Source organism: Hylaeus anthracinus, unplaced genomic scaffold, assembly GCF_026225885.1.
Source record: "Hylaeus anthracinus isolate JK02 unplaced genomic scaffold, UHH_iyHylAnth1.0_haploid 4, whole genome shotgun sequence".
NCBI lineage: Eukaryota > Metazoa > Arthropoda > Insecta > Hymenoptera > Colletidae > Hylaeus > Hylaeus anthracinus.
Window position 1 is genome coordinate 11,083,066 of NW_026535289.1, and position 144,179 is coordinate 11,227,244.

The 144,179-nt window shown below is 43.4% G+C and overlaps 5 protein-coding genes and 1 long non-coding RNA gene across 7 annotated transcripts in view; 1 reads left to right on the forward strand and 5 right to left on the reverse strand.

Moving 5' to 3' along the window:
• Positions 1 to 26,644: 26,644 nt before the first annotated feature.
• Positions 26,645 to 88,179, reverse strand: LOC128894760 (uncharacterized). The gene is made up of 10 exons (XM_054156734.1): positions 87,713 to 88,179; positions 62,858 to 62,968; positions 59,121 to 59,292; positions 52,655 to 52,784; positions 37,348 to 37,586; positions 31,854 to 31,985; positions 31,669 to 31,776; positions 30,502 to 30,762; positions 29,682 to 29,940; positions 26,645 to 27,915 (listed from the first exon to the last, which is right to left on the reverse strand). Exons 1-10 carry the CDS (start codon positions 87,781 to 87,783, stop codon positions 26,822 to 26,824), a joined length of 2,577 nt encoding a protein of 858 aa, XP_054012709.1. The 5' UTR covers positions 87,784 to 88,179; the 3' UTR covers positions 26,645 to 26,821.
• On the forward strand, positions 43,141 to 64,626 carry LOC128894803 (uncharacterized). Its single transcript, XR_008461633.1, has 3 exons — positions 43,141 to 43,229; positions 54,056 to 54,136; positions 64,280 to 64,626. It is a non-coding gene; the product is annotated as an uncharacterized LOC128894803 (long non-coding RNA).
• A 2,520-nt stretch (positions 88,180 to 90,699) lies between the features above and the next one.
• On the reverse strand, positions 90,700 to 94,333 carry LOC128894838 (L-lactate dehydrogenase-like). Its single transcript, XM_054156850.1, has 9 exons — positions 94,112 to 94,333; positions 93,978 to 93,990; positions 93,475 to 93,683; positions 93,033 to 93,150; positions 92,571 to 92,744; positions 92,278 to 92,451; positions 92,025 to 92,142; positions 91,436 to 91,559; positions 90,700 to 91,107 (listed from the first exon to the last, which is right to left on the reverse strand). Exons 1-9 carry the CDS (start codon positions 94,331 to 94,333, stop codon positions 90,943 to 90,945), a joined length of 1,317 nt encoding a protein of 438 aa, XP_054012825.1. The 3' UTR covers positions 90,700 to 90,942.
• Positions 94,334 to 94,974: 641 nt separating this feature from the next.
• LOC128894778 (L-lactate dehydrogenase-like) lies at positions 94,975 to 100,803 on the reverse strand. 2 transcript variants are annotated; one of them, XM_054156768.1, is made up of 5 exons: positions 100,660 to 100,803; positions 97,687 to 97,816; positions 96,798 to 97,263; positions 96,090 to 96,331; positions 94,975 to 95,838 (listed from the first exon to the last, which is right to left on the reverse strand). In XM_054156768.1, exons 1-5 carry the CDS (start codon positions 100,749 to 100,751, stop codon positions 95,674 to 95,676), a joined length of 1,095 nt encoding a protein of 364 aa, XP_054012743.1. In that variant the 5' UTR covers positions 100,752 to 100,803; the 3' UTR covers positions 94,975 to 95,673. The 2 variants fall into 2 exon arrangements, with proteins under 2 accessions (XP_054012743.1, XP_054012744.1); XM_054156769.1 differs by lacking the exon at positions 100,660 to 100,803 and adding an exon at positions 98,775 to 98,923.
• Positions 100,804 to 114,310: 13,507 nt separating this feature from the next.
• On the reverse strand, positions 114,311 to 123,690 carry LOC128894500 (L-lactate dehydrogenase A-like 6A). Its single transcript, XM_054156258.1, has 6 exons — positions 123,529 to 123,690; positions 116,456 to 116,573; positions 116,187 to 116,360; positions 115,945 to 116,118; positions 115,626 to 115,867; positions 114,311 to 114,487 (listed from the first exon to the last, which is right to left on the reverse strand). Exons 1-6 carry the CDS (start codon positions 123,688 to 123,690, stop codon positions 114,311 to 114,313), a joined length of 1,047 nt encoding a protein of 348 aa, XP_054012233.1.
• A 933-nt stretch (positions 123,691 to 124,623) lies between these two features.
• Positions 124,624 to 144,179, reverse strand: part of LOC128894980 (L-lactate dehydrogenase-like) — a 206,235-nt gene continuing 186,679 nt past the window's right edge. Inside the window, exons 3-10 of the mRNA XM_054157135.1 lie at positions 129,707 to 129,834; positions 129,557 to 129,632; positions 128,966 to 129,115; positions 128,774 to 128,891; positions 125,987 to 126,325; positions 125,499 to 125,616; positions 125,277 to 125,400; positions 124,624 to 125,099 (exon numbers count right to left, since the gene is read on the reverse strand). Of these exons, the coding sequence (XP_054013110.1) occupies positions 124,902 to 125,099; positions 125,277 to 125,400; positions 125,499 to 125,616; positions 125,987 to 126,325; positions 128,774 to 128,891; positions 128,966 to 129,115; positions 129,557 to 129,622 (1,113 nt within the window). The 5' untranslated portion in view covers positions 129,623 to 129,632; positions 129,707 to 129,834 and the 3' untranslated portion in view covers positions 124,624 to 124,901. The remainder of the gene's footprint in view (positions 125,100 to 125,276; positions 125,401 to 125,498; positions 125,617 to 125,986; positions 126,326 to 128,773; positions 128,892 to 128,965; positions 129,116 to 129,556; positions 129,633 to 129,706; positions 129,835 to 144,179) is intronic.

The window sequence follows — 144,179 nt, forward strand, 5'->3', positions numbered from 1 at the left end:
TCCTTCCTTCAAGCATCTATTTATAAATCACTATCCGTTATACTTTCGTATCTGAGCTTAAACCCCTTTTTGAATATAATTATGCACACGCAGAAGAAGAAATATCGACTGTATAAACTACTCTACACATTCTTGCAGTTTTTACTTGCTCTAATATACCAACAAGGAGAAATTGATGTCTTCCATATATACACCGACTAAAAAAGATGAATTCCGCTATGGAAACGAGAATTAGAATGTTGCGTTACTATAGTCAGCACCGTCTGCTCAGCTGAATACGACTAAAAGCATACAAATGAAGTAGAGTAACAGTTTCTCTCATTTCTTATTCTCATGTATTCATTTCCTTATTCCTTATGAAGCGTTAAAACAGTAACGACATACAAAATTATCTAGATAAACTCTTTAACATGAAATGCGAATTTTTGGTAACAAAGTGACTCAGTTTACCGAGTCTCACAATAAATAAAACACAAGGTTGTTAGGTTCCACGCCTCCTGCTCAATTATCCTCGAGTAGAAACCCAGAAACAAAGCAGCTTAAAGCAGTCTTTTTCGCGGCAGAGCAACTTCTCATAGCAGAAAAATACCAGAGTAATGACATTCGATAAACGCCCGTACAAGCCTAGTTCCTGGAACATGGTATGGAACTTCTAATAACAGAGAACTCCGTTTTGCCACTTCCTGAGACCGACGTTCTAAGCGCCGAGGAAACTAAAATTAGAACGTTACGTCATTAGAATCTGCACCCCTTCCTGTCGGTATTACACGATCAGCGAGATGCAAATGAAGCAGAGTAACAGCCTTTGTCATTACAGAGCCACTTATCACGATAGCCCGCCGCAGGAGTAATAAAGTTTATCGATCGAGAGTCATATCCCCTCCTCGTACACCCATTCGATTTCTCGATGAACTCATTTTGCAGTTTTTCGAACCACTGGTCAATTAACGTCGCAAGAAATTCCGTTTTCGAACCGTTTCGTCTCCATTAGACCCGAGAGGATCTTAACGATTATTGCTGGGAATAAAACTACACGCGTCAATCGGGCCGATCGAGCAACATTCTAGCAATAAAACCACACCGCGACTGTCCAGTATCCCCTTTTTTCTCCTAACGCTGAGTTCGAGTTCGAGTTCGAGTTCCTTCGCGTTGGCTTTCTTGCGCTCGATCCCTGCACCCGTCGTTCGGCTCGCGGGGCACCCGCTCGAGGTTGTGTACGTGTACACAGTGTGGCTCCGACACAACAGGAACGACGATAACGAGCTAGGAGCGCCGGCGATGCTCGCCAATGAGCCTCCAACTTAATTGCTATCCGGTCGGCTTGCGAGTTTTCTCGAGACTCGCTAACGTTCTCGCAATTTTGGGTTAGACTCTGAACGGTGTACAGGGTGTCTCAGAATTAGCGTAAGAATCGAAAATGGGGGGTAGCTGAGACGATTCTGAAGCACAATTTCCTTTGCAAAAATGACGGATGGTGCTTCGTTTTTCAATTATTGTGTGTAACTGTGATTGGTCGGTGGTTTTTCGTTAATAATTTAAAAACGAAGAACCATCCGACATTTTTGCAAAGGAAATTGTGGTTCAAAATCGTCTCAGCTTCCCCCCATTTCCGGTTCTTAGACTAATTGTGGGACATTCTGTATGTCTTCGTGGGTTTATATACAATATATTTTTTAGCTGTGATGAATGAAACCGGTGTTCTCTCTCCGACCACTGGTAACGTCATTAAAACTCGTACAACTTCTTAATCTCATTCTACCAACGAATAAAAATTTTTTTCACACCGTTCCCCGTTTATCCATCGGAAAATTGAGACGCCATGGCGATGGAACAGTCCCCGAGCGACAAGATTTATCGTGAGAACGGTTGGTAAACGGTCGGTGGCATTTTTGGCGCGGCCACGTGAATTTATGAGTAACTGGTGGCGGCTAGTGTAGCAACGTGGAAGCAACGTGCCATTATTATGCCGCCGCTATAAGCAGACATTACTTGATACTACGGTTAAGGAACGAAGAAACGGAGGAGGCACGGCTGCATTATAACCGAGTTGCGTCACGATAATATCAACCGAGAAAGCGGAAACAATAATTCGTCGGGGCGGATAAGCTGCTACGGTTCATTCCACTCCCGCGCGAGCTCTCCCGCGTGCGTTTTTTTCTCCGTTGTGATCATCAGACGATGCACCTGCGGAATGGATGGGGACGTAATTGCGAATAAGATTGCGATGATTTCGATGTTGCATAGTCAGGTGCGAAACTGACAGAGCTGGATTGTTTTATTTTATGAAAGAATAATGTAGCTTACGACTCGCATGTATAATTAACTCCATGATTTAACTAAAATGTAGACTAATGTTTCTTACATAAGGATTAATGAGTTCTTGTTTTATATAGGTTTTATAGTCCATGCTGTGAATTATGCACGAGTGCGAACTGTAGCAGGTTCATTTTTTCTGAACTGTGGCACGAGTTGGAAAAAACCTTCTTTTTTAGCATAATATTCTGCTATGTTCTAGATCATTTATAATTAAGAGTAGGGTCGTAAAATTCATATATGAAGAGCCTTAAATTGTTCAGCATTAAACGTTCAAATCACCTACAAAAAAGCTTCCCTACGAAATACTAGTTTCTAAACGTAAACATAATTGTCCATAAAGATATCATTACTTCTATTCAAGTTAACGTGTAAAATGTAACACGATTAATCTTTTCGTGCACTGTACTTTTCATAGCGGAGTGATTAGCAAAATCAACGCATCTGCAACTGTAAATTCCACTTGCATCGCTGCATTTCAGACCGTAATTCGTGTTATAGGAAACGTTCTTCGTTAATCTACGACCAGTTCTTGCTTTTAGAGTCCACCTGCGCGGGACATGTTTCATCCGCAAGTTTTCCAATAAAATCACGCGACAAACGATCCGACTGAGGCTGTCTCGTTACGCTCCTTCCATTTGCGTTAATTTCATTTGAGAAATTATCGCCGACTTCGACAATTTCTACGAAAAGTATACTCGCCCCTTCGCGAGTACGTATTCTTTGCAACGTCGACCCAACGGCTGGCATTAAAATGCCCGGTGTCTGCTAGCCTGCCCCGCGCAACAACAATAATAATAACACGTCTTTATTGCTTCGAAGAAAGTATACGACGGCGCAAAGATAAACCAAGCAAACAGAGTAAAGGATAAACGCAGCGAGCGCGATGCAAAGGCGGGGTGCAGCCGCTCGCGGACCTAACAATAAGCGCAGCGAAACATCGATTTAACAGAGTCTTTGAGGGGAGGAGGCGTCTGTGAAATCCAAATGTTCGTGAAATAGCGTTTATGCAGAACCGAAAGTCGGGTCGGTAACAAATTATACGCTTTCGAGCAGGGTGCAATCAAATTTTTACATTGTAAACTGGGAATCTAGTCTTATGGGAAGTCGGTATATATTGGGCATTCAGGAATGCATAACGATACATCCCTCGCGAATTTGTTTGTTGATTGTAAGGAATGTTGAAAACTTGTAAGGGGCACATATTCATTTCACGCATGAAATACGGACATTCTCAAAGACCTGTTATTTTGTATCAACTACAAAAAAAAAACCCAATCTATAAAAACTCTCAAAGATGGCCAACTTTTCAACGATTCAGATTAAAATTCCTATTTCTTTAAGGCAAAATTAAGCAACTCGAACAACTGTCATTTCAAGATATTATCACATGCACGACCGTATAAGTTACGAAATTATAAAAATGGCTGCAGAAAGAAAATGTTCTACGATTAAAACCACGACAAATTAAAATGCTGAAACCCTAAAGAAATTCGAAAAAAGGAGCAGCGTGTTCGTCGCTTCGAAATAAAATAAATTCGTCGAGATTATCACAAGGGCCCAGCGCCGCGTTATTGATGCAAGGCAAATACATCAACATCGCGGTAATTGTAGAGCGGGGCTCGCTTTCGAAAGCGGATGCGGGTATTTTTTCAACGCGGGGACGTTACGAGCGTTCCGCGGATCCCGCGCGCCCGCTCTCTGTTCAATAGCTTAGCGGCGCGGGAAAAGCGAGGAGCAAGAAGCAACCGAGGGCAAAGCAGGCGCAGGCGTTCGACGGTGAAAACAGGTGAATAACGGCCGACAGCCCCCGAGACCGCGAGCACGTTGGAAGTCGATCTCATGGCCGTCGAGTGTGGCGAACCACGGTGCGCGCGGATGGTTCTCTCGTACGAGGAGAGGGTCACGGTCACGAGCAAGGTCGCAGCCGCGATTGTGCCCGGCGCGCGGTGCTTAATGCATAGCGCCCGTGAAAGAGGATAATGGGCCCACGAATTTCGCTATGCGGCCGCGGCGTGCATCGAACAGGCCTGGCAATTACGGTGCGCCTTGCGAGCTCGTGCCTATCGACGCGGATAAATTGAAAGAAAACATCGTTATCCGGCGTTATTTTCAGCCTCCCCGTTGGACGGCGCTGGGTACCGCGCGGGAAAAAATACCCATTCTCTTCTGCAAGCGTGCAGGGGCTGCCGAAGGCATCGATGATGAGGGAATCGTTATTGAAATAATCCCGATACTCTTTGCTCTTGACTACTAGCATTATTTCAGTGATGCCGGGCCATTCCGTGGCCGATCCAAGTGCTCGTTGCGCGCAGGCTTGCATTATATTTTCTCAATTATATACCTTCGATTAAACATTGATAACAGTTAAAAAGGGGGAGAGGGGAATCGAAAATTGTTTCTGAGGATGGGAAGCGTTGATGTTCGATATGTCTGCAAGGCCGTTGATTGCATTCGTTAAATGAAGACAGAATATTAATATTTTTTGTATTAACATTCCATTTTTATATTTTAGTTTAAGCCTTTGCACTCAGATGTCCCCTGTGAAGGGACATCGTAAGTATAGCAAATTTTGTCAGTGGTTATATAGAATAAATTTATGCTAGAAAACATTATGAAATTGCACGAGAAAGCAAACCATAATATATTCTAGGATATATTGAATATAGTAAAATAGAAAATTCTGAAGCGTTGTTTAGAAGATCCTTTATGTTGGCAGGGGCGTCAACACTTCAAGAAAGCTATAAGAATGTATAATCAAGTCTAATAATATCAAAAAAAGACACGTTTCCAAAGTTAGACTATTTAACATCATGCGATTCCTGTCCGCACATTTCGCAACGCGATGGCGCGGAACGCAAAGGGTTAAACAAGTGAATAGAAAGGAAGGAAAATAATAGAAGGTTATCAACCTTTGATTGCTTCGCGCTTCGAACTCGAAGCGAACTTGAGATTTTGTCGAGAATGGCGGAACGGCGCGAGCATCTAGGCACAATGTGATGAAGAAGTCCCAGGTGATTCGCACCATGAAATTCCATGTCAAAGCGTCCTTCATGACAATGTCGTCTCGCGCATGGCTAACCCTTTGCGTTGGAATTTACGTAGCAGCCGCGCGGGACATATGTTGTTCAATTTCTTTTTTGTTCACTGTCTTCGTCAGGCAGTTCCTCATCAGCATGCGAATGGTTTCCGTATCAAAGAATTCTCTGCAATCTTCTTACAAAAGCGACGGATTAAATTATAGTTAACACTGGAACTACCAAACTGCTCACTTTCAGTCATGTGTGTACTTCAAACTTAAGTCTAAAGACACTCGATTAAGGATGATTTTACCACAATTTTTAGTGACAATTTTAATTTTTTTTAATTGACAAAACTTAAGATAATTACAGACAATAATCTTTACGACACAGATTCATAGTTCCAGGTTTCTACGATCTTTCGCACATCGTGTCTCCTCGGCTGGTTATTTCGTCCTAGTCGTAAAAGAATTTTCCACAGTCGCTGCTAGGTACGCGATCGTTGAAACTTGAAAAAGTTTTTGTGGATGGACTCGAAGGATGCCCACGTCCCTAACTAACAACGCACGCGTATCCACCGATCTCGCTACCTAACCGCAGCAGCTATATCACAATAGAGAACCGGCTGACATCTGTTCGCGAAAAGTACACCGCCTCTGCACGAGCAGGGGTTAATAGCGCGGCGCGAACCCTCGACGACATTAGCGCGCGATCCCCGGGGCGATCAAAGGCATCGTGACGCGACCAAGACGCGAATTTACTCCGTAGTCCACGCAAGCGAAGATCATAATTACCGCGTGATTCGCTGTCGACGTCCGTCCGGGCCTACAATACCCGTGGCAGCCTCTATTTTCTTTACTTTCGTTGGCAGTGGACGACAAGTGCGCCGGTGGAGGCCGCTTTCTCAGGAACGCGCGGGTTAAAAAGGGTCGAACGACTCTTTTGTCCGCGCGGAGTGAATCGTCCAGCCGTGCGTGTAGAAGCGAGGAGGCTCCGAGTTCTAGCCGTGGCTCCATTGAATCCCAGGGTGTAATTATACGGAGTCGAGGGGAGCGAGGATCGATCCTATTCGAGAGGCATCGCTGACAATGGACCCGGCCGGCGGTTCGTTAACCGTTCGATTAAAATAGAATGGACGCTGTCCACGTATCCGTCGGGATGGACGAGAGAGCAATCGTCATCGAGAGGCGCGCGCGCTTCTTGCCAGAGGCACTCGCGTTCCATTAACAAAGACCCATTATCTGGCTGTTGTTGGTTTTACGCTTGTGATACCAGACGCGTGAAAAATGCTGTACAAATGAAGCCTGAGGGCGACCGCGGCACGTCCTCGCCGGGGAATAATTGCCAGAGATTTGTACGCTGTGTTCACTGGTCGAGGCGTCCGTTCGGGCACGATTCACCTGTAAGAAATGCTAGGAGAGAGGTAACAGGTGTCAAAAGTATCGTTGACGATATTAACGTCGTATGTTTTCTTGTAAAAGTACAGGTTGGTTCTCTTTTCTGCATTACCGTCCGGAGAAGTAGGAGATTCGATCGACCGCACAAGCGGTATCGTTAGCTCGGTTGAATATCGAATCTGGCAATCTACTAAGCGATCTTTTTAAGCGATCATGCTTCGAACATGCTCGCCAACGACTAGTCTTTAAAACATCCTGCGATCTCGACACTCAACCGAAAGTGTGGGAAGCGTCGATCACTGGGTCATGGTCGATTACTGGTGCGTTTATCCAACACGGTAAATTGAAAGCGCAAAGGGTCTATCCCTATTTAATTCTCCACGCAACAGTCGGCTTCCATCGAGCCGATCGGCGTTCGTGGGAGCACAACGCGAAAGTGTTCGCGAGGGGGGAAGAATCGCGAAAGGTGAAGGAGTAGGATACCAAAAGAGCTACCGTGTCTACGCCACGGTTCGACGCACACCGGCTGGTAGCTTCCTCGTGGAGTTTTCTTAACGTCCGGTTTCGTCCGTCTAAGATACTAGCAAAGTGCCCGCATCTGGGTTACGAGGTCTCTTCTGGACGACACTCTACGAACGGGGCAATTTGTATCCAATAAAACGAGCGACGTGGGTGTAACGTAATTCTCTACGATCCCAGTAATTTGTAGCCCTGTTGTAGTCTCGTTCGGGAAAAAAAATCGTATCGGTGTACCGGTCCAACGCGCGCGCGGCGATAAATTAACGATAATAGAGCCGGTGACGTTGAATTAAGCGCTCCTGTGACACACTGAGCGGCCTCAACCTCCTCTGCAGGCCACGAGATCATATTTGCAAACCCGTTCAGTTACTCTATTTGCATCCGCGGCGAACAGCGTGCACGAGCCGCGACGGTGCTCGCGAAAGAACTCGACCGGGAACCTGATATCAGGAACGATAGAGACCGTGTACCCCATTGTGACCGGGGTTTCAGGAGCTTTCACGAGCGCTTTCCGAACATTACAAGCGTCGCGGGACGCCGTGTCGCTATAACTGCTACGATTACACGCGATTTTAATAGTAATCCTCGCGCTGCGACGATACGCGACTCGAGGACTGGGCTCTATCTTCTCGCATAAATCGCGGGCCTGTGGGACGCGGCCGAGCATGGCGGCAGAAATGCACGCGGGCCGCAGGAGGCGTCCATGTTCGTTCTTACTTATCCTTTGTCGTTCGTAAGCGTTGCAGCGACTGGGCAGGCTTCATTAAAAAGCTTTCCCTCTTATGGTGTAAAGATATGATATGTCCGAAGAAAATGGTGGGTATGACGGAAAAGTGTTGCCCTGCTTCAAGAAGATGGACTTTGACGACGCTCATGAATTTTGACACTGTTTAAAGTTATATATCGAAATGTATGTAACGTATTGTATTCATTAGAATGCATTATACAGTCAGTCTCATAAGTATTCGTACCCTCTATGTCTATTAAAGACATTTGTCTAAATTGAATTTGATGTATTGAAATAAATGTTTCGTGATAAATATTTACACGAACAGACTTTTCACGTATATGTGTTTATAATGAATATTTATTTGGGAATATCAAACCTGTAATTCAATTTAGACAAAGCAACTGAAGCAACCAAACGAAGATGGAAATGGAACACTAAATACCAATATCGTCGTTCGAGGACTCGAATTTTTAATTCCTCCATCCACTATCCCTTCGCGTCCAATGAAGAGCGACGTCTGGAAGAATAATCCAGCGACGGTGGCGATGAATCGTCTCTCCGTATACTAATCAACGTGAAAGTCATTACGACGAGGTCTTAATTAGCTCCCATCGCAATGACGGCGGGGACACCGAGGCACTTTCACCGTACGGATCGTTCGGACGTAAGTGGGCGGCCCCCGGTTTCCTATCCGAGTCCTCGTCGGATCCTTATCGAGGATCGATCGACGATCGATTTTCCGTCGGACGGTTTCGCAGACCACGCGATGTACCGTCCAGCTGGACGTGGGACGAGAATGTTGTCCACCTCCGCGTACGAGCTTCTTCTCCCCGTGGACGTCGTTCGTAAAGAGAGGAGACAGCTTACAGCAGACGACTCAATGTACTCCGTGCTGCTTTATTTTTAATTACGTGCGCCGCCCTCGTTCCTCCTCCCTGTCGTCCCGGGCAGATTTATCGCCGCGGCTGAATTATGGCTAGCCCGTATTTTTAGAATGTTCCCGGGGCTTCTTTTTTCGTGCGGCGATAGATCATTGCACGGGGCGCGGCGGCGAAGGACCGACCACTTGCGCAAACGTCTGACGAAACGGAGTATATTGTCCGGGAGTACGAGTATATATCTTGCTTGTCGCATTCAAGCCAAATATGATTGCATATGTAGCTCATAGAGACACGGCTCGTATAATGAAAGATTCGACGTCTAACCAAAGCCCATCTCGGTAGGAAAGTATAAATTAACGTTCCGAGACACCTAGTGGTCTTGTTGGTTAGTTCATCCTTGTTGTTTCAAATGTAATTTAGCCAACACTGCTATCAAGAATCATCTGCTGTGCAGATAAATGCATATTTTGGTACGTGTATGCACTTACAGTCAGTCTAGTAAATATTCGTACCCGTTCCAAATAAATAATTCATTATAAATATGTACATAAATGGATTTCACACATGCATATATTTCTAATACAAAATTTATTTGGAAACCGATGAAACCTATCAATCAATTTTGACAGATGTCTTCAATAGACATAAAAGGTACGAATACTTATGGGGCTGAATGTGCACGTGACATCTGCTTCGGACACGAGCTTCTCCCCATCTACAAAGATCAAATAACAACTGACGCGAATATTGGCCACGAATGGTATTCTTTCGGTAGCATTTCTCGATTTTGAGAAACCGTAATGCTAAAAGCCGGAGTCCAAGCATAATTGTACCCATTAAGTAACAATAATGTATCCTTAGAACCATTCGCGCGTATCAATTTTATAAAATGCTACGAAATATAAGATTACAAAGTGCCCCAGTGTGGGATACGTGCCCTCCAAGCGCAGACCAGCGCCTCTATAGAACGAGATCTCGTTCCAATAACGCTCTCGAAGTTCGTTTCGCGTACACCGAGAGTCGCATCGATTGCATCCACGATAAACCGGGATCCCGAGCGTCGTATCGAGACATTCCGAGCCATCGTCATATTACTAAGCACATAATTTGATGTGCTACAGTTACCCGTGACGGTCAGGTAACCGTAAAATTCTTTTCGACCCTTCGCTCGACGGAGTCCAAACACGAGACTTCCTCCTACGGTAGACGTCGGTCGGTGATTTATCTTGCATCCGAATAATCTTGAGAATCGGAGCAAACGTGACTGAACGATTCGAATAGCTTCTATCTACCTGGCGTGTAGGAACGAGGTCTCCGTACGTGCGGTGGATGCCACTCGGGATCGTGGAATCGCCCAGGCCAGGGATGCGGAAATCGTGCCCTTTTGAAGTATTCTGTACGGACTTTTCGCACATTTCGATCGTTATGTGGGTTCGGTTGTAAATTATGCATACTCGAAGGAGGCATTTTTCTTAATTAAATAACTGGAGTAATTTTTCATCGGTATAGATTCTTTCTTATAGATTCTTCCTAAGCAATATTTAATTGCTTTTTAACGCGACATTTTGATTACATATGGTTCTCTTCAGACGTATCGTCACCGAGATATGAAACAATCAATGGAGTAATATTTATACACGATTACGCATGAATTCTGTCTACGAAGGATCCATAAAGTGATATGCGACCTTACGCCAGAAGGTTGTCTAACCCTGCCCTAGTGAATTTCGAAGGAAGAGAAGCTTTGGATCGTCAAACGAAGAGCGCCAACGCGAAACACGAAGTACCGATCGTCGAGCGAGGTAAAAGAGATATTACAGCCGTTTCAGCGTTTCAGTTTCCGAGGCGAGGTGTCGGAAGACCGCGTGCACGCGAGCACGAGCTACGGGCCTAGCCAGTCATTAAGTCTTGAGACTAAGGGCCAGTCCGCACGACGTCCTCGAGAGATCCTTGTCTACGAAGTCGTCTCCCTCAATGGACCCTCGCCATTCTTCGAATAATGTTTATTTATTTATTTAACGGAGGATTCCCCTTTAGTTTATACCAGTAGTGTGGAAACGTTGCTGAGCCAGACTAAATACAATAATATTTCTTGCAGGCCAAATTTTGAGTCAAATGAAAACCTGTTATATTAAAAAATGTTGCTAGATTAGTATAAAAATTATTCGGAAGTTTGTGTCTAATGGTAGGATTCAATGGCAGCCTTCGTACGTTTCTTCCACTTCATGATGTTACTCGTTTGATTTGATGTTGCTCATTTTGATGGAATATTTTGTATTATTCTCTATTTCGCCGTATTATACTGCGTGGAAATATGAATAGCCAAATGGTAACCAAAAATTCGATACGATTACCTAAACCTAAATATAAAATTATACAGAAATTCTGAAACCAGCTCCTAGCTCAACCTCTTCAGGTGTACGTAGCCCCTTAAACTAACACTCGGTTCATTTTACACCTGTCTCGTATCAATTGGCCAACGATCGCTTCCTCGTGTCGACCCTAGCGTATTTAAAGGAATCGCTCGATCAGACAAGGAGCATCGAACGCCTACAGCGACAAATTGCAAGTGGTTCCCGTTAAATTAATCTAACCCGTCGTAATTGGTGGATCGAGCCACTGCCAGAAGTTAAGAGCCTCTTCCGTCTACGAACCGATGATATAATTACGTTCGAAGGGGATCTCGCTGCCAGTCCTCGCGAGGTTGGCTGGCTGTGATGCACGATCTCGAGGATGACAGGCAAGTGAGATTTGACGGGGCTTCGTTTCGAAAGCGACGTTAACAAAGACCCGTCATTGACGGAATAGCAGCTGGACGATGTCTTCGGGCAGTTCCGTGGTTGTACTTACCAACCATATTTCTTCCCCTCTCTATCTGTTGGAATTTGTATGCCAATGGTGGCCAAACTGCGGCTCGCGACTCACACAATACTCTTATGAACACTTACTGATATTGCGCTATACTTACGCGATTGCTTTTTTTCAAATACTGTCTTGGACACGATTGAAAAGTGTACATAGTAGATGTCTCGCAATTCGAAACCATGAAAATTGTTAGGTTCTTTGCTAGCTTGTAACAGAGTTCTTACTCTGAAGGGTCTCTAGCTTACACACCACGCGAAATATGGGTGATTCAACACACATCACTAGTGTTTCCGTAACATCAGACGAATTTCGTACCTCGTGTCAATGCCTCGTGGAAAGTAGCCTAGGGATAACCATCGATAGTATAACATTTGAAGCAAGTCTTCCACTTCGATATACCCTCTCCGTTATCAGCCATAACCTTCCATAAGTAGCTCAAAGAAAATGACCGAATAAATATAGCGGATCCTATACTTGTCAAAGATTTCTGATAACCGATGCACGGTTCCCATAATGACAACGTATGGCAACCACTGTTATATGCACTTTGTCTCTCGTCTTGCTCTCTCAACTCGCGTCGTTTCTTCTTCGCAGCGCACGATCCTCTCGCAAGCGACGTGATGGATGATATGATGGCACGCACAACCACCGACATTATGCTAATTAAACGTCTAATCAATCCCTCGTTTATTCGCGCTCCTAAGCAGCGAGCCACGCGGGACACGAAGGTAATTGTTTCGTACGCCGGTAGCGAGGTCGAAATGGAATCGTAACCCATGGTTCGTGGAAAACGTGAAACACCGAGACAACGGGGTACGAGGAGGAGGATGTCGGGGGAGGGTGGAGGGGTTAAATAATTTCTTAACACGATCGTACGGATAGCCGATGCAGTTTGCCAACGACTGCAGTTCGCGAGTCCTCGCTTCACTGGTCACCGCCGGGATAATAATATTCGTGATCCGTTTTACGCTCGTTTAGTCGTTTGTACGCTTCGAAATTATTCCCGGGCAAATTTAATCACGGACGCTGTCACGGATCGTTCCCTCCGGGACGGCGTGAATCATCGCGAATCGAATTGGAGCACGTAACAAACCACGGAGATATTGTGTCGTTAGGGACACTCGGACGTGTGCTGCGGCGATAATTTTCTCTCGACTACCCGGCCAATCGAAGAGACGCGGTCGGTATTTCTTTGGGTATCTATGTTTTCAGCGATCGACGTGTGACTGCCGCAGCCCTCGCTCCGAACACGTTCGTGGTGAACATTTCTTGAAGATTGAACCTCGTGTTTGAAGGGGTCTCGTACTCTGGAACGGTAGAAACAGGTACTTTGCGTTTTTCTCTTTTACAGTACGGTTGGATAGGCTAACCTCTCAGCTTGCAAGAAACAAACTATATTTTGATATTTTCAAACAGGCTCGAAGAGAATCAGGATCCATCCAGTCGAAGCATTATCGTTTCACAATAAAAATATTTGATTTTAATCACAGAGATCGCAGCTTTACTGCGCGAAACGAACCTCGATAAATCTAACTAAAATGGCGCCCAATTGAACTCAAATCTAAACTAAACCATCAAATTTAGCCTGAAACAATAATCGAGCTACTGCGTTCTTAAAATTAAATTGAAGACCGTGTGTTTGAGAAGGGTGGCGATATTTTGCAAAAGTCTCTTGGCAGGATTCGTCGACGGCAAAATGGAGTCCTTTGAAAAGGTGAACGAAGGTTCCCGGCGCAACAGGTCTTCGCTTTGTCCGCGTACGCAAAAGCTGTCGTTTACGACGCAGGGTATAGGTACATACGTGTAATCGCAAAAGGTTCCATGCAGGTTCGCCCTCGCGTGTGCACGGGACGTTCGTGTATGTGCCGCGTCGGTAAGGTTAGGTTAATAAACGTAATGCGACGCCAGCAGAGTGCAACGTTGCCGATGCAACCACCCCCAACGTTGCTCCGAGCTGCAACGGCGGGGGCGGAAGGGCAGGAGAGAAATATACACGGTGTGTCGAGAATGTTCTCATCGAAAGGCTTCAAGGTCGTGGCACGACGCCATACTCCAATTTCTGATTCATCGTGTTGGGGCCATCGAGGACTCTTAAAGTAATTTCTACTGTTTTACTCTGGTTTGAAGGATTCGACTGTTTCAGATGATTTTTTGGTACTTTCCCAGCTTTTGGAGTGCCTTAACTTTATATAAAATCACGTATCTATTATGTACACTTTTGATTCCTGGTTTAATTTTATTATCAATATTGTGGTTGTAGTTTATTAGAATAGTCTACAAACAATCTGATTGCAACTGTCTTGCAACTCCTCACACCAGGACGTGTATAGAGGGAAATTTTTCTTTGAATTTATATATCGTTATGAGTGTTTATCAATGGTCCTATTTCAGGGTCTTGTCGGAAGCTTAACGCAATCTGTGTTATAGAGGGTTAATCCAAGTTTAAAGGAACGTTTTCAAATTCATATTGAATTCTTGAATTTCCTTCTTTGGTTTGAAAGTACATATTCAATTTGAAAAGCTGTGTGTCAATTTTATTGATTAGGGATATCGAGGCTATTAATCACTTTATTTCAATTGGTTAGGATTGTATTCTTTCATAAAAAGAAGCAGTTTCGTGGCAACACACCCTATGCATGTTTAAGGCCTCTCATTCCTGAACGCTTATGTGCTCTTCGTGCTCGTATAGTTTTGTGAAAGCGAATTCGTAAGGCTGCTTGATAAGAACAGAAACGAAGAGAGCCGTGAAAATAGGACACGAGCTACTGGCACGCTCCGCGGGGATTCTCTTCATAGGAAAGAAGTATCACGAATAAATGCATTAGAATGAAAATAAATATTCTTTACCAGCTTCCACTTTCAACGAATCGATAAGTTGTTAAAGTAGAAGGTAATGGATCGAAATTACTTCGTGCATCAGATCAGTAGAGGTACAAGGAACGTATTTCAACCTAAAAATACAACAAGTCAGAATTCCAAAATAAAGTGAGCTAACATACAATTATAACACGAATCTGATATAAACTCCAACATTTTCTTGTTACCAGAATCGATCTGAATCCCATTACCATTTAGCTACAACGTCTATTGGACACTTATATTAAAGAGTTAGAACAAAAATTGGACCACGTTGCGCAACGTCGATAAATTCCCTTCAGCGACGCTAATAGTGTCTTTTCTTAAATCCGTAAGCCATCCGTGCGGAATGCGCGCAGTCCATAAATTTGAAATTACTACCCGAACTTTTATTTCAACGTAAATTTCTAAGGATTCAAAGCAAGATACTTCCATAATCCCCCTTCAGGGTATAATTTGTAGGCGATTTCACAGAGGTTACGTAGACGCCCAAGAACAAGCGAACGTATTAAGGGCTATACCATGGGCACCGCAATCGCGGCATCTTAATCCTATTAGTTCCCGTGGGATGAACTTGAGAGAAAAGTTAGAAGCTCGAGTACGAAGATCGAGGAAGCGTCGAGGCAGATTCTGCAAACATGGTAACAACTGCCAGTCGCGAAACGGCGTAATCTTCTCGGAGGAATACTAGACGTTCGCGAAGTAATGAAACTTGGATGATAGCAATCATTCCTCGCGCATTATTTCGCGGGAGTCGCCACTTAAGTCCGTGAACCTCGTTATATTAGATTCATTGCGTTAATATTCGCGTATTTAATTAAGCCAAATGTCGAGTTACTTTTTAGTTAAAAAAAAAAAAATATAACAGTAAAAGGCTAAATTTAGCAGGAATGCAACTAAGTCACCAAGCGCTAAGACTAAACAACGAATACGAGGTATATAAACTATAACCGAGATTAAATCGAAGATAGCCTATAATACGTCCTATCTCACACGTAAAGGTTATGAAAAGAGTGACTCGGAAGCGAAGAGTTTACCGGAACCGAATGCACAAAAGCGCAACGCGAACCTTGTGAGGGCCGCTTCAAAGGCTCGTCGAGGGCCCTCTTCTTGCTCGCGGCACGGCACTCAAACATGTAGGAGGGCTTTAATCGGTGCATCGCGCTAGGACAATTAATTCCAGCTGCGGTGGAAGAAGGTGAGAGGACGACGCGAAGATCGGCGATCTCCCTCGGTCGCGGTGGCTGCACCCGGATAATAATATTCGCGGTCTGGCCCTTTCGTGGCCGCAGGTGGCAGAAGGTACGAAAGGGCTGGCCCTGGCGGCTTTCGATGCTCGCCTTCCTGCCCGTCTCACCTGAACACCTTGAAAAGAAAACCTCGGCGCGCCACGGTTGCATAATGCAAGGCGGGTCTGCGGCTCCGTCAGCCAGTTTATCGGCCTGTCAGGTATATGCACACGGTTGACAGATGTTGCCACGGGGACCAGGGAGGTTATGGTACGCGCGACGTGCGTTCTTCAGGCCCTTCCTCTTCTTGAGAGGTCTAGACAAAATTTTCAAATTGCTTGGGAAAAGGTTCTTCTCAAATGTAAGAAGTGTAATAGATTGAGATGGTCTGTGCATATTTATTGAAATAAAGAAGTGGAGGGACTAAAGGTTCTCTCCTAGGAAAAGGAAATATGCGAAGCAACTGCATGAAACAAAAAGTTGAGAAATGCGATCAAAATGGCCACTGAAAGAAATTATTTATTATTCAATAGCCAACAAAATTTGATCGTTTAATGGTGTTAATCTTTATTATTCAGGAAAGTTACTCTAAATATGAAATGTTTATACCAAGCGCTTTGAGATTTAAATTAAAAATTTGTCAAAAAGTGGAGTCAATGAACATAAAATGGGGAGCTGCAATCCAAAGGCATGTGAAATGAAAAATTGTAATACGACTCGTTTAAGAAAAAGGGGCACGAAAGGGTAAGCATAACTGCAGAAGTAGGTATTTCTTAAAAAGGTACCGTCACAGACGTATCCGAGATGATGTGAAAGTATGAAAGCGCTCCGGCCTCCGTGAAACTTTGCGAGCGTGGCACACGATCACAAAGGGTTAACCCCGGTGTCTCTCGAGCGTCAACGTTCACCTTTCGGTCGGCGGTTCGGCCATTCTTGGCACCGCGGCGGGAACGATCAGCCATATTTGGCTGCCGCGGGAACCTTTTCCAGATTATCACGCTTCTGATCGCTGGCGGGTCGTGCGTGCAAACTGTGTCAAATGGCCAGCCACGGAAAAACGACGGTCCCGCGGCGCAGCCTGTAATTTTCACGCAATTCTCGCCCGCGCGATAGAAAAGTGTATAATGTAATAATTTGAAATTGTTACGGGCGGACCTAGGGAAGATTGGCGCATTTACACCTCCCAGCGGTTTACGCTTGCGTACGCGCCTCCCAGCTTCTTACTCGACGACGACCAACGGGGCGGTATCATCCTCTCGCATCTACACCTCGTATAATACTACTCCTCTTATGCAAAAGCTTATGCGATCGTAAACGTTCGCGGTGGTAACTGCCTTTTCCCAGGAACAATAGCGAAATGACGTATGCGCGACGTCACTCTGTATTTAAAACACGCTTCCACCACCAGTAATCGCGCGATCTGTATTACCGCGGAGATAATAGTTCCAATTTATGGCTACCTTCGAGGACCAGATACTCATCGACGGAATTGTCCGATTACGGGCCGCAAACTGCACTCCGGAAATCGTTTCGTCGGCGTTGAACAACGGACCCGATATCGCCGCGACCCCTGGCTATCTCGCCAACGAACTACGGCGCTTTATCTCGCCACCATTCACGGAACTACAATAATCGTACAATTCGCAAGCACGGGAATCTTCCCGTTTCCTTTCATCGTTGCGAGAATATCGTAGCAACTGAGGCCAGCACGAAGAAGGGGCAGAGTTTGGCCAGGACTTTGTTCGAGTAAAATATCCACGTAAATTATGCACCGTGTTATTTAATACTAGTTCAATTGGTACTAGTTTAGTGGAAATAATTTTAATTTATTTGAAATTGGTACTAGTTTATTTTTGTGCGAGATGTTTCGTTACTTATCTATCGAAAGTTGACGATAAATGAGCCGTTCACTGCACGAATCGATTAACTCCACCAGTCACGTAAAAATTGTAGCATTACTGACGATTATTTTTTTACTATTCTTTCTTATTCATCTTATATACCGATGAAAGCTACATCTGTATTTACGCATTCTACAATATTTAATGAATTCATATTATAAAGGGAATTTTAAAAAAACAATGTACATTGTTTACGTCCCCTGCATAGCTCGGGTACCTCGGGATCGCTAAACCCGTACTGTAGCTACAATCAAACCAAGCTATAGCTTCTGAGGTTATCTAAAAAATGTGGCTTATAACTTTATCTTGAAGAGAATTTAATTCTACCTGAAACAGTTGAATGCTGTGCTTTCAGGTATCCAGGCACGAATCAGAAGGTTCATCTGCGAGACACGAGTTCAGGGCTCGCGGCTACTGAAACGTGGCACGCGGTGCGCAAAGGGTTAAAATGGCGGACAATTCCGTAACGCTGGCGGAAGAGCCAGGCGAGGGGGAGCCTATAATGCTCGAACAGTCGCTTTGTTGTCAGTGATTTATGGGGTCTTATAAGAGGCACGGAGATGCCGACTGTCTGGTGTCATGGCATTTCGTATCGCAGTCACTTCGCTTCCGGGGTGTCGTGAATCAAGCAAACACGTCGCGACTAGCGCGATTATACGACCTCGCACGCAGGACACGTAAGGCCCTAGGTACTCTCCCGAGCTATATAGTAGGTATACATCTGTAAAAGATCGGTACGTTCGTCCAGTCCATTTATTGCCATCCCCGCACAGTTTCCTCGCTCCGCGCTGAGAACGGGCGAAGATTTACGGAGGCCAGCAACAGATCAAATATCTACCAGAAGGTTATTCTCTTTTCGCGGTGCTCTCTTCTTCGCGCGGCACGGCAGATACACCGCGGTAAGGGATTCTTCTTTGGCCGTGTTGGCGAAAAGTTATTATTCGAAGGGCTTTTAGGCGCCGCGCGCCGCGAGGAGGCTCGCTCGGCTGGGGTCATCGCTTCAATTCTTCCGCGTTCCTGAGCGATAGAGGTTTACCATTTTGGTGGCTGATGAAGCGTCCACGGGAAGGGGCGGGAAATAGCGAAAGTGGATCAGCATGGAAAAGTAGAAATACAGAGTTTAGAGGACGCAGCGTCGAACCACGTGTGAAATGATACAAGTACTTTGGAGTTATCTCCGGAAGCTCTATAATTCAAAGTTTCATCCCTAATTTATAAATACTTGTGACCAGTAGTGTCACTGAACATTTTCTGATTCCAAAATAAATCGAAATATTGACGATGTTTTCTGTAAATTGACGCACATATTTCGAGCATATAAAATGACAAGTCGACAAGTAACATTCTCAGCTGCGAAATGAACAAAAAGCTCGGCCTCCCCGCGATACCACTCCGGCCATAATTACGGCAATAATTTTTCGACGAAATGTCTTTCGTTGGAAGACTGCGTTCGTGACTTCGTCGAGATATATGTCTCTCGGTTGGAAGGATCTGAGAGACGAAGCATACGAGACGTCTCAGTCCGAGCATCCGAATATTTTATGGGCCGGCATAATGCGAGTTAAACGCCCAAACGCTTTTATTGTTCGCGGCTGCGGAACGAATTTACCCTGGTTGCCCACCTGCCAGACGCGCGATGATTTCCAGCGGGTTCGCGACGCCCAAAGTGGCACAAAATATTCATGGAACCGTTGAACGATTGGACCTTTTACTCGTGGTGAAACGAAAGGTTACATTAAAAAATGTGAGTGTAATGGACGCAGGGTCACTCGTATCGCGAATGGTTCAGGACATCAAATGGTAATGTTTAAAGAAGAGGAGTTTACTTGGCAGGGAGTAAAATACTTCAGCAACCAATTAGAGCCGTAAGTTTGAGGAACACGTGAATTCAGAATGGTTTCAATAATGGAAATCAATAATGGTTTCCAACGATGAGCTATTCGTTTGAAATATGAACCAGCGGTGATCCATATATTTAACAAAAATTCATACGATCGAACGATGGCATCGATCATCGATGAATGCGCTAGTTAATTCGAATCGTTCGTGTATCTCGTCGAAGATGAACGTTGCAGAGGCGAGATCTGCGAATAAGCTCCGACTCGTTTCGCGTGCGGACGGTGTAGGCGTCAATCGTAGGCCAACCGATCCCCAGGATTAAACTATAGGTGGACGAAGCGGGAAAAATGAAGTTGAGCATGAGAAACGATCAACGCGGACCCCTAAGAGAATCCCTGTTCTCCTCGGTTCCTGCATTTCGCAGATACGCTTTTATGGCTGGCGGTGTTTGTACACGCGTCTCTAGTTTCACGTGCACGCGCAATAACGAGACGCCGCGAGTACCGTAAGGTTAGGCGCTTATTGAGCGTGCAGCAGTATTTTCCGAACTGTGTTAAATTTGATCCATTAGATTCTGCATCGCAGACGTCGTGTCGCTTGCATACTTTTAATTATCTACGCGTAGTTCCGTACCATCTTTGGAAGTGTGTACTGTTCGCGCAGGAGAAGAACGAATGTGGGGACATACAGACAGTCCCACAAGCACTCGTACCTTTTATGTTCAACGAAGAAACATTCATTGGACAAATTTCTTAATAGTCATAGAGGGTACGAATACTTATGGGACCGACTGTAGGTCAATTTTGACGCTTTCTTAATAAATTGTTTATAATACAAAAAAATAGTCGTACACGACACCTTTTGTTTTCTTTAGAAAGAGCACTGTACAATGTTTGCAATTAGAGTGAGGATGTTTACGCAAATTTATATTTTTACAGATGAGGATAAAGGAGCTCAAAAGTACGTCTTACCTTATAAACAGTACATTTATTCTGGCATTCCAGATAAACAGCCTACCATTACTGAAAGGATCGCCTCCCCCAACTTAAATGCTCACTCCGAGGAAAAACAGACGACCGGACTCGCGAACGCAAGCACCGATCGAATGGCGCGACGTGGGCGACGATCGTGCCGCAGGCTATCGACCCGCCATCCCCTGGATCACGCTTAGATCGGGTTCACGACGAATCGTCCGTCGTCAAACGGAATCGAACGTGGAATACGTCGGAGCGCGCGCGCCCGCAGTTTCTACGATTCCCACGCCCACCGTAGGCGGCCGCGAGACCGCAGAAGAGCAACTCCGGGCTCTAACCACTGACATTACGTCTGAAAAAGCCGGCCATGAGCCGATTCCATCGTCATCGTGGTCGAGGGATCGTTCTGCTAGGAATGGACCCCTTGATTTTGCGGCCCATCCTCTTAAACGATCCACGGAGCTGTGTATTTCGATCGTACACATTTCCTGATTGTGAGCCGAACGGACAACGATCTATGCGTGCAGTGTCCGTCGTGGCTGCGCAACAACGTAGCGGGATCGACAAAGAAATCGCAATCGGACGCTGGAGTGGGTGGCACGTTGAAAAACATTTCGTACACGCATAATTGGTAGAAGATCGGATCACCCGATCAGGAAATGACGTTGTGGGCGGTCGACTGTGTGGAGAACGAGCTACGCGATCAACCGAACAGACGTTGTATGAGGTATAGTAGACGGAATTCGATGGTAATGTACTGGCCCTTATCGGTAGTTAAGCGGCTTGATCGTATTGGTGGGAGGAATGCTAAGAATTGTCGAAAAGAAAGAATATGCTGTCGATATCTCGGAGTGTATGAACTAATTCTTCAAGTTTATAGATCCTTGCGTTTGGGTTTCTCAGAAACAGCGAAAGATTCTTATAATAACTCGATAAACAAATGAGAAGATTAGGATGTGAAGAAGGAAATTCTCTTTGAGAATTTACTTAATTTCCGATAAAATTAAATAATTATTTCGATAAGAAGACCAAACTAATAATATTCTCGAAATATTCATTGAAATTTTTAACACACTCCAAACCTAAAATTGCAATTTATCCACCGTTCAGTTTCGGAGTCTTACACGAGCGGCAAATGAAGTTATGCGAAGCGTAATGCACGCGCACATGAAGCGTCATCGGGATCTAGCCGACAGTACGTAAACGTCGCCCGTTACAAGCAACGATTTTATCTTTATCGTCAAGTAGCATCGTTGTCCAGGTCGTTTTGTCTTTCGCGAAATTCGCCGCGTTTACGAGACGGTCCCAAGGGTGGTTAAACTCGCGTTTGTCCGCTTTCTACGTTCCACCCACTCGCGGCTGGGACGCGACATCCGTGAAATCCTCGCGGCAGCTGGCTCGCTCTCTTCGAGGTCGAACCTCGTCGCTGGAAATTGTTAAGTCGCGAGTCCAACGGCTGCGATCGCACACCCACGCGCGAGCAACGTGGCGACACGACGCTGCTGAAGCCAAGACCACCGTTTCCGAGTTGGATAACACCCCGATTGCAATTTTGTACCGACGCATTTGGGCTTATAAGTATCAAAAATACCGGGATTATCGAGGCTATGCGCTGTGCAATATATTCGTGTATTTGTTTCGGATGTAGCTTCTGGAATGTTAAATAATCTTCGAAAGGTTCTATTTATTTCGAAGCTATGACTGCGAGGAGTTGAGTGGTACCAATTTTATTTGCGTATACGAAGTTTAAGAAGGTGTACAAATAAAGATGAGGAGTAAAACTGAGATCGAAGATTCGTCTCGATTTCATAACAACTAAAAATCCCCGCGTAGCTAAAGTTACAATGCATTTCCATCCGATAACGACGCACCCAGCGGAACGCCGAGCAGCGTTTCATAAAACCCTCGCTTATCTCGAAACGTTCGGCGATAAATGTACTTTTATATCTCCCCAATTTGTTTCCGTTATCTTCGATTCGCGTTGCTTTTAATCAGACTTTATTACGTAGATTTTTACGGCACGGTTTACGTCCACTTAAGACGGGAACAACGTCGACCGGATCGTCTCGAAGGGGCGTGGAACCATTTCGCTCGGATTCACGACGTTTGTCGTTCGCGTATCGAACGAATCCACGGCCCGACGACATTATCGGCGTCCTTGTTATCGTTATCGGGACCGTCGATCTTCATTAACGTTCACAATATCGCGGAATGTGGCGAACGACGCTGCTAAACCGGATTCCCAGTGGCGTGTTATCCTATAACCGAAGGAGACGCCTTCCTAAGGCCTCGATCGAACGGGATGCCAGTGGCGCCACTAGTTCAGGTGCTCGCCGTCCTCTGAAACAGACGCGGAGTCCCACAACATTAGAAGAGCAAGTTTGCTTATATGTAAAACTCTGAATTGAGATCTTTAAAGCGTCGGATGCAACACTTACATAGGTACTGATCAGATTCGTGAATGCTCAGCAATTGCAGATTGTGTGATGCAACTTAATCGGGTGCATCTTTGAGTCTTTGATGCGTGTATTGATCTCGGTTTCTCCAATATATATTTATTAGTTCCAATTTCAATGTTTGGAGATGTCCCTTTTAAAAAGGGGAAATTTTCAATTATTGCTTGGCAGAGTCAAACTAGGAAACCGCAGGACCTTTGTGTTTCTCTATTTCCTTCTATCTCCCTCCGAGCAACTTCGACGTGGTGATCCCCGGTAATCGGTATTACTCGCGACGAAAGATTGTTCGAACGATCCTTATTATAATATTCGTACGATTTCCCAAATTAATTTAACCTTGATTTCCACGAAGACGTAGTGCTTCAGTGTGGTACTTGACGTCACCTCGCGAAGTCCGCGCGGATGTTTCCCATCAAACAAACGCGGCCTGACGTTCGCATATTGGCCATCACGGTAGCCAGATTGCGTAGAGAAGCGAGGATCGTGAATCGATGGCATAGGTGCAAAAGCGCGAGAGAATGGAGAAGAGGAGGATACATGGAAGCGCCAAGGGTGGCGGTTCCGTAAAAGTAAGGGATCCCCGCCATAGCTGAGTGCAAACACATGCTGCCGCTGATAACGAGCCGTCTGCCACCCATCGCGTAAGCGGCTTCGGCCAATCTGATAATCCGTGAGACGCATAATGATTTATTATTACTCTCGAGCTGCGACGAGAACCGCGGAGATATCATCTACGCGAACTACCGATCCTCCGAGTTTTGAAAGTAATTTGGCGGAGATAAACAGGCTTTGCTTGACGGAGAGTTAAGAAATTGCTTGGATAGATCAGCCATAAGTTCTGTCGGTAACTTAATCGTATACAGCGCGAACAGAACAACTGATGGAGTATTCAATTTGATACGTTCGAAAAGTGAACGTTAAACGCTGCTAAACCACGCTTCATTTAATTGTAGAAAATAGAAAATAGGTCTTTAAGGACTCTTTTATACCATCAGCCTTTCTTCCTTTCGGGTGACCTCTAATTACGAAACTAAGAGTGAGCTACTCAACTTAAAAGCCTTCTTTTTACCATTTCTCTTTTAGAATATAAAATACTATAGAATGACTCCTGCTAATAGATGATTCTAACTTTATTCTCAATTCATCACCATTTCATCTTGGTAAAACAATCAACGTCCCATGTATCCTCACACCTCAAATTACAACACTTTCGCTAGCAGATACCATCGGGCCCATATACAGAGTACAATCTGCATAGGTCACGCTTCTATCAAGGGTGGTCTTCGTCACCCCTGACCCGAAGGCGGTGCACCAGTCGCTAATAGATTAATTAACTCGAAACGATCTCGTTGCTCGAATTGATATCGCGATATCGAACGATCCGAGTCGACCGGGCGAATGATAGATGGTCGCCATAACGGGTGCACCTAATAAATATTTAGCATCTCATACATATTCGAGAGTTTGGTGTGGATAACGGCGAACGAGCGGCAGCTATTTGTTCGAGGGGACAAACTATGCGCATCACGCTCGCTCGTTGAACAGCAGTTTCTTGTTGAACATTATTTTCTCGCTTGGAGCGATTCGAGAGATCGACGACGAATAGCTTTAGCGAAGACGAACAACCTGGGCGTGGTCTGCGAAGTGGCGAATATAAGGCCACTGCGATCTACGCTAGGCTCGCTTAGGGGAATTGGAGGGAGACTGGCTTTTGCCCCTGTACGCGATCCACGATTAAATGCCTCATCTTGGGGACTACCTGCAAACGAAATTAAGTTTCTGATAATGAGACTAAGGGGGAGAAACCACTTCTCGGTAATATTAATGTTAAGTGGATCGATTTTATAGATAGATAAGAAGTTGAACTCGCTTCTCGTTGGACTGCTGGATGGCTTAAACCTAACTCAATTTTTTTTTTATTTCATTATTTGAGCACAGAGAAGTAAAAGTGTAAATTAAAAGGGTATATCCATCGATTCGATATGTATAGAAGGACGGTTGACGAAAATGATTTAAGATACCTCTGATTCAAAAATATAACAACGAGCATAAGCTGCGTGAATACGAAATACGAAATATATGAATACGAAATCCTGCAGATTAAAAGTTAGTTAGGTTTGTTCCGAGCCATCAACGTTTATTGAAAGCTATTCAGAAAGGAAATAAGTCGTTAGCGATTTCATCACCTTCGAGAACTTCAGAACGCCGCGCAGGGGAAATCATAATCTTCGATACTTTTTATAACGTTTATTTTTAATATAGATTATGGATAATAAGAATAACGTATTACTATTCTTAGAGATGATATTTTTTTGTCGCTAATCGTGCACCGAAACAATTGTTTACCGATATAGTTATAAACAGAGTCTCAGGTCGAGTGTAGTATTACCGAGATTTAATCTATATACAAATACTGTGAGTTAAATATCTACAAAATCGCATGCTCCCACATTTGTTCGAAGTCGACAGTCGTACGCAGCACTCGACTAATAAACAAATGTTCCTCGACGGAGCGAACAGCTCTCTAAATAATTTATTCGCGACGTAAAAAACGTTCCGTGGTTCGCGTGGAAAAGAATAAAATTCGTCGCAATGGCTAATCGCCCGTCGCCATTGAGCATTTTCGTAATCTCAGACACCAAACAATCTCAACTTAATTGTCCTACTATGTACATACACGTACGTTAATTCGCTCCCTCCACATCGGTTCACCATACACACTCCTCGTTATTTATAATTACGTAGTCTAGCAAAATTGTGTCGGTAGAAAAGTTCTTGAGCTGTTGTTTCAACGAGTTGCGGGATTTAATGCGGAAGAATGGACGGAAAATCGTTATCGGCGTTAAGAAGAAGGAAGTAGAAGGTGTCATTCATCCGAATGGTTCACTTGGTTAACCGGACTTTGTTCGAGTAAAGGTGACAGTGTGGCTATTTACCGAAGAAAAGAATTTTTTGGGCTTGTTTAGCTTTTCATTCGCGGCACGTAAATATCGTCTCGAGACCACTTACACGCAATTTCACGTGAAGTGTCTCAAAGTATGGCAAATATGACAAACGTTGCGCGTGCACGCATGCGCTCGTTATTTTTTTATGTAGACGGAGTTTGTCATTCGTGGAGTTTGAGAACGAAATGCTCCGTATTGTATGGAATAAATATGGTTAACGCTGACAGGTAAGAAGATCGTCTACTGGATCGCAAGACCTGCGAAATCGACGAGTCGCGTATCATCTATTTACACAAAAATAATTAAGTTCGCCAAACAACGCCAAGTCTAAGAACATTAGCCTAAGTGTCATAAATTCGCTACTGAACCGACGCGTCCTCTCGCTACCGCGTTATTGCACATACGACGATGAAGTGTTGCCCCGAGATTCCAACGAAGGAACCTGGAAACTGCGTCCGTTCACTGATATTGCACACAAAAATCGAGTCACAGAATCGCTAACAAACACGATTCATCCTGGTGACTTCGTTCTTTCGAACTTCCGGTGCTGCTTTGTCGAAGTCTCCACGCAGCGAAATCTCCACGCTTTGATGTCTCCACGCATCGAAGTCTCCACGAAACGAAATCTTCGCGCTTTGATATCTCCACTCGTTGAAGTCTCCACGCATCGAAGTCTCCACGCATTAAAATCTCGCCGTATTCACGCCCTATTCAAAACCTCATGCACGATCGATCGACGATCGAAATCCCACGTTATCCTTTCTGCTGTCACCTCGTGAAGTCACCGCGATGACGGACGGAGTCGAATGGTCAGGCAAGTAATCCGAGTCGTCGAGTTACGAATAACTCGAACGTGATAGAAAATAGTCCACGACGTTACTCGCCAGTGACTCGGGTCAGACGTACACCTCTCCCCTTTTACTGCCTGCTCCAGGTCCGTTGGCAGGTTTGATGGTGGTCGCCGTGGCGGGCGACGCTCCGAGTCCACCTGCAAGAGAGGCGTTGGTGCAGGACACGCTGCTGATCTTCCTCGAGGTGTCCTGGGTACAGTGAGTGGCTCTACAGAGATCGTGGCCGATGCTGCTTGTCCTGGGGCGCGTGTCATGCATGCAGTGCACCAGGAGCCTGTCGATGGTCGGAGGATCGGGGCCATGGGAGACGGAAGCTGCGCGAGTCTCTCTAGGCTGAAGACCTGGCGAGTGAGGCAAAGACATGCTCCTGTCCTCTCTAGGCAGCAGCAGAGGAGGACCAGGCAAGGAAGCTGATCGCCTGCCTCGTGGATCTGTCGAAACTTTGCCATTTTGATTGGTAGCCGGTACCGCGGCGACTACGTAGCCTAACTTATCTGGGCTCATCAAAATAGGCGAGCGGTCGTTGTAGCTGTCGAAGGTTGACGAGCTGCCGTTGCTACCCAAACGACTGTTCGTCTCTCCGATCAACGGCGTGCTCCTGTCGGGGCTGATCAATGGCGTGGATCGTTCTTCTTGTCCAGCGATACTGCCGCTCCTGCTACTGCCGCTGCCGGAACCTTCCTCCTCGCTGCTGTTCACCTCTGTTAAAGTCGCTTGGATGCTGGTGGGTTGGTTGTTAGGCTTCAGCATCGACGCGGAGGTCGTCGTTACTAAGCCTAATTGCGTTAATTGACTCATCGTGACCGGTGTCAAGGTGACCGGAGCCACCAAGCCAGCGCTGGTTAGAGTCGGAGAGAGTACAGCCTGCGCTAAGGCGGCTGCCCCGGACTTCCCTGACACGGGAGTACCCTCAGCTTCTTGAATAGGCGACAGCACCACCTGCACCACCGACAGGTCCGTTGGATAATGGCCGTTCGCCGGTATCACTCCCACGACGCCGGCGCCGATGTTCGCAGCATTCGTCGCCGACAGAGCTAATCTCTGCTCACGGTCGCCACTTTCTTTCGTCACGTCCGGTGTTGGTATGCGGGGTCTGTTCTTCAGGGAGACGGGCACCGAGTTAGGCTTCGTCATCGTGCCTGCGAAGGTAGAAGAATTAAATTAGTGACCGTCACGGTTAATACTTTTTCTAATGGGTGACTATTCGTAGACGTTTTTTTTTTTATTGAAGATTTGATTTTTCATCGAAGTATTTGAAGCCTGTTAACCTTCTGCACTCTAGAAGCGACTCTTAGTCATTGGATTTTATGCAGCGATTTAAACGAAGAGTAAGATACTATGGGCTAGCCATTCGAGGAAGCCTCGTTCTATCGAAAGTATGATAATGAAGATATGGGATGATTAGACAAATTAAATGGAGAGGATTGCATGCATGGTTCACCTGTTAATGAGGTAGTTTGACTAGGACATTTATCTTCTCCAGATTTATTACAGCATTGTCTGCGTAGGAAAGAAATCTCAAATACCGTCTACTTTTCGTGTCAGACGCGAGGAAACTCCAGTTGGATGATCAAATAATTCTCCGCGACGAGGAAAATCGCCTGGTTCATTTCTTTCGCCCGTTATTTTTACCGCTAGAAAACGATCTTCGATTGGAACGAGGAAACGATTCCACCGTTTCGTCCTGCGGGACAGTGCGAATGAAACGTGGACGCGTCGACGACGATAATTGCTCGCCACTTTTCTCGCCGCTGATTTTTTTCTATCGTGAGGCAAGAGGAACGGGCGAAGAAAGAAGCACAAGGCCTTAGGAATGCTTTTTTTTTCGAGAACTGCGATTCGCGATTGCGGAAATCGGTTAGGTTGCCCAAGGTCGCTGATTGCGTAATTCCTCTTCTTATAGAGAAGAGGAAAAGCATCGAGAAACGTTCGCAAGACTTTCATTGAAAGTTTTTCTTGCGTCGCGACGGAATGCGAGAAGATCGCTTCGAGCTGAGAAATGCAAGCAAAGAATCGCTGTCGTTGTTCAGTAAACGCGTTTTTATGGTATCGCTTTTTTTTTAGAGATCGCTTCATGATTGACTGACTGCGCAAAAAAAATGAACGCATTTCGATTTAAGTTTCTAATTAACGCCGCTAATTTATGCAAGATGGTAGGCACTCTCGAGCCATGAGAGGCGTTACGTAAGATTGCTTCATTATCGTTTGAGTGGCTTGGAAATTAACGTCATTACGGAAGGTGTACTGGCGTGTTAATACGGCTGGCCATTAAGACTTCACACGTCCGCACTGTGATCCTTTTTCGATCCTTGCGCCAATAACCGAAATCTTCACGATACGTCGATACTTTCTATTTACTTTATTTAGTCTTTATTGTGCAAAGCTTGCTGGATCCTAAGTAAGAAATATTGTCCGCGACAAGCAAGAGGAGCTGAGGCGCTTTTCTGAACACAGTGTGCACTTTCTCCAGATTTATTTTAAGAAATGAAACTAGGATGTAGCATCGACGATAGAAACAACGGTTAAAATTTTAACCAACGTAAAGAAATAAGATTTACAATTGAGCCGTTCATTGCACAAATCGATTAGCTCCATAAAGCAAAAAGTTGAGAAATACGACGAAATAATGTACTTTATAATTCCCTAAAAACTCCCTTTATAATATAAATCCACGTAAATATTGTAGAATGCATAAGTACAGATGTAGCTTTTATCTAATGGTATTTGAAAGTAAGAAGAAAAAATAGCCAAAAAATAGTCGTGAGTAATGTTACAATTTTGTGTGTAAGGATTAATCTGCCTCGAGTTTACCCGTTGTTTCAGTGTCATGTCTCAATTTTTAATGTAGTTGGAAATGTAGTTTTCGATCAGCTCCAAATCTACCGATCTCGCACGAGATACTTGCCTTGTCGACCCATTCGTTGACTTCGAATGCTCTTCCGACCCACTAGTCGGTCGTAAAGCGACATTTTCCAATTCGGATTATTCGTCTGTGGCAATCCCCCGGTTTCAGGACTGCTGTAGACGCTGTTGTGACGATTTCGAGAGAAGAAACCACCGCCGCTGCTGTACGTGGTCGAAGAACTGCGCACAGAGCCCATTCGCGTGATCTGTCGCTGAAGCCAATTTTTCCTCCGCTCCACTAACGGAGTATCGACGCTCTCCTATAAAATATACGAATATAATATAATATACGAATATGAATAATAAAATGTTCATGCTTAAAAACAATCAACGACGCGTTTTAAATAGTACTATCTATAATAGTTGATTTTAGGTATTTTATATATATTATTGTGCTCTCGTGACTCATTTATTCGAACCTATTTTCCTTCATAGGCATCAACAATTTGCTGCGAATAGTATTTTACTATTTTCTAACGATACATTTACCTACAGTCAGTGTAATAAGTATTCGTACAGGAACCAATTCAAAATAAAACTTTATATATTTAATACATTTTTGGGGAAGAAATAATTAACCAACGTTCCTACATATGTTTTAAGTAAATTTGCGTAAATTAAAGTTTATTATGTTCAATGTTAACCTCTTATTTCTGTACGAATACTTCTTACACTGGCCGTATTCTTACGAGAATTTCTTTATACAAATATTACAGTTAGAGCAATTTGTCGTGGAATGTTTATTGCGAATCGTTGAGGACAAAATGCACGTTCGTTTGAAATATCGATGGATTCGAGTTCGTTTCGTGACGAGCACTTACGTAATCGGCATACATGTCATCCTGGTGGGGCTTGCGATGCTGAACGTGGTTGTGGATCTGCGTACCCAGCATCACGTTTGCATAAAGAGCGTCACTCTCTTTGACCTTATAGTGTTCCGCGGAGCCCTTCGGCTCTTCTCGTCGATATTGCTCGCTGGCCACCGTGTACGGTAAATCTTTGGGCACGACTTCGTCCCAGTATTGGTCTTTCAGCAATTCTGGGTGCTCCTCGTGCATTTCGTCGACGATCATGTACCCTGCCTGTTGGCAATGATAAATTATACTCGTGCTTCACATGACGCTCCCAATCGTAATTTGTAATACGTCGGTAAACGTTTGCGATGAAACTTTTCACTATAAGTGATTCAATAAATGTCGATTAAAATTCACTGTTACTACTACAGAGTTGCAAAAAATTTGAAGCCTGCATAAAATATTTTGTTTACTAATAGAAAAAGGTTCGGAAGAGTAAAAAGAAATTAATACGTCAGAGTGTTATGGAATAAATTTAAAGCGTTCATTTTTCAGAAAAATCGTCGTGCTCGTATACGCGCAACGTCGTCAAGGAGAGTCCAAGGACACCAAGTATTTTTTTTTTTTCTAATGAAATCATATATTTTTCATCGCGCATGGAAACATTTCCATTGTGCGTTCGAAAGAGTACTTCCTCTGTGGCCTGGCTAGACACGTTGGAGCACTCAAGGCCGTTATTCTCTACTCGAGAAAAATCGGAAAGTGAGAGTGAACGGAATTCATTTGAAGCGTTTCATTGCTCCATTAGTTCAAAGAGCGCGATACAGCTACGGATGCAACGCAAGCGTGCCATAAAAACGTACGTTAAACGCACTCTAATATTAAGAAAATGCAAATGACCCCAGCAATTATATTTAACGAGTAACAATTTTAATAATCCGAAGGACCGAATAATGAATAAACATTTGCCTCGACCGGTAGAAATTCTTTGAAAAGGAAATCCAAGAATCGCGTGTTAGTTACAGAATAGTCATAAATAGCGTTTTGATTCTGCCATTCTTGAAATTAATTTCGAAAACGACGTCACACGCGTGATGACATAAGGTGACGTCCAAGAATCGAGGAATTTGTCATTGTATCGTAGAGATGTTAATATCGTTGAAAGTGTTGTGCATGAATTAAAAGTCGGTATACCTTGATGTGTCGATCTATAAGCCAGTTCAACTCGATGTCGTCGTCGTCCTCTCCAAATGGATTGATCAACACTTCGGCGACTTTCAACCATCCCACGTAGAAACAAAACTGAAACGAGATCATTCGATTGATCGATACTCTAGATATTATGCGACGGAGGTGGCACAATCGTGCAATTTCCTCACCTGCAGGGCCGTGAAAAATGGAAAATACATGTCGGGTTCCTCGTATTTCCCGCTTCCCTTGTCGATACGCTCGATAAATTGTCTGCCGAGCAGGGCGGAGAAGAAGTACGCGTACAGCGATAGTGTGACTACCTGGAAAACGTAAATAAAAATAAACTTGAGCTGAGTAAACCCAACATTCGTTCAAATTTCATCGTTTTTCATTAATTATTATGATAGCTAGATTTTTTTATTAGCTCTCTTCAGAATAATATTGCCTTCGAATTGAAAAAGAGTAAAATTTTAAAATAAATTTGTCATAAGTAGGAGTAATAACTATGCAAATAAACATGGAACGGGATCAAATAAACGCCTGAGCCTTGCATTCAATGAAATTATTATGTAACAAGCATCACTCGATCGTAAATGTAGAACACTTATATAACTACGGACAGACCACTTGTCATGTGTTTACTTTAAAATTATAGTTATAGTTATAGAAAACACATCAGGATTCCAATATTCTAAATAAACGATATTCGAGTTTGTTTATAAACTGCTTCGCATACATCGCAGCGGAAAAATGTGATCGTTGACTTTCCCGTGACAAAATTCAATGCGCAATCGCACTCAACCGAATAAATCGTTAATTTCACGAAGCGCGATGAAAAACCAAGCACAGCCATCACGTTCTTCGATCAAACGACTTCCAGGAAAGCACAACGGGGGAAGCGAATGAATTAGCTAACAGAGGTTTATAGACGACCGTACACATTCTTGGATTGCATCGTTTTATTCGTTTCTCGGAATGATTGTCATAGGTATGCTTTCTGCGCGTGACATAAGTGTCATCAACGGTGATCGCTATAAATACCTCTTTCTCGATGCTGCTTTCTCCATCCTTTTCTCAGGGTTATACTTTAACGTGATTCACGCTCTGGGCGAGGTATAGATCAGAATGAGCGTGAAATAAAATTATAGAACACGGAGAAATAGTAAACGGGCTGATCGAAGGATTCGAAGGTAGTGATGCACATGAGACGAGATAAATCTCGATCTCGTTTCGATTTCGAGATGTGATTCGAGATCGAGATTACTTGTAACCTTCGAGATTAATATCGGGATTCAGCATATCGAGATTTTTCGAGATCAAAATCGAGATCGTAGAAATCTCGTCTCGTCTCGTGTGCATCACTATTCGAAGGTATCTTGACGATAGTTAGCCTTGTAATAAATTAAACAAAATAGAACTCTGATTTTTTTTTTCGACGTTTCATGTCGTGGTAAAGGCATTTTTCTATAAGAACTTTACTATGGAGAAACTCAATGAATTGCGGTAGAACGAATGAAAATGAAAGAGACATGGATCGACACTTTGATGAAGGTAGCTGGTTTTCTTCTCGAAGGGTGTGAACTTTCGAACGAGGTCAGTATCTCGGTAGGAATCCTTTTAACAGTCTCGTCCCTTTTTCACGGTACGTGTTGCGAACGAACAGGTTTGTATGAAATAATATCAAGGTCGCCAGGAGCACCGCCTTTCTCGTCGAAGGCCACCAGGAAACGATAGTTTATGCAAAAGCCGATTACGAGTAATGCAAGAAATAATCGATCAGTTTACCTTTCGACTACGACGATCGTGCCTGCTGGTATTCGCGACACGAACCTCGAGCTGCGAAATTATGTTCGCGACATTGAAGAGGCGCGAAGAAAGCCACTGGTCAACTCATTCGCTGGCCATGACCATGCGATGTGCATTACCCTCGAGGTTTATGCGCTATCAAGGATCGTTTTTTTTTTTATTTACGATTCGAAAGTTGCCCGAACGTGTGCAATTAACCCTGTGATTTTTAGCGGTTATCGGAGCTCCGATTTTTAGAGAAGTGCTGCCGCTGGTCGAAACTCTGCAAAAGTATTGCTAGCATTTTTAGGGCTGAAAACCTGAAATTTCGACATTTTGAACGTTGGACTGGTAATGCAGGTGGTTTTGGTCGAATAAAACGTGATATTCATGCACGCGGCCCTCTCGTGAGTTCAATGCGTGCCCTAGCTCAAAGTGTTAAACACCCAGGATAATCGTAAATAAGATAATCCTTATAAAGAGCAAAAAGCTGAGGAATTCTCCTTTTACTTCAATTACTGACCCATGTTTCTAACCTTTTTAATTCGTTTTAGTGCAATTCATTGTGTTTCCGTATAGTAAAGTTCTTACACTAATTCTGAGACACCCTGTAGAAGAACGCCTTTACCCCGAGCTAAAACGTCAAAAGAGAAAAGTTAAAATTTTTTTTTGCTCAATTTACCATAAAGCTATTATCAATCATTCCAAAAAGCAACTCATCACCACTGATCTTCAATATTTCCAAAAGTTGAACGAAATCAAAAGAGACACGATGAATTGCTGAAGAGCGAGTTCTTTAAGCCAATGCTCACTCTTATACGGACAACTTGTAAACAAGCATGTTTCTTACAACGCTCGAAATATTCCTCAAAGAATCTCAACCAAAAGTTCAATTCCGTGCTCGTGCAACGAAAGTAAAAGGTCCCTGACGGAACAATGAGAATCCAGCACGACGGGTGCGCTGGTAATTAAAGCGCATTGTCGCATCCCAAGTGAATCGCCCCCTCTGACGAAATTCATGAAACGACGCTAAGCAGCGGCACTTGCTATGCAAGATTAACCGTGGGACACGAAAAACATACGGGGCGAAACGTTCCGTGAACGTATCATTACACGGCACGCATAACCGCGGCCGTTTACGCGTAACCTTGCAATTTCGCACTGTCTTTTTGCCGGGGATGCTCGGCGTTACGATTTACACACTGAAAGAACGTTGCCGGGACTCGTCCTGGCAACGTTTCATTACGAAAACACGACGAAGTGAATAATTGCACGTCGGTTAGGTCACTCCTCTTGAATACCGTCCACGTATTTTCTTAATTATCGGGAATTAACATAATTTCGCTCCTTTCGTTTGTTAATTCAACGAAACTATTTGGCGAAACGTCGCCAAATGCCTGGAGACGAGAATTCGTCACTTTAGGGGTGACGCCACCATCTTCAGAAAAATTTGTTTGATATGAAGTCATAGGTTGCTCGGTTGGAAATTACGTAGGGCAAGTTCCATTGGAATGGTGAATGTATGGTGATTAAAGTGGCTAGGAGTTTCTGACGTACTTTCTTGATATGATCTTCGTTCTCTTCGTAGATATATAATATCGAATTCGAATTAATATTCATTGTAGTCCGAGCAAGAATAATTGCGAACATTTTCAACCGCAAGCATTGGGACTCTTCTTTAAATCACTAGCGTTTGAACTATTAATAATAAATGTTACAACGAGTATAAAAAAATGAATGACTAAAATTCCAGCATTCTAGCATCGCAAAGAATTCAAGAGTAGAATAAACGTGTTCTCTCAAAATAGAATTCGTTCCATTTTTGAAAGGTGAATTCGAGGCATTTCTGCGTCGATCGATAAGCAAATGCGAAATACGATACACCGTTGGAATTCTTCTATTACAGCTTTAATTTATGTGCAGAGCAAGAGCACCGGGAATAAAAATGAGCGGCTGACTAACGACTCGATTCGCCCAGATGTCTGCGATCGATCTAAATATACCGGTAATGCGATTCCCGATATTTGCCTCCGAGGAAAAAGCCGTTCGATCGTCTCACCTCCAGGCGATCGATGCCTTTGAATTCGCGGACGATCATCATTCGTAACCGATGACGCGATTGTTCGATGAATGAGTGTTTTCTCGATGTTTAATCGCAATTTCAGCCGTGATTGACTTGTCACTCGACGGTCCGAGTCGGTCAGTAAATACTGGCGAGTTTTTAACCTTTTTAGGAACTTGGAAATTTTCGTTCTTTTTATTACTGACAGTAATTATAAATATACAAAACTAAACATCCATATATGTTGGTAAAGGCGTGAAAATATTAAGATGTCTCTGTATAGCATGGGAGTATGGAAAATGATATTTAATTACCTTAAATTAAGCAATTTGATCTTTCATTTTTGGTAATAAAAGTTCAGTAATTTACAATCGTTTCATTTCGTCCATTTTGAAGGTCGAAATTAATTTTCTATAAAAAATGCTTCAAACCAATACTTTGAACAGTCTTAGTTTCATAAAATCCCTAAAATATTCCAGACCTAACTCAGACGTAACCAAGCCTAGAAAACCCACTCGAGAACCAGCTGTTTTTTAACCAACGCTTTTCACGGTGAACGCATGAAATAGTAATCGAGGCCTTCGAGGTAACGTAAATTTCTTAACGACGAATTAAGACCAGGATACGGATTCGATAAGGAAAGGTCGTAAAAAGGCCGCCACGACAACGGACACGTACACCGCCGTGGATTACGAAGCACCGAGCTGTTCAACTTTGCGAAAATGATAGCGTTTGCACCCGGTAATTAGGGACGTTAGCTGATGAGCAATTAGCGTTGCACAATGCATACGTGTCGGTTAATTGCGAGTACGAAACATCTTTCCAAGAACGGATCCGTTTTACTGTTGCGCCGCGATGAATCGAGTCCTTCGAACTGGGTAATGCACGCTGGCAAGATCCTGGCTCGCACAAAGCGTCTGATACGTGATTAAATTGACGATTTCTTGGCTCAACAGCCACCACAATTACGCATAGCGCCTTTTATCTGCGGCACAGTGTTGCAACGGGGTGACGCACTTTCTAACGATCGGTAAGTACTTCGAAGCTCGTTAACTTCTTGCGGTTGAAACAGATTCAACCGAGCAAATAGAAACGCGATGTTTGAACGTCTCGAACGCGTTACTTTCTTAAATAAACCACGATCACAAATGTTGTTACGAATTTTGAGAAAAATTAACTTCTAGAGTTATAATACTTGCACGTACTTTGGAGTACTTTAGCTATACCAACATTCGACATCATAATTATCGGGATACAAAGCACGCGAACTGCGAGTTGCGAGATAAATGGCACGAGAAGAATAAAGAATTGCACAATGTTGCAGACTGTTATCGAATCGACGAGGCAACGGTAACGAGAATTAGCACGGGATGAAGACGTTCGTTTAAAGCAGTTGGCGTCTCTCGACGATAGTAAACAACACCGCAATTATCCGACCTCTTAACGACTTGACAGCGTAATTAAAACGAGAACGTTGCGTGGTGTCGTTAATTGATCGAGTCTATTGACTCTTGAAACGCTTGACGAAGTAAACAGAATGAAGCTTAAACGCGTTTATGAACTTTTCGATACGGTAATTTGCAACAGTTTAGGTATGTACGACGTAGAGATATGGGAGAAAGAAAAGAGATACGTAGCTTTGGACGCCATGTTAAAATTAAATTAAATATTATCTATCTATATCCATTATTTGTAAGATAATATTACTTAGACAAAATTAATGGTTAGATAAAACCATTTCTGATTACGTTTTCATCAGTGTTAAACGAATCAGTTCAGCTTGCATAGACGTCAACGCGCGTTTGACACGGCTTACTCGAAATCAGGCTACTCACCTGAGTGTAAACAAGAGGAACGCAAACAGTGTCGTAACCAATAAGCGCGCCAAGCCTCTTCCGGATGTCGCTGAGCTCGACAAGGAGGGTCTGCACTACTTGGTCGCTGGTTATCAGGGACTCCCTCCTGGCCCTGTTGATGATGTTCGTCGCCCACACCAGCGGCATCCAATACTTGGACATCGCCGCCTTTTTGTTCATCATCTCGAAGATTTTCTTCTCAGACTCCATCATCAGACCTGCAAGAAACGACACGGTTGGTTCGTCATTTTTTCTTGTCACCTCAGTGTAAAAGTAATTTAATTTTCAAAATCGTGATTCATAAAGATAGTCGATACAAGAATGGAAGATCAAAGTTAAGATGGTAAGTTAAAGCATATTTAAACTGCTTATTTATGCCTAATACTTTAGGGTCAACAAGCCAATTCAGCTTCCCAAAAATTCGTGAACGTCCAAACCATGGAATTACTCGTTCCCATACATAATTAAATTTTTGACCCAGAAGTCGGAACGATACGAATCTCGCGCGGGCTTTCACCGTCTGCAACGGTTACCAAATTATTGCTGAAAAGGAGCACCGGCGGCGCGGTATCATTATCGCGACAGCAATAAGTCAGAGTGTCCTCTTTTCTTAAATTCATGCTCGCGGTTCGTTAATCGGTGAACACGTAGATACACATACGTGCCGCGTTATCGGGCGATCAGCACCTCGTAGCGACTTTCGCGCGTGCATCCGCTACTACGCAGTCATCTGCTCGTTACGTGAATGTAAATGCAGACATTGAACGAAACGTATTCGATCTGTTCTCCCACGATACTCGCGGTCGTGCTTCGTTATTGCATCTTCCATGAATACTCGATAACATCCATTGGGAAGGAAAAAATGGTTCTGGTCGGTGGCAGCACAAAGTTTCATTCGTCTTGAACGTGGTTGATAAGTGTACTAGGTATGCAAACTTCTATTTGTTCATTCATTTTCATATGGTAAGGGAATTTAATTTCGAAGAAGCTTTACATCATTTTTTACCTTGACGGCGTTAGTATACTTTTATTAAGAGCATCTATAGGAATGACAAAGGGTAAAAATAGTCTTAATAAAGTGGGAAGTAAGGATTACAGTCATGTAGAATCGCAGTTCGTCATGAAAAAAAGATAGGAAATACTTGCTCGTTGAATAATTTACTCCATTTCCTGAATTCTTAATATTCTTAATATATTTCAACCTAGCAAAATAACATGTCGAATTAATTTGCCTAATGAGTTCTAGTATTGCATGTTTATAACGAGCAAGAAATTTCATAAAAATAATGAATCACACGTTGGTAGAACTCGTACAAGAGACCGCACACGCAGGTGATAAATTTTAGCGAGTCGAACATATAGAGAAACGCCTGTTAGGACTGTAGGAAGAAAGGACGATTGTTTATTAGTTGTCGAGTTGATGATTATGTAATTGCTTGCGGTTGCACACGTGACCCGATCGTAAACATGGAACACGTGGAGAGCCTTGCACATTACACGTCGCGGACAATGCAACCGAGAATACGCTATTAGTCAGTCGATGTTCGTCTTCGTATCACCGCGTGGAATGGTCTTCTGGCTATAACGTCGTCAAATATAGATACATGATTTTCGAAAGAAAACTAAACATTCGTTGGAAGAATGCTAAGTTGCCTGTTTCCGCTCACGATTTGCGTTACGTGTCTATTACGTAAGTTTCAGTCGAGGTTCTCAGACCAGCGAGATAACGTTGCACCTTTAATTACCAACGTTACAGAATCTTTCGAGCGCTGCAGCGAAATTCGGTTACCCTGGGAGCGATTTTGTAAGACACCAGGTCTTCCGAATAATTTAAGAACGATAAAAGTTTTGTTACTCGTTCACGTAACGTGGCAGGCTCAACAAAAGTATCTTCCTGAATCTATTAATACAGCAAAATAATGCCTTTGCCAGCGAGCGTATTACGTACCGAAGTATTAATAAGAACAGTACCGTGTTTTGCAAAGCAGAAATCTATGGTATAATTATGAGTACAAACTTAACTTTCTAATAGTACTCGTAAAAAGGAAGGAAAGAGTCTTAATGAATACATGTCTGATAATAAATCGTTTCTAGAATAGATTCAATCTTTTATTTTGTAACGTAAGAAACCTTGCCTACATATGCACATCGTGTTCAATGCCTTGAAATTGCGGGGTGTAAAAAATTAATAGGTAATTCTAAAAATAGATTTATCTTTCTAATTACTTTTGCTTATATTATGAACAATAGATATCAGTAGTAAAAGCATCTGTTAAAAATAAAGATTCTTTGAAAAGATTAGGTTTGCGAACAAAAGTATCGCGTCACGGTATCTCGATCATCGAAGAATTGCGCCATTTTAAGGATGCAGCAAGAACGTTTTACGCTCTAGTATAGGAGACTTCAACGCCTGGATGAACGCCATCTTAAAAGCTCGCGTTAAAACTGAAGCTGATTTCTATGAAACGGATTTTTTGTGGGCATAAAATAATTAAAACTACTTTCTTCTTCCTTTAAACAATTAAATTTAGCATGTACAATGAAAGTGGCTGTATAACAAGTGTGCTCCTACAATCATGGCTACGCTTCTGGTAACGTTACCACAGCGATCGAAAAAGTTTCGCCATTTTGTATTTTATGGATGGAACAGGAACGTTCCAGAGTTTAATCAGGGACATTGTAACGATGGTCACCGCGGCAAAAAAACGATCTTAAAAGTCACGACGACCGCGGAGAGCATCGATCGGTACCCGATCGGATAACGGGAACGCGGTAATTTCTCCCAAGGGGGATTCTTTTTATTGTTAGAGCAGAAACGGGCGCGTTCGCACGGACGTATCCGTAACGAAGCTAGAGTACGAGCCGAAAAAACGAGACGCCTTCCTCGGGAGCACGTTATCGAAATAACTCGTGGCGTCATTCCGACAAGTAGCCAGGCTCCGAAGAAACAGTCTGCGCCGTCAAAGAAACGCAAGTGCCGACGCGTAGTTATTAATGGTGACACACATGTTACTCTTGTACCATAGACGCGCGCGAGCAGGTACAGGTAATGACCTTAATAGCAAAAACCAACGCGCGTAAACTGCCGTTGAAACCAATATGGCTCGCCGGTATGCGCTCGATCCGTGGCGTCCGGTGGCCATCTCTCGTGACTCTTGGTTCGATGATTCTTTGTTTATGTTCGACAGACACGGACGACATTCTAACGAATGACGAATGGAAGTTCACTGCGACGATTTATTTCCTAGAGCAATTATTCGGATGAGCGTTCATCCATTCGCTGTGGAATCTTATGATTTGCAATTCAGATTGTAGCTTGCACGAAACAATTGACAGATTAGAAACTGTTTATTATGGATTCTTTGATTGAAATTTGTATGTGGCTGAGAGTTCTGCCTATTTCAGGAAGTTTGAAGTTGAGGTCAAATGCTTACCTGGTACCATAAATGGATCTGTAAGAGCGTGGAAGATAAATTGCTATGAATTTTGAGAGTCGTATCACTGGTGGTGTTTGATATTGTTCGAATTCTCTTCGAGAAAATTGAATCGTCCGTAGACGTCAGACGAGCGTTTTCCATCGAGAGAACAGTCCGTCGCGCTGCCGATTGAATCGATATGCAATCGACTCTTTATTCGGCGTACGCGTCCTTGATGCGATCGCACGGTCACATGGTTTCAATACAATGAGTTCGAGAATTTGCAACCGGGAGTCACGAGCGATAACTCATCGAATGACTCACGCTGGAGTCGCGAATACGGTGTTGTAACGTGTCCGATGCAGAGATGGGCAATATTCTTATCAGGATGAAAACGTCGAGTAACGGATAAAAACTAAACATCTGCTTGTTCGCTTTTCTTTCAAAAAATTGTTATACTCATTGAGGGAACCATGAGTTTATGATATGAAACATTTTAGAACAAACAGAAGTTGAAATGTACAATTGAACAAGAATCGCGAATAAATATCCATACGTTGGCTTTGTTCACAACCTATCGATCAAATTTTGCTCTTTTCTAATCTAAAGTTTAATTGCTTCTTCGAGGAAGCAATGCCACTGTTTTCATCGAAGTCCAATACTGATATAAAAGTGCTAGAAAATTGTATTCGATAAGAATTTTACTGTCGTCGGACGTGCGTCTTTCGCGAGATCAATTATACAGCTGTCGAGAACTGGTTCCAATTATCGATAAGAGTGATAAAGCAGAAATGACGTTTGTCGTCGTGAGCGCAGATCCGCGACTCGGACTACCGATGGCAAAAAAGTTCTCTTCGGTTGTAGGAAATATTTGAGGTAAATGCAATTGCATGGATCGCATTGCTATGAATGCCAACACCTTCTGCAATGTCGTTGACTTCTTTCGTGCTCCTTTTCTTGCATTTAAACTCTCTGTGATCTTCGCAATACATAATTCATAACTTTCTTTCTTTCTATACCAATTGTTTTCTTTTGTCTAATTCATACTTTCTTATTTTCATTTATTCAAAAAATTCCTTTCCTTTGGATACTCTTCCCGATGTTATTATTAAAATTAAATTAAATTAAATATATATGATAATCTTTTCTATTGAGTGAAACTCGGTCGCTTTCGCGAGCTGTATTTGGCGATTTTCGCACGAAAATTACGCCGCGACGGACGTATCCGCCAGAATCGAAATTATCGAAAGTCTATATTACCATACAAATAATTTACACCCGCTTTCACAGAGTTTTACGACTCGCGTTGATTCGCAGGGCGGTGGATCTGATTCGCGGGACGAAGAAGGATCATCTAGATCTTCAAGCGAAGGAGTCGACGACATTCGCATTCCGGATCTCAAAAGACGAGTTACTCGATGTCGTTAATGTCTGCTAACGAATCCAAATCGGCGTTAATTATGAAAGCACGCGCATGAGCGCTCGGATCGGTCCCTGACGCGAGTCATTTGCACCTTAGGTATGTCAGTCGGCATTGCGAACCTTATGTGGTCGCTACATGTCGAACCATTGCAATTTATGTAAAAGATGTCAACGACACGATTCATGCAATGAAGACAACTTGGAGTTCTATCATCACAATTCGAATTATTCAAAGATCTTTGTGAAGAGAGATCGTTGGCAAAAATGGAACTAGCGAAATAATAAGTGTAAAGTACTTTGCCTCGAGGGGATTATTGTTCACAAGGAGATCACGAGGGGATCAGAAATTTTTGGGGAATTTACAATTTTTTTCTTCAAACAAACAGTCATAGCACGGATAATCACGAGTTAATTGCTCGAGAATTTGCGAGTAATAGTGCTAATACTCTAGGTCACAGATGCAAAACACTTTGAATACAAAAGACCCTTGCGTTGACTCAAGACACACGAGGTGTCCACACGTTTGAAGTCCCAAAATTGTGATAGCGAATAAATACAATAATGTAATACACCTATAAGTACACTGATGTTAACCACCGTGCTTGATTGACCATTTTCTAGGTACCAACCTGACTCAGCCTCTCCACTGCGAGAAGTTAATTGGTCAACAAGCTCGTAGGAAATAATAGCGCTGGTATCTAAATCATGAATGCGATGTAGTTTGATTTTCAAAAACGATTATGCAGGTACAAAGGAAACCTCGCAGAAACTTGCGACAAGGTGCAACCAGAATCGCCAAGTTCGCCGGCTGAAACGACTTCGGCGAACGAGAAGGGGCCGTTCTCGTTTCTGGGAGGATGTTTACCTCTCGAGAGCATCAGCTGAAGACGAAGATAATCGAGCGGGGGTTCGGGAGGGGAGAGGGGCACGAGTACTCGGACGCGCAACGGGCTCAAAGCGGAGAACGCTGGCCGGGTCAATAAACGCAAGGATCCTTGCTTGGCTGGCAAGGTCGTCGCGAAGGTAAAAAATCAACCGTGTTCCTCGTCTCTCCTCCTTCTCATCCTTGCCCGCTCGCCTCGCCACTCTGAAAAGCATCCTTCGGAGAGAACCAGTTCGCGAGTCCTTAAACCAGGATTCTGGTTTGTTGGGCGAGGATCTGAGTCACTCTCAGAAACCCGTGTTTTCGAAACGAATTATCACTCAAAAATCAGGTCTGTCGTCGCCATCTATCGATGATTACTCTGTGGATGTGTGTAAATACATCAAAACTGGTAGAAAATTTTTCGTTCTAGCTCCTCTAGTTTTCAAGTTATTTAAAAAAGCATGGTTTTCACCCCCCCCCCCCTCCCCCCCATCCACTTTGGGAGCTGTATTCAGCCCTTCGATATGGACGATTGCCAATGAAAAACTTGTCAAATATTTTCTTGAGAATTACCTCCCACATAAATTTAATCAAAATCAGCGTGTACCCATTGAATATGTTCCCTCGTATTCTTGCTAGTATTCTTGCAAACTGATGCAAGTCATTTCAGTCACCGAAAGGATCGAAAAACTTCTCAACCAGCGAAACGATGACTCAAACCCCTCCTAATATTCCATGGACCGTGTCATATATGAATTTCGTAAAAGTCGCCCGCGTCAAACGCGAGAAGCGATCGATTTGGCGAGGAACGATTCACGCGGGAAATCGCGGCACGAGTTATTGGCGCGCGACGTCGCGCTCGCAGCCAAGCTAGCTGTCGCCTAGACGCCTGGCGCCGGTGAAACCGCTCTGATTAGGAAATATCCCCGCGTAATTAGACGGGGCAGGTTTGAATCATGGCGATCACACGCGCCCACGGATGCGCCCTGGGTGTCAATAGAGCTGTCGTCCAGGTGAAAACTGTTCTGTCCACGCCCGACTCGACGGGCACGTGTAACGATGATAGACGCGATAGCGTGCGTCGTTAACGATTTCACTATCGCCCGAGAACAAAAGTTCTGGCCCGAAGAAATCGGTGACCGTTACGAACACCTTGGCGTCTGGGAATCGCGACGTCCAACGATTATGCGAAGCGTCGCGAACCGAGGTCTCCCTCAAGGAACCTCGTCTCCTATAAGGAACCGTTTTCAAGTCGCGGCTTTCAAGGAGCCACGTTCGATTCCCGCGTATCCTGTTTTACTCTCCCCCCGCAAGATCCTTGGACGTGTTGTTCTCGGATGGTTTCACCCGGCAATTTCTCGGATGCAAAACATTCGCGAAGTACGCGATACGCTCGCGTTATATTTGGAAATGAGGTAAACTCTGTGACGTGGGAACACCTGGAATAAATTATTTCCGCGCTTTTGAGCATAAGAAATGTTGTTTTCATACGATATTATAATCCTATCTGACTCATGTCACTATTCGGCTGGTAAATAACAAAGGAATCATAGGGAAGGAACGCAGATGATGCGGTTTATGTGGACAAACCTGGATGAATTTGTCAACAACTTGCGATCATACGGGACCTATAGTTATTTATAGCGATTCAGGAGGTTATTTATTATGGTTCAGAAATAGACACGTTTTATTGTCTGGATAAATTAATTTGTGGTTATAAATATGTCCTTTCCATACCTGAAACAAGCCTATCGCCCGACCAGTACGATTTAAACCAGTGAATGACGTTGGTCGACGAAGAATTACGCGATTGTTTAGTGAAAGGAATGTTACACGAAGATGACAAAACACGACGAGCGTGTTCAACGGCCGCGACGTACGTATTCTGTACGACCAAGACGGTTTCTCCAGTTCCCTTATTTCCTTCGTTCGAGTGCGTACGGGCAAGGTGCGACCTTCCTCAAGGTCGGCCTCGATCAAGAACACGTCGATGACAGACGCATTTTCCATCGTTTCAGGAACACCGACAGATGAGCGCCGCGTATATTATAACTGTACCGCGCAAAGGTCAAGGAAATAGAACCGGTGGTGTGTTCCGCTAATTTCAAAACACCAGTGTTTCCTGGATTCTTGGCTCGAGTGACGCGAGGACTTGCCAGTCAGCGCAATCACGAGTAAAATTACCTCGAGAATGGGAAATTCGCGCCTCATAATTCCCCGGACTTCCGTTCCCATCTTGGCGCAGCCTCGACGCCACTCGATAGACAGAGATGATATGTTTCGTACAAAAATTGTAGAATGTGTAATGGAATCGTAACAGGACACCCTTGACTTTGCCTCTAGATTTAGAGGGAAAATGTATGAGCTGGGATTTTTTAGGGGGTCAAATTTATTAAAAGAATTTTTTTAGGCACCCCTTCACACCTGTACCATTAACATGCATTTATTAAACTAACTCTTCTCTTGTAAGACAAACTCTTCCTTTCGCCCAGAGCTCAAAAAATGTTAAATAAGAGTTAATTTAAAATTTTTCGTCTCATTGGATCCCACTCGTCGTCCCCTGTAGGTCAATCTAAATTTTCGACCACTGCACGAGGCACAGTTGTGTCGTATATTGCGAAAATAGGTCTCTTTCATCGAAATCGACTAGACAAATGTTTTCCCATTCTCATAGACTCGTAGCAACCTCATTGCGACTCACGACAGCATCGCGCTTGTCGATATTCCGCGCGCGTCGACGCCTCTCGAATACCGTGATCGCAATCTGGCCGCGCGCGGATCGATCGCCCGCCTGCTCTAGGACGAGCGAGTCCGAACGTAATTATTTTCTTGCTCGTTGAACAGGCTGGATCCTTCAATATAATGGCGGAGAAACTCTCGTCTGGACAATAATCCGTGCTAAATATAGGTAACGCGTTCGTGCGCCATGTCCGCGTATTACGGTCGGACGAGAGACGGATCGCGTTCCTTGGACAGTCAGTGGACGGAGGAAGAAGTATCGGTGAAATGATGATTCGTGCTTGCGTTGGAATGAAAGTCCCTTAATGTTTCAGCCGCTTCGAGCACTTTGGTGTAATTACATTTTCGAGTCTTGGTCTCGAGTATTCTTCGGGGTGGAGAAGGCTCAAGTAATGGGCACCTTCGAGGCTTCCTCGGGAGATATACTATATCTCAGTTTCGCTTCGTATTGGATTGTCGTGTGAAATTGGTGGACTGTACAGGGTTTCATCTTTCTATATGGTTGGGATCACGCAAAATGCAATAAAATATTATTGCATTATTTTATTTTGAACCTAAAAATTGGTTCAGTAATTATCGTTTTGAACAGTTTTATTTTTTAGATGCTTGTAAGTTGCAAGTTGTTCGTATTAAAATAATTCTTAGAGAAGCCCCATCACTTTTTAATGTAACCATCTGTTTTCCTCCTTCTAGGTCCAATTCAAGCAAGCATTATTCATATTATTCAGGTTCCCATAATTAAAAAGGAGAATCTAACAACCACTTTCACGCTGACAAAAAATGTTATAAAATGATTCCTTTAATGAATAAATGTTAATAAAATTTTGATTACTTTTCGGTACCTCTAGCATATACCGAAGAAGACTCAAAACTAAGTCTTGGAAGCGTCGCTATATTAAAATGCTTCAAGTGACACACGCGTCGGGGAGTATAATGGCAGTGAAAGAAAAGGAAACGAGTTTTCGAGTTTCTTGCTCTGGCCGTGGTGACCGATGAGGATGGCGACGACGATGACGACGGCGATCTTGAGGATAATGATGATGATGGCTGGCTCGCGCTACTCCACTCCGTACTCTCGCAAGGCGAAGCCGCGGCTATCGCGGTGCCTGATACCAGCTAGTCTAGCCAATTACCACCTGCAAGCCAGAGATAGATTATGGCTCCCATTACGTGTGGCTATATTTAACGACGCGGCTATATTCGTGTTCCATGGCATGGCCGCGGTGAGCAGACGTCTACTTTATGTAGATCTCGCTGGCCGCAGGATCGTTTCCTTCCTAACAGTTCGCTGCCACCGTTCAGCTGGAAACTGTCCGTCATAGACCACGCTACGGTGTAGCAATTTTACTTAATGCGTTTTATGCTTTCTTCCAAGTGCAAGTACACTGTATTAACTCTTCGATAATTGGTATACTAGAATCGAACGAGATTCTCTTACTATTTTTTATAGTATTTCGTCAGCTTCTATGATAACATTCGTGGCCATATTTTGGAATCACCTTTCTATCAAACGTCAAAGAAATATAGTAACCGATTAACTTATCGATATCGAATAACTTATCACAATGTGACACAGCCTATACTCCATTTCTAATAAAGGTATAAATTAAAAATTTCAGAAATTCTCTGAGAATCAGTGCATCGCGCAACTCATTAAAATCTCGATTTCCCTATCGGATATATAAGGAATAAATAAAGAACAGCCCCAGATTAAGGATAACTGCCACTACAAACAAATAGAATGTACATCCACTACTAATCTCGTACACGACGACTACATTCGACATTTCATCCCGACGAGCCTGTATCTATTTTCCTCCGGCCAATAACATCGTAAAAACAGTTCTCGATCGAACGGTCAACGCATCGGGAGCTCGTAATTTCGCATAATTACGCGTTACGCAGTCGCGATTCCGATAAAGCAGCGATCATAGCACAGAAGGCGGTGCGATCGTAGAAAAGGCGAGGCCGTTAAGCGATTGGTATGAATACGGGTGTATTTAGCGAGTCAATGCCTGGAACAAATAACGCGCTCGCGATAAATCGCGGAATGTTCGACGAGGAACGTTCTCTTTTGTGGGAGGCGCGCGCGACGAGGAAGAAAACCGATGGCGCCACGGTAACGGTGAAAATGAATGGCAACGACGAGAGATCGCGACGCGGGATGAAATCGGCGACGGAACAGAGCCGAGGAAGCCAAAGACAGTCGGTGATTATCTTATCAAATGGCACAGTATCGGTAGTCGCCGTGGACTGTAATTAACCGCGGGTTATTTTTATATGCGAGGAGGAAGGTGGAGAGATCGGCTCGCGATGGAGCGAAAAATCAACGACAACGCCCGGGACGAGGAGGAGCAGCCAGAAGAAGCCCGTCGTAACGTTCGCTCGCTTCTGGGCTCTGGGAATAGATGGTAAACTACATGGCACTGGTCTGGTCGGCCCGTACGCCGAGTAAAACGAGGATCGCGCGACCGAAGGAAAAGGAAAAGGATGAGGAACTGGCGCCGGCGCTCCCGCGTTTCTAAGCGGTCTCGGCTGCGCTCCTTGAAAATTACCCGGACGCACGTGAAAATTGCCTGCCGGCGCGGAGCGCCTCGTGTTCGATTTACGCTGTCGACCCAGCTAGAGAGATTCCTTCGAGACGAATCGCAATTTCCAGATCTCCGCTGGCGGAATTGGTGCGCCTCGCTAATTTATTTATTCGTACGGAGAGGTCTACCTCGATTCGAGTTGATTCGTTTCGGTATTTCGTGGCGGAGGAATGTCGTTGAACGTCTTCGTTATCCTTAATGTTTCGTCCCTATCTTTTATGAAATACAAGGAGGGTTTTTTCTTGAAATACATGTATTGGGTATATTAGCACATGCACGAAGCGTACATAGGTTGGACCTTATAGTAGTGCCCTCCTTAGGATACTCAGTCTGATTAACAGTTTTCTATCAGGGGAAATTGAGGCTCTTGTTTTTCTTCGGTAAATTTAAAAGTGTGGTCATGATCTCATAAGTGGTATGTTGTTGTTGGAAGAATTATATCCATGCCTCGGTTGGATATTTTAAGTAGGGGAGATAAGCGTGTCTTGGTAAAAATGTTATACACTTCGTATGTCATGACTTAGTTAATGAGCACGAAGACATTTACATTAATGATAATACGTAGATATGTAGTACAGTCAGTCTCATAAATATTAAAGAATCTATTAAAGAAGTTTGTCTAAATTAAATAATAGGTTCGATGTTTGCGAATATTATGTTTCGTTATAAATACGTATTATACACGGCCAATTTTGGATAAATATTTGGATTCAAATATTTTGATTTGTATCTTTCCGTAAAGTTTGAAAGATTGCTAGTGTCAGTGGGCGATTTTTGGGAAGCAATTTTTCCTGGTCGATGTAAGATTCCGTGTCAGCAGCGATTTGCATCCGCGCCTTTCGTGAGGTTCCGCGTAAGTCAACGACCATAACGGTTACATTGCGATGCAACGTAAATAGAATCGTTTGCAATTTAAGCGTTGTGAGATTTGCGCGTGTACAGTTTCCGTCCTGCTACCCGTGGAATATTCATTGCCGTCGCTGGGCTGACTGACTGCAGTCGAACGCAGTCGAGTTCGGAATGAAATACTTCGGCAAACATCTTCTTACGCTATAAATAGAATCCCATAACGTTTCGCTGTTTTACGCATAGATTACGCCGTCCCGTGAGCCATAAGTAATTTTTAGTAAAAGTAATTTTTGTTTACGCTGAGACAGCCTAGGGAAGATTTTTGCTGTCGAAAACACGGTATTTGTCTCTCAGGATTCAACCATGACGACGTCATAACAGGATCAACGTGTTACATATTAAGAAGATGGCAATAAAAAATATAAAAGCTAGTGGAAGATGTTTGTCATAGGATGCGTTCTAAATTCTTAAATCGTTGTTCCTCACTAACAAAGCGATCTGAACCTGCGATGGGTCATCACAGGCTCGGTTCAGGATAAACAGATTACCATTTGCGTTCAGCGAAAAGAATTTTGGCGAAACTTAAATGCGACGTAGGACATGTGCAATTAGGGCCAGTTTAAGTCATCGTTCAACTGGATTCGAATTTGTTTCAGAATTACAGTTGCTATTTGTTAAAATCTGAATCGCTATTCCTGAAAACTGTAGAGAAATTTAAATGTAGCCTTCAAAGCTTATTTTCTTTTACTAGATCCTAGTAGCAAATCTACCACCCTTCGTACCAAGAATGCTAATCATTGAGGGTGCTGAAACGAGTGTGATGGCCTCTGAAAGTTAAGCGATTCCTGAAAGATCCTTGGTCTGGGTGTTATCGACCAACACGTTCGATGTCGCGCACTTAACAGCGGCTTCCTGCGCCATCGAAAATTCCGTCTTCTCTTATTCTCCTTTTTTTTTTTCTATACAAGAATGCATTCTCGTTGCATGAATTATTGATGGGATCTCGCGCGGCGATCCGAGCCTCTATCGACGAGAGGAGACTCGTTTCTACAGCGACTGCGGAACGGATTTGGATCGTCCTCGCGGGTTTCTTTCGTTCAATGGCGCGGCCGGTCGCGTTTCTTTCGCGTTTCGAACGCGCGATGCCAACAGTGTTCACGTGTTCGAGGGGATAATTCCACGGAAGGATCGTTTCTTGTCGCGACGCTCGTCACTTATTTCCCGGCCAAGGGGGCCGATAGAACTTAAGCTCATGTTCATGGAAGATTCGCGGAACACGGGACTGAAAAATGCATGCTATTTCTAGTCGACAGGCGCATCCTCGCCGACGTCGATTGACAAAAACCTGGAGATTAGTATCTTTCTTTTGCATCCCGGGAAACGGCTTCTTTCGCTCGGCTAGGGATACCGTAAGACCGATCGTGAAAATTTTTACGGTCGGACACTCGTGAATCGCATTGAATCCTACCTGGAAATCTTTAACCTGATGCGAGTTGAACACATTGATGTTTCAAGTTGGCTGTATGGAATTACCGAGTAACTTATTATTACATTCGTAATTAGCAGTCTTAAAAACCGTTATGTTACGTTAGTGACGAGTACTTTCAAACGCATTATCAACAATAATACTTTCTTCTGGAAGAAAGACTTGTTTTTAATTATTATTTCACCAATTATTGTTTCATCACAATTTCAATATAGAATACAGAAAACTTATATTATGTTATCTTTAAAAAATAACCAAGCAATATTATTTTCAATTAGCGTATTTCGATTACTTAATTCGCACATACTTGTTTGAAGTACTTTCGCGTGGCTACTGTTCTAATGAGATCGCACAAGACGTGTTATTTTCTTTATACTCTTCATCCTTCGCGTCACATCTGTGACAATGGATTTAAAAAATCATGATGATCTCGTAATTGCATCGACGTTATCTCAAACTCATGGGAAGTGTTTGCAGTGTGATTGAACTTTTCATTGTGTTCGCGAAGGTCTCGACGAGCGGTTTCTCGAACTCTTCAAGGACTCGGTTCTGTTGGAAATTATCTGCGGGCAAAGGTGACGTAAATTATGCCATTTATAAAAAGATCGTGCGGTCACCAGGATTTTGAGAAGGTTATGCACGAGATTTCGAGAATCGTATGGCATTGTTTGTTTAGAGCGAACGAGATTCATCGATAACGAGGATCAGGCTTTCAGGGTGTAATTGATAATTTAAAAATATATAACCTCGAGCCCATGTGACCTTAAACCACCCTTATAAGGGCGCAACGATAACTACTTTTCACGAGTTTTCACGGCCAAAAACGTAGTATTTTTCATTCCATGACCGCGTTTCAAGGTTACATACGGTATATGTCTCAGCGTCGATTAAATAACGGTTTTCCGTCGTGCAAATAACACTCTGCTTATCATACAATGGATTCATACGAATCGCTTATTAAGAGGCAATTGTAATTCCTCGGGGAACGCCGAAAATTTTCGCTCGCATCTCGATTTGGAAAGAATTCGCGTACATCTGTCGCTATATCGTCCTTGTCGCCAAACGAGGAGGTTAATTGTGCAGGAACTGGCGTGTGTACTAATTGATTATACGTCCTTGAAGTGGCAATAATCGGCACGAAAGCACAGGCAAACATTAAGAATCGTACGCTCGGCTCCAAATCGTATTTCCTATTAAAACGATCCTCTTGACGAGGTTATTGTGAACGCTCGATAAACTCGAGACTGCTATTCATCGGCATCGATCAATTTTATCCCGCTTGGCGAACATAGTCAAACCATTTAATGACGAATATCGGATTTGATCACCGGCGTAGAAAGTGAAGTAGCGAGATAGTATAGCGTTTGATAACGCTGTTATGCAACGCCGCAGTTCGAGCCACCGATATTATATACAATATCGCAAATAAACTACATTCCTTTATTGTAAAATTTGAGTTTGCACATAGTCGGTGCAAGCAGTTCTTCGTTACTTCCATAATTTATATATTCAATATTTATATTATATCATATTCAATATGTTTTCATTGAAGATTTTTCCAGACCAGTTTTCACTTTAAGTTCAGAGTGGTTTTCGAAACACCGGCAGAATTGAACAATATCTTTCTTGGCCTGCATCCTGTTTCCATAACTTTAAATTCAGAAGATACATTTGATACTCCACAGAAATAGAAAATACTTTCTATTTAATATCGATCGTTCACGCGCAATAAAAAAAAAAACTAGTTACACTTTCTTGTAGCGTGTGGACGTATCCGCGTGGCGCGCACGGTTCCCATAAACACCTCGAACAAAATGATAAACGAGAGTGTGCGGTACCGGCGGTATTTTTTGCACGATTATAAAGGAGAAACGAGCGAACAAGAGAGTAATGTGTTTGATAAAGTGAATGTACTGACCAACGTCTACGATGTGCTGAAGCGTCGGAAATCGCCTTTTAACGCGCAACGAAATCCTTTGCAGCGTAATGACATACGCGAGGACGGCGTACCTCACGATGTTTCTCCTCATCAGTCTCCCTCTCTCGTCCTGCAATGTGAAAACATTTCAAAATTATAACTCAGGTAACCGTGCCCGACAATCCTAGGAACGCGGCTCGCTCGGAACCCGCGCAACAATTAAGAATAAGCACTCGCGAGCGAGCACGCCTGTCGACACGGTTTATTGGAGAATGGTCGTAGGATAATAATTTAACGCGCGATTCTATAAATCATATTAATGACCCTTATTCAAATCTGATCCGTCTCACGTGTATTGAGGTGGAGAATGCGTCGATAAGGTTTAGTTAAGAATTTATTAGGAATTATGCATCGATGTTGTACTTTCAATGCGAGCAGGTCTATGTTATCATTTTTGAGAATATTAAGTTTCATGAATATGGGAGTAATTAATCCACTTGTGCTTATGATACCCGAGAGATTTTTATCTATTCCTAGCTCACTGGTTCTACCTTTCTAACCGTCGATTCCTTTCCGTGGGCAACCCCTAAGTATCTCAAGTTTAGGTGAATGATTAATGGTCTGGGCGGCCTTACTAATGGTCCCATAAACAGATCTGCGTTGAAACCTGTAGCCTTTATACTCCGTTTTATCACGCCATCTTATCTACTCTCGTATCTCAGCAGTCACAATAGTCTACGACTTCGAGATACCCAAACTTTAATCAGGATTCTCCATAAGCTGACATCGTCTGCTTGGAAGATACCAATGTATCACAGTTCCATCTCAAGAAAGAACAAGCATCCTCAAGAATGTGTAATGTAGTCTTAATTGGAATCCTTTGGTAAAAGTTGCTGGTTCTAACGCTATTGAACTCTTCACGGTCTCAATGAAAGCCGAATTAGAAACACAGATTAGAACGCCTCCAGACGCTAAATTATAAGATTACGCTTCACGAGTCTTACCTCATGAAACTCGAACGTGCTCAACAGGTTGACTACCCATGTCACTCGATTATGGGCGACACGTAAAATTCACAGGTGATCGCGTCACCAGAATACTGGTTACGCTAAAACTTTACCATGGCATTAGTCCTTCCGCACGTTAACGTAGAGACACGATTAGGGAGACCGTGAAGACAATTATGGACATTTTGTTCTCAGTGGACGTAGTTTAATTAATCTCTTAACTTTTAATTCAATTATGGTACGTCATTTTGTCACGAATAAATCATAAACTTTGGCTTCTTTTGGCCTTCATAGACGCGTGATCTCTTAAGCTTCTTAAAAACGATTTAGCAGGCGTTCCCGATTTTGTAACCGTGAAAGTTACAGCTTATCATTACGAAACCTAACGTTGCAGGTGGAACAATTGTCTGACTTAATGTCCGTCTACGCTCCTCAGGGTCAGTGAGCACCTTCGATACAGCTTGACATTCGTAAAGTGAGTACATATATACTAATTGACTCGTTTGTACATTACACATTTTTTTTTTGCCTCGCGATCATGTTCTCTTACAAAGAAAAATAAATATTCCATGTATAATTAATTAAAAACAATATATCTTATAGAATAATAATAGATGTATTATAAACTTATACTATAATCCGAAGGAAGAAAAGATTCTTAGTCTTCCTTCTTTCAAAAAAGATCAGCTTGTTGATAAATAAACTCCCTAATTGAGTAATTACTTACAAAATAAATTGGATATACATCAGGGTTAGCATCCAAAACTAGATGCACTTACCTCGCAAAACAAACAAATTCAGGATGAATTAAAATCGGTATCGTCGAGACGTTCTCGCTTCAAAATTCGTTTCCTAGGTCGCACGAATGCCGGACACGTTTCCACTTGGCTTGTAGACACTTTCCCCTCGTTCCTTTGGCCCGTGGTCGCGAATCATCGCCAGTTTCGTGCCGTTCCAGTGTTAATCCGAAGAAAAATCCGCGGCGGCGCCTGCCGGCTATTTTTCCTTTCGTTTCTGGCCAACGACGCACGCATTTTGTAACCGACCGACCGTTTTGTAATCGCCCGCTGGTCAACGATCGTGTTCGTCCCGCGGAATGTCAATTCGATCGGAAATCGATGGACGATCGATTCCTGGATCGAAATTTTCCGCGCGACGATCGACGAATCGTCTTTTTCGTGCGTCCTCTTCGCGTCCTCTTCGCGCGACTTTCTTCGTACACCGCGACAGTTCTTCCTGTCTGGCAGACGATCATCGGTAGTCTAATTGAACATCGGTTCAAGGCGAATCGTTATGTATGTAGACCACGATGTATTCGGATGAAGCATTTTGTGGATCGAGGCACGTCTCGCCGAGCTCGATATAATGCATGCAACCAGACGAAGAAAGTTTGTCGAAACTAAAATTTTCGACCGGCTAATAACACGTGGACGGTGAACGTTGCGCGAGCCACGTGCCGATTTCGAACGATCTGCCGTCGTCTGACGAAGAAAGTTGCATGGCACGAGCAGCGATATCATTGAAAGCGATGGGAACGATGGCACCGTAGGGTGAACGTACCGGTAATCGACGAGTTATGGAGAATGGAGGGGTACGTCGTGATCAGAAATTCTTAAATTTGAAAGTACGGTTACGGGAGATGTTAAATTTGTAACTAGTGTTGGACGAAGGAAATTAGTTATTGGATTCGCGCGCGCGCGCGCGTGTGTGTGTGTGTGTGTGTGTGTAAACTTGACGTATGAAGTTAAGGGGAAAGTCGAAGAAGATTGTTGGCCACGTGGTGGACTCTTCATTATAACGATATGGCCTAGTTATCGCCGTGGAATTGAACCAGAATTCCATCCTAATCAAAATATGTCACTACTTTCTCGTTTCTTCTTGTTGTAATATATTACGACATTAACATGTTCAACTAGACGCTCCGTATGTAATAGTCTATTTTTCAAGTGGAATTAATGGTGACATTAACGACGACCAGAATTCTAATAGCGACTATATCCTTTTAGCAATGATGTGGTGTATAGATCACTTTGCCATCCCTCGTTACAGGTGGTGCAACGCCAGAACTCATTTCCACTACCTTCTCGGTCCCTCTTTGGTTTTTCCTTTTGCACTTTCTCTAATCCCTAATGAATTACATTTGAAATTTATTCTTCGCGATCTTAATTAACGAGCCGTCGAAAAAATTCATCGTTGAACGTCTCAATCACCGGCATACAAAACCATCCAACCAAATCAACTGAATCCGTTTCAAAAGTTAACGTCGATCTGTATCGTAAGCAGTCATCGAAAGATTAATCCTTAAATCGCAAAAAGAAGATTCACCTAGATCGAATTAAATTCAGAAGCTCCGAATTCGTCGAAGAACGATCCCCGAGCTGCGTGGTCAATGACACAATGCCGAAGTGAAAGTGCAACCGTATATCGTAGCGAGAAAGAAGGACGAACCTACGCGTTGTGAACATCGCGCGCGCAGGATTCCATCTTTGTTCCTCCGACCGCTGCATCAGCAAATCGAGCAAGATTTTAACATTCCTCGATGGAATTATGGCGTTGATTAATATTCATGAAAATGCAATGATAAATTAGCAATTCCTAATTAATTGGACCTACTCTTTGTTATTTATTATTGCATTCAATCTTAGAACTGATAATACTCATGCCTTGATGTAAATAGTCTCGCTTCAGATAGTTCCAAGAAAGTACGTACGAACATATTGAATTTTAAATGATGTTTAACAACATTTCTCCACTCGCCCAAAATTGAAATTTAATATACAGTCAATCTCGTACATATTCGTACCCACTATATCTATTAAAGAAGTTTGTCTGAATTAAATAATAGGTCCGATGTTTCCAATAAATGTTTTATTATAAATATGTCACTGCCTAATGCTCACAAAAATTTGAGAACAACTCAAAACTAACAGAATCTCAACTGTAGACTAAAATATTCCCCAACGAAGTCTAAAACGCACGAACATCAAACGCACACATCATAAATTGCTACACGCTGCTTACATTCGTAATCAATTACCCAACCGAAATTGTTTAAATCGTCCCGAGCCCTCGTGTCCGGTTGGTTCCCATAACGTACGAGTCCCTTTTCCCTGACGGTTAGGTTGTCCCGTTGTCCGTTCAAAACACGAGCGTCCCTTCTTCCACGGAATCGCGACTTATCGCCGCGCGTGTAAAAATGTACGGCTTGGCAGCTTGAAAAGGATCCTCCTGAAGGGGTGGGGAGGGAAATGGCGGGAGTCGAGCCATCCTTCTCGCCTCGGGGCCTGAATTCTAATTAGATTTCAATGAAAGGCACAGGCCAGGAGCTCGCGCTGCCCACTCGAACGCTGCTCATTCACAAATCCGATACTTTGCGTTACGTGACTACATGACCGTGGGCGGCTCTCGGTACGTACAAAACTACAGTCCCGTTCCGCGGACGCGAACCTTGCTCGTTGGCCGGCCGCGTGCAGAAATTCCGTTGCAGCCGAAGACGGCGACGTCTGGGGATCGTTCGCGATCCGGACGGGCCCAGCGACCCAACTTTCTCGCGCGATGCGAAAATCGCAGGCCCCTCGAAATGCAAGTTACGTCGCTACAGTTAACGCGGAATTGCGTGCGCGTGTAATTATTTCGACGAACGCTCGTGGCGGTTACTAACGAGGGAAGGATCAAAATCCTCCTCCCATTTTAACGAGCTCTTGCGGGATGCTCCAAGACGAGGGCGATTATACAATTGGATCGGTTTCAATCCTTAACTGTAATTGCTTCGAACGTTTCGTTGGCAGGTGCATGGTGGTTTCTTTTATTTATTCGAAATTTGGGACATTTACTTTTTTGATTCATTTGCCAACTTTATTCAGCGTGTCAAAAATCAAAGAAAACTGTAATCGCAAAAATCGCATTGTGCTCTAGTGAAGTGAAAGATGTTGCAATGTGTAAGAAAAATCGTACTTCGATGGGGAGAGAGTTAAATAATAGACGGACACAGGAAAAGGAAGCTTGAAATTTGGCATTGAGGTGCGAGGTTGCTTAAGAATTAACACTGAACCAGATGAATGGAGCATTATCGATGTGCGAGGATAGATACGAGAAGAGTAAATTAGACAGGTAAATAGAAGATTTTGAGGCAAGAACCTCGCAAACAAGACATCAGAGCCGACATGTCGAATATATTTAGACGTTACTTAAAACTGCCGAGAAGTATTTGTTTAGAAGGAATCAGAATTAAATCAATGATTGTAAACTACTGTCGAGCGATGATTTATGTGTTAGTTCTGAATAAATTTAGACTAAGGTGAGTGGTATATAACACTAACGAGGGAGCACGTGACGTGTGATCTATTTTCTAAATCCATTTATTAATCACCATGAAAGTAATTAATCGAATGCAACAAGGGAGAAATTTATTTTATAATTAAAAACACACGAGTGTTTCAAAATCCTATAATCAGAGCAATCTTTAAGACCAATTCTTACGCAAGCTTCGCATGCCTGAAGAGACTGATAGCGGTGGCGTCGCCTCGGGCAAAGAATCCGAAGAACCTTTTCGAAGATCAAACTAATTAGTTGGTAATTGTGGCACACTTAAAAAGGACCTCGTGGAATGTAGCTAACCCCATTTTTCACGTTTCTGAGCACAAAAGGAACGAAGACGATACGAAGTGGGAATAACATGGAGAGTATACTCGGCACAAAAAGTATTTTTCAGACGGTTAATTCATAGGAACCGCGCAACTTTGCTTGCGAACTTTCGTTATCGGTTCGCTCGACGCGATCAGAGAAAGTAACGATAATGGACGCCAATTTCTCGCTCGTGCACCGATGCAGCCCGAGCACGTGCGCGAGCGGTTTAAATCGCGTGCCAAGGGTCGCGCAGGGACTTCGTGGCTCCCGACAGTCCGTTATCCAGACGCAATGAGACGATTCAAGAAGATTAGCTCGCTTGCCAATTATGGGATGATCGTTCCACGCATTTTTTTTTTTCGCTCCTGGGCGTGGCGTGACTCTGCGCTGGCACCTACTTGGGTTAACGACACCGAAACGTGTCACGGCAATTCATTAGCGTAATGAGACGAACGACGACCACGACTGCCTATTCGAGCAAGGCTGCATTTATCGCCGATTCGCGCGACTTCGAGTACTGGGAACTTCGTCTTCGTTTTAAAAGAGTCGCATGTGGTTGCAACATTCTGCGAAGGAACTTTATGTCCTTTTTAATATTTATTCATATTTAATCTGAAATGAGTAGATGTCAGGTAACGATGCATTCCATTTTCAATGTTAAAAAATGCCGAGGTTGGGTCGCGTTCGAAACAATTTTTAGTGAAACAATTGTTTTATTTGACTAAATTGAGACGAGCAAAAACGGCTTGACACAAAACGCGCTTATAAACGGGACTCTTTGTGTGGCAGCTCGAGCAAGAATTTCGAGGAACCATTTAGAATTTCGTACTTACATTTCCTGGAATCGCGGCGCTGATAAATAGAGCTAAGTTGTCCGGCCAGGGTAATAATTTGTACTGCTCCCACCATCGCTTCACGACCAGGCTCACGTAAAATCCCAGCACGAACGACATCGGTATCGAGTCACTGGAGTTCCCAAAGTAGTATCTGATCTTTTCGAAGATTCTGCAACAAACAGTTATCGAAAATTCTTATTCGGTTCTCACGTATACGCGAATGAATTAGCGTTCCTCCCATCCACTTTCTCTATCTTCGAACACGTGGATCTCCGCTATTCGCTGAACAATTAAATGAAGAATAATCAACGTTGCGATACAGGCGTTCGAACGAAACGAACGTTTACACAAATCATGTATAGTTAAATATTTGTATAGTTGCTCGCGTATCGCGTGTGGTGGAGTTCTTACGTCGTCTACAAGTAGAGCAAGGTTGAGGTGATGCCGTCACCTAACCAGACCACTACCGGTCGTATAGCGATTATTGGCAAATAGGAATTTTCACTAAGTTTCCCAGGGAGTGGCGAAAATTCTTTCTAACTCTAGTATTTTATTTCGGTGTTCAGAAGAATAACGAGGCCAAATAAACGTTCAGTAATCTAGTTTCAGTTCCAGTTTTGTTCCAATGCGTAATACTGTCAATTTTTAACTACGAGAATTGATCTTCTGATTTCACATTTTAAAGCATTGCAAACTTTATTAGAAATACTAATTTGTCTATAGAGTTCAGAAGGAAGTTGAAACACGTATATCGCTTGTCAACCTTCAAGAAGAGAACATCGTGAAGATAAAGGTAAAGTTCAGCCTGAGGAGGCTCCAAGAAAGGTCTCAAGTTTGAAGAGTCAAGTGGAAAGGTAAAAGTCTGACCAAACTTTATATTAATGATGAAGGAAGGACGGTTTTTTTTTTTAAATGGATGTCGTGAAGAATATATATCCTTGGTTACGTTGATAAATCATTGTTTTAGAGGGTAGAATTAGTTTTCTTTGAGAGCCTTGAATCTTGCCAAGTAATGTGTACGTGTCAGGACGTCTGCTCGTCAAACGATGGAAAATAATCTTATGAATAATGAAATGCTAACTTACACGGTAACGAAGTATTATTAAAGGAGATCGGCAGTTCTAAACGAGGAAAACGTGTTCGATAATTGCAGTATTTCAGTATACCCATCAATGTTTCCATAATTTTTTTTTACTCTTTAGCGTCATAATCGAAGACATACGTGACACGGAGTTCATAATAAGTTTCTTTTATGCAAACACGAAGCAACATTAACAAGCAGTGTTAAGCCGGTTGGCCACGGTTCTTTTCACCTGACAACTAATTTTTCACTCGCCAGTGACGGATAAATTTCATTTTATAAATCGATGTCATACGAAATTTACTCAAGTTTCTTTCTATTTCATTGTTATTCAAAATCTGAACCTGCTATTCGTTACTCGAAAATATGATCTAGCCAAAGATTTTTGCCACCTTCGTTATTCCAACTTCAAAAATTCCATTTCAGAAACGACGTTTATCGCTGAAAATTACGAAAATATACGACCGAAAGAAGCTTTTGTATCGGTTCCCGTTTGGCAGATCTCTCATGTCATTGTTCGGCCTTGCTGGGCCCTAAGCCAACCCCGAACCGGCCCTACGGTTCTAAATTTAGAACAGGCGAATCGAATCCAGAGAGATCCTCTTTGCATGCATGGACCTCAGCTCGCGCTTCTTTATACATCTTTTTTTTTTTTTTGACCTCGGTATAAATAACAGGTTACGTTTTTATGCGTTTTTTAATGCCGACCACGGACGAGTCTGCAGTCCGTTCCAGGCTGTAACGTTTCGCGCAACTTACGGCGGAAGGAGGGACCATTTTATTTACGATATCCGTGATTTAGGCCCGCGCAATTCATCCGAAGTACGTCCATAAAATACTTTCCTCTGATATTTTCGACGAATGCCATTGCACGATTAAAACACGCGGCGATCGCGTACCAACCAGCCTCTGTTGAATATGCCGTTTCGAGAAAAGTGATATTAAAGTTTAACGACGATTTTTAAAAAATAAAAATAACTTGGTAAAAGGATGTCGAGTGAGCTACAGGTTCACCGATTTTCATTTCTATCCAATCGTTCCTTCTTCCAACAAAAAAAGTACAAGATCGCTTATTTAAGGAAATCCTTTTCTTTTTAACTAGTTTGAAGGTAACATGCATGATTTTTTTTGCGATCAAAGTGCTTGATGTAATCCTTTGAAATTTGGTACGTTTATTGGTACATTTATGTACAATATTCTCTAAAATGTTCAACCATCCTGCTCAATTTCTAAATTTTTTACTTTAAAGGCCTTCAAGCAGCAAGGATACTAACCCTTTGCACTCCGAATTTTCTGATTACATTCTTGCCGAGCCTCGCTCGACGTAGGATCGCAAAGTGTTAAGAAAAAAAGTTTATTTTTAACCCAAAGGGTTGAGAAGAAAAATTTATTTTTAACCCAGAAAATCGAGAGTACTATCTTACGAATCTCTGCGGGTGTCAGTCGAAAAACGAATAGTCGCCGCCGACCGTAATTACTCGAATTGACGTATGCTTCTTTCGTTAATAGCTGTTTCGCGTCGCAAGTCGACGTTTTCCGTTTATGTGTGCGCCATAAAAAGCCCATGTCGAGGAAGAAACGACGAATGAAATTGCGACCGTAAAAATTAAAGAGTTAACCAGCCACGCAGGGGGGGGGGGACAGCGAGCCAACGGTATTAATGTTAATAAAACGAGGCCGCCATGCGTGTATCGAAGTTGACCGATGAAACGTAATCGTCATCTGAACATTGGAGACTACGGCTTTGTCGTCCGACCAAGGTCGATACCGCGTGGGTTTATCGACGGGCATAAAATCCACGATTATGGCAGCTTGGTACCCACGCATCGAATTTATTTTCTACTGGATATAAAATCGATTGAAATAGCAACAGTTGCGCGATACATTGTTTCCATTCAGTTGCAGAGAATTTATTTCCTTCCCATCGTTTGAAAGTTCTTGGCGAGTGATCGCATTGTTTGTTGGGGTGTATGAAATCATTCTGGGAACTATAGTGGTCTTTTTTATGTGATGATAGTAAGAATTTTGAAGGGCAGTATCGATATCTACGTGAACAAGTACAATCACTGTGAAGTAATCGCGGTGTACGTATAGTTAAAATAATTTGTCAGTAAAAGAAAGTTGTTACTGTCGAAAAAATATTGGCGGAAGTATGACGGATATTTTTCTAAATTGACTTATGAAATAATTGTAGCCCAGTTTCTCGAGCGACCTAGATACAGGCTATGTGTAAAACTTTAATAACGGCAGATAAGAGCTGCATAAGAGATTCATTCGTAAAAGAAGGCATTTTCATTTATTGAGATAGGGTGTCTCAGGAATCGTTGCCAAAATTGTGACAATATATTATTAAAAGACAAAATGAAAATTACATTCAGTGAAACCAAAGGAAATCGACAGAAAATTATCAGAAAATTGATCTGTAAAAATAGGTTAACCCATTTTTATTTTGTTTCATTTTCATGCATCGATGGGAAATATTCATGGGTCGATGTTTATAAATTATTTCCTGTGACACTCTGTATATCTCAATTTCAAGGCGATGGGCTACATTTTTATTCCGCGTTATTACTGGTTGTTTAAGACTTCAGCCTTCTTAAGTCTTCGACTTCGACTTCGAAAGATATTCAAATGAACGTGTACATGTACTCACACCCGCTGGTGCTCGTTGAGTGCATATCGATACGTAAGATTGATGACGTAGTAGACGAACAGGTAGGCCAGCAATTCTCGCCAAATTAGCTTGTATACGGAGCCCCGCCATCTGCGAAAGATAAATACAAAGAAACGTGATTAGTATTTAAATATTATTCGTATCGTCGTTGCGTTCAAATAGCAATCGCGTGATTGGCTGCTGCCACGAGCAGAATCTTATTTGAACAAGTAGCTGACGAATAAAAGTAACAATTATTTCGATTGAACAGGTACTTAAACAAATTCTGTCTGAACGATGCTCTGAACAGTACGTTGAATTTACTTTAATTAATCAGAAACTTGTAACGATCAATCTATGTTTTTTTAGGGGAGTCAGAAACCATTCGACTGAACAGATATTTAAATTTATTATTCAAGACGGATTCGATAAGCATTATTCGAAGTAATTAACTTCCACGAATATCCAATTTTTATCTCGGTGGCTTGATCACTAGAAAATTCTTTTACAGGAAGTACGTTGTCTAGCCATTCTTTCGAATAACGAACGCGTGGAGCGTGTTTTGTTTTAATAGAAGGGAAAAAAGTAACGAAAGAGCGGTTTCCCTTTCGCGGATTCACCGCCTCGCATTTCGGTGGTCAGCGATCGTGATGAAACGCGAGACGGTCTGCGCTTTCGACAGCAGCATTGCCCGTTTAGAAATTAGATTGCAGAAAGTGGAGGCGTCGTCAAACGATCGTGTTCCAACGATAACGATGATACGAATCAAAATTATTCGTTTCAGTTTTCGTTGCTCGCGTTTGCAATCGTGGCACACAGGTGGAATTTTCAATGATACTTCCTATATGTTAACGATGTCTCTGGAAACATAAGAACCCTTTAGATTTTCTCATTCCAATTGCAAGGAATTTCACTTCGTTGACACTAATACTTCTTCGAAGACAAGATCAACATCCTCTCTAAACATTCCACGAAGAAACTTTATTCTTCGAAGAAAGCGGACTTGCATAAGTTTCACGAGGAACTTCGTTGCATTTGGAGTTTAGCAACGGCATTTACCCTCGCACCTGGCATATTTTTAAAAATAATTTCTTATTATACATTCTGAAGTTAATGGATTGTGAAAGCTTCTCAGAGGAATTTAGATGCATTTAGCCACGAGTGCTTCTAAAACTCGTATCGTACAGCATAGAAGGCCTTCGGACATCATAAAAATACATTGATTACACATTTCGAGGCTGTTTCAATGCGTAACGACGTTATGGATTAAAAGTGACCGGGGTATTCGGTATCTGATGAGTCTCGCCCCGAATGTGTGTCAGGGTTAGATCAATTTTACGAGCTTGGGGTACACTGAATTCGCAATATTTTCGTTTCGAAACGCTCCGTGAACCCATCCACCAGCGTTCCATTATATTGCAGGCGTGCATGGCTCTAAACTCATCGCTATTCGTCCACTTTATGGCTTTTTCAACGCTGGGAACCTTCGTCGATAGATCGAGAACATCCAGGCACTCGGGTTGAAGTCGCCGAAGGTCGACGTTACCGAAGGTTTTTCGGCGTTACCAATCGCGAGGCGACAATGACTTTAAATTCAAATCCTGTAGGTACACCGCGACGAAGCGTAGTGCAAACGAGGCCAAAGTGAAAAGCCCGACGTGTTCCGTTGCTGTATCTACATTGTACGCTTATGCGCGCGAGTAAACACCTCGGCGACAGCTGTTTGTCGAAGAAGCATTCAGTTTTTACGCCACGAATGCTCCATCTGCCGCGAATAAAAGTTTAACAATCGAGAGGGACCTGTTAAGTGGATGTCCTTGGGGTATTATTTGAAGAAATGTGGAGCTATATTTTACCGAGAACAGACGTTCATCAATTATACAATAACGATCAATATTAACACTTGTAAACACTCGATCAATACTTTTAATCTTTATTGTATTTATTTATGAAAGCTTGGAAGAACGATTTTATTGATTGGTTTGCCTAAGGGCTGAAACGTCTACAAACATCAATATTTGTAACACTAACTCGACAATAAATACGTCTATTGTCAAATCACTAATCTTTCCCTAAAAGAACTCCATCCTCGACCCGATACAATGATAAAGATGAACGTAAACAAAATGATTACAATACCGGAAATTGTTCTCTAAAAACTGTGCCAGGTCGTAGAAACATACTTCGGCGGCATTGAAATCTCCACAGAGGAAAGAAGCTACGAGAACACCGCGCGGATATCCGGGGCATTCAAAGCACTTTACCTTAATGTATTCACAAGAGCGTAACAACCCGGTGCTTGATCACAGTTTTCTAAATAGTCGTCGACGCACGACGATCGAAAAATCACGTTTTAGATTTTTGATACTCTCGAAGTGCCTAATCATCGACCGTGTTCAATGGTAATCGAAAAGAGCGCGCGAAACCCGTTTCTGGACATCGGGAACGAGTTCCTCGAAGAGATGTTCCCGTCAGTGATGAAACCTTCTTAGAAAGAACGTTATTAATCGGTTTATAAACGACGCCATGGAATAAAGGGAAAAAATCCGTTGGAAATGAGTGAAAGTATAGCGGTAAATTTGATATCTTTCGGAGCATGAATACGCCGAATTCCGGCATTCCTCGAACACATTTCGAAATTTCATAAACAACACCGACACGCGCGAGCACGTGTCCGTGCGTTGATCGAACGTCGGCGTTTCGACTCAGTTTCCCAACAATCTTTCGGTTGGACGGATCCGCAACGCGCGTCGAACGTTGCCCAATCCGCGCGCAAGCTTCGCTTTTAAACGAGGAAAAGCGCGCGCGAGCTACGAAAGTACACGAATATCAAGTTATTCCATTATTTGTGTGTCAGCGGGTCATGGTAGCGAGCATTGTCCCGCACCATTCCGCCCGTGAGACCTGCATGTGTGCAACCGTGCGTGGAAAATGTTTGATGATCGCTGCAACGAATGCTGGCGGAGAAAATTTATTGCGTTCATTTTAGTAGAAATTATGGATTCATTATATTAGATAATAAAAAGAAGAGTGCATACTCCGTTAGAAAGTTATAAACTCTTGCCCTTTCAGCTATTTCGTATATACTCGTTCCCTCCCCTACAAAAAGAACAATATGAAATGTCATTAATAACGTCGCCTTATTAATTTATTGATTCCATTATAATAGACGTGTAATCAGTTCGTAATTAATAATCGATGACGCGTAATTGACGTCTGACAAGTATATTTGCTTTCAATAGCTGTGCTAACCATTAATCGTGATTAGTCGATAGACACAGACAAAATTCTTGTTCACAAAGAAATATTCGAATGAAATTCTGCCCATCTCTGTCAACTGGTAATAACAATCATCAAACATAGGTTCGATTACACGGTAATCATAATTGTCACTCATTAATCAGATTACATTTTGCTCGATACTGACTCGGGCATATACACGCCATCCGACTGGTATGCGATCGAGGCATCGTTGATCGATCGTCGACGCTTGTACTTTAAACTTCGAAACTGAATTTACGATTTTTACTAGGAACGTGGAATACTTGGGGATTAATATATGGACACTTACGTCCACTGTCAACGAGGAATGAACGTCGCAAACATGTTCATTAAACGTTCCTACGATTGATTCATTTGGCGGAGAAATGTTAATATAACGATGGACTCAGCGTGTGTATCGTATCGCGATTCGTCGAGCTGGTCTTTGGAATGTCGGGAAGCGACTGATTTGATCCTACGCTGAACATTTTTCATTCATGAATTTTAATAAACGATGGCACGAATTATTCGATGGTCCTCTTCTCAAAAATTATTTCTGTCGAGTAAACTCTTTTCGCTTCTAATAATGGCCAATCGTTTCTCATGGTAGGAAACATTCAGTTTATAAAAACAGGTGACAGTGAACAGTGAACTCATCGTGCAATTAGAAAAACTCGTTTTCGTTCTCGAAGATGGTTCGCATACGATTGACCTGTCGATCGTTCCCGCTCGTTCCAATCGACGTTCGCAAATCCTGAGGATTCTTCGGTTGAACGATTGATTTATGAAGTAATACATAATGATGTACAAGGATGAGCGCAATTAAGCAGACGACCCGATGGCGCTGCATACTTAATCGCTAACGATAATGTTTCGAGCGTTACGTCATTATCGAGCTGCGATTCGCGCGAATTTGTGCATCGAGTCGCGGGAGTCTCGTCATCGAAGTGGATATCGACGTAATTCTTTTTTCGATTCAAACAATTTTTATACAGGGTGGCCCACGTAACTCTTAACAGCTCAATATCTCGAAAACTATACCATCGATTATAAAGTTCTCAAAGACGAAGTCAAAGAAGACGTCGACGCGAAAGATTGACGTAGATGCAAACAGCTATTGACATACGCGGACGAACGCGCTCCTCGTCCTCGGAGTGAATGGGCGAGCTGGATGGCTAGAGACTGGACAGATGTCAAGTATTTATGCAAGATCGTTGTAACATAATATCCACTATAGCGGCAATTTCGCCTGGCACAGAAGCGTTTCCTTTTTAGTCCTTTCTCTCGGTTCGCTCCGCGGTTTCCACGCGAAATCGGCCACGCTGTGACGCGAGCGTAACTCCGAATAAATACGATGTCGTTTGCCCCTGCGGTGACGGCCGATTGGGGCGAAAATTGGGAACGTAACGCGTTCGAATCTACAATTAACGCGATAATTTCGCTGAAGTTTAAACTGTCCCGTGCGAAACGCGTCAACTTACGTAACGTTGAAACGTTCAAAGGAAAACTGAGAATTGGCTGTACTTTAACTGCGATTCTTGTTATTTTTATTTTATGAGATGAGAACTGGAGTAATTTGTGATCCTTCGTATTTAACCTTGTAATATTACAATTTTTTTAAATTGAGCTGCTTAAATTAACAATACATAGCAATATTTTGAGAACCCTCTCCAATTCTATACTAATTATTTTGATCGCGTACACGTCCTTTGATAAGAATGCAGCGATACAGATTTTCCCAGATAAAATTATTCGTGGACCGCGATTTAACGACAACTTCTATCTGTAAAACGAACTGTAATTTTCAAGAGTGCTCAGCGTTATACCAGTTCGAGACGGTCTGGGCCGCGTAGGAAGTGACTGTTGCGCTATAACTGCTTTCGTATCACCGCGGAATGTTAAATATTGTTGAAACGTGAGTCACCGTTGTGTTGCTCCGCTAACTAGCCAACAATGCTCTCCACCTTCGCCGGGGTCGATTATTTATCACCGTTAGGCTTAGACTAGACAGTGTTTCGCGAAATGATCTGGATCGCGATCTCTATTCCTAGTTCCCGCCTTAGCGAGGCCGACGATAAACTTTCGTTAATTTACGTGCTTGAAATCCGACGAATTAACGACTAACTATGCTTACAGTGAACCCCAAAATTATTTATGGTCCTCGTTCATTGCGAGTGTAAATGATTGTAAGGTAAATGTTTGAAAAATTTGATGTCCGAAGTTTAAATCATCGTCACTTTGAATGATGAAAAAAAATTCTTTTTTGCCTAGATTATAACATGAGATGCTTGAGTAATCAACAGAGTACAAATAGTATCTTTTGTTTTCTTTATAAAAATTGAGCACATATTGTTTTATATTCTAAAATTGAAATAAGGTAGACCGTAGAACCAATGCGCCGATTTCATATCTGAACTTTTCAATTTATCTCCAAAGCTAGCGTTATTTCATCGCGACTCTGACGCGTTGTGTTTAAAATAATAATTACAGCGCCACCGATAGCTATAAATTTTAAATATCGCAGTAAAAGTGAAACGCGATGCTTTCATTAAACTGTCAACGGCCATGCCAACGAGGTAATTAAAAAATTTCGAGAATCGAGCGTGTCTAGAATTGATACCTGTTCCGTGTTTACATTTATTACGTTATCTTGAGTGCACGATAAGTCATTCGCCTATGTACTTGCATAGGTAAGAGTACGAATACTTTTAGAACTCACGGTATGTAGCGAGAGCTAAAAATGTAGATGCGTTATGAAATAATTAGCCTCGGACTAAGTATCGTCTTCGGGTATAAATGCAATCAGGAAAAAACGTGTCTGCGAACAATTTTGCGAGTAATTTCGCAACGTCGATCCGCTAATGCCTTAATTACACACTGCGAGAGGTAAGTACTCATAGTTTCAATCCACGGCACACAAGCTGAATTTACAGTGACCGACTAAATTGTTAGTTACACATCGTCTAAAGTTCGTACACTTTAAAATTGACAAATCAACGAAATTAATGAAACGACCTAATAATTATATTAAAAAAAAAAAAAACAAGAATCCTATACACCCAGCTGTTCACGTTGACTTGGCCAGACTCATGTTACTACCCCAGTATCACTTTATTTGCGATACTAATACTCGTTGCCTAATAAGCTAGAATATCTAAAGCAGGTAGTTCGATATTTTTCCCAGTCGCGAGCATTTTTAACAGAAACAGTGCTGCGCGAATACTTTCAACCGACACTGTCTCTCGAGAATCGGCACGTCGCGAACATGTGACGCCCGATAGCGATCACCTTAAAGTATCCACGGTGTGTTAACTTCAGTGGGATACCATATATCCATTCCAGGCGTTTTTACAACTGCGATATTGGTTTGTCCTGGCGTTCGCTCTATACAGTGTCGGATTTACGAGGAAAGCTGAGACAATAAAAGGGAGCACAGCTGCAACGTAGCTGCCCCGGTAAGAGGGAAACAGGGAGCTTTATCCAACTTATATGGCGTAAAGTAACGGTCCACCGGTCAAGGCTCGCCAAGGCCTTTTATCGCTCTTGTCGACCAGACGACCACGTTACGCTTCGCCACGGTACTATTTCGTTCATTCGATTCCCACTTCTTTCATCCGTCGAGGAATGTTCATCAAATGGTCCACCTTCATTCGAACGTTTCAGGTAACTTTCAGGTGCCAGTCTAGGAACAGGTTGATTTATCTTGCTTGATAGTGTTTTGGAAATGACAACTAGTATGACTTAGTTGCTAATGAGACTAGTTTGTTGGAATTTTAGATAATATTATTGACAGACATGTCTGGTTCTTATCATGTGATTTTTTATAGTATGTATATGTAAATTATATACATTTATATGTGAATTATATACAATTGCTTCACACAACATTCAGTTTAATTCTACGTAAAGTATTTTTGTATTTAATTAAGAAAAGTGTCTTTAAGACTAACCAATTGTCCCATGCAATAATGTCCCATTACAATTGTAGATTTAATGTTAAACGTGTTTTAAAAAAATCCTTCATTTTCAGCAGCTATAAAGGTCTGCGAAGTTACATCAGAATCGGGAAGGTGTACTTTAAATCTTCCCTCTCAGTTTAATCCGTGACCTAATCCGTGGGTTTGCGTTCCACGACCGCCTGGCGCATGCATGACGCTTCTTAAACGCGTTACATCACGCTGATTTATTAGTCGACGGTTACTCCGTGCCCCACGAAAGCGGAAGTGAAATTACAATCGCGACACGGATGTTGAACCAACTCGGATCTGGTCTTCCATCGGTTCGTTCCCGGTTACCGGTGCTTTACGACCGAACAGCGAACGCCAGTGAATTATTAATGAAAGGTCGACGGTAACTAGTCTCGATTCCTTTCCTGGATTCAGCCGCCGCCGCTATTAAGTTCCCGCATCTTTAGTGTGACATAATCGATCCTCCTTACTGGTCTCGAGGAGGCGAGAACAAAGAAATTCGGTGCAGCTGACATTTAAGAACAATGCACCTCGAGTGAAAGGCAGTCGAGAAAAAACGCTTTCGAAAATCTTATTAAGCGCGCGATGCGAGATGGAATGGCCAAGAGTGACCCTGAGGATGTTCTTCTTCTTGTAAAATAAATTTACTTTCAGAAATATGATTCCATTGAAACATGATAAATTCAGTTGGTTCTTCAAGCAATAATCAAATCATGTACTTTTATTTATCATAAGCTGAGGAGTACCGTTATTTCATACAATCGAAACTTTTTCTATAGATACTACAAATTCTTCTAATTAAAATATGATTCTAGTTCGACAGAAGTTTCGAATCATCCCAGAAGACGAACTCGTCGAGTACCATCCTAGCGTTAAGTGTTCCGGTGTCGAATTGCTTAGGTATCATCGATACCTAGTCCTATCGGTTCCATCACTCGTAATAAGTCGAGTCATCATCGAGATATATCTGTTTCCTCTCGCGTGCTCCATGGTCACGGTCATCGCGTCTAAGCGTTCTTCGTGCTCTCGAAATATGTCGCCACGAATATCTACGAATATTATCTCCAGAATAAACCGTAGATGCAATGAAAATTCATTAATCTTTCAAAATAATTGTTGAGCTACAAGAACATGGCACTTGGCCTCGTCGATCATCCTACCTCGGTGTTTCCGATACGACGATACCAACGTAGAATTCAACTTCGTTGAATTTCATTCGAGACGACCTCCCGGCTGAAATCTGCGCAGATTCCGCGGAAGAATTCGTCATCGTGGCGTTGCATAATTATTTCTTTCGTTAATCCGCGGAACAAAGAACACGTTTCCTCCCGTCTTCGCGGCGAAGCGATCGACGAGTCAAGGTCCCGTCGAGTTGGATCCAATCGAAATGTATTTACGACAGTTCCTTGCCCCGTCGCCGGGACCTGACGTTGAAGGATAGCTCCACGGTTGAATTATACTAACGTCCGCGCCGCTGAGACGATCGCTGAAAACCGTTCCTCTTTTCCAATCCACCAAAGTACTCGGGCGCTTCTATAAACGCTTCGCTGGCAAGAAGCTCGTGGGCTTCTGCTCGCGCAAGAAAAGACCGAAGAGGAAACGAGCCTCGTGGGATGTTTAAGACGAGCCCATCTAAGGATCCACGAGGCGGAATGCGATAACTGGAGTCGTCCTTCTTTGCTGGCTCTGTCTTTTTCATTTATTCCTCGCTCGAAGACAATGAGGAGGGGCGGTGGACTCTCGATGAGTAGCGATTTGATAAACAGTCTAGACCTCGGCAAGAGTAACCGCAGAAACGCCTCCCTTCGGGCCGTTTCCAGTGATTTATGAATCATTGAAATCGAAGATCAATGCCGTGATTTATAGAATTCTTAGTTAAATGGGTGTTGCGGTGAGATGAGATTTATGTTCGAAGATTCGTTCAGTCTACCCCGTTGAACTAAACGTTGAGCTCGCCGGGAGGTTTAGTTAAAATTTGTGAGAAAAGGAGTCCTAGCAATAATAAACTAATTTCTTCTTCTTATATTACACTTATTCAAGTTGTATTTACAGGCCAACAAATTTTAGAGTCTAAAGGTAACGAAAAAGATTCATTTCAGAGCTCGTATAACTGACTGAAACCACAACAGTTGAGAAATTGAGAACAGTTGAGTTGAGAACAGTTGAGTTGAGAACAGTTGAGGAATTTATTTTATAGTAACGTACAATGAATACAGCTTGACTTGCGTATACTGTCAGGAGGTATATAAAATGCCTTATCCGTTCCCTCAAATTTAGCATTGGAAGTAGATAATCAAAAATTGTGGAATTATACCGCTACACGTCTTTCTTCATCGTAACGTGAAAAGGAAACTCGGTGACTAACGTCGAGCTCTTTACCGCTTTAATATAGCGGAAGAGAACTCATCCGCCCACGAGGATCAGGCGAGTTCGTAACGAGAACGAATCTCGATAAGCATTGTTACGAAAGCGAACTCGGAACAGGTGTTCGAGAGGTACTGACGCAAAACCGCGATAGTTTCCAACGTAGGTGGAGCCTGGCATTTTAAACGAGGCTATACTCTGCTCTTTTCCCCGAGACTTCTCGGCTTCGACGTTAAATCGACGCTCGCGGAAATACAGTTAGCGCGAAAGCACGTGTGTTTGTCGATCGTTCGCGTGTTCTCATCCGAAGAATAACGCGCGTAATCTTTCCGTGTGTCTCTTGATACGCGTAAACTGAGACGCGCGTGTACACAGCTGGCTCGAGAAATTTCAATGCTTCAGTGCTATATATTAATTACCGCGCATTAAAGTCGCCAGAGCGGTTTGCTCGATGTTCTTGATTTTATTGTAGAAAAACTAGCCTCGCGATCGATTTGAAATTTTCAGTGTATGTTCTATGATTCGTTATGGTATACTCGTAAAAATTTCGAATTTTCAGTATTGAAGATTGACGAGAAAAAAATTATTTTCTGAATACCTAGAGATCTACTCGAACAGAGTTAGCGGACTCTTTGAATAAAAATTGAAATGAACGAAAATATTTTATAGCGAACAAATGAAAACTTGAAAAACTCTGGTGTACTAGCGCTAAAGTCGTCGAAAATGACTGTGTTAGTTCGAAACCTGTTCTCGACGCGAACACTAACAAAAAGAACGGACAATTTTTTATAATAGTTTAATGCAGCTTTCCTACACCAGAATTATTTCTTTTTTCTTCATCTCGCAACGCAGCAATTATGTTTTAAACAGATGGTATTAGTCTCTGTTGTTTTCACGAGACACGGCAAGAAAAAAAAAATATTGTTTGATCAGTCTGGCAAATTGTTTCCCCGTTGCGCAGTTGCGGCGTAAGCGATTCCGTGCATACGATACGCGCGATATCTCGAAATCATCCTCGTCGATACTCGCCGCCGCGGATAAGAGAATTCCAATTGGAAAAAAAAATTACCGATTCGACGTAATTTCCGTTGCATCGTTAAAAAACAGACTGTTAGCACCGTACAAAATGCTAACGCGTTCCTCGATCGCGGAAGCGCGATGCGTGCGATATTTACATAAATACAGCGGATGATTCACGTAGAACGTTATGTTGGCAATTAATTAATCGCGTTACGAAGAAGATCACGAATTCAACGATGAAAATTGCACACGGTTGGCCAAGGCCCGACGATTCCATGGGAAACACCAGATCGTACGAACGTTTCGATTACCGACGAGTTTTTCCACGATCAACGTTGAGAAATCGTATTAGTCGTTGACAGCTGTCAACGGTTTCCGAGAAGAATCCGTGGTTAGGTCGAAATATGTGTTACTTAATTGTAATACCCTCGTTAGCTATGATAATCTTATGGTTTCTCAGAGTCTGGGAGACGTACGTTTCCTACGTTGCCGTCGCAACGATTTAATAGAGACGTCCGTCTGTCGGGACAGGCGACATCAATATTAGCTAGTCCGAAGAATTTAAAAACAACGCAGAGTATAATGGACTTCGAGTATGCCATAGGATATTCCTCGGAATACGATTGTCTAGCACATTTGAATATTACTTTGTCCCTTTGAGCACTGTCATCTGTGAAGCATCTGCAAACAGTCGTTGATTAAAACCTGTGGATTTTAAGCTTTTATAGAGCAAACGTTCTTGTACGTTGTTGTGTATACTTGAAATTGCTTAGTAATTATAACTGTGCGTATAATATAATTTTTAAGCTTGTAATCTTAATACTAGATTCACTTTTACTAACCCAAAAACCTCCTATTATATTTCTCGCCTTCGCAGCCCTCACGAATGGATCAAATCTGCAACCTACGAGTTTTATGTCGAATATTTTTCTCGCGGCATTTACCAAGGCTATCGACGAATCAGGAATACACATATATATTGTTTCACCGATGATTTCTTTTTTTCTTGTTTTCGTTGGCAAGGTGCGACGCGTTCCTTTCCCTGCCACAGACCATGAAAATAATTAAGCTGCCTAGCATATCGACTAGTGTTTAGATAAACGTTATACATACCGATGAGTTTGATTGACAGTGACACATTTACGAACAACCTTGTATCTCTAACCGAGGTGCGAGAAGTGCGTCAATTATGCGTGGAAGGTACTCGCGGCTGTCGCGTGTTACAGCTTAGGCAGCCCGGATTCGTGCCAAACATCCCGCTTGCACCACATTTCTGGTTATCGATTCACCAGAAGAATCGGTATTCCGCTAACACTGGGAGCTTGCTAATTTTATCTAAACATTCCACGATGATTTACGAGCGTCGAGCCTCGGACGCGATCGGAATTAGGACGTTAACGATGTATTTGCTTAGCTGGGCAGAAACAGAGCTGTTCGCGCAGCCAAATGTTTGTCGTAAAATTTCACGCTGATCAAGAAAAAAAATTGAATTATCTGCTGAATATTTTTAGATAGTTTTGGATTTTTACATGAGCGTACTATCAGATCGTCAAGCAATTGTATTTGACATATTTATAATTTGAGAATTCTGACATCTCTCGGTCGATCTAACACCGAGTGAATTAATTCTCTCGCTCTTTTCGAGTCGATTGTGTGTCACGTTTTACCTTTTAGATTTTCTTCCAGTAAAAATTAATTTTTATTTGTCGATTGTCATATGTAACATTAGAAGGAATGTTCTTTGGATTCAAGTAAAAATTTATTTTCGTCTAAAAAGAGTATTTTCAGACCCTGAACTGTATTTACCAAAAAAAAAAAGAGAAGTAGGTAATTATATTTTCCTCAGGTATACACGTGACTTTACGATAAACTCTTGCCTGAGTAAATATTTTCGCGGTCACTGTATTCGTGTCTCACCGTTCGCAGGTATCTTCCTGTTTGTTTTGCCGCGTAACAGCCGAATAAATGCCGAACGCAAGGTCGATTCCCGGGTCGATCGACTGGTTCGTCGATATTCATAGCCTGACTTACGAACTCGTCGCTACGTTCGACTTTCTGATTCCGCAGAGGCTCGCCGATGCGAGGAAATCGATGGAGATTCGTCGAACGAGACGAGTTTTATTAGTAACTTTTCTGCCAGGCTCGTGTGCGTAGAATATCGACTCAGGCACGGGGAACAATGCCCTTCAATGACAACAGACACAGTAACGAGTCTTCTAGGAATTAACATTCCCGAGGAGGGCAGGTGTGACCTTATCCCTCTGCACAAAGCGCTCAATGGTCGCATGCCACGTTCATTATGAAACTAGTGTGAGTTAGATTGAAAATGGAAGTTTCTGCGAGAAATATTTACAAAACACTGTTGCCTATAGTTTTTATAGAAAGTTTTATTCTCGACGTAGCACTACTGCATTTTAATTAAATGCACATAGTACTTTCAAGCATGTCATTCTTATGCACATAGATTTCTTCCGCTGATAAATAGATTAATAAACAAGTAAATGTCGCCGCGTATTTCCATAAAACTCACTTTTTTTTAGAGGGCACTGACGTATAGGCAAAAATAAAAAATAGGTTCACGTAACTACGAGCGATTTACGATTCACTGTTACGTATTATATCATAGCCCGAAGCTATTTCGCAAGACCCGTTTTGCGAGCGTTTTAGCCGGTCCGAGGCGCCAACGGTGGCCGTCTCATTTTCTTTACGAGGGCATACTTTTCCTGCGACCTCGTTTCCTATCTGTCGATCAAACGAAAATCGCTCGGTTCCTTTCGAAAACCTCTCCGGCATATTGATCGTTCCTCGAGCTCGCGCTTCGGCCAAGGGTCTCCTTCACCTTTCGACAAGATATCATCATCAAGGCAACAAAGTGTAATTGATTCCTCGCTCTGAGCAAGATAATACCAATGCGGGCAACAAGGACACGAGGCAACACAAAACGTTGCATAACTAACGCCGGTCACGCTTCACGGAGTGATGCTCCGCGTCGTGTCCTCTCTTTGACGAACTTCTCGGTCGCTTCCTTGGTACCATCGGCTTCCGTGCACGTGAAATTGCCACCGAAGGTGTTTCGATTCTACGGGAATTTGCGTTCGGCCCACCTCCTCGTCTATCGCAGAAACGAATGCCAAACATAACGTAGCTGCGGATCGTTTTGCGCGATTAAATGTTTACGAGTTGGACACGAATCCGAGGTTTCGTAATTTGTATAAAGGAGGAATAATTTTGTAATATTTGTACACATTAGGTGTTGCGTTATATACTATTATGAAGCACGGTTGGTAGTTTATTTGTTTTTTTTTTTTGTTACTATGGGGGCAATTAAAAATTGTATCCGGTGGAAAATCAGATTTTTGTTTGCCTCGTTGTGGATGAACTTAAATGGGAATGATTCGTACTGGGAGAGATAAATTGTTTGTAGAAATATTATTTGTAGAAATAGTAACAGTGGAGCGTTGTTATGTAAAGGTTGACTCGCTTAGTAGTTCAAATTGCCGCGTGTAGAATGCCATCCATGTCGTCGTGGCTATTTACACCAGTTGTACTATATTTCCAAGTGCAATTAAGATCTCGAACACCTTTCCATAATTGTAGTATAATAAGAACACTTTAATACCAATTTAATACCAGTCGCCAACCACCTTCTTATGGAGCAACTTCTCGTTCAGAAATCTAATGACGAATCTCTCTCGTTTGTAGGTTAACGTAAACAAAAGAAAGTTGGCACGTATTGGTCCAGAATCAAATTATTCACTTTCAAAGTGACGCCCACTCTAGCGATGCGAGATTTAGCCTCTGTAAGACTGCACCTGTATCGTTTCATTCTTTTAATGCACATCAGTCTGTTTCACCTGATACTCATGCATATCGAAAACGCTACAGTGAGCATGAACATTAAACGTAGAACTCTATAAATTGCTTAAAAATGTTGACAATTTATTTTTCTATTAAAAAAAGGAGGAGCATTATTTCTCAAAAAGAATTTCATAGAATTCCACAGAATTTCATGTCGAGTGCTAAAAATCCTACTTCAGCAATATTGTAGCAATAAGCGTATTAATTAATAACAGAAGTTTTATGGCTCTGAGACTAAAGTAGATTTCCGTGGAATCACATCGAATTCTCTTTTTAGAATCATCCTTACTTCTTAGTAATCATGCGAACCTGCAGGGCATGATATTTGCATCCAAATAGGCGGAAGAAAATACTGTTTTTGGGGCGGACGCGACTCGAAGACGAGTTACAACAGCGAGGAACCCGTTTTCCCTTCCGCGAAGACGCTGTTCAAAAAGTTTCCATTGGTCCTTGATCGAGCCGATGAAGAGCACGCGTACGCGGGTTAAACGACACGGCACAGGGACGAAACTCAGTGGCGAAATAGTCGTTTTACTGCCAGACGTGTGACGGGCATTCGGCTTCGCTCGTTTACTAATTAAAATGTGCTGCCATTCCCGCGTGCATAGCGTGACTGGGGTCCCCTGTGGTTTTTCTGTTTCTTGGCATTGAAACCCGTCAGCATCCGCTCCGGGATCCGCGATTTCGCGAATACCATCGCGTACATCGTGAAAACAAAACTTATCGGCCGGATCTATCGTAATCTCCTTGTTTTTATCTCTTTTCGTAATATTCGCATTTAACCACTAAAATAAGCTTTAATAGGATCTTTTTAAATTGAGAATTTACTGCGTTGCGTTCTCTCAAAAATAGAATAAATTCAAAACTATATTTTGTTCGACGTGTTTTCGAACTAACAAGTATCTTTTCGAATAATCTCGAAATACAAAACCAGTTGACAATGTGTATTAAAATAATGATCGCGAAGATCTTTTCAAACGAACTCGCAAGTGGCACCGAGCACATCATAACAACAAGTTTACATTGTTCTTTTATTGTCACAACTAATACGTAAGTCTTCTGGTATCGGACAGAAGCACGTACGGCACATACAATTCTCATTAGAGAGTGCAGAAAGAAACACCTGCGAACAATAACGTGTGAAAACAATTAAGGCATGTTTTCATCGATGAAACTCGAGAATTTATCCGGTGATTTTTGGTTCCGTGGAAGGCTAATAGCTAATTGATAGAATCGACATTCCCGCCCTCGGTAGTATTACTCCGCCCTAGTCAGACAGTACTCGGACAGCATTTCCGCGTAGACAGCATATGCGTTAACAATTTTATCACATTCCCAATTACGAGTTGGGGATTATATAAAATCGCCGGGCAATTTTATAAACGATCCAGAATTTATCATATTTACCAACTTCAGAGGGGATTCCCGAATCCGAATCTACCGCAACATGAGCAACTCGACAGCTACGCTATCTCCAAATTCAAACCCAAATAATTACTCCGAAAATTCATAATAATGTTTCATGTCCTATCAATAGAAAAAGATTGCCACAACGACAAGCGAGTGGGGTCGCTTCAGGTTCCTGAGCAACACGACAGCTACGCCATATCCAAATTCCGAGTCAAAATTATTACTCCAAGAATTTCTTATAATTGGACAGTGAATGACCCTTCTGACGTACGACTTCTTGACGAGATTGATCAAAGATCGCCCGTAATGTGACAGGTGACTGGGTCACCCGAGGTTTCTAGGCGACTCGACAGCGACGCGGCCGGCTCGACGGTGCCCGAACATAAACGTACGACGCGTTTACGTGCGTCGAGTCGGAACGCGCGCGCGACCGCGCTTAGTACTCGCGGCAGTCCGCGGAAGACAAGAGAGGTGAACGAAATGTGTGTCATACGCTCGCAGTTTGCAGCGCGGCGAGCCGCTCATTGTCATTCGGCGTGGTTCCAATGCAACTACGTTCGTGCAGCCGTGCATACAGGCTTCTAGAATGAACGAAGACGCCGGGACAACGTTACAAGCCCGCGATAGGCGCGTTCACTGGTCGCGACACACGAACCCGAACGTGACCGATTGGGTAGCGACGATTCAACGCGACGACGGCTGAGAACACTGGGACAACCGTTCCCGACTTTTTTTTGCATTCTCGTGAGACGCTCCTGATCGACCAATTTGAGAGACAATGGCCTAGTTACCGCGACGGTCGCTGGCTCCTCACGGTCGCCGATCGAGGAAAGTTGCCGTCTTCGCCTACCCGATTCCTGCTTTTGACTTTTACTCTTACGACACTTGCATTTCGCGCATTTTCCGCAGACACGTTTTTAGTTTTTTTTTTTTTTTTTTTTTGTTTAGGGAGTCGTTTTGGTCGCTACCTTAGAAACTCAGTTCCCTTGCCAGATACAAGGTTGGTTGTGTATTGCGCACGATAAATTTCTACTTGCTTGTACGCTATTACTTGAATTTTATTTTTATTCGAGCATTTTTCAATCTTTTACAAATTCATGAATTAATTCTACTGAGAAATGGAAAGATTAATTAAAGATATAAATGGTATCCCCTTCAAGAAATCTAAAATTAATTTATTTTACGAGAAATGAAGATCCTAATCTATCAATGGACTCATCAATGAGGCTGATCCAACAGTCTGGAACATCTTAATTCCGCTCGTGACTATATAAATTGCACTACTTTACGTACTCGATGTTTTCTCTCGCCTAGAGGAATAAGCTCGCATGGCGTAAAACTAGAAGTCGTGTTTGGTATGTTTCGCAATGGGGAAAGTGGCCTTGAACGACAAGTTGATTCTATGGTGTTTACATGTCGCTGGTTCAGAGGCCACTTGAACTTCATCAGCTGACGACTACCTGATCTATGTTCGCCGATTAAGAGAAGAAGGAACAATAAAATCCTCGTGGATTGTGCGGCGTTCGATGAATACCCGCGAGGACTCGCAGATCGCGTGACGTATATTGGATCACGATTCGGTTAATTAACGGATGTGAATCATCGCTTCTGAGAAGCTCTCTGCATTCGTGGTTTATCGCGAGACCAAGCGCTCTGTTTTAACTGTCGCAATGGGGCGTAAAATATTTGTCCAAGTCGATCTAAAAACTACTAAAAATACTCTTTTCTGTACATCAACCGATATACTGTTACAAAGAGGAAAATGGCTTTGAAGGATTTACGAAACATCGAGGTCTGATTTAATTATTAATAAACCTGTATTAAAAGGGAACGCGGTATCGAGCAATTCGAAATCATCGAGCACGCGCGGATTTCACTTTTCCGCAAACTGCCGGTCGAATATCATCCGAATGCTTTATCTTGGTCAGTCTTCCGTGCACCGTGAAACCGTTCTTGCTTTCACGCGTGCGATTCGCTACCACGGTGCTTCCGTTCACGCGCCGGGACTATTTAGCGCGCGTGATCGGCGCAACAGTTACACGTGGCCGTGTACAGGTGCTCGTTTCGTCGATGTTAGGTCTGTAAGTAGCTAAACGCGCCGGAGTAGACGGCTCGTAAAGTCATAACTGTCTGTGCGCCTCTTGGACGAGATTTATGCACGAACGCGCCACCCCTATCGTTAATCAGAAGTCGCCGCTTTTTCGCCTGCGCGAAATACTCATATATAGGACTTTTTTTTTACTAAACGAAATATTCGACGTGACTTGTTTGTTGGACGCTTCAAAAGTGCGTACGCTGGACCACATTTCTGCCAATTTTCGCAATGATGCGTCGACTTGCGTAAAAGATAAGAGCGTTTTTGTAACTCACGTTATTGGAATTTGAGAATCGAGTGTCGAAGGGTGGATTTCTTTGGTTCTCGGATGAACTTTTTGAAATATTGATTTCTTCAATTTTCTCGTGATAATTATGTTTCCTATATTGACAGAGTTCCTAAAAATTCTTGTTTCGTTCAATGATGACTTTTCGAATCAGAACAAGGCCTTTCTACACTCATGACATTACAAGTTACTGTACTTTCATGAAAGTTGGCAAAAACATTGTTCTATATATGCACTTTCACTGCACCTATAGAATATTTGTATCACTCGACATCATCGGTAAAAAGATCCCAAATATCAGCGTTTCTCTAGCCTGAAAGATGACGATGCTCCTCCTTAATGACCAGCCTCGTAACGGATCCGTCGAGCGTTCCATTCCGCGAGCTCGATTATTATTAAATTCCATATCGGTAAAACCAGCCGGGATTTTCTATTCCTGGCTAGTGGGTTCGTATTTATAGATCGTTCTGGACTCTCTCGGGTATTTATAGATCGTCGTTCTTGCTGTCCTCTTTGGGCATCGACTCCGGTAGGCGGATAGGAAAGCTGGTATGAACTGCTCCGGAAGCCGTGCACGAGAAAAAGAACCGTCTCGCATGCCGACCGCATCGCGACCAGCGAAACGCTTCTGCGAGATGCAAGAGCAAACTGGAAGATCCTCCTCCATCTGTGTAACTGGTACATTCGATGGCCTCACGCCCGTTCTAGGGGTACCGTGACGCCTGAGTGACCGCCAAAAATTATTTCGCGGTTAACTCCACGAGGGAGAGGCATGCGGCATTTTTCTCGCTTGTCTGTTCGAGGAAAAACGAATTATGGAACGGTGGCATTGCTACGAAACCACCAAGACCGAAAGCGTTCGCCAAGCACTGCGAGCTCAGGATCGACTATGCGGAGCAATTATTCAACGTGAAATTAACGATTCCGAGAAGAGAAACATTCAGATTGGACACACACGAAGGGTCGAGAAAATCTGTTACCCGTGGTTACTGGAAGGCGAGCATGGTCGCATATGCTTATTTCCATAGCAGATCGTTTTCGCAATAGATCACGCGCCCGCGCGTACGTTCGCGGAGCGAGTGCAGCCGAGAGCAGTCAGATCGACTCCTGTCGTGTACTTCAAGGCAGCTCTTTTACTTTTTGTCTCTCCATATGCGTGTTACACGTGTTCATCGATCTAACGCGTTTCTTCACCGTGTTGGCAATATAAAAAGAAGTAGAAGAGAGAAGGAGAAGACCGTGCACGACCAGTGTACTGGATTGGATCGGATACCTTGATTATTGCAGAAGTTGCAATGCAGTAATCGAGGTTCTATTCGTGCCACAAGAAGAACAAGCGAACCTTCAAAACCTACATACTGGACGAAGAAACACGAGTGACGTGTAATATCTTTGAAATATCGGGAAGCATTCTGGTTCGATCATTACCCGATGAGTGTTCTTAATGAACTACTATCAGAAGCTTTGGAATTCGTAACTCTAACCGATTCCAGCTATTAGTCTCGAAGGAACGCGCGCGTCGGTGCTTTCGTGAATTGCAGCCAGTCGCGAGCATTCTGAGGATGCGCCGAGTTAAACGCAGCCGCTTCCTTCGCAAATTGCAGCAAACCGGCAATTTTTCTCCTGAATCGAGCGTGTAATTCACGGAGACGACGGGTGGACTTGCGGCGATATCGTCGTCGCGTGCTATCACGAAAGATTTTCTATTCCTGGATGCTCCCCAGGTATTTATAGCCCCGACGTCGGGCGTCTCTATGTAGAGGACGGCAAGCACGCGGCGGCGTAACGACCATAGGAAAGCGAGATCTTACGTGAAAGCAGTTAAGGCCATTTTCGAGCTGGCGCCTGCAGACCGGAGAGAAACCGAGAACGGCGAGGATCCACCGACGCGCCTCGTAAAGGTCGTGGAAATGTCAATAAACGAGCACCAGCAAGGACGTTGCGGATCGTACGCCACGAAGACGCGTTTTACGCGTTTTCGCGAACGATCGCGTCGCGCGGTGGACCGGAATATTATTAATTTATTGCCGAGTCACTACTCGAGCATGTCACGCGAAAAAATTCGTGAAATGTCTTCGTAAGTATACTAATTGACGTGCTAAATTTTTATTTGACGCGTCGCATAATTTTTCTTGGGAGAAAATTTTTGTCCGAAGACCCCCTAACCTTTTCTTCGAGGAATTCATCGGTGATCGGAGAAGCGTAGAATTAATTTCGCAATTTATTTTTTAATTACGAGGTAAATATGCACGCAAGAATTAGGTAAAGAAGAAAAAGGAAACGAATGTTGGGGAATCGACTGCGAGAGCTAGAAAAATTACTGTACTCGGTGTTTTCTTTAAGTTAAGATATTTAGAATAGTACTAGAGCACGGATGTTGGGAGGTTGCATAACCTAACCAGAAAGGTAGGCACTTCCTGAAATATTTATATGTCAACTAGATTAGCGAATGGTGATATGGAGAACGTATACAAAACGTTACTGTAACGAAACTACTTTTATATCTTGCAATTGTTTATAAGAATCCAAAACGAGAGTGAAAATGAAGACGTTGAAAAAAGATGTTGAGAAGATTCTAGAACTACAAGCGGCTTGTACAATATTAACAAGGAAGCAATGATGGCTCCCGAGTGTGTCACATATTTTGCTACATGCGATACTACGTTTGGTTACGAAATATTTGTATTTCTTAATTTGTCAGAGAGGTATTTTAAGCTGAAGGAAGATGAAAATAACTCGACGCCATACAGAAATACTAGAAACATTACCAATTGAATATTTTTTCTACGCGTGGTTCGCGCTAAGGTCAGGCAACTATTTTTGTCGCGCAGCAAATGATTTAGCGCGAATGCGGCGTCGACGTTCATCGCTTCGTATGACATTTATTAATACCTGCAATTATTAATATTTTACGGAGAATATTCCATCGTACATTGCCGACTGCGCATATTCCGAAGACCGTGTAATCTGAGTTTCAGACACTTTTAGTGCACTCTTCCGAAAATATGAAATTGTCCCTTAATCGTTACGCTCAAGGGGATGCTGAACTTAGCACAATGAATTCAAATAAAACTATACCATTTCCGACTCACCTCTTTCAGTATTTATCTATTAATTTCAGAAAAAGAAAGCTACTCCATCGTTTATTAATTGCGACTAATCTAGGCTTTTTTCCCCAGAGAAATTTCACCTACCCTTTACGCAAGCGTAAACATTTCCGCTTGGTCTCTAAACGCGATTGAAATTCAAAGGGCTTGTTTGCTCTTGTTGCGACAGGAGAAACGCGCGGATTCGTTCTTGGAAACGCAGAAACATGCACGCACATTATTCATTCGTGTCTTCGTGCACCGTGGCTTCTTTTATTTGTTGACAACGAGCTGATTTGCGTTTCGCGCGCTTGCGGGTATCGACGCGTCGATACCGTTCGATTATTTAATCAAGCGATTGCGGCCGTTTCTTGTCCCATTCCTGGAACTTCCGGTCGGTCTTCGGACTCGTTTATTGAATAAACTCGTCTTCGGGATCATAACATTTGCAGAACGTTTGTTGTATAACATTTAGTTTACAATTCGCGCAGTGATGTCACTGGGATAAATTGACGGTTTTTCCTGTCCGTAGTTTAAGCTGTTTGTACAGAAAATTAACGTAAACCGTTTAAATAATAAATACAGTGACGAACATGTGACACGGAGTGATTCGCAGTACGAGATTAGTAGATCTGAGAAATGTCATTGTAAATGTCTGATAGCTACTACAATTTAACTTAATCGTTTTACGTTCAGGTGGAATGAGGAAAAACTTCGGTGTCGTCGATAACAAAATAGTGTTAGGTACATGTCTGAAGTATTGATATGTGTTGTTGCTAATCGTCACTTTGAATAAATAATCAAATGAATAATAGAAGATTTTGTGATGAAGAAATTGTTATGGAGTTCGAGCAGTGTCCAGTATAATTCATTATAGAATATAATAATGTATTTTAAATTTAAATTCATTCTTCCATTGGGTTATTTTATAAAATAATGTCATTTAAAGTTTTCATTTTATATTATAAAAAAATAAGGATTAAACAAAAACAATGAAAAATGTGAGTAAAAAAAAAACATTTTCGTATAACATATATAAGTAAAATGAAAACCTAAATATATGCAAAAATTAAGAAAATTAATTGAAGAGGAAATTAGTAGTAGTCTTTACATTGCAAAACAACACAAGTGTGTCAATGTTTATGTCTAATGTTACTACTACTTCGTCATTGAATAGATCGATGTACTCTGTCCTATACTTAAACGTGAAAGAAAGTTACATGATGGGAAAAATCAAATGTTTGCAATATTTCTCACGTTCTCAACTATTCGTTTCCCGAATCGCTCCGTGCCAATACTCGCGCTCCGTATGCGCTGTCACGCGGCTATTATTCAAAGACTCAAAGTTAACATTACCGTGGTTAGTTAAAGTATCTATACGGTAACACATCAGCACGTCGTACACGTACGCGATGATAATTCGCTCGCATTGAAACACTATCGTGCCGTTTCGACGTAAGCGACAACTGGAACGAAAATCCCGTGGCGTTGTTCCACGTAACGCGCCGCGTCGTTACGACTAAAATCGATGTATCGACGACCTTATTTCCTTAAAACGTACAAGCAAGCATTGACCGAGCACCATTTCTGTGCTAGCGGGTTTTACGTGCTCCGGTACTGTGATTCACGTAACCGTACGCTCCGAGGGGACAGAATCAGGACAGTTTCTGCCTCGACGCGCGTAGGGCAAGTAAGCTCGAGTCGATATAAAAATATCCCGTAAGAGGAAGTAATTTAAAGAAGCTGGAGGCAAATGATTCCCTGTCGAACACAAATGACAGTTTAGTCGCTGTATTAGATACGCGTTCATCTCGCGATGAACGGAGTGGCTGGACGTTTCGGTCTCAGATAGAATTCATGGTTCGTTCCACCATACCGTAAACTTGCAAAATTCGCGCCGTTGTTCGTGATTTGGATGTCAGAAAAGTATCGCACGCTGTCCTGTACCCGGCGAACTTTCGACACGCGTGCGCTCGAGAGGCGCGTTCCAAGATAGTGGAGCGTGCCTTCTAGACAGTTTACATAGTCGGCGTGCCATGTAAGACGAAGATATATTGCGATATTGCGACCATTGGATCGTTGTGCAACATTCAACTTTCGACTCCATGTGCCGCGTTCTCGATTTAGAGACCGGCTGCATCGGGGGAGGAGCAGGCCGCGAGTCCTTGGACGGGGATTCTGCGAACGCATGCGCCAAAACCGAGAAAAACCGATTACGTTTGGGTTTTCCTGCCCGTACGCGGCTGGACCATTTTTTCCTGCACGCCTTGGTCAGCAAAGATTAGAAAGATCGGGTGATATCGCGGTAACTCAATTATCAACCGCAGATAGACGTTTGTGCTCGAGTCAAATCACTTTGGTTGCTTCTCGAGACTTTGTCAACATCTTTTTAACCCTTAAATGCCTTAAGTTTCAAATTTGATACCAGACGTTTGAATCGAATTGTAATTTTAAGATAATTTTGGAGCTTTAAGCTCTTAGAGAATGGAGTTAATGAACGAAAATTGATTCTCTGTTGAAATAACTGAAAATCATGTTTAATCCTGTCACGAGAAGAGTAAGAATGCAGTCTCCTCGATCCTCTGCGCGCGAGGAACCATTTTACATGGTTTTTTCAGTGTTCGTGACAACGAGACGATAACGTCGCGCCAAAGAGCAACCCGACAAAGGGACAAAGTGCAGATAGCGCGAGCAGAGGTGTTCCCGCGAATGAAACAGAGAGAGTATAAATAAAAGACAGGTAAAGACACGGCGCCTGTTGAACTTGTTGTTAGGGCCCCATGCCGTGTGATAAATCTGTTCAACCTGTCGAGGATGGGCAAAATACTTATCTAGATAAGAACGTCGAATAACGAATGGGAGATAAACTACTCGGTACTGTTCCTTTGTTCCCTCGGTATCAGCTCCCACTCGAATGATATCCCAAGTTCGACGAATAAAAATTTGCACCAGTAACATTTCAATCAAATTAATCGCTGTTCAGAGTCTTCATTTTTGATTTATTGTTTAGATAAAATTACTTACAAAACGAAAGTACTTTACATTAAACGAATAAAAGTTTGTCCGAATAATTGACCATTCGTTACTCCAAATCATTTATTATTCAAGTATAATTCTGTCCATTTTAATAAAGTCTATTCAGCTTGCTAGAGTGAATACCCGTTCAGTCGAATAAATCACCGCACAGAGCTTTATTTGTCAGCTGTTACTCGAACAAATCGTCTACCCATCTCCATCAGGTTTGCGCAATCTGTCAGACTACTCCAGCGCGCCACGATCTACAAAATCTGAGCCCTATTCCACGCTGACTAAAAAACGGCCCGTCTTTGTACCTGTTCAGTCGAATAAATCGCCCCACGGAGTTTCTGTTCGTCGCCCATTATTCCAATTAAATTCCGCCCATCCTACGTCCGACCTGTCAGAGTCGCCGACGGGTAATCGGCGAACCCGCTCGGACAGGGAACGCCGGAGAACGTGGACGTTGAAAACGAACCATCGTGTACTCACTTGACCAGGATCCTCCAGAAGCAGCCGAAGCTGGAGCCGTTTGGCACTTCGCTCGCGTACGATATAGTCATTTCCTGCCTGACCAGGTGTACAACGTCGTTCCACGCCGCGTTTCTATCTTCTTCTTCCTCGTTTTCGGTTTCTACCGTCGACTCTTCTTATCGTTCGGTTTACCTCGCACCGTGCAGTTGGTGTTTCCGGTGGAGAAGCTGCACACTCGCGCACATGCGGCGCGCGGGCCGCTGAATTTGTCTCCACTCCTTGATGATCGAGGCTCGATTACCAGGTCCTATATCATCGGGTGGATAATCACGATCGGCTTACCATCAGGAAGCTCTCGAACACCGTATAGACGGAACCAGCTGACCGGACCGACCGACTGTCTGCTGACTGAGCTCCACTGACAGACGACAGGACCAACAGGGAACGGGGCCCGGCTGCCACCTCCACCTGGGCCTCAGTGCCGTTCTCACCTGCTCGATAACCCCGCTCCTTCGAGAGCCACCAGTCGCGATACCTCCGCGTTTCCTTTCTTTTCGGTTGCCTCTTCGATCCGATCGAGCGTGGCGAATATTTTCACCGAAATTATATTCGATGATTTCTGGTAAGCGAGCCCTCTCCCTGGATTTAAATACAGCGTGTAGAAAAATCGCGAAACTGCAAGGGCAAACCTGCTTATCTAATCTATACAATATTTATGATAAAGAAAAGTCTTGAATACGTTATGTCTACGTAGTAAAAAAGTTGCGTAGATACAGAATAACATTGGAAACCGTCTCACTTAGAATTTAACCTGGCTTTGAATACGTGATACTTTTTACCAGATGGTCGGTTTTTATAATATTTAAATTTCCGATGTGACTCACGAAGATTTGAATACTCTCGGATGTTGTTCCGTCGCCATACTCTTGACCAGTTTTTCATCCACTCTAAAATTTGATTAATGTTGTCTCATGCAATGTGACATACCCTTGTTTTATTTTGTTATTCAATGATACATATAGATAACTGCAGAGTACCGAAGCACAGCACAGTCGAAATACGAACAAACATTTAAACAACGTTTGCCTTGATATTTCCATAAATGGAATTTGTTCCGATAATAATCAATATTTACGGTTAATTAAAATTCCAATGTTCAAATATTCCTCGAAAGCCTCCAAATTATTTTGGAACCTCCCCTTCCAAACTCAATTCCGCGAACACCTCGTTGCCGGACGAAAATTTTCTGAATTCATGCATGCACAATTATTTACATTCACACATAATTCTTCGCGAACTATCCACCTGGTTAATTGAAAGGCCCAGAGATCTGGCGAAGTCCCAAACCTGCGCGCGCGCATCGATTCGAAGAAGAGATTTGCGCGACACGACAACGGGCCGCGAATTCTTTGATAATTAATGACACGCCTCGCCTTTCAAATGGGATCTGCTTTCGAGCCGAGTAAAAGGAGAGCGTTTCTGACGTCGCGTATGCGTCTTCCCCGATATATAAACCCTCTAACAACGATTTCCACACGCGCAGGTACTCGTTACGGCTACAAATTGCCGCCCTCGACTGGTTAATCGTTCTTTTATTATCCTTCCGCCGTCCTACGTGCAGCAATTTCTGCCGTTAACCCACCAATTGCTCGATAACTACCGAATCCTTGAGGCTACGCAGTGATTTCGCAATGGCGCCTTTTATTCCTAGAATCGAGACGCCTCCAGAGGGTCGTTTCTCGGAAGAAGAGTTCTTACGGCACTGCCGGCGTCGGGATGCCGTAACACCGTGGCTATATCGCCTTACCTGACGATTTTAACGCGACATCTCGTGGTCTTTTTCTGTACTGTTCTCTCACCTTGCCGCGGCCTAGCCTGCGGCGGAATTGCGACCTTCTGGTACCATCCACCGGTCACCTTTCGCCATTTTTGCGCGCACCCTGAGGGGGAAGACGCGCCCGTCGACGTAACTTTCTGACGCACCTGCGATATTATGGCGTTAATTTCATTGTGCACCGAGAAAGAGAGTCTCTTGTTAGGTTCGCAATATTATCGCCATTCTCTTTTGGTAGGAAATGTTTAGAAATAAACTTTCAACTGCTGTTTGGAATAATTTTTGACTTTCACATTTTTTACATTACGTTTAATCAAATACTGTAGGTTCATGTGGTCCTCTTTGAGATATTGCAGCGTTGTTTTTAAATAGTTTCATCTTTCTCTTCTTTTCGTTTCGTGGTAGAACGCGAAGGAGACCTTAAACTGCCGCCATTTTGGTGCTCCTCAAATTTTTCAAAAGGAATCCATTAGGGGGTAGTCCGTTGGAATTAAAGCTCGGGTACCTCGGGGTTGCTAGACCCGTTCTGCAGCAATCAACCATGGCTACAGCCCCTGAGGGCGCATTTGTATAAATATAAGATTTGGAGCACGAACACTAGACACAACCAAACTATAATTTTCACTTAAGAATGAATTGTTTCTATTGAAGATACTTCTGTTTATCTTATTGTTAGACCAGATATTCCAAAATCTTTACTTGAATGATAAATATAAAGAACCTCAAGTTTAAGTCAATCTTCTAATAAATTTTGAACAACCAAAATGGCGTAAACCTCAGTAAAAACCTACCACACATTTATATCACAAGCAACAACAACCAACATGGGTTCATTGACATAAAAAACAACAGTGTCCAAAGTTCCGCATGGAAGCTCCGCAAGAAAACCGCAGGACACACTGTTTCGAGAACTCGATATCATGGATTGATCGAAAAAAGAAACCCAAACGATATCCGTCGAGTTCCTTTTCGCCGAAGCGCTCCTTCCACGAAAGTCCAAGGACGACTTTCCACGTTTATGTAGGTCATCTCGGGGAGATTCTTCTGCATCTGTTTCAAAGATCACGGAGATGGGTCATTGACGTCATCGACTGGTCGAAGCCCAGCATCCGAGTGATTCACAGGTGAAAAGTAAAAGAGTCTACCAGGCTTCGTCATCGCACGTGTTTACCTCGTGCATCGAGGCTGGCTTCCAAACGACCGCAACCATTAATTCAAGGAAGTTGCCGCAACGTTTCTTCGTCAGGACAATCGAGCCAAGCGTAACGAGAGACAAAGCCTGGCTAAAGGGACCGGTGCACGCGTTTAAGCATCGTACGACAAGATATATATATATATATTTTTTTTAAAAAACACTTTCTACAAGACAAACACGACGAACGGTACACTTTTGGAAGAGATAATGGCGGATCGATCACGTTTTAAGGTCCTTTTGCACGTTGTACACGGTGTTTGCTGATGTTTGGAACAATTTCTTTTCGAATTCGGTGATGCGCATTCGCACGATGTTGGTGACACCGTTCTCACCGATGGTACAGGGCAGTGATAAAAACGTCTCGTGACAGACGTCGTGGTGACCCTGGGAACGAAACGTTCGTTTTTAGTTTAATTTTAATCACTCGTAATAAAGGAAATGTAGCTGACAACGAGCATTGAAGATTCAGAGGGATTCATTTGCAAACCATGAAAATTGTACTGGCGTGAGAATACGCAGAGGTCATGTTTACACTGCGCAGGATTTTCCTGACGAACGGAATAATAAAAAAATAAAAAAAAAAAGACGTCGAATACCACCTTTCGCAGGATGTAAATTTAGCTGCCCAGTTGCGAAATTCCTGCGCAGTTGAGACTGACCGCAAACAACGATACGCCGAGCAGAAGCTTAAAAGAGTGCTGGTGTTCCATACTTGAATCAAGGTTGAAACCGGTATAACCCTTTGCGAGTTGTTCAGTATAGCGCTCACAATGTCCGCAACCGAAAGACCGACTGCTGTGTTCGAATAACCTTTCAAACATCTCACGGTAGGACCTCTGTAAAATGAAAATTTATTCTTCCTCTTGTCGGAGAGAAAACGATCTTGATTCTACAGACTAATTAAAACTGTTTAACCCAGAAGCGTGAGTGTCCATTATTTTGAAAGCACACGGGGAAAATTCTTTCAAAGAATTTTGTTCCTTACTCGTTGAATTGAAAGTAAACTTTCAATTATAAAATGAAATATTTCACACTAAATAAGTTACTCTCATAGTTAACACGTTGACCGTAACACCACCCATGCGGGTGACACGTGGGTGACAATAATTTTTACTGAGGAATAAATTAATTAATTCTGAAAGCAAGGTTTTGGAGAAAATTAGTGTAAATAGAATCGGTAAATTCTAAAGAGGTAGCAAAAATAAGTACTACATTTTTAATTGTATAATAACAAAATTTCAACCTCGCAGGAATTTTCACGACATATAAGGCAACGAGGAAAACTAGCAAACTCGACTCACAGTCTGACGACTTCCTTGGATATCTCGTACCACCTCTCCTCGTCCGTTTCCAACCCGATATTCGGCAGGATATCGCGAAACTGGACGCCCGCGACGTTCACTCCCGACCAGAGTGGAACTAGGAAACGTTCAACGTTTACACAGGCCCGATACGTAACGGCTGGCTTTCTCCTCCGTTAAATCGCGCAAGAAAACGGATCACGGCGCCGTAAGTTCTCATTGTCGTTTTAAACATGGACGATCCCGAACTCACCCTGGCTGTCCCCATGTTCGCCGACGATGTAACCGTGAACCGAGCTGGGCGCTATTCCTAGACGATCGGCGATCAGGTAACGAAACCTCCCCGAATCGAGGTGAGTACCACTTCCGATAACTCGACTGACCGGTAATCCGCTCACTTTCCAAGTTACCCACGACAAAATGTCAACTGAAAGTAAAAGTTCCCTTTTCTACTCTCGGCACGGAATTGTTCGCGAACGACAATTCCTCCGTCCATTGATCCTTTCTATTCCCGTTAAACGCGTCTTTGTAAACGCGGAACGCAACCTGGGTTACTGACGACCAGGAACACCGCGTGCGGACTGTACCCAACCAGAGTCGGTACTATGGTCTTCAGGATCTCCGAGTTTCGTTGCACCAGGTCCAGACGCGATTCACCCTTGACCTGTCGCACCCCCGCGGCTATGATGATCACCCTCGAGTTGCTCGTTATGCAGAAGTCTGAAACAATCGTTGAGTATTAGTATATCGTTAGTAGAATATTTGGTCTTATTTTGCCATACATCAGTGTTGTATCGGGTTGTCTGGTACCTATAAAAATGGTACTTATATAATTCAATAAATATATATAAACATGTTTCTTAAAAATTGCCACGAACTGTCTGGACAACCCCTAAAATTGTGATACGTGAAGCTCGTTTACTCCTCACAGACTTGAAAATTCATTGAAAATTCATCGCGAGGAAATCGATTTGGGAATTAGTATATCTAAAGTAAACTGTATTTTACCTGTGTCGAAGTCAATACGTGGATCTCCTATGAACACCGACCCGTGGCAATAATCCATTCCCTCCCCTTCCAGCTTCTTTGGGAATGCATCCACCATTGCCACGTGCGCCGACATTTTCTAGAATCAAGCAACAGAAAAATCACGCAAAACAAACTGTTTTCCGTCTTCGCGAATGCAGACCGTGCGTGTGGACGTTTTGTCTAGCTGATAACATATTTCCGCGGCTATTTGTATCGCACGCATAATCGCCAGGCTTGGCTTTCCACGTGCGACGTGCATGAACTTTCATTCGAGCTCGAAACTCAAACAGGGGAGTTGTCAAAATATTGTAGTTCGAGATATTTTATTTTGCATTACGTTTATTTATTAGTATCCTAATTGGTACTATGTTTTACAGAAATTAGCAGTGTGTAATATAATTTCACCGGTTTACACTGTTACCTGAAATAAAATTGAGTTTGCACAGGCTACGCCGACCATACCGGAACCTACGATCGTCACTTTGTGACAGCAGTCCCTCACTGGCTCTGAAAATTTGCACAGCAACTCTTCCTTCAAGCATGCCGGTCTGAAACGTAAGGATTCGATTTTTCTGACACGCTGAATCTCGTTTCCTCTGCTACTCGGTTGTAACGTACAAAATGTCCGCCCTTTGGATCAGAAGTAATTGTGTTTGTTATAATAATCGTCCTTGAATCAAGAAACATTTGGCCTCAAATTACAAGACTTTCAAGTTTGTATACAATTTTTGGATTTTCGGTTTTATTTGACAGTGTTATTCTTTAGTAAACTATTTAAGGGAGGAAAAAATTCTAAACTGATGTCATTCGTGACTGTCGAACAATTTAAATTTAAACTACAAGTGAATCAATGAACACGACGACTTCGTTATTCCCTCGAAATAAAAACGTTCGGCGAGGTCTAGAGTTTACTTTCAATCTCACAAAGGCCTTCATCCTGGTAGAGGACATTTTATATGCGATAACCTAATGTTTCATCGTTGCTAAAAAACGAAACGATTGGTGGACAAGCCTGGTGGTCATTAGTGCACAAAGTGGATCGCTTACACGAAACTGACCGCTCTCTGTAAATCGGATCCAGCCGTGGCGTCTTTGCCAAAGTCAGCGGAAGCGAATTTCTCCGTCTTCTTGCTGCCGAGGATCTCCGATAAAATCGTCGGAGGCAGAGCGCGTCGAGGGTAGCTCGAATACTTTAAGCTCCTTCTCGATGTCACGTTCGCCGTATACCTGAGACATTTCAGCAACGTGGGGGTCGACAGCATGCGCGAAAGTAAAACCATTGCTCCTGTCACTCGATGATTTTGCGGATCGCGATCGTTCCCGTGGGAAATGTCACATCGCATGCAATTGATCCACAGTTGACAGGAAAGAAGGCGCTGGCGATCATAACCCGTTCATGCGAATCGCCATTGCTTCAGTTCGCCAATTGTTAAACAATCCATGGTTACAGGACTTGAACTGTTTAAACCGTGGAGGATCTTTCGTAGGAAAAGATTAATCATTGAATTTCAGACTATTGGTGAATCGAAATTATTTGAGTAACTTGATGCTTGGTTACTTTATGTTTTGAGACTTCTTTAGGAGGAAAAAGGTCTTGGAAGAACATCAGTATACTTGAGGTTGGAAAAGGAGTACGCTCTAAAATTAATTGGTGTGTTTTGGAGCGTAACGTTGGTAGTCTTTGAAGTGTATAATTGTAGTAGTATGGGTGCCAGGTATTAACGTGATACATTATCTATCCGAAAGGTTCTTTATATTTTCCATCTCTGTTCTTGTTTGTCTGAAAAAGCTACCTCAATAAATAGTCACTACCTTCGCTAGCAAATTTAAACAATTATTAACTTCCTAATCTACTTCGTATCTACTCTTCACGCCACTGGCAGCACAACAATTAAAGGAGCGAATAATTCACCACCTAAAATACTCATAACGTTAATTTATTAAAATATTCTTATAAACATACAAGAAACGGACGTATGTTCATCAACAGGAAACGTTCAGACGAGGTTCATGGTATCAAGATTGTACGAAAACGCCTAGTCAATCAATGTTAATACTATGAGATACGTTATTCAAAATTTGCTAAATTTGTATTATACTTTTACACAGAGCACCATGTAAAAATAGGAGAATAACTTGAAGTATTTGCCGTTGACTGACTTACGATTGCTCGTGTTTGGTGTCTTTTGTACGTCGATTTAGTAGTTAAGTATCTTATTCCGTATTTAAATAACAAACGTTCACATTCATCGTATTAGAATACTGTCACGTAAAATCACTGGTAAACATTACAAATCTTTACAAATGTAAAGCTTTAACAACAACGAACACAAGATAATACTTCGTAGTAACACACACACATACACTGCACCAAAAGTATCGTGCGTAATCGAGCGCGCCATAGCGTTCGAAACACGTTTGGCGATTTAAATACGTTTCAAATATGACATGTACATATATATGTATACGTATAAAAAAGAATAAGTAACGAAAAGTAAGTAGTAACGAAGGATGCCCGTTTTTTGTGCATATAAAGAAGAATCAAATAACGAAACGGGCGTGAAATTCAATTTATCGTCACGAAATGATTATTTCGGCACCCAAAATTCCAACGAAACTTCTAAAACTTCAAGTCTTTCTGAACTTCGTACATCTTTGCAGCCGATTCTTGCAGACAAGCGACTTCCTGTTCTGTTAGCTTCTGTTTTACAATACACGTTACACCTCCTTCGCCCAAAGTGCACGGTAGCGATAGGAACACATCCTCCTCGATCCCGTGGAAACCCTGCGAAGTAATTACAATCGTTAATTACGAATCGTTCATCGTAACGTTATCATATCGATTTATGAAAGACATTTTTCATACATTCAGCGTATGTTTATTATTTGAATTCATCGTAAGCGTATTAAGTTCATATGGTACTTGCAACATTCTTGTAAAAATTTAATAACGTATGTTTAAAAAAAAAAAGAACAAATGTTCAATGCATACAATTACGGAGGGAAAAGAAAACAGGTAACAGATTATCGACTTACGGTAACCAAGGTAGACACAGCGTGAACTTGATTAGAATTTCGCAATATCGCCGAGGCGAGGTGCGATACGCTCAAACCGATCGCCCACGACGTGTAGCCTTTCAGTTTGATCACCTCGTAGGCGCTTTCGACCACCTGCTTGTGGACACAGCCCCACTGCTCCTCGTCCTTGTCGGTACCGACGTGCTCGTTCAGATCGCGCAATCTTACACCTGCGACGTTCACTCCCGACCATACCGGCACTGAAAATGTGTGTCGTTGAAAAATACTTCATCGAAGCATATCGAGGAATAGAAACGCGATCGCGAGTCTTTTATCGTAAGCAGGGCTCCGATTTGTAAGCGCAGAAAATTGGGACATTTTTACGAATTGCAGTTTCTGAAACCTCGATTTTTGGAGGCTTAAAATCGCTGAAGGTAATGGTAAAAATATTTTCTTTTGTCAACACTATCCGCCTATCCTTTTTCTAAAGTTATCCACTACTCTCTACTTCTAAATTTGTCTAATCACAACATCAAATTTGGATGCCATCTAATAACTTCTTTCCAAGACACCCTTATCTGATACTGACCCATTCGATCAGCCAACGAATCAGAATTATTTTATCTGGAGATTCGCAACTTTCTCCTTATCTCCGATAAGAGAGAATTATCAATCAGCTGTGCATCTACGGGTAATCTCTGTTTAAAAAAAAACATTTCAACGAACCGCTCGTATCGCCGTGTTCTCCAATAATCCAACCGTGACAGGAAGTGGGCGCGACGTTGAGTTTCTGGGACAACAGAAATCGGAATCGTGCCGAGTCCAAATTGGTACCGCTTCCGATAACACGGTTCTTAGGTAGACCGGAGTGTTTCCAAGCCACGTAGGTCAAGATGTCCACCGGGTTGGACACGATCAGTAGGATCGTGTTCGGGCTATATTTGACTAACTGGGGAATGATGCCTCTGAAGATGTCTGTATTCCGTTGAACCAGGTCCAGCCTCGACTCTCCTTCTCTTTGACGAGCACCAGCCGTCACGATGCAGAGGCTCGAGTTAGCCGTGGCCGCGTAATCCGTACTGGCGTTAATTTTTGCGTTCTTCAAGAAGGAGCTGCCGTGCTGCAGGTCCATCATCTCCCCTTTCAGCTTGTCAGCCATAACGTCCACGAGCACCACTTCGTTGGAAACGTGCTGCAACGATACAGGAAATTTTATGAAAAAGACGAACTGGTTTGAGCTCTATTCCGTGTACGATCATCGATAAACGAAGAATTATTGGGGTCTATAGGTACTTGGCAGTATTTTTTTTTTTTTTTTTTTTTTTTTTTTTAATTAGAAACAGAATACTAGAGATTAATAAATTATAAGGACATCGTCCATTTAATGATACGGTTATCAAATTATAAGAACCCACTTCGTATCTGCATTATTTTACAAACGATTATAAAATTCCAGAAATCAAATATTTCTCTTTTGAAGAGAACTAGTTCACTGCTTTAGTGATTTTGAAAATGTTGAATAGTACTCTAGAAGGTGGCAAAAGAGGTTCGTGTATCGATGATGAGTACGTTAGGTAGTATTCTTATAGTTCGTAGGTAATTGCATCATTCTTACGCTTGTCAGGATGCTGATGGCGCAAGCCATTCCGACTTGACCGACGCCGACTATGGAGACCTTGTTTCTGCCGGTGGAGATCGGCTCTACCACCGTGCATAAAAGTTTGTCTTTTAGTGAAGTCATTGCTCTGAAAGTAGATATTATTTTGTAAGATGTTTGTTAAATTCTAAGAACATTGACGTTGTAGGTTTTTCCAAGGTCATAAGGTCACGAAAGTCACCCTCAATGTTAAACACAAGCATGCATAAACTCAATATTAGACGAAAATGGAGTGATCTCGCAAATATTCGAATTCTTTCTGCAGTGGAGTAGTTCAAGGTCGAAAAGGTCATAGAGGTCATCCACTTTCCTACTCGAAGACATGCGCGAGAATACACCCCCTCCCCAAAAGAGTCCAATTTTCTGCTCCAATTCTATCTAGAAAGGCTTTAAAAATAAAAAAAAACACGATACCAACAATTCCATGGAATAATCCAACGATAAGAATCCACGAATATAATTTCTTTACAGTTACTTTTACTGTCTACCGATATCCGCGCAAACACAAAAGACTTCCTATTTCACGGTCTTATCGTTTTGTTTACAATTTCCCAATCTACATGAATGAGTTGCAGGTTGCAGATAAAGCGCACTACGCGCGTGTACTACGTATCCCACGAGATGCCACTACTTGTACAAGAAGCACGTGCACCCGGCAAGCCGGCATCCCAAGCAAATTCCGGAAATGCAGTTCGAGATATGCAGTTCGAGTATGAGGAAATATTGACAAAGGTTACGGATACACTGACAATTAACATTCGCAATTATGGATGATCATTCGACGATCGTCGATCATTTACGACGTGCAGAGGCAATCAAGATCAAACGTGCGACCCCAATTACGCGGCGTCCATCGTCATGGCGTTTGACCCTGATAAATACAACGGGAGGGAGTAAACGACGAATTTACTGCATTCCACGACATAAATGCACCATAACGGTCACTCTTTACTTGACCCATATACCATAACTAACTCTTGTTACGGTTAATCCACATTTCCATCCCCACTCGAATCACTCTTAGTACGACGAGTAAAAATACCTACCCTAACCCCTTTAACGTGTCTTTTCACCGAATAAAACTGTAACACTACACACACGATTAGCACAGAGTGCAATTCAGAGTGCAACAACGTTCGTACGTCCGACTGGTCTGACAGCTCACAGACTTCTGTCTGCAGGGGTGACCTTGTCCCCACTTTTTATACCTCCCATGGGTTCGCCGTGGTCGCGATGATGAAACAGGGAACGCAGGCGTGCTTCGCGATAAACCTAAATTCGCAGCCGCCTTTCCCACGAATTTCCACGCCGCTCTTGCGTCACGTGGCGACATTTTTCTTATAACCGCGAATGGTTAATGCGTACAAATGAATCGGCTACGTGACGTGGCGGAAACATACGAAAGTGCATGTGTAAAAGATTTTTCGAAACGAAAGCGAGACGCTTGCGCACGCGTACACGGTCGGCGAGCGTTCATCGATCCCGCCGTCACTTTCTTCTGGATCCCCACCGGTCGCCCAATAAAAGTTAGCCTACAGGATGTGTTTCGTTCAAGGGGGACTAAAAATACGTATCACGAGGGACTGGTGGCATGTTGCGATGGTTACTTTATTTCGATCAGATTACGTGGTTAAATTTGGAGCGACGTTTCCGATGGAAACGCTTCGATTTCGGTGACAATTCTCCGATGCTGTAGTCGACAGCCATCAGAAAAATCCAATAATCCGTACGAGTCGTTTTCAAGAGCAAGGTTGTCCTTCGCAAGGTCAACCTTCCCAAGTATACGTTCACTTGATCTAGTAATTCGATTACCTTGCGATTGTAATTTGTATTTAATTTTTATTTGTTTTTCCATGGTCTACTTCAAGGGCAATTAATAGTGCTTGTACGAATGAACACATTTTGCATCGATAGAAGTCACGAATCATGTGTAAAAGATAGTATAAATTAGGTGTTTTAAAATATTAAGATGTCGAAGGCACGAGTGAAGAATTTTTGGGCCACGTGTGGCCTGATCAATTTTTATAGTTTATTCATGTTTTGTAATGTTCGGATAATAGGTCCTACTTTAGTTATAAATAGTCGAGTAATGAGCGATACACTTGTAAAAAATTTGCAGAATTACTGTATTTATATTCCGTATTTATTTTTGTATTATCTTGTGGCAATTTTCTTTTTGTGCTGAAATCAATCGTTTAGTGATAATACGTTCCCGGGTAAATTGAAATGCATTTTCTTAATTGCAACCACTTAATTGTGAAAGAATATTTCACTTGTTTATGAACATATGTTAATTGCAAGTAAAATAATGAATTTAAAGTCGCGCAGTAAACAACATTTCCATTGTAATCTGGGAAAAGAAACTGATCTTTCAGCTGGTAATGAATAAGTACTTTTGCAGGAGTTTTAATATTACGACTGGCAAGGATAAATTTCTACGTAGAGTGTAAATATGTTTTTCAGAGGTACGTTTACGTTATTTAAATTTTCAAGTCATTTGATGTACCACCAAGTATTTATATTAAATTTATTTAATTTAATTTTTATAACGTTCCTAGAACATTTACTAACACAAAAATAATTTTATACAACAAATCCGTTAACTACGTATAAACAAACTGTATGTCGTGGCCATTGAAATATTCGGAGTAGAGTGTCGCGTGGAGCACGACACAGGCCAATCGTCACACACACACAACAACGTAGACCTGTCGCGAAGAATGGACGCGTCACGCATACGTGACGCATGATAGCGGACTTGTCAATTTACCGACTAAACAATCCAAAAGTCGAACAATAATTTTACATGACAATTATTTATACAATCCAATGAGAGAATGTTTTCGTGTGGGCAAGGAAACTTAATCCCCCCTTATCGCAATCGAAACGAGTTTTTATTAAACAATTTCAGATTAAGATACGCGTACTCACCTCAGATAATTATTTCGTCGAAGAAACTCGGTGGAAATCCTGGACTGAGTTGACAATTCGGCCAACAATCGACCTTTCACCAAGAAATTCATTACTGGCGTGCTACCACGTTAGTTAAGACACAGGAAATAACGGAACCAACTCGAAAGACCACTCGCCAGTTGCTCCGTCGCATCGAGGGGAATTTTTCCACTTCCTTCCACCTTAGCGATTCTCGTTTCCGAAAGCTTTCCTCCCTATCCAAACTGCTTGCGTCACCTGTCCGATACAATACCGATACAATACCGCAATGGCATCTTTTTTAAAAACACTTATCGCGCTGGTAAAGTTGTTCTTTATCTGTAACTATAGTCGTCGCTATCTCAACCGATGCATTATCAGCCGTCTAGTTCGCGCGAGCAACAGCTCGCTACCAGGAAAAGAAGATTGCCTCACGTTACCGCGAAATTCCATAAGGTTGAGTCTTACTCGAGAATACCGCAGACGGTGCAACCGGGAATGACGCAACTAGACTCCGCGTCTCTGTAATTTCGTGAAGCTCTACGTGAGCATGGTCACGATCCTTTCCGACACTTCTAACAGGATTGCCCGCTTCTCTCGCACCTGACCATTTCTCTAGCCCCTCTAACTTCCTCCTCTAGCTTTGGATAGAGTTATAGGTGTAGGATGCTCCTAGTGGAGGAACGTGAGAAAAGACACGTCGGTGTTGGTTCCTCGAGTTCGATGCAGACGAGTCGTACGCAACCGATTTATTGTCTCTGACGCAATTGCTGCCAAAAGCGTGAGATACGATGACAGGTCGCGTTTCATAGCCGTTTGGCCATTTCGTGGTCTGCTCGCGTCCTGCTTGTTTAGATCTAAATTGGCCCTTGTCTTGGGCCTTCAATTCGTTTGGATGGCACGTTTATCATTCGTTTTTCTGGAATGGAGTAATTGAGTTGATGTGAAATTGAGCGGGTTGTTAGCTTCGTTAATGTACTTTAAAGAGATACCGTTTTTGTTATTCAAAGTGCGACGTAATAATAAATTATGTAAAGTGCGAAGAAAAGTTAAAGACTAGTTTTCCTGTCACGACGATCGATAAACTGTTACTTTAAATAAAAGTATTTAGTTTTTCACTCTTCTTTCATTTTCTTCTCAGTAGCGTAACACATGGCCAGGATCTATGTAGTTCTCCGTTTGAAAGGCAAAGGCATGTAATTTACAGGTTCACGCTTTCTCGAACCTAACGGTAATCTTTTTTAGTCCCAAATATTTCAATGTCATGGAACGCACCGTCCATTTGAAGACTTCTAGATACACTTTGTCTGTATCGTAAAAACAGAATGTATATTGTGTTTAAGAAGAGCATTTAAGAAGAGTGTGTCATTCTAAAAAAAAAATTATTTCAACGAGCAATAGACATCATACGTACAGTAAAAATTCTTCCTTAACTTTTTCTTTTTTTTTGCTTCACTTATCCTTTCTAAAACTAACTTCCAGATTGAACAGAAATTCTTACGTCAGTAATTTCCAGATGGAGTACAAACCGAATATGGAATTAAATAAAAATTAAAACGAAATAAACAGACCAAGCTTATTCTCAAATTACTTCTAGATCAAAGAAGATTCTTAATTTATTTTCCATTGTTGTTTCCCATAAAATCCAACGAACATCGAGCCCACGATCTGTACTCACGCCTATATTTATCCCACTTTCCAATTTACCTGTACATGATGAAATTATAATATTCAAAAGGTACTGTTCTCAGTACTCTTCGAATTCGCGTTTAATTTTAGTGTCAGGATCGCGTAAACGCTCGGGGATGAAATTGATACTCACCGAGTAACGGTGTTCGGCGATGGTGGATTCTATAATTATAATCATTAGCATTACCGTCCGTCGAGCGTTCCGTACGACGAAATTGACGAGAAAATTAAAGAGAGATTTAATAAGGGAATTAAGCACCGATTCGTTATACGCACGGCACTTCTGTGCGCAGGCTTAAAAGTCAAATCGAACAGCGTCGCATATCCACCCGTGTCGTCGAACGACGCGCGCAAATGATTCCCGTATGAAGATGGCAAGTATAATTGCAATGCCCAAGAGCCGACGTCTCGAATTAGCATAACCGTATAAACGCGGTACTGAATATAACCGTACGTGCCTCCTGGATACTCGCGCACACGTGACTCTGCACGAACGATTCGCAATCAATAATCCGTTACGTACGCTGGCTCTATAAAGTAAATATAGTACACCGATATTCATTCATTCGCGGAAGTTCGCAATCTTATCGTCATGCGTCACTAAATCGCGTTCAATCTATGTTCTATCCAGTTCGTTGCTTTTCTATTAACGCAGAGAGGTATACTCGAAAATGTTTACGTGAGATTTTAATTAACACGCTGAATAAGACAGTAATACTCGTGAAAATTTCTAAGAAACGAAAGGTTTTCCAAAGAAGGGCTTTAGGGTTTCGTTTTTCATTAATGAACTACGCCTGTCAGCGTACTCGTGGTGGACACTGAAATTACATCGTCTTTCACGTGGAATTGCATGAAAATCAGGTATATTTCGTGCCATTTATGTTTTATTAAATAACAGAATCCTGAACGAACTTTTGGAAGATCCTTTACGTAAACTAACATTTATCTTAATTACGTAGTATCGCGCCACCCATACCCAAAAGGAATCAAACAAGAGTATAACAAGGGATTGGTCGTGTAGGTATAGCGGTCAACTGTAAATCCGAGGATCGTGGGTTCGAATCTCCGTTCCTGATTTTTCTCTTTACTCCTACAATTATTTAAATTAACTATTTATTTTTCTAACAAAATCAAGACTCACGAACCTTGGCTCCCATGTTCTTCTGATTCCATATCTCCAAAAAAGCAGACATTGCACTTGGCTTGCATCGCTTCGACAACGAGTTATGTCCACGAACGTATTAAGATTTTTAAAGGACGAGAATCGTGACAATTGACGAAAAGTTTCTTACTCGTGACACTTCCTGGAAGAAGTCTATGAACAAATCTAATCTGAACAGACGTTACCAGATGAAAACGAAACGACTCACGAGAGGCAAGTTTCCGAGAATCGATCACGCGGATGTTCTTTTACGTACGTGACTCTGTAAACGTACATCCTCGTAATATCTTCTTCTCGCCTCTGCAACTGCTTTATCTGTCATTGTTAAAGTACTAGGTGTGGAAGAAGCATTAGCCCGCAACAAAAAGGCAGCCTCGCACTTTAGAAGAATGACATTAAAATGACTCTCGCACCTGACATTCGAAGTTGTTGGTCTTTATGATAGCAAATTCAGAATAAGAACTTTGCACTCGTTTTGCATTCGTGAATTACCAACCGGTTTTATGTCATTCCAGATGTGTATTTTTATATCCCATAGGACATGTTTTTATGCATCGTTGGTTCATCTATATACAGATTCCAAGATTAAGATTTCCATTGTTTTTCAGAAGGAGTTCCAAATTCGTGAATAGAAGACTTGTCAGTTGGTTTTTAAGAGGCAGTCGCATATTTGAGAAATAAAGTATATATTTATAATAAAGAAGAGGAAAAGTAGAAAAGGGAGTGGAGAAGTGAAGAGTTAGAGAAACCAGAATAACTTACACGTGGACCACGCGAAGGTTGATCGTATTTCTCTTCCGCCATGAAAACAAATAAAAACGTGTTTTAATAGGTGGTCAGATCGAGTAGATATTATGTGCACACGTAAATAAATTGCTACTCTTAGCTGTTCTTTATATGCTCCCATTACGAACAAATTATATCCGCAATTAATAACAGTTTTGAGATAGAAAAATAATCTTTTATCTGAAAATTGCGTTATTCTTGTAAATATTAAAGTATGAAGTGGCAGAAAGTCATTTGCAGTACATATAGTGCTGCCATTCTTGCAGTTGGTGGTGTAATCATACTCGTATCGATTAATAAGTTCTTCAACCTTTCTTCGTGGCGTTCCGAACAACTGAATATTTCTGATCAAAGTGGTGTTACTTTAAGTTTTAAATCCGCTTTTCCGTGGTGGTGGTTTCCTCCATGGATAAAATTAATTTCAACTAATTTAACAAACACTCTTCCCTTGCTCTCGAACGTTATCCACGGTCTAATATTTCATAACCCAACAACCTCGCGTTTCAGTGTTACTCATTTTACACGTTTAAATTTACCCATTCTACATTAATTTGAATTTTGTTGACAGTTTCATGGCGAGACGATGTATAATATTAGAGAAATTTACGACCAACTACGTTGTTTGACCTACATTAACACTTCGACTGCCGGGAGAACATCGCGTATACGCTTCGCTCGGGCTAAAAATAAGCTTGTAGTAAAATCTGTTTCCTCGTGACTTTTGGACTTAACGTTAATTCAAACAAAATTGCATTTCAATTTAAAATTAAAGTTACTTTTGTTTAGCATTCTTATGTCTTCACTGCAAGCACAGGAAAGCAATTATGATTTTCAGTTATTAATATTGATGAATTATCTTTTGTGTTGTTTAACAATTTTTAAATATCGATAATGCAAAGCTACGATCCGTCATACAATACATGATCAGACATTCATATGACACCTCGAACAGAGACACTTCTGTCACACGTCAGCATTCTTTGTTTTAACATTTATATAGCTTTCTTGTTCTACCAAAAGAATTCAACAAATAAATATTTGTTTCATTTTCAGACGAATAATAAAAGAAGAAGACGTCAGAGCACCGTACCCAAAAATATATTTATCTTCAGGAATACACAAAGAACAATGTTCTGCATTTCCATGAACAACGCTCGACTCGCCCACAGGTTGTGCTCAAAGTGGGTGAGCACATCCTTCGAGGAGAGAGCACCGGTGAAAGTACGATGAGGATGATTTCGTAATAGAGCAATTTAATAAATTGACGATCGCAGCAATTAGGACAGTGTTAGAGATCACCGACGAGACCTTGATATGGTAATTGCATCGGGATAATGCATGTGCATTCGTTAACCGCTGCTTTGGCGCGTAATGCATGCGTCCCAGCAGTGGCGCACCCAGAAAATTAACAAAGGGCTCCAACTAAAAATTAATCCAAACGAATACGCCATCATGTGGTTATTACTTCACAGGTAATTATTGCTGCAAATCTAATTAAATCCGGATTGAGATACCCCTCAAATTTTCAGCGATTAAACAGCCAACATTTATCGCACTGGCGATGGAGATTTTTAGTTTGAAAGTCTCCTTCATCGAGAATTTAGTATTACTCCCGCATATAACAAAAGATCAAATAAAAATGGTATATTTGTACCAGGGGGTTGCAATCGATCTGTTGCACCCGATTGGGCGCGCCACTGCGTGTCCGATCGAGGCAACATCGTTCGAAAATTCGGCGTCTTCTCGCGTCGTGATTGTAAATTATGGTTGACTCGATCGCGAGGCGCTTAATTCGTCGCAATGGATGGACGCTCGCGTTTCGCGCCCGAAAGGCGATACATTAAGTGGTTCGGGTGTCCTTCGCGGGCAATCCCGTGCGAGCAGCATCGAGGACGCGGTAACGAAGTCGAATTGAGACGTTTAAATTCTTCAGTCTCCCAACCGCACTCCCTCGTATCGGTTAACTCGCTGCACTTTGTAATAGCTCGTAAACATTCGCGTTACGGAAGTCCGCGTGTTATTTTCCCTCGCATAAAATTCGATACCGAAGTTCGCTCAAAACCAGTTCGCCCCCATTCAATTTCGCTCGCGGTTAATTACGACGCGTTACATTTTACTGCAACATTTTGCGATCCGCGGGACCGATAATTATGCTCGTCGAGTTTACGGCCAATTAGCAACGTGGGGGCCTCCGACCGGCGATCGATTCGTATTCCCTTCTTGCAAATTACGATATGATAAATTAATCGATCGCATAATGCGCGAACCGATCATCCAATTAGCCGCAGATTGAGCATTGGAATTTTTACGACCGATACGAATATTACATCGCGACGCAAGAAAGTGGGTTTTACAAGAGGAAGAGTATTAGCGAGCTCGGAAGAAGATTGTCGAGTCTCAACCTGATGGACATTACTGTGCTACGCTGATGAAAATATATTGCATATAACTGCTCTATATAACTTTCAAGAATAATAGTAATTTTTCATCTAAGAATTTTCCATTCTCTGTCTCGTACTGGTAACCCAGCTAGCCAGAGAAAGACGAAGAGACGAATAGTCGAAGGGGAGGGATTATAAATAAGTGCCCATGCGTTCTGGGACGGACTGGTCGATTGGGTCGTAAATCTGAAATCGAGGCATAATCGATGAGCGATCTGGAATCTGACGCGACCGAGCCGCGACCATCGAGATTCCCCGCGCAACTCGGCATGCTCGCGCTTGGTGTTTCTCGCTTACCGTCGGCGGTAAGGCGGGATCTAGGTGATCGTTCATCGGTAATCCAGGATCCTGCCATAAATCAGTCGAGACCCGTGCAACAACGCGCTCTTGCACCGCGAAATTATATTCGAGCGGAATTACTACCCCTACCCTTATTATTTTCGCTGCGTCGACCTTCGACTGCGAGACACAGATTTCACCAACGTTCACGCAGGTTGTAAACATTGTTCTGCGTTGAGTTAGGGGAAAATTGACCGTGATAATTGAGGAGTAGAAACGAAGGGTCGATTATAAGGGTCTTTCTATCTGGGTGTCAAGGAAGGTACAAAATATGTTCTCTTATTTGAAATTTTTCGTAAAGCTTTTAGTGTTAACGGTGTTTTTAAATTGTTCGATTAGAATTGTTTAGTACGTGTCCAGAGTTTGAGAAAGATGTTGTCAATGATATTGGAAAAGACAGAATGAACGAAGTAAATTATTGCTTGATGTTGTAGAGTAGGAGACACCCTTAAAAAGTATTCTAAATTCCATATATAATTAAATATTATCTCGTAAAATGTTATACGCAAGTGACGAGGACTAGTCAAGGTTGACCAGGTTCGAGTGGATCACCTGTCGACTGTATTCTGTTATTTACGCAAACTTACAATTAGACTCCTCGAAGGAAGGTCCTTAAACACCCCAGCATATGTTGAACCATCGGCGATGTAATTACCTCCAGGAACGTCTATCTATAGGAATTCGATTAGACCGCACTTTTTTAAATACCAAGGGAAATATGCAATCGCAGAAGCCGGTCGAGGCGATCCCTCTTTATTAACCCTCGCCATCGCGTGATTGGTAATCTGCGAAATAACAGTAACCAGCGTACGCAATTTTTACCATCTAAACGAAGCACTGAAACTCTCTCTTTATTCCACCTTCTCGAGGCAGAAGTTAAAATTCCGTAATCGTCGAAAAATTAAGGACAATCGTTCGTAACAAATTCAACCGTTAAACCGCCGCGATCATTCGTCGCAGTCGGCGCATTAGAGACGGCAGGTGTGAACTATTTAACGATTCGATACGATACGTGGTCGCTTCTAATAAATCTTAATTAATTTGCGATAGAGTAGCACCGGGCCCGGGATTAAAAATTATGCCCCGCGAACCAGTTGGGAATAATTTTCCGCACCCCTCGGCGCGGCGGTGCGCGAGCACGTTTCGGTTTTATCGTGCGAACAAGTGTAACGAGAAACGAGTTTCGTCGTCCGGCTCGAAAGAAACACGAATGCACGAATCGAGACAGGAATCGCTTTCGGACAATCGGGCCAGTATTGGCGTGATTTCGCGCCATTAATCTTCCCTCGACAATTAACCGGCTGCGGGGCTAACGCAATGGCCGGCTATTAATTACAATCAACGCTATCTCACGCGTTCGGCCGATACGACGTTTAATCTCGCGGACGGGGAATGCGTCCGCTGTCCGAATTCGTAGCCGTGTCAACGCTTGTAAAACTGCGCTCGCTATAACGTCGCGCAGATAAAACTATCGTTGTGGACGCAGAGTCGATGACCGACTTCGTCTTTGTTAACCCTCCGCCGGACTATTATTTGATAGCTTGTACTAGCGACTGGCTAGATCGAAGAGGGTAGAAACTGCTGAGGACTATTTACTGAAATCTTATGATTGATACGTATCTATGCATAGATAAATAGATACAAGCAAGGGGCAATATTTTGAATTCTTATTATACAGTCGAGTGATGCCTTCGCGTCTTTATCTTATAGGATATTCAGAACAATAAATAGACTGTATCTCAAAATATTTTAGAATTTCTAAAATTATTGTCTATTTTCTCCTTGTCGACTCGACCGACTTTCTTCGATGAAGTTGTAGGCGTCATCGCTGGTGAAAGAGCGAAGCACAGGTTCGAGATCGAAAAGCAGTTCCTGAAGGTCGGTTTTAGTAAATGGTTCCTCCCGCGTACGAAAGATGGCGCGGTTATGAAGATTTTTTTCCGCGAAGTGTTATACATATAAGTTTATGAAGCTTCTATGTTTTCAAGAGTAATTTGTCTTATTATGTCATTCTTGCAATACTTTTCTACATTTTTTACATCATATATGTACCAATTCTAGACATCTTAAGGCGTACCAGAATTTATTTTAAAAACGTCCAATTGTTTTGATTCCTCAGAGTAGAACCAATTTTGAAATGCGCATCGAACTCTGATCGAACGTGTCTGCTTAGGCTGATGATGGGAAGGGGGGATTCGACTAACCTAATTGAGGACACCCCTATCGAGTAAACGCGTATGTCCGAGCGCTCTTTACGAAGATACAACAGGCGATATTAAAGGTCTGGTTAAAATATTTGTCGCGCGGTCCGCGCACGATACGTAACGGTCGCAGTTATTATGAATTACGACTCGCGTTCTGCGCGACCCGGTACCATATATTTGATTTAATGAGGCAACAAGTGCACCGAGACTTATAGCAAGAACCCGAACAGGTGATTAATCTCACCGTGATTTCTACCTGGGGCTTGCTTGGACGCGTCCTACTTCATTTAAGGTGACATCTATTTCGGAGCGGAGCTATCTCGGATCGTTAACCCTCCACTTGTACGGTCCACTGTTCTTCCGATGCGTCCTATCTGATTGGTTGTAATATTCATTGTCTGTTGCCGGTTTTCGACGCTGATTATGCAGCCTACGACTTCGTGACTACTTACGCAGACGGCTAATAAAAAAGGCCTTGATAAAGATATACGAACGACTTCCTGCGCGATTAATTTAAGTAGCCTTCCGACCAATTTACCTTCTGGTAGGTCTGCTTGATTTGATCGTCATTGTTTCAGGATGGGGCTATTTTATATCATCTTAAATATAGCAGTGATCTGGAATTTATTATTTTATGACTTCCCTGTTTAAATGGTGGCTAAAAGGTGGATTCGAGTTTAATATTTCAATGTTAAAGCGTTTAATGCAGGAATTTCATACGAGAATGCCAGTAATTCTATTAAGATACCTCCACAAAAATTGGTTTGTTTAAAACGAAGAAATCCCAGTTACCTCGAAGAGCCCCCAAAGATTGGTCCTTTAAACATCCAAAACCCCGAAGCAGTGAGCACCGACCGAATCGAGTCGGGGCCTAGTATGCATAACGAGGAGCCTCTTCTTATTTTTCCTTCTATCTACTTTTTGCTGGTCCCTCGGGGGCCAGTCGTTGTTTTTGGGGGATTAATCACGCGCGTAGAATCCTCCTGGCTGCCGAACTGAGCAGCCAATCGCGGTCGATTGATTCACGGGTGCGCCTTTGGAACGAGAACCAGGAAGGATAAGGTGGAAACTGGCGGAGGAAAAGAGAAGAGTCGAGACGGAATCGCGGCGGAAGGAGGGCAGAAGTTGTCCGCTAATGCACGCTGGAGAGAGAAGGGATCGAAGGTGGGGTGCGTTGATTAGCGGATATCTTAATTACTGATTGGCCGCGCCGGACTAATTAAATCGTAACTCAATCAGGAGCCTACTCGTCCTGTCGTGCCGCTGCGACTTTACGACGACGTTCGAGTGGTTTAGGATCTCGGATACAACCGTGTCGCGGTTGTTGCATAAATGATTCCGACGCATCGGATATTGCACCGTGGACTGTTCCATCGGCTCTGTCCACCTTTCGGCCCCGTCTCTTTTTTACTCCTGCACGCGTACCTTTTTCTCAGGGCACATCGCGAAGGATCGAGGCTCCTCGAACCGGCCAGGCATTACGTCGAGACAGAATAAAAAGTCTGACAATTAGTCTTACCTACCGCGGTGTCCTACAGGTGAACGATGCCCTCGGAATGCTCTCAGATTCGATTTTTCTCTCGGATTGTAAACTTTTCTTGCGTGTTATTTCGTGGATCGTATCGGCAAGCTTTCATTTATTCGGAGAGAACAGATTATGATACTGGAGTTAGAACAACGTCAGCATATGACCGATGGTCAAAAAGTGTTTTTATTTATGATACCTTTGTCCAATTTCTATTAGAATTTATTTGAGTTTCTATTCTCGATCATTTGTACTTTCATGAATTAATAAAATGTAAGTAACGAATACTCAAATTTATTGGTAACTCGACTCTCCAGGGTTATTACATAGATTCAAATGATAACGAATTTATACTCATATCCTATTTTTGTCTTTAAATGTCGTGAGCGAAGTCGTTGAACAAACAAAAAATTGTTAAATGAAGCAGTAAGCCGAGCTCCGACGAAAGGAAGAAGATGAAGAGGACAGCCGAGTGACGATTTAATTTCGGATGCGTTTTAAAAGTCAAATGCGAAGGGATGCTTTATGCCGAGCTGAACGTCGACGCGGCGAAATTATGCCGTTAAATCCATAATCGCGTAGCAAGAAATAAATTAGTGCTTAGGATACGTCTTCGAGATAATACAGAAAAATTATGTGTCGCTGGGACGAAGACTCTGCCATGCGAAGATATAGTGGGAAACTAAATTGAAAGAAGTTATGGACTGATCAAGTGGATGATCGATGTCACCTGGGGTGTTAGCGCGAATTGAAATCACCAGAACGCTGCTACCATGCATTGAAATCTCCAGAGCGCTTCTACCACGCATTGAAATCTCCAGAGCACTACTAGCACGCATTGAAATTTCCAGCGCGCTGCTAGCACGCGTTGAAATCTCCAGAGCGCTGTTAGAGCATGCGTTGAAATATCCAGAGCGCTGCTACCATGCATTGAAATCTCCAGAGCGCTGCTACCACGCATCGAAGTCACCAAAGCGCTGAATTGGCGTTTGGTACTCTACAATTAATACTTTAATTCTTTCTGGAAGCAAAAGCTTGACGATAGCTTCTTACAATCTAAAAATTGCAGGTTTTCAGTTCCACATTTATTAACGTTTATTAATGACTGTACGAAGTACTTGGTTGTTCAGAAATAAGTTCACAAGTACTCGCGGTTTCACCAATGTTATACTAGGAACATTATAGATCTTCCAACTCATGTTTTTCTTTCGGAATGTAAACACTATTCCATTGTTCTAAAGAAAAGGAAATATCGAGACACGAGGAGGACGTCCGAGCGAGACGATTTAATTTCGGGTGGATTTTTGAAAGTCAAATGCGTCCGACGCTTTATGTCGAGCTGAATGCCGACGGGGCGGAATTATGTCATTAGATCCATAATCGCGCGGCGCGGTATAAATTATGTACTCGGGACGCGTCATCGAGATAATACAGAAAAATGGCTTCACCTCGAAAGCCGGTGCCTCGGAGATGAAGACGTTGTCATGCTCCCCGTCGTTATTGGTGTGGCTTCCAGCCGCAGGAAACCCTTCTCGTTGCATCTCTCTCTCTCTCTCTCTCTCTCTCTCTCTCTCTCTCTCTCTCTCTCCCCTCCCTCTCTACTTCTCTTTCATTCTTTCTCGTAACGCACATTCGTTAGCATGGATAATGAATCACCGACGCGTCGTCGTGCTCCTGTCGCAAGCACGACGAAGAATTCGCCGAGTGGGTCGCCCCGACGACAACGCGCTTCGTACATAGGAACCCTCCTGTTACGGTCCTGGCCGTTTCGAATACGAATCGGGAATGAGAAAAAGAGGGACGAGGCAGAGGAGCCATTAAAAGCAGCAGGTACCGGCTTGCCACTTGCCTCTCTCTCTTTCGCGCATTCTTTCGACGAGGTTTCGGCACCGTTCGCTCGATGATATTTTGACTCCGTAATTGTCGTAATGAATCACCGTCGATTATTTCCTGCCCCGTGTATCCGCAAAAACGAGGGTTCGTTCGTCATTGCTTGAATAAATTTCTTCCTCTGCTTACACGGACACGGGACGTCTTCGACTCGTTACCGCTTCCTGCGGAGCGGAGTGTAAGGCTGTAAACACGGGGAGGAGGACTGAAGTAGATTTCAGTTGGATTTGCATCGATACGTACGAGCTGGCGCTAGTTGGCGCAGTGGCGATGATTTTCGTTTATTTTTAAATGAATAATAGACGAACGAGCGTCTAGAATGTAGGGATTGTAAGATACCAAGAAGTAAAATCAGCTGTACTACTTTAGGTACTATTAGATAACATGTCGTTATTGTTTATAGTTTCATTGGTTAGAAAAACCTGAATATTGAATCATTCTTACAAAGCACAAGATTAGGATGAAGAACTGGAGTTCGTCTCTCCTGTTACCAAGGAACAACCTCCAAGTGCTTGCAGAAGGCCAGTGCAGAACGTTTATCCTATGCTAGTTGAGATTAATGAACACGTTAGTAATACGCTCTCATTCGAAGCAATCTACTGCAAAAATAAGACCTCCTCGAAGATGGCTGGTTGCAGGGAGCAGAACCTTTGGCAGTAGCGTTGAAAGCGTTGGCACGCGTCTTAATTAATGTCGCGGCTGACAGAGACGAAAAGGCGGTATCGGTGGGCGCGAAATTTCAATAACAAATTGCCGTATCGTTGACCGTCGCGGCCTCGAAACTGGCTTTCTTTATGTTTATAATAGCAATCGTTTCATCATTCAGATCGCCTTCGGCGGCACGGTTAACCACTTCGTACATCGGCCAATTAATTACGGCTGGTCTGCATTAATCTCAGCAAATTGGCCGAAATCGTCCAAGTGGCGCCCGCTCGCGCGATTTATAGCGCTCCCCTATTCGTTCGGTCGCTCGGCAAAAAGAAATCGATTTGTAAAACAAACGCGCATGCCTCTTAATCGCGTTCAGCAGTCCTGAACCAACCGATAGGTATCCGCTGGAAACGCGAATTCTAACACATCCTCAGTAGCACATCCAGAAGTTAAACGAGCTCATAATTATGAAAGTGGTCCAAGTCAAAATTAAAAAAAAAAAAAAAAAAATGAGTATACCAGTTATTTCACACCGCATTATTTTGAACTGAAATTTTTCAAGAAATATATGACTTGGACCTCTAGTCTCCATTTTAAACTCCAAACGGATTTTCATCTCTCCGAGAAACGTCCCCATCGCATTTTTGTCCACCTAGATCGTTAAAATTGACCACCGCACAGCAGCGACCGTCCTCTCTGACACGGAAACGCCATCCAACGAGGGGTTTCCGTGAAGTCCCTTAACTGATGCAAACAAGCACATAAAACGATTCGCGATATCATCCACGAGTCACTTTTATTTGCGTGCGGCGACCCGGCGTGCTTCTTCCTGCCGCGGCTTTCACATGATGAAACACGATCGAGATCGCGCTGTTTCGCAGCGTAGCATTTATAATCGCGAGTTTCTTCGATAATATACAGCCCTACGTGAATCGGCCGGCGCGTTTTCCGCGGCCATTCCGCGTCATTGGAGGGCGTTAACGATAGACCTCTGGGTCTCGTAGATCGTGCGGCAGGATGTTTCCGTGAGTTCTTGCTCCTCGGGCGTGTACGGATGACGCAGGAACGACTGTATACCGTTTCTGCCGACTATGCAGGGCAGGGACATGTACACGTCCTTCTCCAGACCGTGTCGACAGCCCTGGAAAACGTTCAACGTCCGAGTACAAAAGAAATGCTGGCGTTCTTGTTTCGTTTGCTGTTAACCCATTTCCCTTTTATTGTCCCCATTCTTAACTAGGATATCTGATATTATCGAGGTAATTAGACTAACTAGAGATTTCAACATTGGATATGTTCCTTGAATTTTGTATAGTTTTTCGGATCTTTTTGTTGTACGAGCAAATTAACTGAGAAATAGCGCGTATTAAACATTCAGCAGGAAATGGGTTAATACATCAAAATTGTACTGTGAATAAAGTGCTTGGTATTTTTGATCAATTATTAAAAATTTCTTATTGGATATGACTAGACTGCGGATTTTATGTATTGGGTTGTCCAGAAAGGTCGTGCCAATTTAAAAACAACGGTCCGACGATCCACAGTGTTCCCTCGCGAGTATACAAACAACTATTAGTAAACACGAGTCCGGAAGGCGACCGCTTTCGAGTTACAAGTTGACACAGGCGATGGTGGTACAGCGTGTAAAGGATAAGAAGATGGGAGAGAGATAGGAAAAGAAAGGAAAAAAGGAGCGCCTTGCGTCCTAGACTCGCTAAATAGCTGACTGGTCGCCAGGTCTAGCTAGCAGACCCTGCCTTAGGCGCCGAGACATTCGACGTTTTTTTCCCCCTATAGGTTTCCAAGCGGTTCCCGTCGCACATGGCGATGAGGCTCCCTATAACCCGTTTGATATTTGAGGACTGGTCGCGGCTACTTATTTCATAGTGCTAATAATAGGGTGCGCGTTCGAGGGTATACTTTCCAAAACCGTCTTGAGAAGAAAATGAAAAGTGGGTTGATGGGTTAATATAGCGATTGTGTCTCTTTGTGTCTGATGTGACTTCGTCAGTGATGACATGTGTTTCCAAGTATTGTTCTAGATGATCAACATTTATATTTTAGCTCCCAGTTTTTAATACTTAGAATATTCTAATCAACGTCTCTATCGATTCTCTATTAATTCTCCATTATTTCTGTATCATTCGGCCAACATTAATCGACGAGATTCAGCATCGAGAGAGCCACGAGTACTCGTGATATCAGGCCTTATCTCTGTATCGCGAATCGTCAAATAATTAGCGATACTAAATGAAGATCGAACTGTTCCGAGCCGTCACCTTCAGATAAGCCGACACAGTGATGCAAATACACGTGTTCCGCACGATCGCGTCCACAACCTCTGCCGCGCAGATGCCTATGCCCCAACAGCGGTATCCCTTCCTCTCGATAAGATCGCTGTCGCAGTCGATGACTTTTCTGTGCAGATCTCCCCAAGATTCCGGGTCCGATTTCGTCCCGATGTCCCTGTTGATGTCTTTAAGTTTGATCCCCATCACCGTCACGGCGGACCAAATGGGCACTGTGCGCGATAAATCGAGGCTCAACAGACATTCAAAGAATTCAGTTTGCGACGAGATATTATTGGAAGCTCGTTACCGGACGTGGGCCCATTTTCGCAGATCACGGAGGCTTGCACGGCGCTGGACGAAATTCCGAGCTTCTGCGCGATGAAGTGCTGAAGCCTACAGCTGTCCAAAAATGTGCCCAATCCTATCACGCGCTGCGGCGGGAAACCTGAGAGCTTCATGGCTGCATACGACAGTATGTCCACTGAAAGGTTACGTCTCGGCGTTACTTGAACGCCTGTACTAATGCGGGCTGTCGAGTGCAAGAAATACCTGGCGTCGTCACGATCAGGAGCACGCTGTTGGGCGCGTACTTGCAGACGTTCGGTATGACGTCCTTCAGGATGTCCAAATTTCGCTCGAGCAGAGCGCCGTCGTCCTGGCTGTTGGTCGACCTGTCGCCTACCGTGATCACGCATACCGTCGCGTCTCTGGCTTGGGAATAATCTAATACAACAACAATGAACAAGCGAAGTCACGTTTCCGATGCTCGATACCAAAGTGGATCGTACAGTGAAAAGCAAATAGGAGAAATTTATTACCCTTTGTACCGGTGATCTTCGGATTGCCGAGAAACACCGCCCCGTGGCTGATGTCTTCCGCTTCTGCCTTGGCTAAGTCCTCGTTTAGATCTATGAACACCAGCTCGGAGGCGAGCCGCTGCGCATAACCAGCACGAACAACAGAAAGGGAGATTATAAAGAGTAATTAACGGGAACCGGTCGCTACCCTGCGGCCGGAGTTATTACGCACTGGGAATCGTTACGCAATCAAGACCCCCAGGAATCGCATTAAGACTACGCGCGCGCGATCGATCGCGCCATTCGAGCGATCCCTTAATGCGAGGGATCGTTAGGATATGATCGTTTCTGTTCAAGAGGGAGAGAGAGAGAGACGGAGGGAGTTGCCCTTCCCGGGGAAGACCCACTTTGTCGGTGTCGATCCATCGGAGCCCTCGTGGTTATGAAAAAAAATTGGAATTTTTCCGAGGAATGGTAATTTGCCTGTACATTTAACGGTGATTACGAGACAGGAATTTGAGTTTGGAAACCGCTTGTACTGGGTCAGATCTGGGTTACCTAGTTTCTTTACATAAAGATTATATTACACAGTAAAATTCATTTTTGTATTGTTTTTAATACATTGCAGATATTTATATAAAAACGTATCCTAAATCAAGTTTCCTCTATCCAAATTCATACGCAGACATTCAAATAAGCAGACTGCGGATATTTATTCGAATTCACAGAATCAGAAAATAAATTGAAAATCATATGAAAGTATCTGTTACCTTCAAAATGGTATAATTATTGATATTTGATATATTATTGCATTTGTACAAATTTCCATACATTTCCTCGCACTTTCTTTTGCCATAAATGCGTAAACATCCGCAGTCTACTAATAAGAATCAACGAGGATCGATATTCAGAAAAGCAGAAGTATCCATCACGACAGAATTTGAATTCCAGCATCGTTTAAAAACGAATAAATTCACCCGCACTCTCCAATCTACGCTTCCATAAATTCCTATCTAAGCCTGTCGCAATCCGCCCGTGATCCATCCTTCTTTCCTAAACAACTCGTTTCCTTTCTCACGTGTCTAATTAACGTTCCCCATTCCGTCCCACAAAATCCGTAATTTCGAGCGGAATCTTTTCCTTCCAGCAACACCGACGTGGAACCCCCTCCGGTCGGCTCTCGCTCGACCATTTTTCTTAATCACGGTCCAATTCGTCCCGTGAAGAAATAACAGGGTATCGTTCCCGCGTGGCCACGTGGGGCGAGCAGATTTTCTTGGTAAACGGCTCCGCGGTGCGCGCTCCTATCGCTTTCACGCGAAGCAGATGGACACATTTTTCTCTGACAGATGGTACCTTCACACGTTAAGACGAACCAGCGGCTACCAACAGAAACGGCTTCTTAATATATTACGTTACGCCCTCGTGCTTCCAATCTGTTATTGTACACCGCTTAATCACCATACTTCATCAAGCATGACTTCCGTGGCATACATAATATCCCCAGCTGATGAAGTTTCCTCGCGAGCCCATCGGTTCTTTCTTTCTGCTGTCCCTCGCAATAACCGAACACGTATCCCGCGACGATATTGAGCGATAATTAACACGCGAGTCTCCCTGTGTACACTTTGTAACGAGATTTTTAATGACCCGTGACCGGAGACGACGACGAGAGGGAACAGCGACGGGCGCGGAATTTTCAACAGCCCCGCAGGTTTGGAAGACACCGAACCGTGTCGTCGTTACGCAACGACCTCGGTTTGCATTCGATCGGGCCGAGAACCGAACTGCTTTCGTTTGGCGCATCTCTCGGCCTCTCATGCGGTTCTAGTTACCCAGTTTCACTCTTGGCTAACCTTCCTTTCCACCTCGTAGAACCGCGGGTGATCAAAGGACAACGAAGGTGTCGACACTCGATCCCGCCTTTCGTTATTCTTACGATATGTTGTTCCTTCTAGCTTCTAAACACCCGAACCTAGTAGATATTATTCTAGGAATGCTTCCTGAGGTATTCTCAAGAGTCCGTATCAAGATGTTCAACTATTTTGATTAAGGATTTATTATGTACCATGTGAGAACAATTTGGAAACAAAGTAGCCATGCAGAAGATGCTGAGGGTAATCGGAAATACTAGAACTGTGGGTCTTGGGTGGTGACTCGAGTGTCGGAGTTCTGCGAAAATTCTAGATCGAGAGCCCTAAGAAACTCTGTTGCCATGCATTGGAATTACCAGAGTATTGGTACCACGCGTTCGAATCGCCAGGTGGGCTGAATTTGTCACTGTATGATTCGTGACTTATTCCGTTGTCAGAGCGAACTAAATTCGAAGCAAAAAGCCTGCTGAACTCGTTAAACATTCAAGGCCCTATTCGAAGGCATAACTGTTTAGATCGGATAAATACAGAGCGCTCAATCCCGTCTAATTACTTTCGTCGTTACGTAGTCCTCGAAGCGAGCGATAAAATTTTTATCGTTTCCCTGTGTTTTGACTCGGTGAGGCCAATACGATCCGATGCCTTTCCGCATCTAATTACTCGCGATAAAAAAATTTATATCGCTTCTCTAACTACGAAGATAATTATGGTGGTCGAGTGACCAGCGATCGAGCCAGCGCATTCTCAATTAGCAATCAGCAGCCATAATAATACCGACCGTTCCGAGTATTCGATGCGATAATTAGTCTTGCATCCGTGTAACCTCCCTCGGATTACCATTTCGACCGCCACTTAATTTATTCAATATTCTCGTCGCGAAATTATGAGTACACCGAGTGCAAGTAGCTTCATTTATATTCTTGGAATAATTTAATAATATCCAGTAGCTTAATAACGTACGCATAAGTACCAATACTTGGGGAAGTTGCAATTCCCATTTTATCTTTATAATTTTATCGAGCTGGATATTGCAACGAGGCACTAAAATTCAATTCGTCGAGGTTTCCAGAAGATCTGGTTTGCAGGAAACGATGTGGAGCCATTCGTAAGCAACGATACTGTGGTATGAATTGGTGTAATTTTTCCTTGGAAATCAGATAAATAATGGAATCAAACCAATTCGAAGCATGCAATTAGCGTAACTTGAGAGTCACACAGGATGATAGAGGATTACTGCGAAATATGCTCTGATTATTTTATCTATAGACACAGAAAGCTAGAACTCCAGAGTGAATGCTGTAAGGAAATCCTTCTGGAAACGTGGATACGTATGAAAACAGATCGAATAGTTTAAACGAGATTCGGAGCAGGAAGCGGAGGACGAAGGACTCTTCGTCGTCAACGGCGACCCGCGAGATGGTTTGTACGATTTAATGCGGCCGGACGGACATGACATGTTACAACGGGTCGAGGAACGACGAGAACAAGAAGAAGATGAACGTCTTATGCAAGTACTACCGAGGAACTTGGGCGTAGTAGGTCCGCAAGGTGGACAGTAAGTCGTGGAGATGGTACCGGAACGCTGGTACCTCGCGATCATCTCGTTGATGCGATCTGCCAACCCGGGACGAGGAGAGCAACCGCACGGTTCGCTACCTCGCCTTCTTTTTCTTTCTCACCTCCTTTTCCTTGTCCTTTCTCGGCTGTCTCCTTCGTTCCCCGGCCGTTGCGGTCGGCTCATCTTCTCCGCCGTTTATTGGCGCCGCCGGACTCGGCCATTTTAAATAGGTTACCCTAATGAGTTCGACGACTCCGCTTAGTGGCCTCTGACTCCGTACCGTTCGAGTGATCTAAACACTTTACTTCTTTCTACTTCAATTCTCTAGAAATTCTTTAGAGGTTCGCTAGTCCTCTCAGATTGAAATGTGGCGAAATCCTTAGGAAGATGGTTCCTTCTATATACTTTTATCGAGTGTGAAATGTACTTAACCCATTCACTGTCAGGTAAATTTAAAGAGTTTCGCCTTGGGCTCCAATATTTAATACAGATGTGCGATCTAGATTATCTTCACGATCTTCTTTCGCGATAATTCGTGGCTCAAAAGCCTATAAACTTATCCCTCGAGTAATTGCAATCAATTTGAACTACGAGACACCTCGTAGTTGCCAGAGAATGGGTTAACGGTAATTCAGTAAATTTTCTGATTTTAGTGCAATATCGTCGAACTTTCCTCGATGTAGGACTGCAGGAGGTTAATGGACCATTTCTATCACCACTAATGAGGTTGATTATTAAATGCATTTTTCGTCACACGTCATCTCCTGACACTTCACATTTAGTATCCGTTCGTGATTTCGTTACAGCTTGTACCATTTTGTTCCTCACGCCTCATAGAGGACTACGCTAATTTTGTCCGTAACGTCCCATGTGTTTGTACGATCCGGAATGGACAAGATTAGCGAGCGGCGAATGCTAAATAACATCGCAGGAACGTTTTAGTCTCCACGAGCTACCATTAACCGCCCTGATGACAGCCGGTAACGTTAGTAGGTAATAGTATACAGTTATTAGGGGCCTCGCACAATGTTGGTCAACGAGGTGAGTAACAACCGTCCGATACGCCCTCCCACGTCCGCCTATGCGCGGCCTTCGCTGTGTGCCCCTGCAACGATCCACGGAAAACGAAACCTGAAATTAGTCGCCCACGCTCATTACCTCCTACCGGAATGTACAGAGCGCAACGATCACCCCTCCCCCTCCTCCCTCTCTTTATCGCTCTTCCGTCGACAGTTTACCCCATTTTCCTTTGGGTTTCGTTTCCTCCCGCGCTGACGCACACGAAACAATTACAGGTCGTTGTATCGGTTCGAATTAGGTGATTCATGCCGCCTAACCAGCTGCTTCGCTCTCGTTACGAGAAAAATACCAAACGTTGTCGAGGGGGAATGAGACGAGTACGTTACCGAGTCGTAATGACCATTTGTGGGAGGAGGAACTTTTTAACAAAGACCTTCGGTTGTCATTAGGAGAAATTAATGTAGCGGAGGTGGACGTGGAGATGAGAATAGAATTTATTGCTCGACGTTTGGGTTGTGGAGGTACTGGTATACCGATATAGTAATATTAATTTCTACAATGAGAAACTGAGGGATAGGTTACTGACACGCATTGAAGTCACGTAAGCTATCGTATTCAAGTTTTAACCGATTTCGAAAAGGAGGAGGTTACTCAATTCGATATGTGTATTTTTTTTTAAACGTTTTCTTGTTGTATTTACGCATCGAGTGGATTGATTCATAAATAAATTCCGTTTATTAATTACAATTTATTTGCGAACGTATTGTTACGTAAGAAATCATAATTAGTCGCATAACCACTAGGCTGTGGATTCATAATTCTACAGATATACGGATAGATAATTCTACATAAACGAAGTTTAAACGAAGGTATGTATCTCTTTTCTTCCAAACAGTGCCTCGTATATTTTATTCTTAATGCACGAACATCCGATATTCGCGATCGTTGAGTATCACTTGCTCCCTCCTAGCAGGCCAATTAAAAATGGCTACCTGCAGGGGTTCCCCGAAAGCATAATTATTTGTTACCCGCGGCGGAAGTTATTTATGAATCGACCCAATAGTTTGATAGCGTGATTAATGTGCTCCTCGTTTATCGATTTATTTACTTAAATATATGTGAAAGTTATCGGCAAATGCGAAGATCGAGAACACATGTTCGATACAAAAGTAGTCCAAGAATAAACCCTCGCGGAGCCCCGCCATGCTATCGAACGAATAGATGAAAATCGTGGACCGCTACCATTAGTCATCTCCAGCTGAGTGCGATTCGAGAGATAAGAACGCATCCAGGAAATTGAGAGCTCGAACAATCTAATGGGTTACAGTTTACTCATCACCAGTTCGTGGCTTGACGATAAAAAGTTTGGAGGATTGGTTGTTTTGCGAGTGTTCAGCATCAATCCGAAGATGAAAGATAATAACTTGCACACTCAGTGGCTTGCGCTTCTTTGCTTTAAATTTGATTGAGAGCTGCAATCTTCGATATATCGAACCTGTTTGCTATCGGTGTGATTGACGAATAAAGTGATATCTAACCTTTACAGCGTGTTCTTTTAATTTCAGATAAAAATTTACCCTTTCATTTGATGCAAGAGTAACATTGCCTTCTTCTGACGAGGACCAGCAGACAAGATCAAAGCTTTGGATAACAAGCTTCGACCTTGGCACTTAATTCTACTTGGCAATTCCATATTTGCAGCTACGTCCAACGGATTATAATTGATTCAGTCGGTACTTCCGTACCAGAGTAAGGTTCCTCGCCAGCGTAGACATTAAAAACCAAGCTTCTTGGATGAGCGAACGCGATAAGGGCGAGGTGTCCTCGTAGACGGGTATGGATTTCAGCTTTCCTCCTCGGTGACTAACATAAATCAGCGCCACGACGATCTTGCGGGGGCGTCCTGCGTGTAAATGCTCGCGTTACGATCCGATAACGAGCGGGAGGAAGCACGTTCCTCTTCTACTGCGCTCGTGCTGCCCCTTTTTCCCCATCCTCCCCTTTCGCGTTCCGATCTCTGCCTCTTCTCGTAGCCGAATTCCCTCTTCTGGTCTTTCGTGGATCATTTGCATAATAGCCTTTTTGATCCGGGCACACTAACGAGCCCACATTCAGCCCCCGTTCCCTGTAAACGTACGTACACGAACGCACACGCGCGCAACCACCATTCCTCGGACTCCTCGCCCTTTGTCGAGCACGACTCGAAGATATCCTTCGAGATTCTCTAACGCGACCTCGTATGCCGGTGATCATTCCCTGGGACAAATGCGAATCACGTACTGCAGCGGTGTCACTGGCGCGCGTTCCTCTTAAGAGGACACATATGAGTGGAATAATGTAAGCTAGGTGTGACTTGAAATGTGAAGCAAAGCAACGCTATTCGTCAGGATGAAATAGCTCGTTTTTCGTTGAAAGGAGCAGCTTTGTTTTAATGGTCCCCTAAAGTTCAACCCAACACAATTTTGTAAAATCGTTATATATAGAAAAATGGAAACTTCGCGGTCTCGTGATATGCACACTTGAATATTTAGACTAGTTAGATCACAATCACGTGGTCACAGTCACGTGTATGTAAGCAACGTTGACTTCGTACCTAAAGAAGGTTGAGGTTAGAACCAAAAATATTAGATAGTTGTACGAACCTTGAAAAGTATAGCGATCCCGACAGCAACGCCCGTGTAACCGCTGCCGACGATGACGATTTTCACGCGGTGACTGTCAGAGAAATCTTCTGGCTGTTTCGTCAGCAAGAACGCCGCGGTGTTCCCGGCATTGTCGGCTAACTTTTTCCTCGGCACGGACATCGTCACTGAACCCTACTTTCGAAACCTAGGTGGTGCATCCCGAGGATTCGAATGAGCCAATATCGAAACGGGAAATTTAACGATTTTTGCGATACTCTTCTAATTTGGCCTCCATCGGATCAATCGACAAAAGCGACAGTCAAACGTTGACAGCGGCGTTTGAATTTGAAGTTGTCTACCGACGGTAACGTGGACTTGCGAGCGAATATAGTCGAGCAATGTATGCTAAACAAAATTTGGCTAATTTCGAAATAAACCTCCTGCGATTTATTTTTAAATAGTTGAACTTTTTCTAATAAATAGAAAATAAGTGTTCGATATTTTCATGCCCACAACATCGAAGAATAGAAAATAGTAGACCTGTCTGTACTTAATTTGGCGAGCTCAAGATGGTGAGCGAAGCTAGTTGATTAAATAGATCACAAAAATTAATCGATCGCCCAACTTCGAACCTACGCTCAACTAATCTACCATCTTTGTATTCGAAGGCGTGGGTGAACGCACAGTAATCGACGGGCAGCTGTCGAATTCGCACAGGTGGGGTGCGGCATCACCATCGCGTACGCGAACTTCAATTTCCGCTTTGCCAGTCGCGCGAGGGTCAGCTCTTTCCACGAGGATCCACCGCTTACTTACAGCAGCGGGCGAGCTACGAATATACCAAATTGCAACCAATTTAACGTCACCTTCCATATTAACTTTCTCCCTACACCGTGCTATTATCGGGCATATTTGATCGCGAGGCGTGCAATTACGTAAATCTTCTAAACCTAAACCCTCCTCGAATAACAGGCTTTATAAAGTAATCCGACCGGCCGATTACATCCCAATTACGGTGGCCGGTGTTTGAACAACATTCGCGCGGCGTCCCGCGATGGATTCCCCATCGTGTTATCGCACACGTCGAAGATCTATGGATCCACGCCACGAACCATGCATAATACGACACGAGACGGACAACCAGTCATTGACAAGTCGCGTGGAACGCGATAGTTTACTAGGAAGTCGATACCGGGGTACTGTCATTTATTACGCCGATCAAATACGCGTACAGAGAGAACCGGTCGCCAGGTGCGCCGGCGTTATTGATGAAGACGCCTTCTAAAACGCTGATTCCTCTCGCTCTATCCTCAGTCCTGGGACCGCAATTTCCGGTAGCGGAGACGCCCTGTACAGTTCTCGTCGACGTTGCCGCTCGTTCGCCGCGTTCTTCACTCCTCGAGCTCGTTTTTCGACTCCTGCAGAACGCCGCACTCGCGCAGGACGACTCGAATACTGTCGGCGCAGGCCTGCACGGCTGCCTTCTCCTGGTCGGTTAGCTTCTGTCTAACAGTGCAGTACACACCCTCCCTGCCGATCACGCAGGGCACCGACATGTACACGTCCTTGTCCGTCCCGTGGGCGCAACTCTGCGATCACAGGGAAGGTGGTACCGTCTACTTAATCTGCTCAATCAGCTGTTACTTTTCGCTGTTGCACGTTAGACAATACGTTAGACATACGTTTCCCTCGTTCGTTAGAAACGTAAACGTCTAAAATTATTAAGAATTTAATCGTTTAATTTTCGATGGCATGATCTCGCTTACGTGTATGTGTGTCGACGCTGGAAGCACGACTTTAGTATTCCTGACAATGGCATCGACGATTTCCGACGTACAAAGAGCGTGACCCCAACAATTCAGTCCCTTCTTTTCGTCGAGCTCCCGGTCACTGAAACGTGCACGCGTAGAATGAAATTGAAACGTTTCTTTCCACGAATCTTACGCACAATTGTTCTTCGCATTGCTGGTAGAAACGAGATCGCTAACCTGTTCTTCACAGCCTCGGTGATTTCGTGCCACTTTTCAGGGTCGTCCTGCTCGCCTATCCTGGGATTTATGTCGCGGAGCTTCATGCCCCCTACGTGAATACTCGACCATATGGGAACTGCGAACAGTGATCGTTTTATTAAGTATAAGTGAAATAATGCATGGTCGTAATTTACAATTCCGATATTAATATTGAACCACATGTCTTTGAACCAATTTATCGCCAAATCATTGCAACGTCGAGTTAGAAGGAAATATAAAATGAGTCATTTATAACAAATAATTATTTCAAGACTAAAAAATGACATTTCATTTATTATTTAATCAGTCTCGAGTACTATTTTATCAGTTCATGTATTATTGAATCAGTCTTGTGTCAGAATTTCCATTTACTTCAAACAAAATAATTTCTGCAGTCTCTCAAGAATTCACCGATCGTCGTTATTTACATACTGTTACTTGCTTTAATCTAAAATAATATACAATACCAGACATGTCTCCTTGAGCACCAATAGTCATGCAGTTGACAGAGCTTCGCGCCATGTTGAGTCTCCTGCTAACCAAATCCTGGAACCTGGCGCAATCGAGCATGGTGCCTGTTCCAAGAACGCGATTCGAAGGAAATCCTGACAGTTTCCAAGTGATGTAGGACATCACGTCGGTCGGCTGAGTCACAACAAGTAGGACTGATTTGCACGCGAACTTTGCTATGCTCGGTATGAGCGTCTTGAATATTTTGTAATTGTGCTTCACGTTTGGGGTCTCGCCAGGCGCTATTTCGCACGCGCTAATGATCACCACTGCTGATTCCTTCATCATGCTAATCTCTATTACCAAGAAAATATCAAACAAATAAATGAACGAATAAATAGAAAAATGTTTTCAGAGTGAAAAGAAATTTAGAGACTCGATAAATCTCAGGAACTAAAATTTATTACTATAGTCTCGTGATCGTGAGTAAGAATAAAAAAATTTAGAAGTCGAAAGCTCCTGAAATTCCGCCACGAAACGTTCGCCGATCGTCGATGTCGAAAGGCGTTCTAACGGGAAAGTGTACTCGGAAAAATCGTTAAGAATCAGCCGTCCTTTTCGAAAACCCTTGAGCCGAGAGATCTCGTTCGGTAATGAAGTCGTCGGAAGCTGCTTGAATACAAAACAGCGGAATACACCTTTTTCCGCCGTTTCGTGCAACGGAATTCTCTCTTTTTCCCCCGAGAGATGCGTAGATAAGGGCGTGCAGAGTACACAATCCGGTCCTGGGCAGGAAAATAAAAAGCACGAATTTCAGTTAACACTTTCGTAGACGCCGTGTAACCGGTGCATCGCGAGCACGTTGCGCGCGAGATACGTTCCCTCGTGGCGGGGAGATGATGTTCGAGATAAATTAGTTGGTAAAAAGTCGAGACTGTTCTACTTGTTCCAGTAATTGCTACCTCGGATGGACCGAGATTAAAGGGGGGCTACGCGGAGCTGCGCGGACGCGAGTGTTGCAAACGTAACAGCCGGTGTATGGATTATGGAATTCGATGAAATGTATCTCTGCTTTAGATCAGGGGGTCGACGATCTAGTTCTGAGAAGGGTAAATGATAAAAATGGTGGGCTTCGTGAGTCGACAGATAATATCAAGAATATCGTGTACGGATTGTCGTGTTTTAATACTGCGATGCTGTCTACGAATCTAGAGGAAATTTCGTGCGACAACTAACGAACCCATCCGCGCTTCGAATTTCTGCTCAAGATTCTTGGATCATTAGAAAACTCAAATGGCGTTGTCAAGAAGTTCGGAAACTGCGCGAGATTCGAGACAACATTTTCGTCCCCGCCGCGAAAGGGACCGTCCGGTCAGCCTTTTGTTCCCGAATTCCCGAGCGAGGTGTATATAATTTTACAAGCGACCGTTTCACGATGCCGGCGGCCACGTACGAAGAACGAGACACGTAGACACCGAGAAAGTCAGAGAAACCGAAAAAAAATGTATCGTGGAGTCGATCACGGTCGAGATAAATAAGAGTGGCAGGAAATTTACGAGCCTGGGCCGTGAAAAGCTCGGGGAAACGCTCGCTAGCCGCGTGTAAGCAAGCGGCGATGTAGATGAGGACCGAGATTAAAGGACAGGACCAGAAGGATCTCGAAACTCGCTCCTAACCCGAAACTCATTCCCCCTTTCGGGGATGCGACCGTTGTTTCTGACCCGTTGCACGTTGACAGAGGTCCCCTGACGTGGAACTCGAAGGGACGTCTCGTCCGCCTAAAATGGCCGTCGATCGAGCCGAATGATCACCGGCTGATGCTCGCCAGGCTCATCAGTCCGAACGTATCAATCTGAAATTGCTGGAACTCGGTCCGCCGCGGGGCTGGATTATCGTTCGATCATCGACACGCGGAAGGAGTACCTTCGCTGTCTTTGAACGAACGCTTCTGGGCCCCCGATTCTTCGATGGTAAGTAGGCTACGGCGATGAAGGCGCTTTCGGCGTGACTCACCGCGGTGCATCCTTGCGGGTTGGACTCTACACTTTTACCGTAACGCAATTTTCGTATCGCATGGACCGTTCAGAGATGCTGCGGACGTTGATAGAGGGGACGGAGTCGAGAAACGCTTTCGATTTGAAAAATTTAACACTGCAGCTCCTGAGCAAATAAATTTGACTTGTCTCGTGTATTTCAAACCACTTTTTAAAAGTAATTCACTTGTAGCTTGTTATTGCTGAGGATGTGGGTCAGTCGATCAGCTAGATATATGTTATGAAGTTCCACTACTTCAATGAAACTATTTGTAATTCGGTATAATTTGCATCTTTGCGTCTCTCAGACTCACAATTCATCATAGCCAGATAATAGATCTACATCGACCACTGACAGTTGCGCTTTTAAATATCGCTTAATATACAGGGTAATAAATATTGCAAGAAGCACGGAAGTATTCTCCTACTCGGAACAGTGAGATAGTAAAATCTGTCGAACTGAAACTGGTCCAAGAGCACGCGTACTCGACAATTTTTCAAATTTATTTTTTTTTCGAAAATAAAGCGTCATATGAAAACAATTTTCAAGTAGACTCAGCCCCTGCTCGCCTGCGCCACCAGGTATGGGACACCCTGTATAATTCATAAACTATAAAGAAACCAAATTCGATAAATCCTCAAAGGCGGCAATGTTCTCCATCCACGGGGAAGGAATTAAACGGTAGGGATTAAACTTGAGAGCCGTTGAGCGCTTTCGCGAAAAAACAGGCGGCCTTAAAAATGACTCAAGAGTGAGATATAACGAAGTACCTGACGTGCCAGTTACTAGGGGGCTTCCCAAAAAAACGCCTACGTGCTGAATGTCTTCGGCCTCGGCGGAAGCCTTGTTCGCGTCGTGGTCGATCAGGCAGACCTCGCTCGCCAACCTCTAAAGATCACGGAGAATCAAACGGTTGATCGAGCGTTGCGATCTGCACGCCTCGGCTCCGCGGCTGTACTAACTCTCATCAGGATCGCGATGGCACAGGCAACTCCAACCTTTCCTATGCCCACGATCGAGACTTTGACGCGATGCGGATAGACGTCGCAGTGGCCCAGCTGGGTCGTTATCAACGCGTTCTTCGTGGTGGTCGTGATCGGAATTTTTTCGTCCTGAAACGCGCAGAGTCCGCGTCGGAATGCGTGGAACAATGGTCATCTTTTGCCGTGCGACGAGGATTGTAGAGAGTAAATTATTATTAGACCGCTGATCTTTACTCGAAATAAAATCTTTCGAAACAAAATTATATTTTCGAATAATTCTAATAACTTTTTACATAAAAAATAAATTTTTACGAGATTTATAGAAATTGTAAAATATGTATATGTATTATTATAAATCTGACTTGGTTCTCTGAATCGAATGTAACGACCTCGGAGTTAACAAAAAATATCCTGTCTCATTTACGTCATTTCGCGAGCCACACGTGCATCTCAGGATTACGCGAACCTCGCGGTACCGACCCAGGTGTTCGCTCTAGTTAGGCAAAGGTTACGATCCTCGTCGTACGACATTCCATTGTGGAGAGTAAAAAAGGAAACTCGGCAATTTACATCGTCGCAAGAATCGGTCTCAACATCGGTGTCGTTCTTCGCCGGTGCCTCCTGCGCCTCGTCCATTCCGGGATACCTGAAATCGTAAGTTCGTTAAGTCGGTGGTTTCATCGTGGCAATTCGATCGGTGAATTTAAGTCTGGCGCGAACCTTTTAGGGCGCTAATTGGGTGCCGCGAGTTGAGACGTTCCCCAGCTTCGAACTCTCAGCCCCTTCCACGACGTTTATTGACTCTCGACTCCGACGGTCGCGGTGGTCGGTGTTCCCTTAGCGTTCACCTGAAACGAACGCCAGATGGAAGTTTGCGGCTCGGTCTCATGCAGATCCGGATCGACCTACGCAACACCGCTGATCGCTTCGAAGAGAGCCAGGTATTTCAGGCTAATCACACTCTCCGTTACGAGAAACGAGGAAGAGCCGCGGAGGGAGGACAACGCGCGGGAAATTGCACGGTGGGGAATAACGACGGAAGTTATCCACGCGGCTCGCTGTAAATTAGCCGCAGGTAGTCGCCCCGGGAGCGCAGGTACATTGAGCCTGATTGTTCATATATTCCGACCCGTACCCACGCAAACGTTCAGCGAATCGCCCCGTAAAATACATTTATTTTCGTGCGTCGATAGCGGAACCATCGCGTATTCGCAACGATTCTCACGTAGCCCTCCTTCTGCATCCTCCGTGTCTTTTTGAGGAAAAATCCTTTTTGAAATACTACCTTTATTGTTAATCGAAATGTATGAGGACTTAGGACTTGGACAGTTCGTTAGGACTGACTCGATTCACCAGACCAGAGACCCTCGTAGCGAAACTTTTTCATTTACCCTGGACCCTCGCTGATAAATCAGACCTGTCGTTTGTGCTCCAAGGCGTTCCCAGTTGTTGGGCTATCGCGGTAGCTTAACACACATTGGAAAGATGGATCTGTATCCCCGCGGACGAAGAGATGCCTTCTTTTCGCGCCGGGTCCACGCTGCCAGCGCTACTCGCTACTCCCCCGGACACATTCAATTTTAACGTTAATAATCACCAGGAAAAATGGCGGGCTTAAATGCGGCCATTAATCAGTCCCGATCGATATTGCGAATGCGGCTTAACGACGGAGAGATAACATCGGCCGTCCCTGGCCAGAGTTATTGAATCGCGTCAAATAATATACGAGCCAATAATGTATGAATAGTCCTGCAATTATGGCTCGCCGATCGTATCTAAGGGCGCGTTGTAATTTAGTAATCGTTCATTCTCACCGCGCGGGCGGGGATCCACGCCGATATCGAAGGGATCTCGATCCCAGAGTTCTTCCCTGGATGCCACTATTTGTTCGATTCAATTTGAGAGTGAACATGGAAGTTCCTAGGGTGTTTCTTTCATTTTACTTCTCTGACTGGTGAACTGATTACTCATTTCATGTATAAGCAGTCCAAAGAACTACGGATTACACGTTCTAGCTAAATAATGATTAAATTTGTACATTCCGATGGAATGTTTCAAAAAGGCTCTCTTCGGGGCATACATAATAATAAACTTTCTCTCCCCCACCTCGGGAAACACGAAAATTTCTTGCGGATAGGAAGTCCCTGCGGTGAACTTTCCAATGGGATAATACGTCCCGGTTTTTACTGACCCGACGATACTTATCATCATTCATAATACTAGTTGAAATCGGTATCTATGAATTAAACGATTCCTCAGCAAGCGTAGCATCGCCGAGGCGAGGAAGCAATTTAAACCCCGACGTTTATAGCGAAGCACGGCAAGTGGGAACGGAACGACTCGCTCCTAGATAATTAATTTCCTGCTTTAATTAATCATCGCCGAGATTTTATCGGTCGCCCGGGTCAAGGAACAATACCGATCGCGTAAAGCCAGCCCGTTAACTGTTATCGCGCTGCCGCGAGTACACCGAGGCTTGATTTACTATCGCGATCTACCAATTAACCAAACGCCAATACTTGCGAGGGAAACCATAAATTGTCGGAGTAGACGGATTTCGCCGCTCGTGCGTGGGGAATTCGAATTTTTGTTTGCGATTTCACGTTGAAATTGTCCGCTCCGATGGGCATTTCGATCTTAAAGCAGGGGAGTTACTTTCTAAATTTTAGTCGAGCTGCATTTGTTTTGTTTTAATGGGTGCAGAAGAAGCACATTCATGCGTAACTAATCTTCAAGTCTCAAAACTTTTCTAATTGAACAATGAGGGGACATCGTAAGCCTACCAAATTTTGTTAACGACAAGGATGCTGTAAGAATTTATAATCAACTCTAATAATACCAACAAAGACACGTTTCCAAAATTAGACTATTTTATGTAATGCGATTCCTGTTTTCACACGTTGCAACAAGATGGTGCAGAGTGCAAAGGGTTAATACGTGACACCAGACTTTGATCTGGCAGTTTCTCATCATCCAACTCGAACGATGATCATCCAAAGCAACTAAAGTTACAAAAGACGATGAAATCCTCGCACTTTGAATCCATCACAATTCCGCCATTAAATCTCTCGCCAAACAATGTTTTCATACTCCTTGATCTCACAAACGCGGTAATTAGAAATGCAACTAACATATGAGCCAATCTTCTTCTAAGTCATCAAGACGTGGCATCGGCTATTATTCCACCGGCAATTTCAAGAAAGTGATTACCAACAGCCTGGTGATCAACCACCGTCTATGTGACCCTAATCCCCCTAACAAATGACCACCAAGTAGCAACATCCTTTTCCCATGCGCCTATTACTCGCTAATGTCCAAATTAAATTACCCAGAAGCGAATCTCCGCTTCGCCGGGTCTCTTATTAGCGTATCGAGAGGATAATTCCAAAACGAAGACAGATAAGCGCTACCGGCCACCTGTGCACGGAATGTATGATTAATTGGAGCCGAAATAATGCTCGCTCGGTTATGCTTTTTTAATTAACCGCGGGGCAGGGAACGTGACAGCGGGAGAGTTCGAATCGTCCCGCGATAAAGCCGCGATCGGTCGATAACGATGTCTCTCTGGAGGCAAGATTCAGCTGAGCGAACGGTGCAAACGAGTCTCGGCGCTCGCCGCTGAGATAGTCCTTGAAGGTTGGTCGTAAGCAACCGATCTTCTGGTACCGGGCCCAGTCAACCGATCCAGACACCGGCTCGCGCATGCCTCCGGTGCACAATGGTTGGTAGTACTGCAGCTGATACAAGTATGTTCGCCGTGCAACCGGAATTTTAATTGGCTATTTGTTTGTCCGCTACACTTCGCGGCGCTGCTATTGTCCGGCTCGCGGGAGAGGTACGATCATCGTTTTTACCCCCAACCCGTGTCCCTCTCCTCTTGGCTTTTCATACAGTTTGTTAATCCACCTCGAGGAAAGTCTTTTCGTCGGTGGGAAGCAATCGAGAGCTCACTGTCGCTTACCGCGGAAGGTGAACTCGCCTTGTTGCAATTTTAACGTCCTATTGTGTTATAGAATGGTAGAGTTGACGTGGCTGTGTTCGAGTGGGTTGGTCGTCGGGTGTAGATCATTTTAGAGATAGGGGTAATTAGAGATATATGTGGACTTGGTATGCCTCGGTTAGAAGAGCGAGATAATGGTCCGAAGAAGAGGACGTATCGTCTTTGTATTACGAGTGAAACCATGCATGATTAGAGTTGATATGGTAGTGGTGGAATGTGTTGAACAGGACGTTTAAATCATTTTAAAGATAGGGGTAATTAAAGATGTATGTGAATCTTGATATTTACTCCAACATTTGACTGTATACAAATTACATTATATCACGAGTGTAATTACACGCATTCTTCCAACTTCCGAATATCCTCACTTCGTTTCTACATGTTGCAGCAAGGGGTTTTTATCGTCCTTTATCGTTGGATCATTTTAGAGATAGAGGTTATTAGAAATACACGTGGACTCGGTGTTTTCTCCAACATTTGTCTGTAATTACGCCCACCTTTCCAACTTCCAAATGTCCTCGCTTCTTTTCTACACATTGCAACAAGGATCTTTTAACGTCCTTTATTACACTGTTAAAATAAGGGGGAGTACACGAGGTCCTTTCTGGCGATTCTTCAGCTAACGCCTGGAGTGTGTTTCGATTTGTCGATGGCCCCGATTCGGTACCGATGCGTCGAAGATGAAATTGCAGTTATTACGCGAAACTGTACCGAGACCTGCATGTATAATCCTCGGTTGCAATGTGTACCGTTCCGCGGTACCACTTATCGAGCCATTAAGTATCATACGCTGTAATTGCGGCGTTTTTACCAGCCGTGCCTACTGGGAGCGACATTAATCATCCGTACGATCTTCTTTCGACGCCATCGCAAATGTCTCAATTCATTCTGACCAGAGAGAGCGTCCATCGTCGATCTCTGGGATTTATCATCATCGAATCTAACTTCTAGAGGAGCGTGACCGCGATTCAATTCGCTTTCTTATCCGACAGTAATTTGGTATGGCGGCTACTTGTAATTTCATAAAGATAGTCTTTGGATAATACTATTCTCCGTATGAGACTATGAAATTTTCATGTTCAACATTTTCTTTTGTATGAATTTCTTGTTGTGTCACAGCACTGCCTCGCTTAATGTTCGAATATCGTGTCCATCAGCTATCACTAAGTGAAGCACGAGTGAAGGCAAGAGTCGACATGCTTTCCAGAGTCAAGAGCTCGCCCTCTCCCTCGCAATCGCGAGGATTCGGTTCACCATCTAAACTTAATCTCTTCCTCTACCTGCGCGTAAAATTCCATCAACGCTCCTCGTCGGTTTGTTCTTCTCTCGCCGAGCACTCGTCGAGTCAATTAAGCATTTAGACGGTGTAATCGCGCCGTTTTCGCCGGTGGTGCTCACTGCAAACGACATTAATCATCGATACGATCTTCTTTCGACGCCGCCATCGCGGACGTCTCAATTCACCCCTGCCAAAGAAAGAGAGAGAGAAAGAGAGAGAGAGAGAGAGAGCGCGTGGATCCGTCGGTCCACCTCTCGTATTTATCTCCGTCGAATCTAATTTCAGTGCCGGGGCGCGGCTGTGAATTTAATTCGCCGCGCGTTGCCCTCGCCGGTTCCCTTCGGTAACGCGGCCTAATAAATTAGGAAGCGACAGGGCCCCCGCGATTCGCTTTAATCGCCAGCGCAAGAACCGACGCGGAGGACCAGTCGTCCAGAATACCCGCGACTGCCCGAAGCGGGGCAAGGAACGCCGCTCGGTCTCGACCAGCTTGGAAGTCGGGCGGTTTTTGCACGCTCCGCAGAACTTATTCCAATTAAAATCGTACCTCTATTTTAGGTCAGGCTCTGGTCCGGGTTCAAATTAATCGGCCCGGGCCTCCGACCGTACACCGAGGCCCGCCAACGATCTCCTAAATAAGCAACGACACGCAAAGCTCTGCTTACGTAAGCGTGTCTTGATCGCGGCCGTGCACTTTTTCGCCATTTATCACCTCGCTCGAGCGGAATACTCGTTACATAACTCGAGGAGCATGGTGGACAATAGGCGGAATGCTCGGTGCGGTTAACCGCTGGATAAGTCCAAACATGGGGGTTACTTTCTACTGTCGCGGACGGGATTAAATAGCGGGGCACGGTGTAGCGGGGGGTGTAAGACAGGAGCGGTGTTTAAGTAGATCTTTGTTTCGAATAATTGTCTGTGATCACGAGTGAACGATTATTTTAACGTTATTCCTGGTGAAGTCTACTCCGACAACACCAGGGGACGGACTCCAATATGTCCAAACACGGGGGTTAGGTCTGAGTTACTTGTCATCGTCAAGTTACATATTACATTTCCGTTCTAGAATAAACTCAGTCACATTTCAAGACCCCAGCAGTGTTCGCGCGACAAGTGAATCCTCTCGAAGACATCGCGAGATCCACTCTTGTGTGCCCCGTTCAGCAGTCTCTCTCGACTGGAACCGAACCGACGACTTCGATCGATCACATTCCGTCGCGCGCGCGCGTATTCAGGCGTAATTGCAGCGTTTACCTCGATGCTAAAAATCGACCGACTCGGTTCTTTCGATCTCTCGGCCGCGACGGAGACCTTGGAGCAGAAATCGTAGGAGGTCGGAGGGGGGCCGCGTAGTTAGCACGGTCGACCCCCGTGGCTCGCTGAAATATCGCGTGGACGTCGCTTCGTTTCGATATTCCCGGGCCCTGGGGCCCCGACGAGGAGTAAACTCGAGATCATAGCGACGCGAGGGGCGGCGGGGCGGCGGTGCGAGGGGCAGAGGGTGGAGGAGGCCAGCGAGAGAGACCTCTCGTTTTATTACGTCGTATCGGGAAGGGGCGAGGCCGATGCGCAATTGTTTATGCTCGTGTCCCGCCCTATTGGACGCATCGAGCGCACTCTTCGATGCATGCCGCGCACACGTATACGCACACACGCGACGCGCGAGCGCGGTGGAGAACGAACGTCGTGCGTGGTACACGCAGTTGTGCCCTCTTCTCCAACCCTCGCGGTACCCGCTTCCCGCTCCACCTCTTTGTTTCTTCGTACGGGCTAAGATTATTAATGGCGTGGGTCCAGGCTCCGGTACACCGAAGTGTCAGTTCCCTGACAATGACGAAGTTTGCACCTCGGGCCCACCCCTTCACCCCTCCGGCCCCTCCCTCGAATCGAGGCACGTCGCGCGTCTTCGCGCGAAATTTCCTGCTGCTTCTCGATCGTGAGGATTTATTCGCGATCGTCGAACGGCAGACGTCGACGGCGATGGCTGAATCGTGAAAGGATCGACTTGTTTTTGTGGCGAGCTCCGTGGAAATTGAACGTGGGCGAGGACTTCATTGTTAGAGTTCGTCCTTAAACAGGTATGGTGATATACAACTGAAAAATGCGGACATTCAAGAAGTTCGATACGTTTATCACTCGTCGAAGTAAACGCACTTTGCAGACTATGTAGACTAGGAGTGATTGGTCAGGGTGAAAGAAAAGTGAACATTTTAGAAACTATTCTTGATGGACGTGGGTATCAAAGAATGTAAATTTCGTTGGGTGAGCCGATAGTACCGATAATATCGAGAGAAGTTACATAAAGAAGCTTAAGGTGGCAAGAATTGGGACCCCTATGCAATATGCAATTATTGTAATAAAGTGCTCCACGACGTAATCGAAGACCGCGAATGGAGCAGGAACCGAGGGAATAAAAGCTCTCGAGTAATCATAAACGCGAGCAGAGTTTACGCGCGTTCACCCGTCGAGATCGATGTCTCAATCGGTGTATCGACGGATCGCTCTTTACTGGCAATAACTCGAGAGATATGCGAACGCATAAACCTCGCCTAAGCGTGCGCGCGACATAGAGGAATTGCACGGAGCCGTGCGACTGATTAACTAAATTAACAAGTTCCACGCGACTTCCTTCTCGTTAGTTAAATTTACGTCCATCGCGAGGCGATCGGCGGTTGGACCTGTTTCCAGCGAGTAATTGCTCGCTCCCGACTACCAGTCCGGAGTGACTTCGAAACAGCAAAACAGTTGCGATGCAAATAGCAGGGAAGTAACAAGAGCCATTATTTACGGACAGTATACATTAAAGGGTACGCGAACGTCGGTCCCGAATCATAATAAAGCGTCATAATCGAGAAGTAAATAAGGCTTGGAAATATCGATTGCGCGACGGTTTGACCGGTAGCCCCTGCTAAAACACGACTATGGAGAATCGATCCAGCAGGTGTTTCTAAGCGACCTTTGTACGAGCCAGCTTAGATACGCAGGTGCTTCCTTTCCTATCTGATCACACAGTGGACTGATTTCGTATTGATAACTATCTAAGCAGAAGTCCTGTGGCTTTTTCACTAGGAAGAAATTTATTGTTAAATTCGTTTAAAAAGCAGGTGAGAGGAACTGGGGTCGACAAAGGGTCAGCTTGATATTAGATAAGCTGTATTACGTCTTATCTGAAATTTGAGCAAAAAAAATGACTCGCAAACCTTCTATATTCATTTAAGATTAAAAAAGTTGGAACAATAAATATGCAACTTAGTGCACTGCTCATAACAAGTAGGAGTATTAAAAGCCTCCTTTCTGGCTGACCAAACAACGCTGTCGCTCCACGGAAACCACAGATTATTCAAGTGAAAATATAGTCAAGTATTATTCAAAAGAAACCGTAGTTAAACAAGTTAATAACGAGTAAGGTCCAGCCTTGTCCCACGGTTACCGAACTTTCGCAGATAAGAATCGACCTCGAGCGCTCAAATAAAGACGTATTGCTCGCGGAAGCGAGAGCCCGCTCCTTTCTCTGTTGCGGCTTGCAAGAATAGTAGCATCGGTCGTTAGCGAGACGAATCTAGATTCCCATCGTAACGCCGCGGTAATTGGCACGATAGAAGTCTCTGACAGGGGAGAACGAGCCGATGAAAGACTAGGAAGTCCAGCGGCGTTCTCGCGGCGATAATTAATACCGCGATTCGAGAATATGGCGGCGGTGGTGGTTCGGCGGGAAGGTGGTAAGAGAAGGTGAAAAGGCAGTAGGAGGTGACGGCGAGACGAACGAGTCGTTCGGAGGGAGAAAAGGTATACGGAGGAGCGATAAAATCGCTCCGGCGAGAACGCAGCGCGGATATCCAGTGGCGCGTTTCACCTTCGCGGGACCCGAGACAAAATGGAATTCAAGGGCCATATTCGATGGAAAAGAAACTGATCGAAGACATTATTTAATTTAATCTCGCTTCATTGAGACATGGCTCGTAAATTATAAAAGAAACATCCAGGCAATTTCGAAAGAACTTGAAGTTGTGCTTACTAGCTAAGAAAACCCTTCTTCTACAGCTTTGTTATCGTGAATATAACGACTCTATACGACGCGGTTGCACAACAAAATCTATATTCAAACTAAAAAGACAAATTAAATGAAAATAAATTTAAACTTTATCTTCGACCGTATCTCCACTAGGATAATACGTCACTGCGGTTATTTCGCCATGCTACACCGTACGTCTTCGTTCCTCCCTCGTTTATTCGCCTCTCTTCCTCGATATGTTTGCCTCTAACCTTCTGCGCCCATGCCTCTCGCTTTCCGGTTGTTTCTTCGCGCCGTGGCCGCGCGCGGCGCGAAAGAAAATTAATACTCGGCAAGTGCGCTGCTATAAAGCTTCCCAGCGACGCGGTAATTATGTAGGGCCCTGTATTATGTGCCCTCGGTCCGCGTCGTATCGTGCTCTGTGCGCCCCACGTGCTTTACGAGCTTCTGCCCGTAATAACAAAGCTCCACGGCACGATGACAAGTTAAAAACAGCCACGGAGTCGCGAATAGCGGCACTCGTTTCTTCCTACGGTTCTAGAGTGTTTCGAGTAATAGTCGAGCTCCATTTCGGAACAGTTATGCTCACCTGGCGAAGGTTCGTTTCTTCTGCGTGTGTTTAATGGCCGGAAAAGGAAGGCGCGAATTGGCTAGATCAGAATGGGTGTGTTTTTCAGGTTGGAACGCTGCGATTTATTCGATCCAGTTCGTATCAGAGATGAATTTCTTCAAATTTAGACGGATTTTATTGTACAGCTATGTATGCGTTGAGAAATGTTTGAATACAATAGTTTGGCATTATTAAGTTGGCGAAAAAGTTCGTTTGGTTTGTAGCGAACGTCGAATCATGAATTTGACTAAAAGATAAGGAAAGAAAAATAGAAATCAGAACAAAATGGACGATATGTTACAGAGTAAATACACAGAAGAAAATTTTGCGTTGTTGCATATAAAAATCCACTGGTTAAATGTCTCGTGTTAATTATTTTACACAATCGAGTGTAAGCTTGACTACATTTGTGCATTAAAATCCGAACGAATTTTTTGACCAACCTAATGTTATAACTATATAAGTCGTTCCCAAAAGAAATCACTAAAGCAACAATATTCCGGACCGCAAAACGATCCCTGCCTTCTACGTAATTTCTGTCTTCTTGCCCTCGACAATTCCACCAAGCATCCCAAGTCAAACGCCGATCGAACCTAAACAAAAGAAGTCTCACAATTTTTCCAACCACCCGAAACTTTCCTTAAAAGGATCGACTGCGCCTCTAATAACAGATCTCGCATCCATCATTATTATTTCTCTCTGTTCGATATTTAATTTCAGGACGATCGAGCATACCGAGGTCTAGGTTCTTACTCGCGCACTTGGCGAAAAGTATCAAGGGCGATAATAACGAACGAGTCGTCAATTACGCAGATTGTAAAGCATCGGCCGTGCTCCGCTTCGGTTCGATCCTCTACGATATTCCCAACGTACCAGCCGTGCTTGACATGCTTTTACCTGTAATGACAAGGTGCGCTGTACGCGGCGAGGATGGAAAGACATCCGCGAAGTAAGTTGCACGTCAGCATCGCTGCGTGATTACGACCGTGAAACTATTTTCCTCGAGAGTAAAAGGGGATCTCGGTGGACTCGGAACGGCAAACTCGAGCATCGGTTGCGATCAACGTTTATTTGCTGCTCGTTAGACGGGTGGTACGTCGTTGTTACAGTAAATGGCGTAACAGGTGGAACCGGATCGCGTCTATTTGTGGCAAGAAATTGTGCCAATGGATTCTCCTCGGCACCTTCGTACGCAGTCAAGAGTAAGTAGTAATCGTTCGGATAGGCGTGGACGATTCTTGGAAGAATATGACGCCACTTCCTGGGCTGGAGGATTCTTAGGTATGCACTTTCGAGATTACTACGACACGTGCTGTTTTATTCCGAACAGTGACTGATTTAAATAGCGATTACGCATAGAGTGGAGCTGTCTTAACTTTTGAAAATTATTGAGTGATTAGAAATGATTGGAAGAATTTGCAGAGATATCCAGAGCTTACCAATCAGCTGTTGCAAATAGAATACTTCGAGTGTTCATCTCGAACAGCTGGAGACCCACTCGAATCGCCGCGATGCACGACCAACTCCACGATAATTGTAATGAATTCTTTGCCACGAGTTACGCCCCGGGACTCCCTCCATTTATAAATTAAATAAATAATTAATCGCGCGCGTTGCATATCGCGCCGTAAACGTCGGGAAACCGACGACGAAAATATTCACGATCGAGGAGGATTCGTGAATTCAACCGATTCGGTCGCGTGAGAGAACCTGTTCGTGCGATGTGATCGGTAGTCGTTGCGCGATTCTCTGTAAATTATAATAAATATGCTCTGCTCGAACGAAATTAGCGTCCGTTGTTCGCGCGAGCGTTGCCAGGGAGCAAAGACAATTAATCGGACGTTTAACAGTCGTGGTGCTCGACCCCGAGCCAAGGGGAAATAAAGGGAACTGTCGTTTGATAGTCCTCCGAATGAAGATGCTGCTGAATATTCAAGCCTCGTTATTACCAGGACGAGATAGGAGATAGTTTAATTGGCAAGAAACGTTGGAACCGCGAGCAGCCAGCGAAATTCGCTGGCAGGCCGTTCGTAAGGACCGGTGACGTCTCATTTTCTGAGAAAAGATCCCGTATGCTGATGAGGACGGCAATCAAACCGCGTATGCGCGAGCCCCCTAATTGTTTCGCAGTTTAATATTTCATGAGGCGGCGGGGAGGCCGTACTCGACGAATTCTGATTACGTTAACGTCTTCATGGATTTTAGTATCGCGAGCCTGTGCGAAGGTGTCAACCTGGGGATACGTTATGGCTCGCCTATCAGCATTGGCATGCGCTCTAACGAGATTTATACTTGTTCGTTAACAAATTCACGACGACATGCGCGTTTCGAGAAGGAGGACTTGTCTAATTGAGAGTGATTAATTACTGGCACTTAAGCACAAACGCCAAACTTTATTAACGATTACACAGGATAAACTTATGGAAGCGTACAATTTGTAAAAGTGTATGATAAAGTGCAAAAGTGTAAAGTGTAAAGTGAGATTAGATTTAGATTACCAGGAATATAATTAGTTTTCAGAAAAATTCATTTGTATAAATTATGTATTAACATTAATATATTTTTATTGCACAATGGTAGTCAATTTTCACGACAAGTTGTGTATTTAAACTACAGACCAAACTACGACACACGTATTATCTGATACAGAATTCGTCTAATTGGTGCCCAAAGAGTACCACGAATCGTTACACCCATTCATTGATCCATCCACGCGCCAAGGATGCCGCGACTCCCGGCACGCAAGACCCCCACGGAAGTGGACGGAGTTGGTCCTGTCTCGAGCGAGTCGCAACCCCTCGTTCCGTAATTTACTTGCGACGTTCCAGCTTATTCCCAAAGCCACTTTGCATTTATATGAGCGCGTCTCGTCGTCGCTGCACGCGTGCGGTTCCGCGCATGCTATTCCGTTCGGGGACGGGCAGCTGGAGGGACCTATGCACCGAAGAGCATCGTCGTTCCATCGCCGTTATAGGAACTCCTAAGTCGATGATTCGCTCGAAAGGGGTGGAGGATACGCGAGAGACGAGGAGAAGGATCAGAGGAAGATACTGGTGAAACGGAAGAAACGACGAGCCAGGAAGAGGAGAAGAAAAGAGAGAGGCCGCGAGAGTAGATGAATTATGTTAAACGCCTGTTTAAATACATGTACGCCTAGGGATACACACAACGCGCGCGAGCGAGTCAAGGAGGCCGCGTGCGCCATTCGTCTTCTCGATTTATATTAAATCGCCCCACGAATGACCCGACAACGCACCGCTCCGATCTCCGCTCGAACCGCGCCAGTTCGCATTACTTTATTTCGTTCCTCGCTTCGATAACAACGCCGCGACCGCGTCACGAGGATCACCGCAAGCCCCGTTTCGAATTAAAATGCCCCGAGTCTCGACGCGAACATTTCACGGTCCCCTGTCGTCGGGATACACACGATTACCCCTGTTTGGCGAGGAGGGACGCGCCACTTTGGATAAGGATTTCGTCACTTTGGCATGGGAGATTAACTCTTCGGTTATGATGGGATTTTGGGTCTTCTCGAACGGGTATTTAAATGCCTCGGTTCTCGGGTCAGGTACCTGGTGCCGTTCAATTGTACGAAGTGTTCGAGTATTTTGTTAATTGGGTTTCTAGGAGTTGTTTGCATGTTTTGTCAATTGCGGTTCAATCAAGAAGATGTGTAGTTCAGGTGTTCAAAAAAGTGATGTTCGAATGTCTCGTTTCAGGAGTCGATAACTACCCCCTTCCGGTTTGTGGGTGAGACCTCATATTTTTTCAACGAGGCTTCCAGCAAGGAGATTTGAAAGTATTTTACCCACAAGCAATTCTTGCGAGTAACGCGATTAAAACTTGTCCTCTTGAAAATATGGCTCGATATCGTAGAATATCAGCTATGAATTTGGTTTTGTATAATAAAATTGTTTAGTGCGAGGCTCGGTTTTCGAGAAAATCGATCGTGAAAACTCGTCTACGTGCAGTACGATTTAACACAACTTGGCTAACGCGTCTGTCCATTACTCACTACTTCTACTTGCACTCGTAAACACTCATGGTTCTACATCATTATCCATCTTCCGTCGATCTTGCTATCTTCCAGCTAGATCGAACCAGTTAAAATAGATGATACCGCATCACCGTCAATGTTTACAATCACCAGCGCAAGTAGAAGCGGTGAGTAATGGACAGACACGTTAGCCAATTTTTCAACTTCATTTTCTCGCGATATAAAAATCTTTCTTTCAATGACTCTATTCATCAATTAAGACAAATGAAAATGGACGAGAGAAATTCTAGCCACCGATGCCGCACAAATTCAAATTTTACAAGCAAGAATTATAACGTTTCTAAAATGTAAAAACTATATTTAGCAGAGTGAAAATAAACAAAGTTGAGTTTCAACCCAACGCAACCATTCTTCTATGTTCTCAGTATCTTTATCCTTCCTCTAGGACTGCATTTCGCGGGACACCCTGTATACTACACCGAAATCGACCATTAGCGAAGTTCCTCGGGTCGATGCAGCGTGTCGAAGTCAAGGTTAAGTAGTTGACACCTCGAATCGTGTTCGTTTCCCGTTAGTCCGCAGCATTAGAGACGAAGGTTCGCCGTCCTTGGGAAACGTTCAAGGAGAACGGCTGACGCTATTGTCTCCTAGCGAACTTTGAACCGTTCAAGGCTGGAGACCGATACACGACGCCGTGTCGGTCCCTGGTCAAGGTCACGTGGAAGCAAACACACACAGTAGGCTTGATTTATAAAGGACATCGCAGCGTACATCCAAATAAGGTGTCGGCGACGTATACTTATCAGCGCAGCATCGACGCTTAAACATTTTTGTTGCCTTGAGTTAAGGGGATTTGCAAAGAGAGCTGAATAACATTCAACGTAAAGAAGTCCTATCAATGAATGACACACGCAAGTAGAAGCTTAAGATTAAGTCCACTGAAATGTCGAATCACTTTCTATGACATAAGAACAACAGTCTACAAAATGTTGACGTGTCTCGGGTTAAAAAGCATCGATACATTTAAACTTTAATATGGATCGATATGCACCAAAAATTTGTACAAGTGCAACACATCTCTACTAAACTAGATCCTCGACCTAAAAATACATAGACACAGGAATTTGCATGTTCAAGATCCATGAAGCCCCTACCGCTCTGTTTCGCGGGCTTCATAGTTTCCTGGTCCATGGTGTCCTTTCTATGACACAAGAACAACAATCTTCCAAAGTTTGGCACGAGCCTTGGGATAATAAGCATCGTTAAATTTAAACTTTACTATAAATCGATATCCA

What these genes read in the sequence shown, in the direction of transcription:
- LOC128894760 (XM_054156734.1), bottom strand. Translation starts at nt 87,783, where the DNA reads ATGACTATATCGTACGCGAGCGAAGTGCCAAACGGCTCCAGCTTCGGC. An exon ending in TTCCTCTTGTTTACACTCAG is followed by an intron (nt 31,986 to 37,347) that starts GTGAGTAGCCTG and finishes TACGTTTTCCAG; the next exon opens with GTAGTCACACTATCGCTGTA. An exon ending in ATGACATGTATGCCGATTAC is followed by an intron (nt 29,941 to 30,501) that starts GTAAGTGCTCGT and finishes TATATTTTATAG; the next exon opens with GAGAGCGTCGATACTCCGTT.
- LOC128894838 (XM_054156850.1), bottom strand. Translation starts at nt 94,333, where the DNA reads ATGGTTTTACTTTCGCGCATGCTGTCGACCCCCACGTTGCTGAAATGT. An exon ending in ACGTATTGACTTCGACACAG is followed by an intron (nt 92,745 to 93,032) that starts GTAAAATACAGT and finishes CGATTGTTTCAG; the next exon opens with ACTTCTGCATAACGAGCAAC. An exon ending in TCCAAGGAAGTCGTCAGACT is followed by an intron (nt 91,560 to 92,024) that starts GTGAGTCGAGTT and finishes TTCATTTTACAG; the next exon opens with AGGTCCTACCGTGAGATGTT.
- LOC128894778 (XM_054156768.1), bottom strand. Translation starts at nt 100,751, where the DNA reads ATGAATTTCTTGGTGAAAGGTCGATTGTTGGCCGAATTGTCAACTCAG. An exon ending in CGACGAAATAATTATCTGAG is followed by an intron (nt 97,817 to 100,659) that starts GTGAGTACGCGT and finishes ATCTACTTTCAG; the next exon opens with AGCAATGACTTCACTAAAAG. An exon ending in CCATCAGCATCCTGACAAGC is followed by an intron (nt 97,264 to 97,686) that starts GTAAGAATGATG and finishes GTATCGTTGCAG; the next exon opens with CACGTTTCCAACGAAGTGGT.
- LOC128894500 (XM_054156258.1), bottom strand. Translation starts at nt 123,690, where the DNA reads ATGTCCGTGCCGAGGAAAAAGTTAGCCGACAATGCCGGGAACACCGCG. An exon ending in CCTGATCGTGACGACGCCAG is followed by an intron (nt 116,119 to 116,186) that starts GTATTTCTTGCA and finishes GTAACCTTTCAG; the next exon opens with TGGACATACTGTCGTATGCA. An exon ending in CGAAAATGGGCCCACGTCCG is followed by an intron (nt 115,868 to 115,944) that starts GTAACGAGCTTC and finishes TATCGCGCACAG; the next exon opens with TGCCCATTTGGTCCGCCGTG.